General features: G+C 35.0%; 10 protein-coding genes, 1 long non-coding RNA gene and 3 pseudogenes across 17 annotated transcripts; 3 read left to right on the top strand and 11 right to left on the bottom strand.

The window, feature by feature from the left end:
* Positions 1–16,684: 16,684 nt before the first annotated feature.
* Positions 16,685–18,324, bottom strand: LOC146936772 (F-box/kelch-repeat protein At3g06240-like). The gene has a single exon (XM_085751406.1). It carries the CDS (start codon positions 18,137–18,139, stop codon positions 16,919–16,921), a length of 1,221 nt encoding a protein of 406 aa, XP_085607532.1. The 5' UTR covers positions 18,140–18,324; the 3' UTR covers positions 16,685–16,918.
* A 22,085-nt stretch (positions 18,325–40,409) lies between these two features.
* Positions 40,410–40,844, bottom strand: LOC146936771 (uncharacterized). Its single transcript, XM_085749279.1, has one exon. It carries the CDS (start codon positions 40,842–40,844, stop codon positions 40,410–40,412), a length of 435 nt encoding a protein of 144 aa, XP_085605405.1.
* A 1,510-nt stretch (positions 40,845–42,354) lies between these two features.
* Positions 42,355–43,635, bottom strand: LOC146936770 (F-box protein SKIP23-like; annotated as a pseudogene).
* Positions 42,355–53,007, bottom strand: LOC146936769 (F-box protein SKIP23-like; annotated as a pseudogene). The gene is made up of 3 exons (XR_015029978.1): positions 52,939–53,007; positions 51,899–52,845; positions 42,355–43,811 (listed from the first exon to the last, which is right to left on the bottom strand). The product of XR_015029978.1 is annotated as an F-box protein SKIP23-like (transcript).
* An 11,013-nt stretch (positions 53,008–64,020) lies between these two features.
* Positions 64,021–65,117, top strand: LOC146936768 (uncharacterized). The gene is made up of 2 exons (XM_085751400.1): positions 64,021–64,485; positions 64,601–65,117. Exons 1-2 carry the CDS (start codon positions 64,099–64,101, stop codon positions 65,018–65,020), a joined length of 807 nt encoding a protein of 268 aa, XP_085607526.1. The 5' UTR covers positions 64,021–64,098; the 3' UTR covers positions 65,021–65,117.
* Positions 65,118–80,124: 15,007 nt separating this feature from the next.
* LOC146936767 (F-box/kelch-repeat protein At3g06240-like) lies at positions 80,125–81,655 on the bottom strand. The gene has a single exon (XM_085751399.1). The coding sequence runs from the start codon at positions 81,494–81,496 to the stop codon at positions 80,273–80,275; it is 1,224 nt and encodes a 407-aa protein (XP_085607525.1). The 5' UTR covers positions 81,497–81,655; the 3' UTR covers positions 80,125–80,272.
* A 1,799-nt stretch (positions 81,656–83,454) lies between these two features.
* On the bottom strand, positions 83,455–88,371 carry LOC146936766 (F-box protein SKIP23-like). Of its 4 annotated transcripts, none has more exons than XM_085751403.1 (2): positions 87,123–88,371; positions 83,455–84,164 (listed from the first exon to the last, which is right to left on the bottom strand). In XM_085751403.1, exon 1 carries the CDS (start codon positions 88,305–88,307, stop codon positions 87,150–87,152), a length of 1,158 nt encoding a protein of 385 aa, XP_085607529.1. In that variant the 5' UTR covers positions 88,308–88,371; the 3' UTR covers positions 83,455–84,164; positions 87,123–87,149. The 4 variants fall into 4 exon arrangements, with proteins under 4 accessions (XP_085607529.1, XP_085607527.1, XP_085607528.1 ...); XM_085751401.1 differs by having other exon boundaries at positions 87,145–88,371; XM_085751402.1 differs by having other exon boundaries at positions 83,455–84,188; positions 87,145–88,356.
* Positions 88,372–88,575: 204 nt separating this feature from the next.
* LOC146936765 (uncharacterized) lies at positions 88,576–89,389 on the bottom strand. Its single transcript, XM_085757740.1, has one exon. It carries the CDS (start codon positions 89,372–89,374, stop codon positions 88,685–88,687), a length of 690 nt encoding a protein of 229 aa, XP_085613866.1. The 5' UTR covers positions 89,375–89,389; the 3' UTR covers positions 88,576–88,684.
* A 13,067-nt stretch (positions 89,390–102,456) lies between these two features.
* LOC146936764 (F-box protein SKIP23-like) lies at positions 102,457–105,899 on the top strand (annotated as a pseudogene). The gene is made up of 4 exons (XR_015030713.1): positions 102,457–102,618; positions 102,833–102,909; positions 103,211–104,324; positions 105,608–105,899. The product of XR_015030713.1 is annotated as an F-box protein SKIP23-like (transcript).
* A 2,058-nt stretch (positions 105,900–107,957) lies between these two features.
* ARP7 (actin-related protein 7) lies at positions 107,958–114,283 on the top strand. The gene is made up of 7 exons (XM_085751398.1): positions 107,958–108,241; positions 108,323–108,550; positions 110,390–110,531; positions 111,803–112,047; positions 112,580–112,763; positions 113,346–113,413; positions 113,801–114,283. The coding sequence occupies exons 1-7, from the start codon at positions 108,164–108,166 to the stop codon at positions 113,951–113,953; spliced, it is 1,098 nt and encodes a 365-aa protein (XP_085607524.1). The 5' UTR covers positions 107,958–108,163; the 3' UTR covers positions 113,954–114,283.
* Positions 114,284–115,104: 821 nt separating this feature from the next.
* LOC146936762 (polygalacturonase QRT2-like) lies at positions 115,105–119,464 on the bottom strand. Its single transcript, XM_085751397.1, has 9 exons — positions 119,130–119,464; positions 118,690–118,815; positions 118,422–118,589; positions 117,901–117,921; positions 117,592–117,799; positions 117,007–117,088; positions 116,806–116,914; positions 116,031–116,147; positions 115,105–115,557 (listed from the first exon to the last, which is right to left on the bottom strand). Exons 1-9 carry the CDS (start codon positions 119,397–119,399, stop codon positions 115,336–115,338), a joined length of 1,323 nt encoding a protein of 440 aa, XP_085607523.1. The 5' UTR covers positions 119,400–119,464; the 3' UTR covers positions 115,105–115,335.
* A 4,900-nt stretch (positions 119,465–124,364) lies between these two features.
* LOC146936761 (uncharacterized) lies at positions 124,365–127,353 on the bottom strand. The gene is made up of 3 exons (XM_085749278.1): positions 126,437–127,353; positions 125,959–126,191; positions 124,365–124,879 (listed from the first exon to the last, which is right to left on the bottom strand). Exons 1-3 carry the CDS (start codon positions 127,351–127,353, stop codon positions 124,365–124,367), a joined length of 1,665 nt encoding a protein of 554 aa, XP_085605404.1.
* Positions 127,354–135,771: 8,418 nt separating this feature from the next.
* On the bottom strand, positions 135,772–136,155 carry LOC146936760 (uncharacterized). The gene is made up of 2 exons (XR_015033207.1): positions 136,018–136,155; positions 135,772–135,932 (listed from the first exon to the last, which is right to left on the bottom strand). It is a non-coding gene; the product is annotated as an uncharacterized LOC146936760 (long non-coding RNA).
* A 5,823-nt stretch (positions 136,156–141,978) lies between these two features.
* LOC146936759 (F-box protein SKIP23-like) lies at positions 141,979–143,913 on the bottom strand. 2 transcript variants are annotated; one of them, XM_085751396.1, is made up of 2 exons: positions 142,592–143,913; positions 141,979–142,241 (listed from the first exon to the last, which is right to left on the bottom strand). In XM_085751396.1, exon 1 carries the CDS (start codon positions 143,772–143,774, stop codon positions 142,614–142,616), a length of 1,161 nt encoding a protein of 386 aa, XP_085607522.1. In that variant the 5' UTR covers positions 143,775–143,913; the 3' UTR covers positions 141,979–142,241; positions 142,592–142,613. The 2 variants fall into 2 exon arrangements, with proteins under 2 accessions (XP_085607522.1, XP_085607520.1); XM_085751394.1 differs by having other exon boundaries at positions 142,068–142,241; positions 142,614–143,911.
* Between the last annotated feature and the right edge of the window lie 266 nt (positions 143,914–144,179).

Raw genomic sequence — 144,179 nt, 5'->3', positions numbered from 1 at the left:
GGTATGTTCAAAATTAAAATTCTCCTTCTCTGTAGGGGACCATTTTAATCAGTTTACTATTGATGGTGGTGTGTCAAGGGCTTGTCAATCTGTTTTACAGGTTCTTTGGTATGCCACTACGTGGGAAATATGGAAAGAAAAGAATAACAGGTTATTCAATGGCAAAGAGTGCTAAATTATGCAGGTGGTTGATAAGGTTAAGTTGTTGACGTTCATGTGGTTGAAGGCGAAATTTTCATCTCTTCCCCTCAACTATCATGGTTGGTGGCTTAGCCCCTTCACCATGTTGGGCGTAGCCTAATAGTTATTGTCCTTCTTTTTTCTCTGTTTTTGGTTCTATTGTAAATATTTGTTTTGTGACTATGGTGTCTTTCTCTGGCATACCTTGTGCTAGGGAGGACCTTTTGTTGTGGTAATAAATTCATTTTAGCCTCTTCAAAAAAATAATTATTTGATTTGTGAACAAGCGTCTAATTTTAAAACTTGAGTAATTTGGACTTAATTCCAAAGTTATATGATTAGACAATTTTATTTTCTGCAGTCAAGATAAATGAACCAAAAGTTCATATAAATCAGTGTTTAGAGAATTTGAATCTCTAAACTTAATAAATTATGATATGTGCGAATATGATGGCACATAAACTAGAAATGATAAAATGATATTTTTATCATATTTATTGATGACTGTGAATTTTGAAAAAATAAAATTGATATGCTTGATATGTTCAATTTCTTTAATTGAAATTTATGTTGTATAGAGTACCCAAGTCTAAGAACAAAAAAAAAAATCTAATTGAATTTTTTTTGAAGAAAAGGCAACCCTACTTGTCTTATTTTTGAACTTGAGATTGTCTGGACTATATTTGGATTCTGGACCCCAAGAGAGTTGAACTCACTAGTAGAGCCTATGAATGTATATTCGTTGTGTATGTTATATTTAGTGAAGCATATAGGTTTTATTACCTAAATGTTAAAGTGATCATAGAATTAAAAGATGCCGATTTCTATGTAAATAAATACCCTTGTACATTAAAGAATAGTGGGGTACTAGTGGGGGTAAACAAAATTCCCTTGTATATTAAGAAATAGTTATGAATACATCGTACAAGATGTTATAGAACCTTGAAGAGGTAAGAAATCAAGAATCGCTAAAGAGTATGGACCTTATGGTTTATACATTGGAAGAAGATCCATTAAGCCTTAAAGAAGTTATATCCTCGTTTGATGCTGAATTATGGCGAGAAATAAACGATGAAATGGATTTTCTAGAGTCTAACAAAACATGACACTTGGTTGACTTGCCTCATAGTTGCAAAACCAATCGGTTGTATTTGGATTTTGGAAAAGGAAACTAAAACCTTATGGGACGGTTGATGAATACAAGGCTCTCCTTGTAATCAAAGGTTTTAGACAGAGAAAAATATATAGACTTCTTCGACACTCTTTCACCTGTCACTAGAATCATACCCACAAGTGTACTAGTCCCTTTAGCCGTGATTCATAACTCGGTAATAGTCCAAATGGATGTGAAAGTTGCCGTTTTAAACGATGAACTAGAAGAAGAAATCTATATGGAACTTTGTGATTCATGAATAAGGAAACAAGGTCTGTAAGTTAGATAATTCTTTGTGAGGTCTAAAATAAACTCCTAAGGAATGACATGAAAAATATGACATTCTAATTCTTTGTGACGTTTGATTGGTTTTGTGTTTTTTATTAGTTAAAAAAAAGAGTTTAAAATAAAAAGGCCAAGTGGCAAAATAAGCTTGTTTGTGTTTTTTAATATTGAAGACAATTACTCAAAATGAAATTAGATTGATTAACATTTGATTAAGAAAATAAGAATAAAAAAGGATCACTTGATTTCTGAATCAAGGTTTGTTGTGAAAATATTTTTGTGAATTGTGTTTATTTGCATTAAATTAAAAATTACAACTAACGGAGCAAGAAAAATAAAACGTAGGGACTTTATAGTGACGTTGGATCACTACAAGAAACCTTTAACCTAAACAAGAAGCATAAAAAAAAAAGACACAAACACACATAACGCGTGCGCGCTGACACACACACACACTTATATTACACTGACCTAGGATACATTCTAAAGTTTGCGTAATAAAATAAATGACGGAAAAATAAATATGCATGATAATAAACCTAAACTAAACTATAAAAAAATGCATGAATGATTTTACAATAGCCTAATATACATTCTAAGTCCATGTAATAAAACAAATGACGAAAAGTTAAGTCCATGTAATAAAACAAATGACGAAAAGTTAAATATGCATGATAATAAAGATAAACTAAAAATGCATGAATGATTTTACATCAGCCTATTATACATTCTACATCAATGCGAGTAAAATTAAACGACATAAAATAAATATATGAATGATGATAAATAATAACATAAAGAAAAATAAAACGCTAAAGAAAAATAAAATGTAAGGGAAATTTAAAATGCATGAAAAGGATTAAAAAAATGAGATGTTCGGGGTGCAGGTAATAAGCAGGGGGTGTGCATAATAAAAAGAAATGAAAATGGGCTTAGGAACAGAATGGGGCAGGTTCGGTTCAAACCCTGGGTCGGTTCCAGGAGAACCGAACCGGTTCGAGGGAGTACATAAGGGCTGTAAGACTGATTTTTATTCATTTTCCTCTTAACACTCTCTCTCCTCTCTCATTTCTCTCAAACGTTCTCTGCATCTCTCGCTTATATCTTCTTCTTATCCGATGAGGAGAGTTCACTCCGACGCGGCGGTCGGCCGTCATGGACGGCGGCGTGCCGCCGAAAACACGCAAAACAACCTTTTTTTTGGTTCTCTTCTACCCTTTATTCCTTACCGACCCCAAATCCGACTTTAAAATTTTTCAAACCTAAATAGATAAACTTAGATCTACGAAGCAAAAAAAATATATCTATACTACCTTTGAATCGGTTTGAAGAGAAGTATGGTGCCGCTGTTGTTGTCGTTCGAATTCGCGAAAGTTGGTGTCGGATATTTCGTGGCTGAACTCCTATTTGTTTCCATTTTCCAGTTGCGGATTTGTGTTGAGGAGGATGTGGTTGTATTGTTGATGTTGGGTCTGAACCCTGAGCCTGAAGGTAACGTTTGTGGTGTCGTGATGGGTTAATGTGTTGTTACTAGAACGGCTTTGAAAAGAATGTATGATTTAGGTTCAATTTTGATGGTTTGATTTGCGATATGCTAGTTTTGAAACCGGCTTGTGGATTTATGTCATTGGATGTTTGGATCGATTTGTGTATTGGGTTGATTAGGACGGTTTTGTTCTGGAGTTGTGTTGGTATGGTTGATTTGTGATGCTTTTTGTGCGTTACGGTTGTACTTGGGTTACTGGTTGATGATGATTTGTGGTTTGATGGGAATTTGGATTTTTGAATCGGTTATTTGAGATTTGTAGAATCTGATTGTGTTGTGTGCCTGGATTCATGATGTTTGAAATCGGTTTAGGTTGATGTGTAATTGGTTTCTTTAATGTGTTGTTACTGTGCATGGAAATTGATTTTTGGATGTTGAAGGTTTTTGCGTGTAAAATTGTGCGATTCTGGCTCCTCCTAATTGTGTTTTGCAGGTTTGGTTTTATAGTACCAATGTTAGGTTTTTTAAAAAAGAAACTGAAAACCTTGGCTTGGGGAGAAAGAGAAGCAGTATGTTCCTGAATTTGGGACTGATGAGGGCGTGTAACAACTTGCAGTTTTTGGATCAGGACCTTTTTTGGACTTATCAGATTATTATTGGACAAAAATATGAATAAAAATAATGATAGTAAAGAAAAAGAAGATAAAGACTAATAATAATAATAATAATAATAATAAAAGGATAAGATTAAAATATAAATATAAAAAATAAAGATTAAAAAAAGCAAAATCAAAGTTAATAAAAGATGGAATTAAAATTAAAATAAAAGTAAAAATAAAGAGAGAAGAGGGCCCGACTCGGAAACAAAAATGAGATATTTCAAAAATACCTCTGTTGAATTTTCACTGAGAAGTCAAAGACCGATCAGGGTCCAACGACACGTGTCAGTGGTATCTCGGATCAAAAATTGGGGTATGACAGCTCCCTTTGTTGGTCGTAAGCTAGGTCATAAATGGTTTCAAAGGGAATTTCCGACAAAGGACCCTGAATATTTGACGAACAATGTCGAAGTGTGCAAAGCTTACTTGACTCCCACCTTTCTTCCTGTGAGAATAACTACTGGCAAGAATGATTTCAAGCTGATTGGCTATTACCCTCACTTGGTAGCACGTCAGTTTGGATTCAGCCAAGGCGGCTATTGCCACATTTTGTGAGACCATTTATGAAAACTTCAACAAGATTGCAGAAGCTCCATACCGACAACACCTTAGCGTTTGTAATGGTCTAGTTCCAATTATGGAGCCTATTTGCTTTCGGATCTCTCATGAGTGTACTGAAAGTTTCTATTTACAATGGCATTCGTATTATTTTGCCAACCTCTTCGATGAATCGACATTTCGTACCAAGCTGACCAATGCTTTTTCTTCTTTGCACAACAGGTCTAAGAAGACCAAAGGTATGCATATCAAAGAAATATAGGCTTTCCATAAATTTTTTGAAGTTGTGTATAATCCATTAAATGTCGAAAGAACTGTAAAGGAAGCTACACTGGTTTTGAGACATAAAATGCTTGAAAAACTTCCAAATATAAAATTTCCTTTTCGTGTGGGGGATATACAAATCAAATATAAAATGGCTTTAACATTTCATTACATAAAGTTCCCCACACTTCCTATTGCAGACTTTACTTTGTCTTTCGAACTAGGTTATCCTTCTTGGTTTTGTTTTGGCTATAATGCCATCCAGAATCCTTTAAAACCAAAAGAACAACAGGTGACTTGGACTAAATTCGGTTTACACAACTATCCAAAAAATTTACACTATGGACTTCACCAAGTTCGCATTGAACGCTTGGATACTGATTGTCTAACAGGTGATACACCAAAGAATCTTTTAATGCCAATATTCCTTCCAAACATACTTATTGTTATAATGCGTGTACCTTTGATTTTGCAGCTTCACCTCGATCCAAAGCTTAAGGCAGTGTATCGACCGAAGATACCGGCTCAATCTCTAAAATCCATACTAGACAAGTAAGTTTCATGTTTACCTCGATGAAAATCTGAACGCAATTGATTTTGTGCTTTCATATTCGAAAGAGAGCTATCGAGGCCACATCTGAAGCCACCAGCAAAAAGACTGAGATACCGTCCAAATCCAAAGCCCATAAAATCCCAAAGTCTGACAAAGGAAAATCCACCGCGGGTGCCTCTTCTGATTCCGACAAGAAGGTTCCTAATCCTGAACCTAGCAAGGGTATCCCTGTCAAAGGACCGGAAAGTGAAAATTCTTGCCCTGACGGGGATAAGGTAATTATCATACCATCTTTCCTTATTTCCGAATTCGTTAGAACAACGTTCTCCCTTAACTCGCATCTTTTAATTTCATAGGATATTGCATCTACTGGTGAAGAACATGATGGGCTCAGACCAAAAACTTCCTATCTTTCTTCTTATCTAAACCCTGTTGTTGAAGAGGCAGAGATTGATAGCCCAGTGCAAACCGGTGATGAGACTGGACCAAAGAAAGATGTTTCCCCCAAAGGGCAAGAGGAAAATCATCCAGGAACAGAGCCACGCCAACAAGTCATTAAGGACTTGCCCCCTGCACCTCAAGTCATCCTTTGAAAAAGGTTTTAGATTTTGAAAAAGTTTTTGAAAATCAATTACACAAACCGGGTCCCATTGGGCGTGCCAATTTGTTTGCCTGTGATTTTGGCAAACGGGGGCTAGTTCTAATTATTACAAGCGAGATCAAACTAGAAATCTCAAGACCGTTGTGCAAAGGTTTTTATCGGAAAAGAGTTTGAAAAAAGGCCACAAAATGTACTCAACTTGCTTAGAGAGCAGGACAGGGTTGATATAAAAAGGCACTGTCTCTCTACAGGTTTGAGAATGCGATTAAAAGCATAAAAAAAAAGCAAGATAAAGGTAAGTTTACGCACGTAAACTCAAGGAAAAGGTAAAATGTAATGCATTAAAATAAAATGGGTGGTCTACAAATCAGTTTACATACATTCTGTATAACTCGTTTCCCTAGACGCCGGTAGTTTAAGTGTTGTAGAATTCTGTATATGATTTGTGACCCACTTTCTGGCTTGGAAACTACTATTTATACTAAAAACCAAGATGGCAAACCACTAACTCCATGATCAGCACTTCTTCCATCTTGGACAACCACTTGCCCCACGTTTTCCACTAAAAGGAAACCGCTTCCTTGTTTAAAATTGTGATTCCCGCCCTTTTGCTTGTCTTCGACGCGAAACTGCCTTCCTTTGTCGAAACTCCACTCACGCGCCTTAGGCTTGATGCTTCGTCGAGATTCTCTAATTAAAATAAGTAAGCTTCTTCAATTCTTGCAATGTTAAAGGTCAAACAAATGTCGACCATATTAAATGAGCATGTGAAATTCACGAGCTAACAAGAGCAGTAGTTGGGCTTGTTTTATCTTGTAGGTGGAGTGGTTGATAGTCTGTCTTGCACAATTTTGGGTAGTGTCATGAAACGTCTTAAAGAGAGCGACCTGGTCGTGACTCAACCTAGTAACAACTTCGGTAGATAATAGAATTTGTAAATCCAAATACAACAGTTTGGAAATCTAAAAACAACATTATCTCTCTATATCTTCTCATCAACAATCCCACACCCTCACTCAATCTCGGGGAATGCTATCAAAATCTTTTTAGAATATATATTGTTGTTATAATACAATGCAAAGATTTAACTGCAAATTCCCATGATTTCTCCGAGCTCTCGACGATGAAGGCGGTTACCGCTATGACTGTAACTAGTGATTTGAGGAAAACGAGGGGTAGAAAAGACAGTATTAATCATAAGATTTTAAAAAAAATTATAAAAAGAAAAACGTAGCCGGTTACCAGTTAAATGACATTTTAATGAAAACGACATGGACCAATGAAAAGGGAAGTGTTCAAAAGCGTTTTTCATAGCGTGTGTTAATAGCATTGCTCAAAACGATAAGGGAAGATAACATTGTTAAAAAAAACAAAAAAACAAAAAAGATTGTCTTATTAAAAATCAAATATAATTGTGAGTTCCAGTCGGAAAAATTGTGTGTTAAGTAGGGCTGGACATCGGTCGGTTCCAGTCGGAAGTCGGGCCCAACAACCGAAACCGACTCAACCGACGGTGAGAATATCATGAACCATTTCCGCCCATATGAGTGTTTCGGTTACATTGGTTTCGGTCAGAATTTCTATTCCCTCGGGACATTCGTCAAAAAATTTGGACAAAGCTTTATCCCTCAAATTTATAATTTGTTTAAAACCTGTCATAGACTTCTCCTGTCCTTCCTTTGCTAGTTGAAGTTCCTTCTCCAAATGGTCAATTTTAATGTTGAAATCCTACTTGTCTTTCAAAAGTTCCTCACAGCGTTTTTCAGCAGCTTTCTTCTCATCAACGAGTGTTCTGAGCATTTGAAAAATTGCGTCGTGCTCTTGCTGGACTTGCGCGTAGGAGGACAAGGTATTGGTGATGAAAGGGATGTCAATAGGAAGACTATTGACAATAATATGTATTGCACTGAAAGTACCTAGGTTGACACTTGACACCACTCAAGTACATTTTGAAGTCCTGAAGATCTTCAACCACTTGGAGAAGTTCGTTGTAGATGGCAACGTCAGAATAAATTATCTCAAAGTTGTAACTAAACAAGACCTTTAGTTTTTCCAAATTCTCTACTACCTTGGAATTACAAGAGTCTTGAGAAAAGGCAATAGAAGAAAGCTCTTCAGTCTCGACAATATCCGAATTGGTAATTTGATCTCCTTTGGGAGAAAAATGCAAATTCTCCTCTCTGTTTCTCACATGATTGGCAGCAGAATTTTCAATACAAACAATTTCTATTCTCGCTACTGTTAAAAAAAGGGCGCGCAGTTACATGAGATCCGAATCCAGAAGAAAATATTGGAATATGCATATTATGTAACAACAACATGAATGGAGCAGCAGCGCAACCAACAATTAAGGATTAAAAGAACAGCAACTTAATTGAACAAAAAAGGAATAGTAGTGAAAACTAAAACTTGCTATTGAAAAGAAAATATGCTTAAGAACTCTATAAAAATTATGGCAGCTAGGGTTTTGAAATAGAGAAATGATATTTGTACAACCATTTTGTGACAACTTTTGTACAACTTTCTTCTCTTATACTCACATGATGTTCTTATCTTATCTCTTCCTTTTTCTCTCTCCATTGATTTTTACCAATAAGAAAAAAGAAAAACAAAGTTGTCACTAAAGTTGTCATGAAATGGATGTACAAATATCACTGCTCAAACAATAAAATTAGGATGTGCAGAATTCACAAGAATATGGATATTGATGCAATTATTTAAAGTTGAGGGTGTGCAAACCACACTAGATCCGCCCCTGTGCGTGGGTGTAAGTTTACGTGTGTAGTTCTGATTATACTATAAAGTTCCATACATATAAGTTATTTCAACATCTGGAATGTTGTTCCATCATCACAAATAAAAATAAAGATTGTGTTATAAAACTAAATAAAGAGAAACAGTAATAGAGAGAAGGAGAAGAAGAGAGAATAGAGAGAAGTATTATTATTCTTGGTGTATTTGAAAATGTTACAAATGAGCTCTATTTATAGGGAAATAGAATAGCTTATGGACTAAGCCCAATAATCTAGTAGTATAGCCCATTAACACATTTGCTATTTGGACATTCATTATTAATATTTATAAGACTCCCCCTTGGATGTCCATCGAGGATATGCCTCATTAAAACCTTACTAAAATAAAAACCCAGTGGGAAAAGAATTCTAGCGAAGGAAAAAGAGTACAATATCCTTTTGAGTGTGAACTGCCTCGTTAAAAACCTTACCAAGAAAACCCAATGGGATAAAACCTTGGTGAAGGGAAAAAGAGTGTAAAACACATTTATTTCTCCCCCTCATGAAGACAAATATCTCTTAGACGGGGAATACCAATTCTTAATACAAGTTTCTCAAAAACTTTACTTGGGAGTGACTTTGTAAAAACATATGCAAGATTATCACACGAACGAATTTGTTGAATGTTGATATCATCATTCTTCTGAAGACCATGAGTGAAAAAGAATTTGGGAGAAATATGTTTTGTTCGGTCTCCTTTAATGTATCCTTCTTTCAACTGAGCAATGCATGTTGTATTAACTTCATAAATTATTGTTGCATCCATTCTTCCAGAAGATACCACAATTATTTTGTATATGTTGAATCAATGACCTTAACCAAACACATTCTCTACTTGCCTCGTGAAGTGCTAAAAGTTTTGCATGTTTATCGATGTTGATGCTATGGTCCGCTTTACAGATCTCCATGAAATGGTTGTATCTCCACTTATAAACAAGTAATTTGTTTATGATCTACTGTAACACCCCGTTCTCCCAACAACGTAATATTAATTGTAATAATCAGAGTAAATCATACAACGGAGTGTCACACTGCTTTTCAAAATTTCATAAATAGAAAATCACTATTTATTTTAACCAACATTTAAAATATCTTAAAACTGCAGCAGAATAATTCTTTTAGAAATAATAATGCAACATCAATGTAATTCTTGGCACAAAGACCGCAAGATAATAAACATTATTTTCAACAAGGATAAACTCCAACAACCAAGTCTTTTCAAAACATGATACATAAAAGAAATGAAGAAAACATTCGCGACGATCCTCATCCTAATATGTATCAGAGCCTTAGACACTTGAGCCAACCAACCTACAAGCCATCATTACCTGCAAGTTACCCATACGAAGGGCAACAGTTTTCAAGCAGAAGGGGTGAGAAACACATCCAATAATAATAATATATAATTCATCAAATTAATGAAACAACAACATATCACAGCAGGCATCATTAATAATGTATATAAACGTATACATATAGCAACAACATAATCATCTTCAACAATGCTGAACAACAACAATAACAAATTCGTTATCAATAACGACACCGACAACTCGACAATGCGACAACGACAACAACAACTCGACAATGTAACAACGACAACAACTAATGCATCATGCATGTGGTACCAATCTACGTGCGTTGAATGCTAAGCATTCCAGGGCATAAGCCCCCAACAGTTTGGATGGTTAAAGCATCCCAAGGCATAAGCCCCCAACGGTTTGAATGATGAACATTCCAGGGCATAAGCCCCCAACAGAACATGAATATGCATATGGACTCGACTTGTGTATATCAACATACAACTTCAACAACGACTACAACAACAACATATGTGCCTACAACAATTATGACACACTCCCCAACTTCGACATTAGACGATACAACAATGTCAACAACGGAAATCAACAACATAACTTATATATAAATAGATTACATTCATCTCAAAGTCCAAAACATCCTCCAAAAGCAATTAAGTTTTGATCAATAGGACATAAGCCAAATACCCATAAAACACCTCAACTAAATCCCTAACACTTAAGTTTGAAGTTGGGAAACCAACCATAAGTTTTTGGACTAACTTGGGATTAGTTATGCTAAGTTTTCTTAAAGTTTTCTGAAGACCCACTTGGACTATTTTCATCATAACTCAAAATATACAAATAATTTAATAGTCACTCCAAAGCCATTAGAAAGCTAACTCAATTATCTACAACTTTTATGTTTACACCTAAAGCTAATTCAAAACAGAAACGGGTGAAAAAGACGCAAGAACGCGAAACAGAAAATGCTGTCACTGGACAATTTCGCTAATAGCGAAAATTAAGCTAATAGCGAAAATGTTCCAGAGAGTTTCGCTGATAGCAAATTTCTGGCAAGTTTCGCTGAAAGGAAATCCCACCCTTACCTTAATTCAGCAAAACGAAACGAAAAGCTACATCAATTGATTCCTTCCTAGCTCTCTTGGTTCTTCTCCTCTTTCTCTCCAAAAACTCACCTTTTTCTCAATTGTACGTGAAAATAGTTTTTGTCTGACTTTCTTTCTTTTACTCCCAAAAACATAACTCCCTTCTTTTCTCACTTAATTACTACTTAATTCCCATTAACTAAAATAAATAATAAGTCTACCTATTTTTATTTCTCTTATTATTTCCACAAATAATTAAACAATATTCATTTAAATAATACACAACTCCATAAATCATATAATAAAATAGCATCACACCATATATCACATAAAAATCATATAAAATATTCAAACATCGTCTAAAAATACTTAAATAAAAATGAGGCGTTACATCTACCATGATGAGGATCTGACAAATAACCTCGAAGGTAACGAAGTATATGTTTGACTCTGTTCCAATGTCTTCGTTTAGGTGAAGAACTATATCTTGATAATAAATTGACAGAAATGATATATCAGGACCTGTATAATTAGCAAGATACATCAATGCTCCTATTGCACTGAGATATGGTACTTCATGACCAAGTAGTTCTTCACCCTTCTTCTTGAGGTCAGGAAGGATCTTTCTCCACATCTAGGGATCTAACAACCATTGGAGTAGACAATGGATGAGATTTGTCCATATCAACCTTTATATAACAAAATTTAGAATCTCTTCAGGAGTTCTAATAATATTTATACCATTATCATAAATTCAATTATAACAAGTTCATTTCCAAATCCTTAAAATGGACAAATGATGTCATCTTTTCAATAGTTTTGATAGTATGTCTTATGCAAATGAAATCCTTCAGGGAGTTTCATATAATCATCACTATTAAGTGAGTGATACAAATAAATTGTAGCACATCATTCATATAATTCGATCCTTTCATGTGCTACTAAACTTAATCAAGTATGAAAAAGTTCTTGAATTCACTTCAGGTGAATATATCTCTTAAAAATAATTGTCTATTAAAAATAAATAGCAGACATTTACCAATTCACTTCCGGTGAACAAATCAAACTCTCTCTCTCTCTCTCTCTCTCTCTCTCTCTCTCTCTATATATATATATATATATATATATATATATCTGTGTGTGTGTGTGTATTTTGCCAATCTAATTTCCTTTTCGCACGAAAAATCATGTATATCCATTTAACTTCACACCTTCAAGTGTGTGGACTACAAGTTCAAAAAAAAAATGTCCGCTTTATGAAGCGAGTTTGATTTCACGAGAATTGTCTCTTTGCATTTGTAAATATTTTCATTATCTATAACTTTAATAGACTTTAACCAATGATCCTCATTATTACTTGTCACATATAGCACTATATTATATGCAAAAACACGTCAATGTTGACTTCATTTCGGTTCCATCTCATTCCATTGAGACCTTTCATTCATGACATAATTTATTGATATTTCATAAATTTTAGGTACCTGATCAGTTCTTCTGGAACTGGAAAATCAATTATGTCAGAACACTCTTTTAGAGTTTCTATATCCTCGTTTGGGTTATCTTTCCTTTAAGCTCCTTTTCTTATTTGAGGCTTTTTTTTTATATTTGGAACTGATTGGTCTACCATGCTTCAAGCACAGTTGGGACTCATTTGCAATATTCGAATATCCTACATGGATATCTATTTCGTTTGGAGCATTAGCAGCTGATGTTCAATTTGTTTAATTATGCAAATGAGCTTTTATCTCAAGGATCAAGATGAGACAATAATATTTCCTTTCAAATAATTTATTTGAACTTCAGGTTCACATTTTTTAGCTGCTTATCATCTCCCCCTAATATTGGGAAAACTAATCCATCAATCGATAATCAACCTACTGGGTTGTAAACAAGTTGACTTAATATAATTTATGATAGATGGAGATTCATATCAAATATGTTTTCCCAATATTTTTTCAAGATTTATCTTAGTGCATTATATTGGAGCAATTGTGATATACACAACACATCCAAAAAATTACTAAGATGGGAAATATTAAGTTGTTAACCTAAAACCAATGATAAATTAAGTGGAGGACTTACATATAGTAATGTGTTGGCTTGATACAAATCAATACATCAATATCAAAGATTGTTGATTGCCAAAATAGAGTTTATAATGTATGGTTTCATAAATATCAAAACATACAATTAACTTTACACGTCTAAAGAATGGATCTTCAAGTCCATTTTTTTATGAGCATATGTTAGCAGTTGTTCAATATCAATTTCAATTGACAAATGATACTTATCAAATGTTTTCTGAAAAGTTCAGAAAATAAACTCGTTGTCAAATTTGGTGACAAAATAATCTCACAAACTTCTGGTTTGTAAGTCAACAATAATCATACATTATTGGTCAAATAATCTCACAAGCTTTAAGTTTGTGAGTTAACAATAACCACACATGTCATTTAGTTGATCCACATTTTTGATGTATTTATTCAGAAATATCACCTTATACACATTTACATATATTGAGAGACTAAAATTAATCCTCAAATTTTCTATTTCCTTTGGGGAAGAAAAAAAAGGTTAAGACACATAAATTATTTGATTGAAGAATCTTCTGACTCTTCAACACAAATCCATTAAAATTTAACTATTTTTGCATTAAATAGAATTCGGGATAACCCAACTGGTATTGCCAACGACAAACTTAATATAATATGTAAACTTCAGGTTTACATAATATGTGATTTCATTGCACTAATATAAGCGTATTACAAATCATAGACAACATCACTTTTCCATTACGCTTATTTTCACCAGAGTATATCTCGTAATAGAGATGTATAACATATATTTTTCAATATGATATCCATTTAGATGGATATCTTAAAACTCAATAAAATTATATTAAATGCAACCTCAATATGTTATTTTGTTACTCTATGTAACAATACATTATCTCGTCAGGAGCTTTGAGTAATATGTGTAGTTATTCGAAAACTATATCACAAATGATCAAGAAAAATCATTATTTAAGCAATCCTTCGGGGATTGTTTAATATTTTTAAGAATTACCATTTGAAAGATGATTTGTAAACTTCTGGTTTACAATAATATGCGTTTCATTTGTTTTTATCCATTTGAGGTTTGAAACATGATTCGTAAACTTCTGGTTTACAATAATATGTGTTCCATTTGTTCTTATCCACAATGTATCCAAATGAAACTATATAATAAATATGTTAAAGTCTTGATTTATCTCTCGTATTACCATAGATATAAAAAAGGCTAAACTCAAAATTTATCCAAGAAAAAAAAAACTTTATAAATCATATGTATTTTTCAGGTGAATACTTACGCAACAAAAATTGTCCATAAGATATATTTCCAAAGTTTGATGTCTTCACAATGCAAATTACATGTGAGATCAATATCAAATAAATTTATTTCTTATGAAAATATATATATCTAACATGTAATGTTTATGAGATAATAATCATAAAGGATTTAGAAGTAAATAAGAGAACGTTAATTCATAGAAGGTATTTTTAAGAATTATGTAGAGAAGAATTTGTGCTTACCTTGTAATTCAAGCCATCTAGAAGTCATATGCAATAATAAAGAAGAAAATCATAACCAAACTTTGATCATGCAATAAGGAAACAATCGTGCAAGATTCAATCCATATAATAGTAACATCCCAACTGATCTAAGTTCATATATACTAAAGGAATTGTACGACCTTGACATGTATCATATCAATAGTAATATTTACTAAATCAATTACCATAACTATGATATTAGTTATATAAAACAAATAATATGAACCGTTCACTTCTGAGAATGACGTTCAATGTGACCTTTCACCATTTTAATAAAAAAATCACTCATTATTCAATTACAAATGCGAGTAATTTTTCAAAAAATATTCTTGAAGATATTCACTCATTTTGCTACTTCAGAAGCATATTTGAGTGATATAAATTTGTATTCTATTAGGACTTAAATGTGTAGTTCTTCAAGAACTCAACGTCAAATTTACATAAACGGTGACCAAGAAAAATCATTTTTTTTAACGGCCCACATAGGTGTTTGATATTAAAGCAATAGTTCTTGAGGAACTATGCCACAAATCTTCATGAACAATATTGAGATAATTCATTCCTTAAGTAGTCCTTCAAGGATGCTTTCAATAATATGTTTATTTTAGTTCTTCAAGAACCATATCGCAGATGTTCATAACCAATGATCTTTGAAAATTATTCTTCAAGCAATCCTTCAAGGATACATCACTATTGAATTTTTCAAGAATTCATTGAGATTAAAAATTGAACTTTTAAATTTTCGGAAATTAACCAACAGATTTAAACAAAATTTGAGACTTTTGAGTTCTTCTGAAACTCATAGAGAATAAACTCTAGACTTTTGAATTCTTGTGTAATTCATATAAAATTTAGTTTTTAAGTTCTTCAAGAACTATATAACCAATCCAATCAGTTAATTGTAGGATCCTTCTAGTATGTATCATTACCGAATTCTTCAGGAATTCATAGAAAATAAAACCGAGTTTTTAAGTTCTTCAAGAACTATGCAATATATTTAAACAATAAAAACAATTCTCTAAGCAAACCTTTAGAGATTAACAACTTCTGAATTCTTCAAAAATGTATATAGAATAAATAATCACAGTAATATAAAACAATTCACATAATAATGATTTAATGCAACCGTAATAACATAATGTTTTAATATGGTAATTATTCATGCATATTAAAATAGTATTGATTACAATATTAAAATACAATAAAATTCAAATTAAAGAAAAAAAATTGTTACTACTCTTGCACATTAAGGTATTATTCATCAAAAGAATTAAAATAAACACTAAAGATCATCGATCATACTAAAACAGAGCAAATTTACGATAAAAATAATGAAAATTGTGCTACATTTGCAATCCTTCAGAGATATTAAAATACTTATTGAATTCTTTGTGAGTTCTTCCGGAACTATATAATAAATTTAATCTTGATCAAAAATATAATAAATCTAATTAATTCATTAGGAATTCGGTAAAAAAAATTTGTGTTATTAAGCAATCCTTCAGGGATGCAACACCTTTGAATTCATTGGAAAACAATTTGAGTTTTTAAGCAATCCTTCAGGGATGCAACACCTGTGAATTCATTGGGAATTCATTGAAAAATAATTTGAGTTTTTAAGCAATCCTTCAGGGATACGTTCCTTTTTGATATAATATTTTCTTCTGAAATTGTATTATAGATGTGATCAATCTCTTTTGCAATCCTCCAAGGATGCATGAAATTCTTCAAGAATTCAAGAACTTATATTGAGTTATTCAGGAACTTTACAATAGATGTTAAACAAAAAAAAAACCTTTTATTTGATTATTTTATGTAATCTCATATCTCCTATTATAAGCCATCAATTATCGTTTCAATATTTCACTTTAGCTTTTGTATATAATCAAAAGAAAGAAGAAAAAAAACAAATAGGCATAATTAATGGTTCAAATTCAAACATGTTCATATCATACGATTTAAAAATAACAAATAAGCGCAATAACGTATCTATAAGGCTTTGATTCCAAATTGATGGAATTGTAACAATAGCCTATAATCATCGATACAAAATTACAAGAAGAATTATGTACCTTCTCAGTTGATTAGAGAGTGCTGATAACGTGTTATAAAACTAAATAAAGAGAAACAATAATAGAGAGAAGGAGAAGAAGAGAGAATAGAGAGAAGTATTATTATTCTTGGTGTATTTGAAAATGTTACAAATGAGCTCTATTTATAGGGAAATAGAATAGCTTATGGACTAAGCCCAATAATCTAGTAGTATAGCCCATTAACACATTTGCTATTTGGACATCCATTATTAATATTTATAACAGATTGTAAAATCTTAATATCCATAGTTATAAATCTCCTAGGTAGAAAATAGATATTAAATCGATGATTTATCCTCCCATAAGAAGAAAATTTTCTTTATATAGTAATACATGACTAAAATTTAATATATTTTCTTTAATCCCAAGGTCTTCAATCATCTGGCTATTCCAATTAAACCAAACTATTTCACCATCTTCTTTTATAAAAAATACACCCTTGTTTCCTACTCCGATAGGACGCTCAATGCAAGCCAATGGGCCAATGGTAAAAAGCTTAGTCCATGATTCTTTCACACCAACTTCACCTAAAACATATATATCAAAAGTAGGTGTACCGAAATCCCATAAGATCAATGCAATGGAACCACTTAACGCAACCAAGTATAAGGGCCTTGAAAAAACGCTAAATATATCATCCACATCTAAAGACGGGTCTAAGGGTATGAGTGTTGTAAAGAACACCTCATTGACCAAGTCAAATGACGCCAATGCTCTTTTAGCATCAGGATGGTCAATTAAATGCCACCAATGACATCTTCCATCCAAGTACAGCCGCTCACTTTTAAGACCATCAAACACAGAAAAAGAACAACCTATATCAACCAAGTACATATTGATATCAAGTTTTTTCCAAGAATTACTTCTAAGGCTATATATTTCCCAAAAGGAATCAAGTGATATATCTCCCCACGGCACATCTTCTACCGGTATGCCAAAATCTTCACAATCTCGGGAAGTTGGTGAAAAATAATATAAATATCTAATCAACTTATAATCATCTTTATCATGGTCATAGCCAAACCCATGAAGAAAAGTATCAAACCTTTGATAAGTTGGAACAGCCTCGAGAGGGCTTGGAGGAATAACTTTGAATTCTTTAGTAGCTGGGTTCCAAAATACAATTCTTCCATTATTTGTGTTGCAGAGGCAAAGAAGTCCGGTAATACCAGAATCTAAAATACGGAAACAGGGATCCTCCTCTAGAAATGGATTTGGCCAATCTAATTTGACCATATTCTTATATCTATCACTTGAAAGTGAAAGCAAGTCTCTATCACCAATTTGTAAAAGTAGAGATACATCACCATAGTAATAATGGTGATTAGATATTAAATTTTTGCGGAAGATACTCATAAAATGATGGTTTTCAAATAAAAGTGTCCAAGATTTACGAACACATCTAAATCGTTTTAAAGATTTCAGAGGTAATTTTGATAGAATGGAAAATGCAAGTTCATCATGTATGTAGTTCCTAACCTTTTCACCTGTCGCTGTCAAATATTTTTCCATCTCTGCTTGAAATTGTAATAGGTTCACTATCACAGGGAGATGTGTTGATCCGAGCAATTAGTAAGAAAGAAAAACAGATGAACTCAAGCAAAGTGTATGATTAGAAGAACGCTCAATGAAATTGTAAGGGCAGGGAAAACTGACTCTCTTCTTATAGTTTGGATTAATATAACCTTAATTGATAATTAATAAAATAGAACCTTAATTGAGAAGTATCCGTAAAAAAATTCTGAAGAAAGCAATTAAAATATACTTTTATATAGAATAATATCAAGAGAAAACTTAATTCATAAGAAAGCAATTAAAATATACTTTTATAGAATAATATCAAGAGAAAACTTAATTCATAAGAAATATCAAATATTTTGATTTTCACTTCCACATATATCTTATCAATTTAAGTGTTTTATTAATTTTGTTTGACAAAAGTATTTTCTTAATTGTCAATTTATTTTTATGTATCATTATTCTATAAATTCTTTTAAATGTTTTCCTTTTACTTTTTAAAAACTTAAATGCTTTTCTTTAACATCCGTTGATTTTTTAATCATAATAAATACACTGATTTGTTTTTGTATAAAGATTCCTTTAGCATAAAGTTATGAATAAAGGTATTTTTCAAAAAAGAAGAGAATAAAGGTATTATGATTTCCTTGACTAAAAAAAAGAAGGTATTATGATTTCTTTAATTAAGAAATGTCTATATTAAACAGATTATAAATAACCGATTTCTCTTTGTTGGTCTATATGGCAAAGAAGGATTTGCGCTAGAGGAAAGGTGAATAACGTTTTTCAAAATTATCAAGAGTTTAGCGAAAGCGTATTTGAAAAAGTGTTTGAATTATTGGATTCGTACATGATAGCTACTTGACAAAAAAAAATCTAATTTTCTCTTGGAGAGATTCTCATAATATTATAAACTTTTATGCAAAAATAAATAAAAAATATGAATTCTACATGAGTTTACTTATATTATTATTACTATTACTGGCACTTTTGTTGGCATGGTGATATTGACTTGAGACTTGGGTGGGTTAATTTAGCTTTTTCAAAAATAAAAATTATTACTCCCTCCGTCCCTTAATACTTGGTACAGTTGACCTTATTATGCATGCCAATGCATAATTTTGAGCTTAAATATATTAAATAATATATTAGAAAAAATTATGAAAATTTGATATTTTGAAAATACTTATCGAGACAAATCTAACAACATCTTATATGATATTATTTATCTTTGTATATTAGTAGAAAAATATGGTCAAAGTAAGTTAGGTCAAAATTACACATTTTCAAATGGGTCATCTATTGCAGGACGGAGGGAGTATTAGCGTAAACACTCTTTTCGCTCTTTTTATTGCGTTAAAGTGTAGATTATCAACGATATTTTATAGAAATTTTGCATGTAAATTACTTTTATATAAAATTTCTGATATAGATTAAAATTATAAATATAAATATCTATGACTTTCAAATGTAACAAACTTAATAAACTATATTTATCTTTTTCAATAACAACAATAGAATAACAAATACAACAAAAATTCATATCTTTTTCAATAACATCAACAAAAGTCCCTATTAGTATAGATTCTATAATTTATTAGTTTTGTGGTGGACTTGAGTGGAAGAAATGGAGAAACCAAATTCATTCAGAGAGTAAGTTAAGATCCTCACCAAAAATGACATCTTTGAAGGATCAAAGAATCCCTTTCCCAGACTCACTTGTAATTTGATATTATGGAGACAATACACGATCTGCTTGTAAACGCTATGTAATTTGAATTACATGGGAATTATTTTGGTTGAATTGTAACTGCCAAAGAGATACCATCACATTTTACTATATAGTGCTTGTTTGGTATGGAGTCTGGAAGCAAAATATCACGTTTGGGGGATTTCCAAAGCAAAAATTGCCGTGATTTTTAAAAGCTAGCAATTGGAGCTTTTGAGTTAACGTGGTTCAAAACGTGGTTTTACAGAAACGTGGGTGGACCACCGCTGAGGCAAACAGGCACATAGACAAAGTGGACTTAATTGATTCAAGTAAACTCCTTGACAAAAGCAAAGATAACTGGTATACTGCTGCCGATATTCTCCTTATTTGCCGGTAAAGTCAACACAACAAGAGAAAGGATATTCCTACAAGTTTACTCTGATCTGTATAGCTAAGTATCAAAACACAGCCATTTTTTGAAGGATCAAAACACAGCCTTAGTTTTTCTCAAATCTTGAATAACTCATGCTACTTAAGCCACGCTACGAGGTATACACCAGACATACACAAGATACGATACTATGAGGTAACTAAATAGAACCTCTTCTGACAATAGCGTCCAAGGTTCCATCTATCTCTTGACCTGCAACCTGTTAGATCCATCAATGTCTTGATGCACAAAATTCTGCAGCATTCTTCAATTACTTCAGTCAACAAATTAGACAAGTTTTGGCATTTGGTTCATGTATCTCCATTCAGTTCATGAGTTCACCTCTAATGTTGAACTCTGTCAGAAATTTTGTAAGAGACACCTGCCCAGTAACATCAGTTCCAAGCTGTTAAATAGCTAAAACAGAACAACTTAATGCAGTAAGATATTTTTCCAATATTATTGCATCCTGTGCACACTTGCAGCACATTACGACCATTCTGTTTCATTTCAAAACATTGCTCTACGACCTTTTTAATTTGCTAAAACATTTTCTTAAGGCATATGCTTGGTACAAATTATAAGCCTCGTCTTTGTTATTCACATGGCCAAATGTGTCTAAGGCTTATCTATCAAGGATTACATGGCCAAATTTAACCCTTAAATCACAAATCAAAGCTTAGTTCCACCATAAAGGATATCGGAGGTGGTTTAGTTTGGATTAAACTCTGTTGTCAATAGCGGCCGCGCCGGTCGCTATAGCGGAAAAATCAGGACCACCGCATGCCAAAAGTGGAAAGCGGCCAAAGCGGACCTATAAATAGTAAAACAATAACTTGTACTAGTTGTATATAATTGCTATTAGCCATTTTTGATTTTGCTATCCCTTTTATTTCATATTATGAATACTTAATGAAATTTTGAGAAATGTTTAAGGTATTTTACCATTTCTTTTTGAATAAAACGGTATCTAGTATTAAATTTATTAGTGGCCGCACCACCGAAATAGCGCCCGCTACGCGCCCCGCACCAATTATTAGGTTGGCTGGCCCGCGCCGCATTGACAACAGAGGAAGTAAACAAGTTTTAGTGCTTCACACATGTTTCTGCTAATGCAATGTGGAGTAAACTAATTTCATGAAAATGTATCCTTGAAAGAATGCCAAGCCCAGTGCTAATGGCTTTTACATTGGCTATAGCCAGAGCTTTAAATTTAATGCATGGGATGAAAAGAGAGAGAACGGGGTGTGTGTGTGTGGGGGGGGGGGGGGGGGGGGGGGGGGGGCTTTTCAGCTACTACCATCCATTTTCCTTGTATATATCTTAATATATGAACATAACATACCGCAAATAAAATTTAAAAAGCCCTTTCAACGCAAGAAAGAAAGATTCACACTGGTTCTTCTATTGCATAACCAAAATATATAACCTATGAATCCAAAAGTGACGAATGAATATCTTGCTGAGATGAAAGAACTTGACAGAATTGCTAATGAAAAAGCAAATCCAGTACAAGAAGTTCGTTTTCCTACTGGAACTACAAGTTTGAATCCGCTGGTTGAGCAATATAATTTCCTCATGCTATGTTATTTTAAATTAATTATTTTTTTATCCTAACATACCCGTACCTTTGTTTTTTGAGAAATGTCGTATCCCGTACCCGCACCCGTGCAACACAGCCTATGATAACAGTATACAGGCAATACAAAACAGGTTCAGTGGATTAATTGCAAATAGAGTGACAACAGTTGCACTAAATCGCCTAAAAAAGACCATAAAGTTTTTTGAAGTTATCAAATAAATTTATAATTTAACACTAAAAAAGAAATCACCTAAGAAACTATATTGACATAGTTATCAAATAATACCTTTATCTTCACATAAAGGTTTATCAATAATTCAAATTATGCACACATGTTTACGTGGTTTTTCAAACCATTTACAATGTAAAGATGAGAGCACATTTACTCATTTATTGCATTTCTAACACACCAGACTTGATGTAATTAAATTGCTCAAATGTATGTAGCACACACATTGCAAGTGCAAAGAGCTCCTCATTAATTTAAGTCCCCAACATATAGTCTAAGCAATGAAACATGACAAGTAGAGACAAAACTTTTAGAAAGAGGTACCTATTCTAGGTTCTTTGAACTAAACTCTTATTTTCAATCCACCACTATTAGTATAAGTATCACACCATTGTACATAAATATCATAAGGACAGTCAATATTAAGAGCACCCGTCCGGCTTCAAAAAATTGTTTGATTTGCGCATTAAATTCAATATTTAAGTACACCAGTAGGAAGGAAACTGTCAATGGGTCTTCAATTACAAATGTTTTATGTTAGGCACTGGCCCAATTCACAGGGATCAATTTAACTTAAGAGTATTACTTTTCCCATCCTATGGCCTCCTCGCGCGCCCTATAAAAATTCTAAAAATACCCCTGGTCCGGATTACATTTTCCGAACCAGATTGTTAGTGTTTCCGGATTATAAAATCCGGACCAATTCGATATGCACATTTTGTGTCTTTCTTTGATGTCAAGGGTCTCTGTTGACCGTTATACGACCCCCGCATAAGCTGCAAAGCAATTGCAGGGGTCGTATGACCGGTCAACAATGACCATGACACCACAAACAATCCTAAAAGCTACCTAAAAAACTTAAAAAAATTGAAGAAAATGTAAGAAAGGAGGTGAAGAAGAATGAAGGAAAATTTTGAAGATCCATGCCTTTTTATAGTCTTATATAAGTCATAGGTCTTAATTACAGTCAAATAAAACGTGTTACACATTCAAAACCGTAAAAAAATGCATTCAAACTCCACTAACCGGCCTAACCTTTGGTGAAACGTCACCGGCCAAAATGTTACTGAGGGTTTCCGGAAAATACGATCCGGAATGCATGCAGTGATTCCGGATTATATAGTCCGAACTTCACCTAACCCGTTATTTGGATCGTTTTCGTTGTGAATGCCTTGGAAAAAAATAGATCAAAGATACATAACATAAATAAAAGCAACATAAGACAAATAAACAGTTAAAAAAAACCATAATAACATAAATGATGAATCTTTTGGGAAGGTGGTTCGAAGAGGAGCATTTGAACTCGATCTTGCCGGCCTGCCAACTGACATGTTACGATCGGCAGGCCGACATGATCGAGTTCATAAGAACCTCTTCTTTGGAGTTAGATCTGCAACACAATGAAGCAAGGCAAGGTGTTTTCAAGAGGATTTCTTTGAGTTAGATCATGCTACCTTGCCAAATGACATATTCATCTGGCAGACAGCAAGATCTAACTCATAGAAACCTCTTGATATTTTTGAGTTATCTATCTATCAAGGAGGCATCAGGGACTATCTATATATTTTTGACAGCATGCTGAAGATCTTCATCATGCCGTTATATAGATATCTATATATTTAAAACAGCATGAGAAAGATCCTCAGCTTGATGACAAAAATTTGCATGGTTTGCTTTGTTGTGTTTGTGTGTTTTGATGGTATTGAAGGTGAAAATCGGAAAGGATGTATTTATAGAGGTCCTTGGATGTTGTGGACCACATAAACTCTTAGTGCAATGTGGTCCATACAAAAGAATCCTATGCTGAGGAATTCCGGATTACGTATTCCGGAATACACTTGCGCCCTGTGGATTCCGGATTTAGTAATCCAAAAAGCATATATTTGGTTATTTTTATCTCATCTTTGCCGTAAATTAAAACATAATAACGCCGCACGCAATTAAATTCAACAACAGATAACTAACACGCAATTAAAACATAATGCAACAACTTAATTCAACAACACATTACTAACACGCAATTAAAACAACATATGTTTTATCTTGGTTTTCGGGTGTCAAACATTGATTACGTTTGAACCTTTTAAACCGGTGATATCTTATTTTTTTCTTGGGAAGGGAAAAAGTAAGCAAAACCCTTGAGAATCGAGGTCCGGGAGTTGTTTTCGCTACGGGAAGGTGTTAGGCACCCATAACGACTATAGTATCATATAGGAACCGTCTTTAATTTCTACGCGCGCGCTCTATTTTTAAATGCTATTTTGAAAGATGTTGTTAGGCCTAAGAGTATTCTAAGTGAAGAATTGGAGGGAGAAGAATGTGTTTGAATTTTAGTTGAATTGAAGGAATTTTGTTCCTTGCCTACGTACCCGTTTAAGGGATCAAATCCACCGTAGTTCTCTTCCAAAAATTGTTTTTGTTTTTGTTGGTTGATTTTAAGTTTGAAAATTGGATTTTGAAGAATGAGAGAGAGAGGCCTCAAGGGCATGAGATTTATGAAATTGTGAGGTTGGATTAGTCATTTTGCAAAAGAAGTCAAGTATGATTATTTTTCATTGAAATTTGATTAAGAAAATAAAAGGGAAAATTACAATGGGATTTTGATCCCAAGGTTTATTAGAAAATAGTTTGAGTGATATTTTTTGGAAAATGATTTTTCTAAGTGTAAAGCCTAGACATTCATCTAAACATATAATCCTAAACATGCATATTCTAGCTATATATCTAAAGTGGTGTGTGTGCATGTGTCGGTGCTTGTGTCGGTGTACATCATTAGAGTCCATTGTCCTTTACATCATTGGCCTAGTTTACATTCTATGGTCTTGCAAGAAATTAAAATTGCATGAAAGTAAAGTACAAAAAGTCCTAATTATTACATTCTAATTTTGGTGAAACTTAAAATGCAAGAAATAAGATGGATATGGAATGAAATGGGAATGCTTGTGAAGAATATGAGACATGAAATGAAATGGTTAGTAACACATGATAATATCAAAAGAAATAAAGCAAGAAAGGTACTATAGCACAAAGCATAGAAAACAACCCAAAATAAAGGCAAAATGAGTGCAAATATGACTAAAATTTGTTCATAGAATGCAAGAGCCATATGACCTATAATTCTCACACTCCAATACATTTTTAAAGGTTTAGAATCAAATCTTGGAATGAGAATTAAGGCAACATGGTTAACTTGACATTTTGGAAGCAAACTTAGTCATATTTACATTATTTATTTACACAAGTAACTTGTAAACTAAGTAACCAATCAAAATTCACACTCATACAGCAATATCAAACACAAATAGTAGCTAAAACTTCATAAAAATCAAGTGGTACAAGTCCCAAGCATTTATCAAGGAATTGGAATAGGAATCAAGCAAATTTTCATCAATTTTTAACACAAAACATCACAAAATAGCAAGAAAATCAACACCTTATCTTTTAACCAAATTTTAATATGTAAAAATGATCACAAAACACCACAAAATTATCAAGAACTACTCATGAATTTTTTGGAAATTTTTAAAAGGGTTTTTGGACACGAGAACACACGAAACTTCACAATTTTCAACAAAGAGCAAACAATTAATCAAGAAAATACCACACATTTTTTTTTTATCAAAATTTGATACATATAAACATCAAATGAAAGTCCAAGAATGCATAGGAAAATTTTTAGGATTTTTTATGAAAAGATTAAATGGACAGGGGTGCAAATAGCGAAAATCAACAAAAGCAGCAGATACAAGGGGGGGTGCAAACAATAAAACTGCAAAGAAACCACACAAAAGGCAAATATATGGGCCTAAGGAATGGGGGCGGGTCGGTTAGACCCATGGGTTTATGGGTCAAGAATGGATCAAGACCCTTTCTTCCTCCTTTTGTAAAACACGTAAACACACACACACACCATTAACTTCTCCTCTCTTCATTCTTCTCACGTAGACTCCCTCCTTCACAACTCCAAGCTTCGTCTTCCCCAACACATTTCCGGCGGCGGTTGGCCGGCCAGGGGTGGCGGCGCCGCCGCCTGAACTTCTTTTTTCTCTTTTCATGTTATTGCTTTTTCTACTTTTTCTCCACCTTAGTTCCTAACACATAATCCTCTTCTTATCTCCTGCTTATCCTATGTTCGTATTTGAATTCAGAGTCCAAAAGAAAAGATCACAGACACGCAAATTTACAGGATTTTCACGAACAAGGTTGAGAGGGAACAAGAGTCAAACCTCTAGATCCATACTAGCAAGAACATGATAACAATCGCAGCAATCGAAAGAGCAATTTAAAAACAGGAGTATCAATTCATGATCTGTAGAACACTTACCTCTATCTGGATCGGAGAAGATATCGGAGGCACGACGGGAGCTTCGAACCGTTTCTTCTTCGTTTCGTCGCGGTCGGAATTCGAATCGAACGCTGCTAGGTTGTTGCTACTCCCGCGTTCGAGCTCGCACAATCTGAATCCGTCGTCGTTGCTGCCGTTACGTTTTTGCTGCTGTTCCTCACGTTCAAGCTTCTTCCTCTTCTTCTTGATCACGTCTTGTTCGAATGTTGAAGCTCAGATTCTGTTTTCTTGTTCCAATTCTTTCTTGCTTCAGGTTCGGCCTTGAATCTGTTCTGAGCTTGTGTGTTTTGATGTTGTTGAACTCAGAAGGTGATTTGGTTATGAGTAGTTGAGGATGAATTGATGTGGTTTGTTGTTGAATTCGGTGGTGATGGAAGAATGGTGATGAATTTGGGTGGTTATGGAGGATTTTGAAGGTTGTTAGGGTGGTGGAAGTGGTGGTTGAAGGTGGAGAAGAGGTTGTTATGGTGGTGGAGTGGGTTAGTTATGGTGGTGAAAGTTTGTTGTGGTGGTGAATTGCCACGTGAGAAGAGAAAGAAGGGAGAGAAAAATGAAAAAGTTTTTTTGATTTTTTTGTGGAATTTTTTGTGGGAAAATGATTGAATGAATTATTTTGACCATGACTTTGACTTATATAGGTGATGTGGTAAGCCTTGGACCAATTGGAGTGGGACATGTGGCACTAGACTTGTAACAAACTCTTAAGGACCAATAGCATTTGGACACATGGCACTTGGACTCTAACAAACTTAAAAGGGATTAAAATGTAAATAACAAAAGTACAAGGACCGAAATGAAAATTAAAACTAAAATTGAATTGAAAAAGTAAATTGAAAATTAACGTAAAGCGAGACGATTAAAAACAACAAAGCAGATTAAAATGAAACAGAAATATTATGTGAAATGACCAAAATGCCCCTAGGGGCTTAAAACGACTAAAAATGACTCAGATGAAATTTTAAAATGGATTTTTAACAGGAAATTAAAGAAAGAACTTATACAAGACTCAGAGACAATTTTTTTAGAATTTAAACAGGGTTTTAACACATGAAAAGACTAAAATGCCCCTAGGGGCAAAACTGACTCAAAATGACTTCAAATGCAATTTTAAAAATGGTTTTTGACATAGAATTGAAATGAGGACTTATACAAACCAATTTGAAAGGACTTAAACAAATTTTTAAAAGATTGAAAGAAATTTTAACACAGGAAATGACTAAAATGCCCCTAGGGGCTATACTGACTAAAAAATGACTTAACTGATATTTTCTGAAATGAATTTTGACATGAGATTGAAACAAGGATTTATACAAACCAATTTAAAAGACTCAAACAATTTTCAAGGATTAAAATGAGTTAAATGCAGGAAATGACTAAAATACCCTTTTTCATGAATTTTGCAAACAATATTGAAATAAAATGCAAGGAAAAATGCAATTGATCAGAGACAGTTCAAATGACTTATAATGCAAGAAAAGAAGAATTGAATAAGTATTTTTAGGTCCAAAATTAGGGTGTAACAGCTGCCCCTATTTAAGTTTCTTTGTCCGGAGAGTCAAGAGACGAAGTCTTTGATTTGACGGGACGAAGATACTTAAATATTAACATTTGCACTGTTTTTGGACCTAAAAATACGCTCTTAGATTTTCAAAACATAAATGCCATGCAACATTTTGATTATGAATGCAAGACAAACAGCTGGAGTCTAACAGAGCATGTCATATCACTGGGGATTTAGGTAGACATTGACAGGGTAGACAAACCAGGGGACAAAAGATAGGTACAAGCTGTTCTTTGGATCGAACCTGCCACTTGACCGAGAGATACAAACAAGAGATGGGCACAAGCTGTTCTTTGGATCGAACTTGCCACTTGACCAAGAAATACAAACAAGAAATGGATACAAGCTGTTCTTTGGATCGAACTTGCCGCTTGATTGAAAACATAGCCATATAGGCAGATACAAGTTGTTCTTTGGATCGAACTTGCCACTTGATCGGAGATATAGACAAAAGGTAGATACAAGCTGTTCTTTGGATCGAACCTGCCACTTGATCAATACCACAACATGTAAGTAGGTGCAAACTGTTCTTTGGATTGAACTTGCCGTCTGACCGATAACAAAACATAAGCAAGGGTACAAACTGTTCTTTGGATCGAACTTGCCGTTTGACCGGAAACATAGACATATAAGCAGGTACAAGCTGTTCTTTGGATCGAACTTGCCACTTGACCCATAACAAGATACAAATTGGAGGCCTGATTTGACAAGATACTAATTGAGGGTAAATTGTCATTGACTTGATTTGAAAATAGACATGACCATTTTTGTTGGCCCAAAAGCAAATTGAGAGAGAATTGACATTGATTTGAATTGAATTGAAAGTTGACATTGAAAGAGAGACTGAGAATTGAGATTGATTAGAGACATAGACATTGAATTGGAGAGTCGAAATTGAATTGAATTGGAAATTGACATTTGAAATTGAGATTGGATTGAAAATTGGAGATTGAGATTGAAATTGAAATTGAGATTGCTTCGAATTTGAGATCGAATTGAATTGAAATTGAAATTGAGATTGCTTCGAATTGAAATTGAGATTTGAGAGTTGAGATTGCATCGAATTTGAGATTTGAAATGAATTGAAATTGAGATTGCTTCGAATTGAGATTGGATTGAATTGAAATTGAGATTTGAGAGTTGAGATTGCATTGAATTGAGATTGAATTGAATTTGACAATTGGAATTGGGTGATTGGAATTTGAAGTTTGAGAGTTGAGATTGCATCGAATTTGACAGTTGAAATTGAAATTGTGATTGAAATTGGAAGTTGAGTTGAATTGAAAGTTGAAATTGGAAATGCAGCATGTATGTATGGTATAACAAGATTATTGAATGTATGAGCACATAAAATGCATGATTATGCAGGTATGAATGCTTGAAATGCATGATTGGTTTGTAGTTTGACAGAGAAAGTTTCACAGAGATAGACAAAACATTGGAAGATTGGGCACGTAGTGGCTCGTGCTGCAACATATTCACAGGAGAAAACCTCTTTGGAGAGACCGTCGTTGAAAGACGTATCAAAACCATGGCTGAGGGCAATAAAACTTGTAAAGGAGGGACCCTTGGAAAGCTCTTGAATACAGGTCGCCGTTGCTAGGCGTGTCAGTGCTGGGTAAACATTAGATGTTCGCATCTGTGGTCAATGCTTTTCAATATTTCATTCTTTCATTTTTCATTTTCAAGCCCCATTTTTGCCTGAACCGCCCTTTCGGGTTTTCGATTCACCGGGGAGTAACATTCTTTTCATTGCCCCATTTTTGCCTGAATTGCCTTTATAGGTTGTCAATCAGCGGGGTGCTCATTTTTGCCTAAGCCGCCCTTTCGGGTTTTCAACTTAGCGAGCTTTTCATTTACACTTTCATTTTTCTTTTCATTTTCATTCTGTTTTTTCATTCTTGCCATTGACCACAGATCATCCTGGGGAGTAACCTGCTTGTAACATGTATTGAAATAGACATTGACATTCATTTATTCATGCATGTTTCATTGAAATGTACCCTATTGCTCAGGTTTGCTTTCAAAATAGACAGAAAAAGATTTTTTTAGTTTTCAAAAGATGTTTGTTTCAGACATTGACATTATCAAATAGAAAGAAAATGTTTTGTATATGGCATTGAAAATGGAAAGAAAAAGGAAATAGAGTTTCAAACAATAGCACATGCTCAAATTGATGTAGAAGAGTGAGAGTCAGCCAAAGGCGTAACTTCACGGATTTACAAAGCTTGGAAAATGGTAATTTTATTGGTTGGTGATACATTGAACACGATGACCGCTACATTTCATAGAAATTTTGAATTCACAAGTACAGAAGCCTCTGATGAAGAAAATCATTGACAGTTGCAGATGCCCCAAGGGGTGATGGTGATTTGCCAGATATAGTTACTTGTCTTTTGTTGTCAACCTCATTTTTGCATGAACCGCCCTTTCGGGTTTTCGGCTCATCGAGGCGCTCATTCTTGCCTGAGTTGCGTACAATCTCAGCGAACTCTTTCATATTCATTTTTTTGTCCCTAACTTTTGCCTGGATCGCCCTTTCGGGTTTTCGATCCACCGGGAAGCGCATTTTTGCCTAGGCCGCCCTTTCGGGTTTTCGACCTACCACGCTGTTCTTTTCTTTCTAGACAAAGTATTTCTTGACTATATCGGCATTAACAGGATTTGGAAGCTCAACACCATCCATGTGTGTAAGAATCAAAGCACCACCAGAGAAAGCCTTCTTGACAACATAAGGACCTTCATAGTTAGGTGTCCACTTGCCCCTTGGGTCGGGTTGTTGACTTATCCTTCTTTTCAATACAAGTTCGCCTTCCTTGAATTCTCGAGGTCGGACTTTCTTGTCAAAAGCATTCTTCATTCGCACTTGATACAACTGTCCATGAGCCATAGCATCCATACGCTTCTCTTCAACCAGATTTAATTGATCATACCGGCTTTGACACCATTCAGCCTCAGTCAACTTTGCTTCCATGATTACTCGAAGAGATGGAATCTCCACTTCCAGAGGGAGAACTGCTTCCATGCCATACACAAGAGAGAAAGGTGTTGCCCCGGTTGAACTGCGCACCGTAGTACGGTAACCATGCAAGGCAAACGGTAGCATCTCATGCCAGTCTTTGTAGGTAGTGACCATCTTCTGAACAATCTTCTTGATGTTCTTGTTAGCGGCCTCAACTGCACCATTCATCTGAGGTCTATAAGGAGAAGAGTTGTGATGTTCGATTTTGAATTCTTCACATAAAGCTTGCATCATGCTATTGTTCAGATTGGAACCATTGTCGGTGATAATTTTGTTGGGAACACCATATCGACAGATGATGTTATTCTTGATAAACTTGACAACCACTTGCTTGGTCACATTTGCATAGGAAGCAGCTTCAACCCACTTGGTGAAATAGTCAATTGCCACTAGAATGAAACGATGTCCATTGGAAGCCTTTGGTTCAATTCTTCCGATCATATCAATGCCCCACATAGAGAAAGGCCATGGGGAAGATATAACATTGAGAGCATGTGGAGGCACATGAATCTTATCAGCATAAATTTGACACTTGTGGCATCTTTTAGCATGTTTGTGGCAGTCACGCTCCATTGTTATCCAGTAATAGCCAGCTCTTAACAATTTCCTTGACATGGTGTGACCCGAAGCATGGGTCCCGAAAGTACCGTCATGTACATCATGCATCAATTTCTCTGCTTCTTGTCTGTCAACACATCTCAACAAGACCATGTTGTAGTTCCTCTTGATAGGATTTCTCCGTCCAGAAGGAATTTACTGGCCCATCGTCTCAAGGTCTTCTTATCCCTGTTGGAAGCACCAGGTGGATATTCACGACTCTGCAGGAATTGTTTGATGTTGTGATACCAAGGCTTTTTATCATTCACATCTTCATCAGCTTGATCTGGCATATTTTCAATAGTAAACACATGAGCAGGTCTATCAAGACGTTGTACTTTGATTACAGGCACATCATTCCAGTGATTGACACGAAACATGGAAGACAAAGTGGCCAGAGCGTCAGCCATCTGATTTTCATCCCGAGGGATGTGGTGCAGCTCAACCTTGGTAAAGTACGTCAACAGACGTCTTGCATAGTCACGGTATGGGATCAGCTTCTCATGATGAGTCTCCCATTCACCTTTTATCTGATTAATAACAAGTGCAGAATCTCCATAGATGTCAAGGTGCTTAATTCTCAGGTCAAGGGCTTCTTCAATGCCCAAGATGCATGCTTCATATTCAGCTATGTTGTTTGTGCATTCAAAAGTTATTCGAGCAGTGAAAGGAATGTGGTGCCCCTGCGGAGTTACAATGATGGCCCCAATTCCGTTACCATAAGCATTAACAGCACCATCAAACACCAATCCCCACTTGCTATTGGGATCTGGTCCTTCATTGATCAGTGGTTCTTCACAGTCTTTCGCTTTCAGATACATGATCTCTTCATCCGAGAAATCAAACTTAATCGGCTGGTAATCATCAAGAGGCTGACAAGCAAGATGCTCAGCAAGGATACTTCCTTTGATTGCTTTCTGAGCTTTGTACACAATATCATATTCAGACAACAACATCTGCCAACGTGCAATCTTTCCAATAACAGCAGGCTTTTCAAAGATGTACTTGATTGGATCCATTCGGGATATCAACCAAGTTGTATGATTCACCATATAATGACGCAGGCGTTTGGCAGCCCAAGCTAAAGCACAACATGTCTTTTCAAGCATCGTATACCGAGTCTCACAGTCGGTGAACTTCTTGCTCAGATAGTAGATAGCATGCTCTTTCTTACCAGTCTCGTCTTGTTGACCGAGAACACAACCCACTGAATCATCTAACACTGACAGATACATAATCAAAGGCCTTCCTTCCACTGGTGGGACAAGGATAGGTGGTTCCAACAGGTATTCTTTAATGCTATCAAAAGCTTCCTGACATTCATCATTCCATACCACAGGCTGATTCTTTCTGAGCAATTTGAAAATTGGTCCACAAGTAGTGGTCATGTGAGATATGAATCTTGAAATATAGTTCAGATGTCCAAGGAAACTCCTGACTTGTTTTTCAGTTTGAGGGGCCGGCATATCTCTGATGGCTCGGACTTTGTCAGGGTCAACTTCAATGCCTCTTTGACTGACAATGAAGCCTAGCAACTTTTCGGATCTTACACCAAATGTGCACTTGTTAGGATTCAACCGCAGCTTGTACTTTCTCAATATTTCAAACATCTTTTTCAAATACACGACATGCTGCTCCTCATCACTTGATTTCACAATCATATCATCAACATATACTTCAATCTCTTTGTGAATCATATCATGAAATAGAGTTGTCATACCTCTTTGATAGGTAGCACCAGCATTTATCAAGCCAAACGGCATCACTTTATAACAGAACGTTGCCCACGGAGTAATGAAGGACGTCTTTTCTCTATCTTCAGGAGACATTCATATTTGGTTATAGCCAGAGAAACCATCCATGAAAGAGAACACCTTGGATTGAGCAGTACTGTCAACAAGAACATCGATATGAGGCAATGGGAAGTTATCTTTCGGACTGGCTTTGTTCAGATCTCTGTAATCAACACACATTTGAACTTTCCCATCTTTCTTTGGCACTGGTACAATGTTGGCAATCCACTCAGGGTATTCAGCCGTCATGAGGAAACCCGCATCAATCTGCTTCTGCACCTCAGCCTTGATCTTAAGAGCCATGTCTGGACGAGACCTTCTCAATTTCTGTTTGACAGGAGGACATTCAGGTCTTGTCGGTATTCGATGTTCCACAATCTTGGGATCTAGACCCGGCATATCTTCATAGGACCATGCAAAGACATCTGGATAATCATGGAGAAGCTGAGTAATCTTCCTTTTCACTTCTGGCTCAAGTGCAGCACCAATCTTGATCTCTCGCTTGTTTTCTTCAGTACCCAGGTTGATGAATTCAATCTCTTCCTGATGAGGCTGAATGGCTCTTCTTTCTTGCCCAAGCAGGCGAGTGATCTCATACGGTATCTCTTCATCATCCTCCTCATCTTCAGTTTCATATACAGCGAATTCAAAATTTGGAGGAACCATAGGGTCACTGTGTTCAACGGGTTTATTATGGTTCAATCTGCATAATATGGTTGGGATGATTTTAGAAAAAAAAATGTTTTCTATGCAGATTTTTGAAATTAATAAGAAAATACAGATGTTTTGGTTTTTTCTGGCATTACCATTATTTCCAAGAAAAAGGCACTAAAAAGTAAAAAAAAACAAAGAGTCGTGAGAAAAACGACAACTTTTATTGATAATGGCAATGCCGAAACAAACACGCCCTTACAATGATATCACTTTCGCCTTGGGCAGAGCGAAAGGATTGTTATTTTGAAAACAAAGAAAAACATGAGCAACAAGACACATTACATGGAAGCATGCATGACTAAAGGAACGTCAATGGCCTCCCAATTTCTCACAGTGCCTCCTGGTACAACAAATGTAGGCACGTAACTACTTTCAGCAGCATCTTCAGCAATAGCATTAATAAACCCAGCACTGTAGAAAGTTCCTGTTGAAACAGTAGATGTTGGGGAGAATCCAAGGCCCTCTTTACGCTTGTTTTCCAGGATCTGAATCACTTTGCCCCAGCCAGCAGCTTGCCCTTCTTGAACAGCTTTCTGGGCATCTTTCAATGAAGCCATGCTAGCACCAGCCCTCCGAGGTTCTGCACCTTCGACGGTCAAGCCTTGAAATGACGTCCCTTCAGCAGACCCTGCTTCAACACAAGAGAAAGATGACACTTGGCTAACCAGATATGCTTCTTCACCATGTACAGTGACAATCTTACCGTTCCTCATGAACTTGAGTTTCTGATGCAAAGTAGAAGTTACTGCTCCAGCGTCGTGAATCCACGGTCTTCCGAGGAGACAACTGTAAGAAGCATTGATGTCCATGACCTGGAAAGTGATCTGGAATGTCTCAGGGCCAATGGTAATTGGCAAGTCTACTTCCCCAAGAACATCCTTGCAAGATCCGTCGAAAGCCTTAACCAGATAACTACTTCCCCTCAGAGAGATTCCATGATGACTTAATTGCCTTAGTGTAGACTCAGGCATTACATTCAAAGATGATCCAGTGTCCACCAACACATTGGATATCATGTCAGACTTGCAGTGCACTGAGATATGCAGAGCCAAGTTGTGGTGTTTCCCTGCTTCGGGGAGTTCATCGTCACCAAACCCCAAGTTGTTACAAGCAGTAATGTTACTCACTATTCCATCGAACTGATCCACAGAGACTTCATGATCAACATAGGCCTGCTCCAGTACCTTCATCAACACTTTCCTGTGGGCTTCTGAGCTCATGAGCAGAGACAAGATGGATATTTTTGACGGAGTTTGCAGCAGCTGGTCAACAATCTTATAATCGCTCTTCTTGATGAGCCTCAAAACCTTGTCCAGATTAGACTCTTCGATGGGCTGGCCCGAGGGGCTGGCATTCTCTTCCTCAAGGTTAGCCATGTTTCTTCTCTTGTACAATCTTGTCTGATAAACTCTATCTGGTTGGTGAATCTTGCGAGCACGAGCCACCTTTCAGACTGCGGCAGAAGAACCAGGAGACAATGAGCACGGGAAGCCATTTGTGACCGATGAATGATGCATATGATGCATGATATGCAAATGCAAAAAGACTCTTTTTTTGTCAGAAGACTTGTCAAAGTGGTTGTGAACATCACGGAGAAACACGATTTTATTTGAAAATCTTGATCAAAACTAAAAGTTTAGTTGAGATGGTATCACTTGGTGTTCACATCCGTGATGTTCAAAAGATGACATGTCTAAGTCTTCTGATAAATGCATGGGAAAAAGTTTTATGCATGTATGCATGTATGCATGATTATGTTCAAGTTCGGAGAAAACATGGTGGGTTGAAGTTCAAAGTCGAGGAGTCATGGGTGGACACGGTGTCCGGTGAAACTAGGGCTTTAGGGTAATAGTAACCGGGTTCTAAAAAGGTTCCCAAGTTGCAACCTCTCTGACGTATATCATGGTGTCACGAGACAACACTCGCTCCATGATTATCCATGGAAGGTCTAACTTGAGTGTAGTATCGCGTGACGACTAAAACTCGAGACAACACTCGGTTTAGCCTCCGCACTACATCCTAGAAAATGGCCATGGATGGGTTTGGTTATCTACGGTTCATAGCGTCATAGAACAATTAGAAGTAAAGTGCCTAAACGCGACAACACGCGCCGACAACATCACCCCCAAAATGCCTCAGCTATGTGGGATTGATCGCATAATCCAAAACACGAGGCAACCCCCGGAATGAATTGTCGATTATATCCCTCCTAAATCCTAAGTTCACTCAGCCCGGGTGCAGGACTTTTGATATTCTCACCCCACACGTTTGCAAGAATTTAAACATTTATTCACATAGGAAAGCAAGTAAAAGAAACAAGTAGAAAGAGCGCAAGCGTGGAAATAAAGACTAGGCGTAACTCTCGAATCTCCCCAGTGAAGTCGCCAGCTGTTTTATCTTGGTTTTCGGGTGTCAAACATTGATTACGTTTGAACCTTTTAAACCGGTGATATCTTATTTTTTCTTGGGAAGGGAAAAAGTAAGCAAAACCCTTGAGAATCGAGGTCCGGGAGTTGTTTTCGCTACGGGAAGGTGTTAGGCACCCATAACGACTATAGTATCCTATAGGAACCGTCTTTAGTTTCTACGCGCGCGCTCTATTTTTAAATGCTATTTTGAAAGATGTTGTTAGGCCTAAGAGTATTCTAAGTGAAGAATTGGAGGGAGAAGAATGTGTTTGAATTTTAGTTGAATTGAAGGAATTTTGTTCCTTGCCTACGTACCCGTTTAAGGGATCAAATCCACCGTAGTTCTCTTCCAAAAATTGTTTTTGTTTTTGTTGGTTGATTTTAAGTTTGAAAATTGGATTTTGAAGAATGAGAGAGAGAGGCCTCAAGGGCATGAGATTTATGAAATTGTGAGGTTGGATTAGTCATTTTGCAAAAGAAGTCAAGTATGATTATTTTTCATTGAAATTTGATTAAGAAAATAAAAGGGAAAATTACAATGGGATTTTGATCCCAAGGTTTATTAGAAAATGGTTTGAGTGATATTTTTTGGAAAATGATTTTTCTAAGTGTAAAGCCTAGACATTCATCTAAACATATAATCCTAAACATACATCTAAACATGCATATTCTAGCTATATATCTAAAGTGGTGTGTGTGCATGTGTCGGTGCTTGTGTCGGTGTACATCATTAGAGTCCATTGTCCTTTACATCATTGGCCTAGTTTACATTCTATGGTCTTGCAAGAAATTAAAATTGCATGAAAGTAAAGTACAAAAAGTCCTAATTATTACATTCTAATTTTGGTGAAACTTAAAATGCAAGAAATAAGATGGATATGGAATGAAATGGGAATGCTTGTGAAGAATATGAGACATGAAATGAAATGGTTAGTAACACATGATAATATCAAAAGAAATAAAGCAAGAAAGGTACTATAGCACAAAGCATAGAAAACAACCCAAAATAAAGGCAAAATGAGTGCAAATATGACTAAAATTTGTTCATAGAATGCAAGAGCCATATGACCTATAATTCTCACACTCCAATACATTTTTAAAGGTTTAGAATCAAATCTTGGAATGAGAATTAAGGCAACATGGTTAACTTGACATTTTGGAAGCAAACTTAGTCATATTTACATTATTTATTTACACAAGTAACTTGTAAACTAAGTAACCAATCAAAATTCACACTCATACAGCAATATCAAACACAAATAGTAGCTAAAACTTCATAAAAATCAAGTGGTACAAGTCCCAAGCATTTATCAAGGAATTGGAATAGGAATCAAGCAAATTTTCATCAATTTTTAACACAAAACATCACAAAATAGCAAGAAAATCAACACCTTATCTTTTAACCAAATTTTAATATGTAAAAATGATCACAAAACACCACAAAATTATCAAGAACTACTCATGAATTTTTTGGAAATTTTTAAAAGGGTTTTTGGACACGAGAACACACGAAACTTCACAATTTTCAACAAAGAGCAAACAATTAATCAAGAAAATACCACACATTTTTTTTTTTTATCAAAATTTGATACATATAAACATCAAATGAAAGTCCAAGAATGCATAGGAAAATTTTTAGGATTTTTTATGAAAAGATTAAATGGACAGGGGTGCAAATAGCGAAAATCAACAAAAGCAGCAGATACAAGGGGGGGGGGGGGTGCAAACAATAAAACTGCAAAGAAACCACACAAAAGGCAAATATATGGGCCTAAGGAATGGGGGCGGGTCGGTTAGACCCATGGGTTTATGGGTCAAGAATGGATCAAGACCCTTTTTTCCTCCTTTTGTAAAACACGTAAACACACACACACACACCATTAACTTCTCCTCTCTTCATTCTTCTCACGTAGACTCCCTCCTTCACAACTCCAAGCTTCGTCTTCCCCAACACATTTCCGGCGGCGGTTGGCCGGCCAGGGGTGGCGGCGCCGCCGCCTGAACTTCTTTTTTCTCTTTTCATGTTATTGCTTTTTCTACTTTTTCTCCACCTTAGTTCCTAACACATAATCCTCTTCTTATCTCCTGCTTATCCTATGTTCGTATTTGAATTCAGAGTCCAAAAGAAAAGATCACAGACACGCAAATTTACAGGATTTTCACGAACAAGGTTGAGAGGGAACAAGAGTCAAACCTCTAGATCCATACTAGCAAGAACATGATAACAATCGCAGCAATCGAAAGAGCAATTTAAAAACAGGAGTATCAATTCATGATTCATAGAACACTTACCTCTATCTGGATCGGAGAAGATATCGGAGGCACGACGGGAGCTTCGAACCGTTTCTTCTTCGTTTCGTCGCGGTCGGAATTCGAATCGAACGCTGCTAGGTTGTTGCTACTCCCGCGTTCGAGCTCGCACAATCTGAATCCGTCGCCGTTGCTGCCGTTACGTTTTTGCTGCTGTTCCTCACGTTCAAGCTTCTTCCTCTTCTTCTTGATCACGTCTTGTTCGAATGTTGAAGCTCAGATTCTGTTTTCTTGATCCAATTCTTTCTTGCTTCAGGTTCGACCTTGAATCTGTTCTGAGCTTGTGTGTTTTGATGTTGTTGAACTCAGAAGGTGATTTGGTTATGAGTAGTTGAGGATGAATTGATGTGGTTTGTTGTTGAATTCGGTGGTGATGGAAGAATGGTGATGAATTTGGGTGGTTATGGAGGATTTTGAAGGTTGTTAGGGTGGTGGAAGTGGTGGTTGAAGGTGGAGAAGAGGTTGTTATGGTGGTGGAGTGGGTTAGTTATGGTGGTGAAAGTTTGTTGTGGTGGTGAATTGCCACGTGAGAAGAGAAAGAAGGGAGAGAAAAATGAAAAAGTTTTTTTGATTTTTTTGTGGAATTTTTTGTGGGAAAATGATTGAATGAATTATTTTGACCATGACTTTGACTTATATAGGTGATGTGGTAAGCCTTGGACCAATTGGAGTGGGACATGTGGCACTAGACTTGTAACAAACTCTTAAGGACCAATAGCATTTGGACACATGGCACTTGGACTCTAACAAACTTAAAAGGGATTAAAATGTAAATAACAAAAGTACAAGGACCGAAATGAAAATTAAAACTAAAATTGAATTGAAAAAGTAAATTGAAAATTAACGTAAAGCGAGACGATTAAAAACAACAAAGCAGATTAAAATGAAACAGAAATATTATGTGAAATGACCAAAATGCCCCTAGGGGCTTAAAACGACTAAAAATGACTCAGATGAAATTTTAAAATGGATTTTTAACAGGAAATTAAGGAAAGAACTTATACAAGACTCAGAGACAATTTTTTTAGAATTTAAACAGGGTTTTAACACATGAAAAGACTAAAATGCCCCTAGGGGCAAAACTGACTCAAAATGACTTCAAATGCAATTTTAAAAATGGTTTTTGACATAGAATTGAAATGAGGACTTATACAAACCAATTTGAAAGGACTTAAACAAATTTTTAAAAGATTGAAAGAAATTTTAACACAGGAAATGACTAAAATGCCCCTAGGGGCTATACTGACTAAAAAATGACTTAACTGATATTTTCTGAAATGAATTTTGACATGAGATTGAAACAAGGATTTATACAAACCAATTTAAAAGACTCAAACAATTTTCAAGGATTAAAATGAGTTAAATGCAGGAAATGACTAAAATACCCTTTTTCATGAATTTTGCAAACAATATTGAAATAAAATGCAAGGAAAAATGCAATTGATCAGAGACAGTTCAAATGACTTATAATGCAAGAAAAGAAGAATTGAATAAGTATTTTTAGGTCCAAAATTAGGGTGTAACAACATAAAACACGCGATTAATTAAAACATAACACATTATCATGGATCATTCAAACTAACTTCTTCCTCCTCTGGTCCCTCCAGCAGAGCCCTGATCTCTTCGTAGTTCCTGGGCCGGTGCAAACTTTTCAGAATTTGTTCAGTAGATCTAACCAAAGAAGCGTCCAACTCGATCGGTCCTCTAGCGCTGTGTTGACCAAAGACAGAGAACATGGTTCTCACGTCGCCGTCGTTTGTGAGTTTCATCCGACTAAAGCGAAGAGATCCGGCTGAGTCGGACAATGGACATCGATATTCGACACCGACCACCCTCCTTGTGTCTATGCGGTTGATTTGACGGTTGATTTGATTCAGCTCATCCTTCAGCCCGGAGAGGGTGACATCGTCGCAAATCCTAAACAGATGGAGTGGTGTTCCACCGTTGTAGTAGACTGCCGCTACCTTGGTGTTTGGATCAAATCCAGGGAATTCCATGATTTTTTTTCCTGGTGTAGTTTACTTGTAATGAAATCAGGGACCCCTATTTATAGAGGCATTTGGGCGCTGTGGACCACAAAAATTGTCGGTGCAATGCAGGCCACACAGAAGAATCCAATGCTGAAGCAATCCGGATTATACAATCCGAACCAACCCTCACCATACACAACATCCAAAGTTTCACTTTGGGACACCCGATTATCGTCTTTTTCCGGAATACGTTATTCGGAATGCATGTCTAATCTGGATTATATCTTCCGAACTGCAGCAGAAGCTTTAGGCTGGTGGTCTGCACCACAAAGAAAACGTTTTTCAAACGTTTTGGACGGTGGTCAAGTGTAAAAACACGTTTTTTGACCGGCATTGATGGCCTCCCACACGTTTTTTAACCCCCCCTCCCCTATAAATATGGTTCATTTTCTCAAAAATTTTCACACCTTCTTTCTTCTCTTCTCCTCTTCTACAACGATATGTTACCATCGTTGGCCTTTCATAGAAAGAGGCCTCTTTGGAAATCCATCAAGGGTCATATGATCGGTCAATAGGGTAGGGGTGAGTCTGAATCTGAGGTGGGTTTGTCTGGGTGTCATGTTGACCATCATGGTCTCTTGTTCCCTAGAGGCCCCTGTGCCCCCTCTGTTTCCCCTCCAACAGATTTTCTTCTTCCCCGCCATCTTCTTTCCTCCCACCCTCTTTCCTCTTCATCAGTGGCTGGAGTTAGAGCTGGAGCCACTGGTATAGCTTATGTAATAGGATAGGATTAGAAATAGATTTAGGATATTATGTAATAAGCTTAAAAAGCTTGAAAGCTTGAAAATTATTGTAATGTATTGTTCATATATTAATAAAATGATTTTTTTTTTATGTTTTTGTCTTTTTATTTATGTTTTTTAGTTTATTTCCATTTTCTTTTACGAATTGTAGACCTTACAATTGCAAAAGTTCTAATAAAACACTATTCCGGATTATATAATCCGGAAACATCTGCAAATTTCTAACAATGAAATCCGGAAAACATAATACGGACAAGGGGTAAAATTGGAAAAAAATAGGGCGCGCGAGAAAAGCCATAGGGTGGGAAAAGTAATACTCTTAATTTAATTACATGTTTTAAAAAGAATAAGAGTAGGATTGTGTCAGAGATTCATGTGTTTTTATGTTGTTTTGGTTTAGAGAGTCTAGACACCAATTCCTCGAGGTTGTGTTATTTACTAGCAGTTATTGTATTCATCCCTGTTCTTGTAACCAACTCTGCAGAAAGTTATTCTAAAGTGTTGATTATAATACAAGTTTTGTTCGTTATATACTATCCCTCATTTGTTGGTGAATTCAGATTCTATCAGAAAGTTGAAACCATGATAGGATTGAGCAAGCTAGTATTTCTTAGCATTTTTACTACAACTAATAGCAACAGTAATTGAACTTAGGGAGGCTTATAGGTTCCTACATTTAACTTTATTTTTATAAGCTTCTTCATTTAACAGTATATTGAACTTAGAAGTCAGGATTATTACCACAATTTAAGCTGCAAAGTTTATTATTCACTTTTCCATAAGTACTAGTTGCAAAGTTTATACAATCTAACAACAAAATCTAAACATAACAATGCACTACCACCACTATCACATTATAAACCTTTCAATGCAGGAGAACATACTCTGGTTATGAATTCCTCCTGACGATCCACTCTGGAGGTGGCCATAATAACATGAAGTAATCAGGATAATCGGACAAAGGTGAAACCCGACCATGATCCAAGTGAAAAATACGCAAATGCGTTCCAAATTCCATGGCATTTAGATTGTTGGCATAACTGCGACAATAGATGACACAATTCCCATTGGCAACACACAAATCGAAGGCAGAAACACAGAACGAATAGTCTCCACCCAAAAACAAAACCCTATCCCTTAAATCAGTCAACCTGACCTACTTCTCCTTCTCATCAAGCCTGAATACATCAATCCTTACATGATCATCATCACCACCAAATCCATATGCATACACTAACAACAACTCACAGTCACTCCCCACCAAGAATCTATTAGCACAAAGTCGCCCTTTGAAAACACATATGTCTCCACCAAGAATCCATATGCATACACTAACAACAACTCACAGTCACTCTCGCACAAAGTCGCCCTTTGAAAACACATATGTCTCCAAATAAGGGCATTGACATGGCGGGTATATTGTTCCAAGAATCGTCCCCGTAATTGAAAATCATCCGGCTAGTCTGCCGGTTGTATGTGAGGAAAGCAATAGGCTGTCCCCCTTCAGACGTAGCAGCCACTACCTTTGCATAATGGATATGCTGATTTTGACGCAAGTAACGGTGATGGATGAAGTAGGTGTGTCCGAGATGGAAAACAGATAGTTTGTTGAAGTCAATCACATCATCTGGATAAGGGAAACATGAAGGTGAAGATTGGTAGAGATCAAGTGGATGCCAGAGTTAAGATTTACCATACATATCTGGACCAATTCTGATCAACCAAGGGCGAAGAGGAGTTTGCTGGTTTGGTGGTTTGATGAGAAAAATGTTTTGTTTGGAGAGGCAGCAATCGAAGTCGCGGGAATTGGGGAACATTGGAAGCGAATAGTTGCGAGGGTTGTTAGGGATTGAAGAAGATCTTCGCCATGTGGAACATACTGAACGAAAGCGAATGAGATAGATCTCGGTGTTGTTCAGTTTTTATGATATCAGTTGCAGAATTTCACTCGGAAGCTGTGACCAATCCGCCTCCGCCATGGATTCTTCTATTCGCCGCAAATTTGCAGGAAGCATGGTAGAGTTTGTGTGTTTTTTCTTCAATTAAAATCTGCAACATTCCCCAATCAAAATTCTGCAGCATTCTTCAATTACTTCAGTCAAAATGTTATACAAGTCCTGGCGTATATCTCGATCCAGTTCATGTGTTCACCTCTGATGATGAACTCTGTCAGAAATTTTGCAAGAGATTTCTGCCCAGTAACATCAGTTCAAAGTTTTTTTTTTTTTTCAAGATCAGTTCAAAGTTATTAAATAGATAAAACCATAACAACCTAATGCAGTAAAGATATATTTCCAATATTAATGCACCATGCACACACTTGCAGCAGACCACGGCCATTCTGTTTCACTTCAAAACATTACCTAGACCGTGACCATGGCCATTTTCTTACGCTAAAATCTGTTCTTACATCTTAGGGCATATGTTTGGTATAAATTATAAGCCTCGTCTATTTTATTCAAAACATGACCGAGAAAAAATTTCTTAAACTATTTTGATTTGCTCTAACTGCATAAGCTAGCTGAAATATAAAAACAAATTTCAATTAACATGCAAAAGCAACAGTTTTAAAAACAGTTACATACTCTACATCCTTTTAACTAGGCTCTCACCAATATGGTATATAACACCATTCTACAGATATATCACAAGGAAAATCAATAGTATGAGCATACTTCCATTTTTAATAAACAGCTTAATCTGTATTTTAAATTCAATAGCATGACTAATTGGGAAAGCTTAAGTACAGAAGTACAGAGGAAATTTTTAGTAGGCCTCCTATTTGAAATGTTCATGTTAGGAACAGGGCCCAATTTAAATTAACTGCACGTTTTTTTTTAAGAGAATAATGGAGGAATGTGTTAGAGATTCACTTGTTTTTATGTTGTTTTGGTTAAGAGGGGCTAGCCTCTGCAATTCCTAAAGGCTGTGTTTGTAACGCCCGTCTTAATTATTCGATTATTTAAAACTATATTTATATATATGATTTACGTGATTTTCATGATTGATATGTGTGAATTTTATGATTCATGAAGTTGAGTGGGTTATATGATTTATAACTGCATAATGTGGAGTATTTTGTTGTGGTGAAGTTGCTATGTTGTTATGACTTATTTTATTATTAAATAAAATAAGATATGAGAAATAAAATAAAAATATTAAAGATTGGGCTGCGTGGTGAGATGAGCAATTTGTAGTGAGAAGAGTAAAAAGGAGAGATAAATAGACAGACATAAGTTAGGAAAAGTAGTACGTACGTTTTTGGAGAAAAAGGGAGAAAAGTCAGAAAGAGAGAAGAACCAAGGAGGGCTGCGATTCTGCAATTACAAGGTAAGGGTGAGACTAATTTTCATTACTATTAAGGGTATGATTCTATAGGATGAATTTAGCATGATTAGGTTAAGTTTTGGTGAGAATTGGGAATTAGGTTTAAGACCGAATTTGATGATTGAATCATGAAAAGATGTTAGGTTGATGCTAAATTAGTGTACAGAACTTAGATATACCATAAGATGATAATTAGATGTTAAATTGAGGTTAGAATTAGGAGATTAAGTGAAAAGTTGGAATTTTTAGGTTTCTGGCCGTACTGACATTCATCGCTCGCACCTGCGAGCAAGAACACTCGCATCTGCGAGCTAGAACCCAGAACTCGCAACTGCGAGCAATGCAACTCGCAACTGCGAGTGACCTGTGAGCTCGCAACTGCGAGCAGGATAACTCGCCACTGCGAGTAAATACGTAGGAACCCAGAATGCACACTTTGCTCGCCATTGCGAGTAAAGTTACTCGCAACTGCGAGTTAGGCCGTTAGTTGCCCAAAATTGTTCTGATGCGATCCTTTCGCACGTGTAGTCATGAGTTGATCTTGGAAGTAAGAAAGAGGGTTGTTTAGGATGCTTTCAGAAGTCCCAGAAGTCTGTTTAGGTGACTGAGATTAGTAGTGATGTTGTATAAGAATTATTTAAGATGCTTTATGATGATAAGTGGTTATGATTCATTCCCTTTAATGTTGTTATGTTATTTAAACACTGTTTTACGATGTAAATGTTACTGGTTGCTGCTGTTGACTGTTAGTGTCTTGAAGTTGCATGAGTCGGTCTATGTTGTTGGAATTTTAAGAAGTTGTCCATGATTATGAGTCGTATGAGTTGTTCACGTCGTCGTCTAAGTCGTTGGAAGTTTGAGTTCATTGCATGCTCATTAAAGTTGGGGGCTTTAGGCCCGGCAGCCTTTGTGCTCATTAATGTTGGGGGCTTTAGGCCCGGCAGCCTTTGTGCTCATTAAAGTTGGGGGCTTTAGGCCCGGCAGCCTTTGTGCTCACACGTTGAAGAGCCTATTATGCTCATTTGTTGTTGATTGGTACCACATGCATTTGCATATCAAGAAGTTTCATGATGTTTAAGTTGTCAAGTTGTTGTTGAGTTGATAGAGTTGCATGGTCAAAGATGAGTTGTGTTGTCAAGTTGTTGTTGAGTTGATAGAGTTGCATGGTCAAAGATGAGTTGTGTCGTCAGGTTGAGTGTGAAGTTGATTATGATTTGTGATGAAAATTAGTAATGGTATTTGATGATTGTATATGTTATGAAATGAAAAATATGCTAATTGTTAATTGTTGATATGTTATTAATGTTTAAGTTGTTAAATGCATTTTATTGGATTATATGCTTAATGTATTGATTATGAAATCTCACCCCTTCTGCGTATATGTTGCCTCGACCGTGGGTAATGTGCAGGTAATAAAGATTAGAGGCGTTCGTGAGTGAACTCCTCCCTTGGTGTCTAGGTGCTCTGATACGTAACGGGATGGGAGCTTGCTTTTACTTTTATTCCTTACGTGTCTCTTTTATGAACTAATTTATGAGATTTTCCAATAAGGCCTGCGTGCCAAGACTTTTAAATGTTGAACTATTTTCCGCTGCAACAGTTTAAGAATTTTCATGATGTTGAATTTAAAGGATAATTATTATTTATCTGTTTTGAGATGTTAAAGTAGTGTGTGACATTCCGTTATGAATTAAATACTCTGATTTTTAAATGAAATTTTTATGTTGGGAAAACGGGGTGTTACAATTGGTATCAGAGCAGGTCGGTCCGTCCGGCCAAGTAGTAGAGTCGCGTTGTGTCGTATTACAGTTTTGTACTGTATTTGAGTTGTCCTGTTTGTTGTTTGTTGTGTAATCCCTAGTATGAACTGGTTGGAGTACAACCATGTTCACATTAATTGTTTTAGTAAGTTGGTGTATTTTTTTCTTCTGCCGAAGAAGAAAGTGGAGCAGAGTTTTCGTCTACTAAGCAGATGAAGCAATTAGCACGTGATGAAATTTTGATGTTTTCGTTGATGGCATCACTATCTATTGAGAATCAAGCAGTGAGTGATAAGTTGCAAATTGTGTGAGGATTGCCCGAAGTTTTCCTGAAGAGATTGTTGTTTGATCTTACCGGCACATCAGGGAGTGTCTGCCGCCGGAGAGAGAGGTTGAATTTTCTATTGATCTTGTTCCGGGAATGAAGCCTGTGTCTATGACACGTTATCGTATGTCAGCTTCTGAGTTGGCTGAGTTGAAGAAACAGTTGGAAGATTTACTTGATAAGAAGTTTATAAGACCAAGTGTTTCACCTTGGGGAGCGCCGATATTGTTGGTTAAAAAGAAAGATGGTAGCATGAGGTTATGTATTGACTATCGACAGTCGAACCTGATGTCTTATGATGATTATAAGATGATAAATGATTATTGTCGTTGATGTTTATGATGCTCTGTTGATGATGTTTGTTTAGGTTTAATGATGATTTGATGATGATTTGATGATGATTTGACGATGATTTGATGATGATGATGTTTGTTTATGATTGATGATAATAATAGTATGATGATAAATGATGATTAATGCTAATGTTATGATGTCTTAAGAAGGAAGACTTTACATATGTCTGCTATGATGGTGAAAGAGTTTGAATTGCTTGAACAATTCAGAGATTTGAGTTTAGTTTGTGAAATGTCATCTCGGAGTGTTAAGCTAGGAATGCTGAAAATTGATAATGATTTCTTGAAAAGTATTAAAGATGCGCAGAAAGTTGATGTTAAGTTTGTGGACTTGTTGGTTGCTGATAACCAAATTGAAGATAGTGACTTCAAGGTAGATGATCAAGGTGTGTTGAGGTTTCGAGGTAGGATTTGTATTCCAGACAATGATGAGATAAAGAAGATGATTCTTGAAGAGAGTCATAGGAGTAGCTTAAGTATTCATCCGGGAGCTACAAAGATGTATCATGACTTGAAGAAGCTATTTTGGCGGTCTGGATTGAAACGTGATGTAGCACAATTTGTGTACTCTTGTCTGATTTGTCAGAAGTCGAAGGTAGAGCATCAGAAACCTGCAGGATTGATGACACTGTTAGATGTACCAGAATGGAAATGGGATAGTATATCCATGGATTTTGTGATGAGTTTGCCAAATACTCCTAAAGGGAATGACGCAATTTGGGTGATTGTTGACAGATTGACGAAGTCGGCACACTTCCTTCCGATTAATATTAGTTTTCCGGTGGCTCAGTTGGCAGATATTTATATTCGAGACATTGTGAAGCTGCATGGTGTTCCTTCGAGCATTGTGTCGGATAGAGACCCACGATTTACTTCTAGATTTTGGAAGAGTTTGCAAGAGGCTTTAGGTTCTAAGTTGAGATTGAGTTCGGCTTATCATCCTCAGACAGATGGTCAGTCGGAAAGGACGATCCAGTCACTTGAGGATTTGTTGAGAGTATGTGTGCTTGAGCAAGGTGGAACTTGGGATAGTCATCTTCCGTTGATAGAGTTCACTTATAATAACAGCTATCATTCAAGTATTGGGATGGCACCTTTCGAGGCTTTGTATGGTCGGAGGTGTAGGACTCCGTTGTGTTGGTTTGAGACAGGTGAAAGTGTAGTTTTAGGACCAGAAATTGTTCAACAGACTACTGAGAAGGTGAAAATGATTCAAGAGAAGATGAAAGCGTCGCAGAGTCGACAGAAGAGTTACCATGACAAGCGTAAGAAAGACCTTGAGTTTCAAGAGGGAGACCATGTGTTCTTGAGAGTTACTCCAACGACCGGTGTTGGTCGTGCATTGAAGTCAAAGAAGTTGAGTCCAAAGTTTATTGGTCCTTATCAGATATCCGATAGAATTGGCACGGTGGCTTATAGAGTTGGCTTACCACCGCATTTATCGAATTTGCACGATGTGTTTCATGTGTCGCAGCTGAGGAAATATGTTCCAGACCCATCCCATGTGATTCAGAGTGATGATGTGCAAGTTAGAGACAACCTTATGGTAGAGACCTTACCCTTGAGGATTGATGATCGCAAGATGAAGACGTTGAGAGGCAAGGAGATACCTCTAGTGAGAGTTGTTTGGAGTGGAACGACTGGTGAAAGCCTGACATGGGAGCTAGAGAGTAAGATGATGGAGTCTTATCCAGAGTTGTTTGCTTGAGATAAATTTTCGAGGACGAAAATTCTATAAGTTGGGGAGAGTTGTAACGCCCGTCTTAATTATTCGATTATTTAAAACTATATTTATATATATGATTTACGTGATTTTCATGATTGATATGTGTGAATTTTATGATTCATGAAGTTGAATGGGTTATATGATTTATAACTGCATAATGTGGAGTATTTTGTTGTGGTGAAGTTGCTATGTTGTTATGACTTATTTTATTATTAAATAAAATAAGATATGAGAAATAAAATAAAAATATTAAAGATTGGGCTGCGTGGTGAGATGAGCAATTTGTAGTGAGAAGAGTAAAAAGGAGAGATAAATAGACAGACATAAGTTAGGAAAAGTAGTACGTACGTTTTTGGAGAAAAAGGGAGAAAAGTCAGAAAGAGAGAAGAACCAAGGAGGGCTGCGATTCTGCAATTACAAGGTAAGGGTGAGACTAATTTTCATTACTATTAAGGGTATGATTCTATAGGATGAATTTAGCATGATTAGGTTAAGTTTTGGTGAGAATTGGGAATTAGGTTTAAGACCGAATTTGATGATTGAATCATGAAAAGATGTTAGGTTGATGCTAAATTAGTGTACAGAACTTAGATATACCATAAGATGATAATTAGATGTTAAATTGAGGTTAGAATTAGGAGATTAAGTGAAAAGTTGGAATTTTTAGGTTTCTGGCCGTACTGACATTCATCGCTCGCACCTGCGAGCAAGAACACTCGCATCTGCGAGCTAGAACCCAGAACTCGCAACTGCGAGCAATGCAACTCGCAACTGCGAGTGACCTGTGAGCTCGCAACTGCGAGCAGGATAACTCGCCACTGCGAGTAAATACGTAGGAACCCAGAATGCACACTTTGCTCGCCATTGCGAGTAAAGTTACTCGCAACTGCGAGTTAGGCCGTTAGTTGCCCAAAATTGTTCTGATGCGATCCTTTCGCACGTGTAGTCATGAGTTGATCTTGGAAGTAAGAAAGAGGGTTGTTTAGGATGCTTTCAGAAGTCCCAGAAGTCTGTTTAGGTGACTGAGATTAGTAGTGATGTTGTATAAGAATTATTTAAGATGCTTTATGATGATAAGTGGTTATGATTCATTCCCTTTAATGTTGTTATGTTATTTAAACACTGTTTTACGATGTAAATGTTACTGGTTGCTGCTGTTGACTGTTAGTGTCTTGAAGTTGCATGAGTCGGTCTATGTTGTTGGAATTTTAAGAAGTTGTCCATGATTATGAGTCGTATGAGTTGTTCACGTCGTCGTCTAAGTCGTTGGAAGTTTGAGTTCATTGCATGCTCATTAAAGTTGGGGGCTTTAGGCCCGGCAGCCTTTGTGCTCATTAAAGTTGGGGGCTTTAGGCCCGGCAGCCTTTGTGCTCATTAAAGTTGGGGGCTTTAGGCCCGGCAGCCTTTGTGCTCACACGTTGAAGAGCCTATTATGCTCATTTGTTGTTGATTGGTACCACATGCATTTGCATATCAAGAAGTTTCATGATGTTTAAGTTGTCAAGTTGTTGTTGAGTTGATAGAGTTGCATGGTCAAAGATGAGTTGTGTTGTCAAGTTGTTGTTGAGTTGATAGAGTTGCATGGTCAAAGATGAGTTGTGTCGTCAAGTTGAGTGTGAAGTTGATTATGATTTGTGATGAAAATTAGTAATGGTATTTGATGATTGTATATGTTATGAAATGAAAAATATGCTAATTGTTAATTGTTGATATGTTATTAATGTTTAAGTTGTTAAATGCATTTTATTGGATTATATGCTTAATGTATTGATTATGAAATCTCACCCCTTCTGCGTATATGTTGCCTCGACTGTGGGTAATGTGCAGGTAATAAAGATTAGAGGCGTTCGTGAGTGAACTCCTCCCTTGGTGTCTAGGTGCTCTGATACGTAACGGGATGGGGGCTTGCTTTTACTTTTATTCCTTACGTGTCTCTTTTATGAACTAATTTATGAGATTTTCCAATAAGGCCTGCGTGCCAAGACTTTTAAATGTTGAACTATTTTCCGCTGCAACAGTTTAAGAATTTTCATGATGTTGAATTTAAAGGATAATTATTATTTATCTGTTTTGAGATGTTAAAGTAGTGTGTGACATTCCGTTATGAATTAAATACTCTGATTTTTAAATGAAATTTTTATGTTGGGAAAACGGGGTGTTACAGTGTTAATTACTAGCAGTTATTGTATTTCTCGCTGTTCTTGTAAGTAACTCTGCAGAATGTTATTTTCAAAAGGTTGTTTGTTGAGTACAATATAAGTTATGTTCGTTATACACTATCCCTCATTTACCTTCAAGTTCCAAATCAATCAGGAAAATTTCAAACCATGATAGCAGTAAGCAAATTACTATTTCTTAGCATTTTCAATTCAACCAATGGCAACAGTAATGGAACTTACGGGGTCATATAATATATCACATGACATAATGCTAAGTTCAATTAACTATTTAATATACAACTAGAATTATGCCTATAAGTTCCTTCATTTAACTTTATTTTATAAGCTTCTTCATTTAACAGTAATTTGAACTTAGAAGTCAGAATTATTATCATAATTATAGCTGTATATGAAAAAGTTAAATTAAGGAGCTTAAAAAGAAAATAGAATTCCAAATACCAATTTCAACATATCCAAATGTATTAATTAGAAAGAACTCAGTCAAAATGTAAGATCATTTGAAATATTCCTATTTCTATAAGTTACTAATAACAATTATCCAATCCAACAAAGCATAAAAACTCAGCATCACTATCGCAATATAAACCTTTCACGCAGGAGAGTGTACTCTGTTATGTCTGCAATTCGACGATCCACTCCGAAGGTGGGCAAAATAACTTGAAGGATAATCAGACAGAGGGGAAACTTGACCTTGATCCAAGTGAAAAATACGGCTTCCAGACTCCATGGAATCAATCCCGTGGAAGGCATAATCCCTACTATAGATGACACAATTCCCATTTGCAACACACAACTCTGAAGCAGATGCAGAGAACGAACAGTCTTCCCCCAAAAACAAAACCATGTCCCCTAAATTGGTCAACTTGACCCACTTCTTCTCTTTCTCATCAAGCCTGAATACATCAATACTTACATCATCATCACTGGCATCAATTCCATAGATATCCACCAGCAACAACTCATGTTCACTCTTCACCAAGAATTTAACGTAGCCACCAAACACCGCGTTGGCCAACAAGTGAACACTGGAATCCGGTCCAATCATCACAGTGTGACCATTGTTGTCTGCACACAGGGCCGCCCTTTGAAAATGCACATGTCTCCCAACAAAGATGTTGACATGGTGGGAATCCTCGTCCAACCATTGGCCCCACAACCGAGCACCATCGGCACCCCAAACGGCACCCCAGCAGAGTCGTTGTCTGTGAGGAAAGCAAGAGATTGCCTCCCCTGACACGTCGCAACAACAACAACCTTTTCCAACTGGATATACCGATTATTTTGAAGTGAGTCGGTGTCGTGGATGTATAACTCTTGTCCAAGATCGAACACGGGGAGTTGGTTGAAGTCAAGCACATGATGAGGGAAACTGAAAGGTGGTTGGTGAATTGAGAGGGGGTGCCAAAGTTGGGTTTTACCGTTTAAATTTGGACCGATTCTAATCAAACAGGAGTTACGAGTTTGTTGTTGGTGATGGTGAGGGGTTATAGGTGGTTTGATGAGAAAGATTTTGTGTTTATAGAGGATATTTTGGGATGGACGATCGATTTCTTGCTGATAGATTAGCCGTTATTAAGCCTCAGTTAATTTCTCAGAGCACTAGGGATTTATTAGATATTGATCCATCAAGGACTATATTTGTACAACCTCAGAAGCTATTAACGTTTCACACAAGAAAGACTTTGGGGCCGGTAACATAGCTTTTAAGATTGTCATCTCCAAGGCCTTTGACACTTTAGATTGGTCTTTTTTGTTAAGAGTTTTAAAGGCTTTTGGGTTCAATTCCAAGTTTTGTGATTTGATTGAAGGGATCTTGAAGTCTGCAAAACTCTCAGTCTTTGTTAATGGTAAGCAACAAGGTTTATTTTTTTACAATACGGGTGTGACGTAGGGTGATCCCCTCTCCCCTCTTCTGTTTTGTCTTGCTTATTCAAGAAGGAAAGGTCAAGTTGATCAAAAGCTCCAGGAATCACTATATCCCTTCTCATACTTTATATGTTGATGATGTCATGATTTTTGTAAAGGTAACATGTCTTGCATTCAGGCTTTGAGACAACAGTTTATTGATTATCCTAATTTCTCTGGCCAGTTCATCAACCATGCAAAATCTATTTTGTATTCTGGTTTCATTCCTCTTGCCAGACTCAATTCTATTGCAAATCTATTGGGCTTTAATTTTGGATTTCTTCCTTTTACTTAACTGGGAGTCCTAAATTTTAGAGGTAAACCAAAAGTTACTCACTTGCAACCTATTGCTGACAAAATTAAACTTAAGCATGTTTCTTGGAAAGCTTTTTTGCTTTCTATGGATGGTAGAGTCCAAATTGTAAAATCAATTATCCAGGGAATGCTTATTCATAGTATTTCTATTTACTCCTGGCCTACATCTCTTCTTAAAGATCTGTAAAAGAATATCAAGAACTTCATTTGGTCTGGAAAAAGGAAAATGGTAACGGTTGCCAGACATAAAGTGTGCAAGCCTGTGAAAGAGGGAAGTCTTGGGATTAGATCTTTGGTTAATCTTAATACAGCTGCTAATCTCAATCTTGGTTGGAATTTATTGAATTCTCATGAAACCTGGGCCATTTTCTTAAAAGGTAAAGCTTTCAATAATAATGGCCCCACAAATCTCATATTACTCTTCCATCTGGAGTAGTTGCAAATAAGAGGTTTATACTATTCCAGATAACACAGCTTGGAATATGGGAAATGGTAAGCAGATTAACTTTTGGTTAGACTTTTGGTGTGGCCTCCCCCAATTGCTTCGTCTCTTAGCATCCCTGGTTACATATCTTCAAGCATAACTGCTAAAGTGAGCAACTTTATTCAGGATAATCATTGGTTATTTCCTAGCATCAATTTACTTATTCAACAAGTTACTATTCCTTTTAGAGCATCTGATGATAAATTGCTTTGGAAACCTTCTAGTTCTGGTGTGATTTCCTTCAAAGAGGCTAATTTGTTCATGACTGCTGGTGGTCAACATCTGAGTTGGGTCGAAAAGATCTGGTCTCATGACATCCCTCCCTCTAAATCTATGTTGGCATGGAGGCTTATGCATGATAGGCTCTCTACAGATGAAAAACTTCAAGAAAGAGGAAGTAATTTAGCTTTTATGTGCAACATCTGATCTAAACTTGGTGAAACTTCTTACCATCTTTTCTTCCAATGCTCCCTTGCTTCCAAATTGTGGTCTTGGATTGCTAGTATCCTTAACACCTCAATTCCTTTCACTTCCATGAATGACATATGGAATCTTGGCACATCTTTCACGCCTCAGTGCAAGCTAGTTATTAAAGCCTGTGTCACTAACATTCTTCGCTCTATTTGGACGTCTAGAAATTTGGCTAGATTTCAAAACAAAAGCATCCAGTGGAGATCATTTGTAAATAATATCATCTCCCATGTCTCTTTATCAGATAACAAGACAAAGTTGTGTTCTGCAGTCAAAATGACATTCCAAACTGTAATTCAGCTTTCTTTGCTTTGCTCAAGACATTCCAAACTGTAATTCAGCTTTCTTTGCTAAACTTTTTGCTATTATCTTAGCTATTGAAATTGCTAATGCCAATCATTGGAGGAATTTATGGATTGAGACTGACTCTCAATTGGTTTTGCTAGCCTGTAAGGATTTTTCTATGGTTCCTTGGAGCATTAGAAATAGATAGAGTAACTGCATGGACCTAACTTTGAACATGATTTTTTTTTGTAAGTCATATCTTTTGGGAAAGTAACACTTGTGCAGATGGTTTAGCTAATTATGGTCTAACTCTATCTTTACATGTTTGGTTCCCTTCTATCCCTGTCTTTATACAGGCTGAATATATTAGAAACATATTAGGTTTTCCTAACTATAGGTTTAGATCTTTTTGAAAAGGTGTTGACCTAGTTCCACTTTTCTTTTTTTGTTTGTTTCACTTTTGTTTATGATATTTTCGGGTAGTGTTCTTTGCACTACCAGTTTAAAAAAAAAAAAATAGTATGTGAATTAGGACTTCAACACATATAACACAAAAAATCCACCTTTTTCAATTGGAGGTTGTTATGATCGAATGGTACTTCATTTGAAAAAGAGGGTTAAGTGATCTATAGTAGAAATGAGAGAATAACACAACTTTTTTTTTAAATTGCACATGATCTAAAAAGAGTCAGTATAAGTTAAATAAATCTACAACATTGGTTTTTGGTTTATTTTAAAAATAGTCAATATTTACATCATGGATAAATAATTGTAATGTTTACAAATTTTACTAAATAAAAAAGTTTCATTTTTCTCGCAATTTTTTTTTTATATATATATTTAAGGAGTGTCGAATAGTAAGGTTCGGTTTTTAGTGATAATAAACTTAAATCAAATTTTTTTTAATGAATAAAAGAACTTTTTAACATTTTCCTAGGAACCTTTCATAAACGATAGAATGTTATAGTTGAGTTAGAGAAATGATATATGTTATGGAAGAAATAAATGTATGACTTATAAAAATGAGTTTTTTTATAAAGAAGAGTGAAAGAGTTTCTTTTTAAAGAGGACAAATAAAAAATATTAAAACTTAGATTACTAAATATACACGATTATAAAATAGATAGTGATATATATCTTGTCTTCTTGCAAACTTTTCTTCAATGTATATGTGTAATATTTTCTATTTAGTGGTATAAGGTGTGCTAATAGTAATAAGAAATACCTTATACATAGATAAGCATCATATGTGTAGTGAAAAGAGGAAAGATTCCTTCATCATGGGAAAACAAAGAAAATAAAATAACTTCAGAACAAATGAATAAAAAAAATCTTTACCACAAATAAACAACCAAAATAAAACTTCAATACATATGTTTATGGTAGTAGAAATAGGACCATGGTGGAAACACTTTTAAGATCTAGTATAATTGTCAAAATGGGTGGAAATGAGTTCAAAATGAATGTGGAGTAGGTGGTGGTTATAAAGGGTGAAAGTGAATGTGAAAAATCATGAACAAATTTTTTTTTAATTTTTAGATTATGAATAAAAAAACAATGAGTTGTGAAGGAGTTACACAAATTAATTGGAAGTTACATAATAAAGAACTACATGAATATGAATATGAATGAAAAGAGAATAACACAACTTTTTTTAAATTGCACATGATCTAAAAAAGAGTTAGTTTAAGTTAAATAAATCTTCAACATTGGTTTTTGGTTTATTTTAAAAATAGTCAATATTTACATCATGGATAAATAATTGTAATGTTTACAAATTTTACTAAATAAAAAGTATCATTTTTCTCGTAAAAAAAACTCTTTTTTTTATAAATATATAGGCAGTGTTGAATAATAAGATTCGATTTTTATTAATAATAAATTTAAAACAAAGTTTTTTTTAATGAATCAAAGAACTTTTTAACATTTTCTTAGGAACCTTTCATAAAAGATAGAATATGCTATAGTTGAGTTAGAAAAATGATATATGTTATGGAAGAAATAAATATATGACTTGACTAAAATATGAATTAGTGAGAAAGAGGGTTGAGGAGTGAATTAGCATGACAAAATTTTCTAATAAAGTGTGAAAGAGTTTTTATTTTATTTTTAAAGAGGACACATAAAAAATTTTAAAACTTAGATTAATATATATATATATATATATATATATATATATATATATATACATGATTATAGATAGTGATATATATGTTGTCTTCTTGCAAACTTTTCTTCAATATGTATATGTAATATTTTCTATTTAGTAGTATAAGATGTGGTAGTAGTAATAAGAAATACCTTTTACAGAAATAAGCATCATATATGTAGTGAAAAGAGGAAAGATTCCTTCATCATGGAAAAACAAAGAAAATAAAACAACTTTAGAAGAAATGGATCAAATTCTTTTTAGCAAAAATAAACAACCAAAATAAAACTTCAATACATATGTTTATGGTAGTAGAAATAGCACCATGGTGGAAACACTCTTAGATTTAGTATAATTGTCAAAATGGGTAGAAATGAGTTCAAAATGAAGGTGGAATAGGTGGTGGTTATAAATGGTGAATGCGAATGTGAAAAATCATGAACTAATTTTTTTCAATTGGTAGGTCATGAATAAAAAAACAATGAGTAGTGGATGGAGGTGCACAAATTAATTGGAAGTTACATAGTAAAGAACTACATGAATATGAATGAATTTTATATAAATAAATATATAGTAAATAGATATAAGAAAAGAAAAAAATGAAAAAGAGAGCCACTTGGCATAATATGAGATATTAGTTACAATTAGAGAGCTTTGACGAGGTGACACATCGTCAAAATGCACCTTAGAATACATGTAGTAGTAGTAGTAGTAGTAGTAGTAGTAGTAGTAGTAGTAGTAGTAGTAGTAGTAGTAGTAGTAGTAGTAATAATAATAATAATAATAATAATAATAATAATAATAATAATAGAGATAGAGATAAGATACAATTTTAATTATGCTAGAAAGTAAATGAACACATAATTCATGGTTTTCTGCCTAACCCTAAAATAATTACAGTTTTTAAATTTTGAAGTCTCTAATTACAAATTAAATTAATAGGTGAAGTGGTTGCTTATAATTACCGTTTTTGTTTTCATTTCTATAATTTCTGAAAACAATTGGGAATGGCAAAAGATGGGTTGCCAGGGTTAACTGTGGTTTAGGAAGAAGAATATTCCCAAAACTTGTTATAATGAATAACATGACATAATATATGAAAGGTACGTAATTGGAAGAATATTCCCAAATGCAATACTCATTGATCATATAATTAAAATATTATATTTTTTAATAACATAGTAAACAGACTAGGTAACAATTAAAGCAAGCTTTGATCACCTAACAATGTAACTTGCTTGCAATTCATCCTATATATGAGTGGATAATTAATTTGTGAGGATAAGCTGTGAGCTGAAATATCACATATTTGGATTGTTTGAAAAATTTAAACAACATCAATAAGTAGAAAAAAAAATGGTTGAGTATTCATCTAGGGGAGCTTTAATTACCAATGTTGTTTTGGCTTCAAATTTGTGGTTGTGAGAAACAGAGAAATCGTGACACGATTTCATCAACGTGTCACGATTTTGGCTATGCCGAAAGCATGTTTTGCTGGTGTATAATCGTGGCACGATTTTGGGAAAACGTGACACGATTTTCGGCTTGCTGGGCACGTTTTCAGGATAAGGTTGGTCGTACCTTGGGTCGTACGTATCAAACGTGTCACGATTTGGACAAACGTGACACGATTTGGACAGCTGAAGACTGCTATATAAGTGTTTCTTTGCAGATTTTGAAGGAGAGCTTGAAGAGAGAGAAACTTGGATTACAAAGGAGGTAACTTTAGGGTTGAGTGTCTTTGTAGTGAGGATCTCTTGGGTTGGGAAACATTGTAAACACCTTGGGTAGTGAGATTTCACCATTGGAAGGATCAAAAGCTTCCTTTTGTGTTTTCTCTTAGGATTCATTAGGAGAGTGTGGGTGACATGAAAATGGGTAGAAATTAGGTCTTGTTCTTTTGTGAGCTTTTAAGCTAATTTCTTGTAACCCATTTGTATCACTTTCATCTTAGTGGATTGGAGGGCTGCTCTCTCCCCCAGAGTAGGTCATATTGGACCGAACTGGGTTACCATCTTGGTGTGTTTGTTCCTTTCTTTCATTGCTTATCTTTATTGCTTTGATTATGCTTGTGGTGTTGCTCTACACTTAGATTTAGATCTGTTTTTGTTGTTGTTGCTTGGAGACACTTTATCTATTGATTACCACTTCCTTTGCTCCACACATCTTTGTTATTCATTGGTGTGATTTTGTCCGAATTCACAACAATTGGCGTCCACCGTGGGGCATAGGCGTGAATTGGTAAAGTTGGTATCATGGGTTCAAAGTGGGACATCGAGAAGTTCACCGGAAGTAATGATTTCGGGTTGTGGAAGGTTAAGATGCAAGCGGTTTTGACACAACAAAAGTGTGTAGAAGCATTGAAGGGTGAAGCGGCGATGCCGGCACATTTGACACAAGCGGAGAAGCGTGAGATGATAGACAAGGCAAAGAGTGCCATTGTTTTATGTCTCGGAGATAAGGTTTTAAGGGATGTCGCGAGGGAGGCTACCGCGGCGTCGATGTGGGCTAAGTTGGAGTCATTGTACATGACGAAATCGTTGGCTCATAGGCAACTCTTGAAACAACAACTCTATTCATTTAGGATGGTGGAGTCTAAAACAATCTCGGAGCAATTGGCGGAATTTAACAAAATTCTTGATGATTTGGCCAACATTGAAGTTAATATGGAAGATGAGGATAAGGCTTTGTTGTTACTTTGTTCATTACCAAAGTCTTTTGAGCATTTCAAGGATACCATCCTTTATGGTAAGGAGGGCACCACTACTTTGGAGGAGGTCCAATCGGCTTTGAGAACCAAGGAATTGACCAAGTTCAAGGACTTGAAGGTTGATGATGGTGGTGAAGGCTTGAATGTTACAAGAGGGAGAAGTGAGCAAAGAGGAAAAGGCAAGGGGAAGTCGAGGTCCAAGTCTAAGTCCAAGGGCTTTGACAAATCAAAGTATAAATGCTTTCTTTGTCATAAGCAAGGTCACTACAAGAAGGATTGCCCGGATAAAGGGGGCAATGGTAGTTCTTCCGTTCAAGTTGCGGTGGCGTCCGATGAAGATGGTTATGAGAGTGCGGGTGCACTAGTGGTCACAAGTTGGGAACCGGAGAAGAGTTGGGTTTTGGACTCGGGATGCTCTTATCACATGTGTCCTAGGAAGGAATATTTTGAGACTTTGGCTCTAAAAGAAGGAGGAGTTGTTCGACTCGGAAATAACAAAGCGTGCAAAGTCCAAGGCATGGGCACCGTTCGTCTAAAGATGTTTGATGGCCGTGAATTCCTTTTAAAGGATGTGAGGTTTGTTCCCGAACTTAAGCGAAATTTAATTTCCCTTAGCATGTTTGATAGTCTAGGTTATAGCACTAGAATTGAGCATGGGGTTTGTAAAATTTCGCATGGTGCATTGATTACGGTTAAAGGGTCTAAAATGAATGGCTTATACATTTTAGATGGTTCCATAGTAATTGGTAATGCATCGGTAGCTAGTGTAGTACCTCATAATAATTCCGAATTGTGGCATTTGAGATTGGGGCATGTTAGTGAAAGAGGTTTAGTTGAACTAGCTAAACAAGGTTTGCTAGGAAAAGATAAATTGGACAAGCTAGAATTTTGTGAGCATTGCATACTAGGCAAGCAACATAGAGTGAAGTTTGGTAGTGGTATGCATCATTCTAGTAGACCTTTTGAGTATGTGCATTCGGACCTTTGGGGTCCTTCCAAGACTCTTACTCATGGAGGGGGTTCCTATTTTCTTTCCATCATTGATGATTATTCTAGGAGAGTGTGGGTCTTTGTTTTGAAAAACAAAAGTGACACCTTTGAGAAGTTTAAGGAATGGCACACTCTCATAGAAAATCAAATGGGAACTAAACTAAAAGGTTTGAGAACTGACAATGGCCTGGAGTTTGTTTCAGAGCAATTTAATGAGTTTTGCAGGTTAAAAGGAATCAAGAGGCATAGAACCGTACCGAGAACACCGCAACAAAATGGTCTTGCTGAACGGATGAATAGGACCCTTTTGGAGCGGGTGAGGTGCATGCTTCTAGGAGCTGGGTTACCTAAGAGTTTCTGGGGTGAAGCAGTGACAACTGCTGCTTATTTGATCAATAGATGTCCATCAACGGGAATAGACTTCAAGACACCTATGGAGGTATGGAGTGGGAAACCGGCAGATTACTCCTCTTTGAAGGTTTTCGGAGCTTTGGCATATGCGCATATCAAGCAAGACAAGCTTGAGCCTAGAGCTTTGAAATGTGTCTTCATTGGTTATCCGGAAGGTGTGAAGGGTTACAAGTTGTGGAAATTGGACTCTAGTGGAGGATCAAAAGTCTTGATTAGTAGGGATGTTACCTTTGATGAGACCCGTATGGGGATGAAGTGTAAAGACCTAGAGACTTTAGAACCGGAAACAATGGTGGAGGAAACTCAGTTTGAGGTGGAGCTTCCAAATGAAGAGAAAGATGATGTGGAAGATGAAGCTTCAACATCGGATACAAGTGGAACTCAACCGGTAGTGGATCCCGATTATCTTTTGGCTAGAGATAGAGAAAGGAGGACCATTACGGCACCTAGAAGATATGGTTATGCGGACTTGGTGTGTTTTGCTCTAAATGCGGCTGAAGATGTGCAAGACTCGGAGCCTAGAAACTTCAAGGAGGCATTTGAGAGCAAAGAAAGCAAGTATTGGTTGAAGGCGGTGAATGAAGAGATGGATTCATTGGAAAAGAACCAAACTTGGAAACTTGTGAAGCTACCTAAACACCAAAGGGTAGTTGGATGCAAGTGGATCTTCAAGAAAAAGGAAGGTATTCCGGGAGTTGAAGGTCCTAGGTACAAAGCAAGACTTGTGGCCAAGGGTTTTACTCAAGTGGAGGGGATCGACTACAATGAGATCTTCTCACCGGTGGTGAAACATTGTTCCATAAGGATACTTATGGCTATTGTGAATCAATTCAATCTTGAGTTGGAACAAATGGATGTAAAGACCGCTTTCTTACATGGTGACCTTGAAGAGACAATCTACATGGAGCAACCGGAAGGTTTTGTGGAGGACAAGTCTAAGGTATGTCTTTTGAAGAAATCTTTGTATGGGTTGAAGCAAAGCCCAAGGCAATGGTATCGTCGGTTTGATGAATTTCTTTTGAAGACCGGCTTTGTGAGAAGCGGGTATGATTCTTGTGTGTACATGTTGAAGAGGGGTGAGAAAGTCATTCTCTATCTCCTTCTATATGTGGATGATATCTTGATGGCAAGCTCTAGCAAGGATGAGATTGTGAAGCTCAAAGAAAAGTTAAATGGTGAATTTGAGATGAAAGATCTTGGTCCGGCAAAGAGAGTTCTTGGAATTGATATCTTGAGGAATCGTGACAAAGGTGAACTTTTCTTATCTCAACTTAGTTATTTGAAGAAGGTGGTGGAGCGTTTTAGAATGACAAACTCTAAAACCGTGAGCACTCCCTTGGGTCACCACACAAAGTTGTCCATAAAACAATGTCCTCAATCCGAGGATGAGAAGCAAGCGATGGAAAATACTCCCTATGCAAGTGGGGTTGGAAGCATCATGTATGGAATGGTTTGTAGTAGGCCGGACTTAGCTTATGCGGTTAGCATTGTGAGTCGGTTTATGGCAAATCCGGGTATTGTGCATTGGCAAGCTTTGAAGTGGGTGTTGAGGTATTTAAACGGGTCTTTGAAGTGCGGTTTGAAATACACAAGAGCAGCTCAAGATGAAGATGCTTTGGAGGGGTATGTTGATGCGGACTATGCGGGCAATGTGGACACAAGAAAATCTCTATCGGGTTTTGTGTTTACTCTTTATGGCACGGCTATTAGTTGGAAGGCAAATCAACAATCCGTGGTGGCATTATCTACCACTCAAGCGGAGTATATTGCCCTTGTTGAAGGGGTGAAAGAGGCCATATGGTTGAAAGGGATGATTGGTGAGTTAGGAATTACTCAAGAATGTGTGAAGATACATTGTGATAGCCAAAGCGCCATTCACTTGGCGAATCATCAAGTGTATCATGAGAGGACAAAGCACATTGACATTCGCTTGCACTTTGTTAGAGACATGATTGAATCAAAAGAGATTGTGGTGGAAAAAGTGGCATCGGAAGAGAATCCGGCGGATGTGTTTACCAAGTCATTGCCTAGATCAAGGTTCAAGCATTGCTTGGACTTGATCAAGTTTGTTGAAGAGTAATTCCCTTTTGGAGAGAGCAGCATGGTGGTTGATGGTTAAACTGACATCATCACCAAATTAGAAGTCAAGGTGGAGAATGTTGTTTTGGCTTCAAATTTGTGGTTGTGAGAAACAGAGAAATCGTGACACGATTTCATCAACGTGTCACGATTTTGGCTATGCCGAAAGCATGTTTTGCTGGTGTATAATCGTGGCACGATTTTGGGAAAACGTGACACGATTTTCGGCTTGCTGGGCACGTTTTCAGGATAAGGTTGGTCGTACCTTGGGTCGTACGTATCAAACGTGTCACGATTTGGACAAACGTGACACGATTTGGACAGCTGAAGACTGCTATATAAGTGTTTCTTTGCAGATTTTGAAGGAGAGCTTGAAGAGAGAGAAACTTGGATTACAAAGGAGGTAACTTTAGGGTTGAGTGTCTTTGTAGTGAGGATCTCTTGGGTTGGGAAACATTGTAAACACCTTGGGTAGTGAGATTTCACCATTGGAAGGATCAAAAGCTTCCTTTTGTGTTTTCTCTTAGGATTCATTAGGAGAGTGTGGGTGACATGAAAATGGGTAGAAATTAGGTCTTGTTCTTTTGTGAGCTTTTAAGCTAATTTCTTGTAACCCATTTGTATCACTTTCATCTTAGTGGATTGGAGGGCTGCTCTCTCCCCCAGAGTAGGTCATATTGGACCGAACTGGGTTACCATCTTGGTGTGTTTGTTCCTTTCTTTCATTGCTTATCTTTATTGCTTTGATTATGCTTGTGGTGTTGCTCTACACTTAGATTTAGATCTGTTTTTGTTGTTGTTGCTTGGAGACACTTTATCTATTGATTACCACTTCCTTTGCTCCACACATCTTTGTTATTCATTGGTGTGATTTTGTCCGAATTCACAACAACCAAGATATTACATCAGCTAAATGCAATGGGTTCACACTTATACCTTCTGTTATTATAAATAGGAAGCATTTACTTAGAATTTCACTTAGGAAACATTTGATTTTCTGATATCATAATGTCACTCAATATGATTCCAATTATCATCATATTTGTGGGTCTATTACTGGCTTCTTCTTCATGCTCTTATTCAACACCAAATAATTCTCCAACTCCAACATCTCCTTCTCTATCTCATGATTCTCCATCACCTTATCATTCCCCACTTCTTAAAAAGGGGAAGAAAAAACCTCCACCAACTCCTCCTCCACCACCACCACAGCCAATTGTTACTCCATTTGAGTACCTCAAGATAACTCAAACTTGGCCAGCGTCATTCTGCATGGTTAAAAAATGCATCAAACCACCATCCATATCATGGTTTACTATTCACGGCGTGTGGCCGTCTAATTACAGTGATCCTCAGCCGCGTTTGTGCACCAATGAAAAGATAGATTGGTCCACTGTAAGTTCATTTTACTGAAATGTTTTTTGTTGTTGATGTTTGCTATTTGTTATGATTATCATTGTTAGATATATATTCTTGAAAAATGATTTTTAGTTGCTGTTTCTTTTATCAGTTTTCTGGTTTGGTAAACATAAAAGATCTCCGCAAGTATTGGCCAAAATTAGACACTGCTATTACAAACGATGAGCAATTATTCTGGTCACAACAATGGAATGATCATGGTACTTGTTCGTCGATGCATCCACTGGACTTCTTTAATTTCGCTTTCGAAATTTACCATAAAAAAGAACTGAAAACTATCCTTCAGAACAAGGGTATTATACCTGGTGGTACAAAGCCTGAAAAGAGCAAGAACATATTTGATACCATAGAGACTGGTATTGGCGGTTTTAAACCACAAATTGAATGTCTAAGGGTGCAAAATAAGGATTATTTATATCAAATTAAACTTTGCTTAGATAAAAAAGGGGACAAGTACGAAGATTGTCCTGGCCCTTGGATTAAATGTCCAACGGATGTGTACTTTCCATGATGATGATAATGTCTTCCCCCTTAGAATAATTGTCCAACGGACGTGTACTTCTCATGATGATATAACAATTTGCAATAAATAAATTAAGTTATGATAATATTATTATTATTATTATGTGCATGTTATAATTTTATTTTTTAGGGGATGTTATGATGTAAATTGTTTAATAACTAGCACAATAATAAATATGAGTTTAGATAATAACTCACTGCATAAATTAAAATTATTATTTACATCTCTATATCTTCATAATTTTCTTTTCAATAATAAATCTGAATGTTGCTCAAAAAAATATAAATTAATGAATTGGTTCATAATGTTGTTTTTTAATTTCTCCATAATTTCTTTCCTTTTTTGACCTAGTTCAATAAGTTCTTATGACTAATTAATTAGGTGTTATTTAAAAGATGTGTTTTCAGTTTTATATCAACATCAAATTGTGTACTCAAAAGGTTAACTTTGAAGTTACTTCCATTATATTTTGCTTTCAAAAGATAACAATAATATTTGTTTGGTGATTCATAATTTTATCAATTGAATTTCCAAAATACCGCAAGAACTAAATAAAATCATTGGCAGGTAAATCTATTAAATCATCATAGTCCATATATAAGCAAACCGAAAATAATTGAATGCATTCCAAAATGGCCATGTGATGGAATGTGCTTGAAAATGAGTTATACTATAAATAAATGAATCCAATTCGTAGGTGCGTGTGTAGGTGAATTAAGTCAACCTAAATGAACTTATGAACAAATGGTACGTGGAGATTCAATTTGAGTGATAAAATTGGATTCAACGTAGACCAGTTAAAAGCATTCCAGTGTCACATAAATTTATGCATTTAATCTTAACTTCATTTTGAATTCACACCGATTCCAACATATCCCTAATTTTTCCTAAAAGAAAGTAAGGAATAAGGGCCTAAATCATCTTACTAAGTTGTGGTAATTAATAGATTAATGTCTTTGAGTTTGAATTTGAAAGTGAGAGTGAGACAAAGGAAGATGAAGAGATAGAAGGATAATAGTTGAAAAATTGAAAAGAGATTAAGAGTATTTTTGTCAATTTAGGGTGTAACCATAAGTATTTAGGGTATAAATAAAAATGCGTATAAAACTATAAGATAACATTGTTAAAAAAAAAAAAAAAAAAAAAAGATAGTGTGTTATTAAAAATCGAATATAATTGTGAGTTTAGAAAAAGAAGGTTCGACGAGAATCTTAAGAGCAATTTCGGAAAAGCTCCGTGTTAAGCCCAATAATAAGCCTATATATATGAGTTAATTAAAATATGATTATTACTTTTTCCTTCCTATGGCTTTCTCACGTGCTCTATTTTTTTTCTTTCCAAAGTACCCTTGTTCGGATTATATAATCCGAACAACGATTAGGATTATATAATCTGAAAAGGATCAAAACTATTGGAAGATAAAATACCTTAGAGATGTTTGTGTATGTCTCAGTTAAAACTATGTTTCAGATTATATAATCTGAAACCCCTTAGAATAATTCAACTTATATAATCCGAAAAGAAAAATTCACTTTTCTTGATTCAATGAATTCTTAATTAAAAGAAAAGAAATGTTTTTTCTTTAACTTTTCAATTAAAAATCCGAATTTTCTAAATCGGATATCTATTCGCTCTTTCAACGCGTAAACAAGGATTAAAAGAACAGCAACTTAACTGAACAAAAAAGGAATAATAGTGAAAACTAAAACTTGTTATTGAAAAGAAAATATGCTTAAGAACTCTATAAAAATTACGGCGGGTTTTGAAATGTAAAATTTAAAGGTGGCTAAAAGGTCCTTTACAATGAGTGTCTCGTGTTTTTATACTCTAAATCTTGAGCAGAAAAATTGTCAAAGGTTGTTGGACTTGTGACGTCTGTCATGATTTTTTCTTTTCCTCCATTTTCTTCACTTTTGTTTTTTAACATCCTAAGTACCTGAAACACAAAAAAATACCAACAGCTACCACGTATAACACAACAATTGACTCTAAAACAAATGGATATCAATATATTTAGACAATGTATTTTTCGTGTTATCAGTTGTTAACCAAATGGTTGTTCAAATAATACATCTCTTATCCTATCATATCACTTTATCCATACTTAATAGGCTAATACTCCCTCCGGTCCTTATTATAAGAAAAAGTTGACTTTTTAGGTTCATTGTGTAAGTGATGTATCTAGTCTATATTTATAACAAGATACGTTAATTATTCTATGAACCAAAAAAGTCAATTGTTTCTTATAATAAGGACCGGAGGGAGTAGGTAACAACACTAAAATGTTTGATAATAAACACCTAAATGGCCAAAATTGTATAATTATTATGTGGGAAATGTTAACCGGGCACTAGTTAAGGCTTTTAAAAGGTAACTTATCATGAGAATATGTGTAATCAATACATCGGAAATCAAAATATTTGACTTTTTTTTTATAAAATAATTCTTCTTTTGGAATCATTAAAGAGTTCCCCGAGGCACTCGTTAACAAGACCCTTATTATATTTGACGTGGTTTGATCCCCTGCATATCCGTTTATTTTAAGGAAAATTTATGTTTTTTCTAAAAGCATGTTTGATAACAATAAACTATAATTTATAAGGCTAAATTATATGTTTGTGTTTTTTTTTTAAAGTATAGATTTTGGTGTTTTAACACATAGTTTTATGAAGAAAAAAATTACAGTAGAAAATTTAATGGTAATTGATTACTGATGTTTTTGGTAAACAAGAATACTAGTTTTGATTATTACAAACAGGATCAAACCAGAAATTTTAGGACATGTTATGCAATCTTTTTCTAGAAAATGCCTGAACGTTCATCATATGCATAGGTTGCTTTATGAACAAGATGAAATTGTGTTTCAAAACAAGTGTCTTTCGACAGAAAAAAGTAAGGAAAATGCAAGTAAAAAGACTTAAAAGTTTAAAATGTAGAAACTTAAATAAAAGATAAATTGCATTGCATTAATGTAAAGGTGGTTTGACAAATCAGATTATATACATTATGTATGATTCTTTTCTCTAAACATTGATACTTTGAGTGCTATAATTCTAGTAGTGATTTGCGACCTCTTTTTCATATGAAAAACAACTATTTATACATAGTGAAAACTACTAGAAAAAGCTAACTGCCACGAACTGCACTTCTTCCATCGAAACCTGCTTGTCTCCCACGTCTTCAAATAAGGAAACTGCTGCTTTTTGAATTTGAATTCTTTCACCTTCGACAACAATTGCTTGGCTTTGTCTAGGCTTTAACTAAACTCTTTTTGCTTTGCCTTTTGTCGAACTCCAAAGCCTATTGAACTCTTTTCAACATTAAGTTCTAGATCTTGTCAAAATCCCCATGCTGAAGATAAAGACTTTAATTTCTCAAAGAACAAAAGTCAACTCATTGACTGCATTAATTGAGCCTGTCAAAATTATAGGCTAACAACAAAAAATGTCATTTATCTAAATACTCTATACTGACGTTATGCTAATTATTACTTTCAAGAATGGTCTTTTTAAGTTTCCTTTCATTTCACAACTTCAAAATTTAGTAGGCCACGTGGCAGTACATCAATAGATCAGAGCTCAAAAGTTAACATTACTTTTCCCAATTTCACGTCTTTTGGGGAGTTTGTGGGTTTTTATTTCTTTGAGAAAACTTCTTAACTTCCCACTAACTCAAAAAAAATGTCACTTCCCTTACACCACATAGCGGTTATTTGAGAAAGGAAAACAAAGGGTTTTGTTTCATCAACTAACTCCATTGCTTATAAAACCTAGTTTTTTGTTCATTCCTTAAACCAACTTCCATTTCTTAAAAAGAAAATATGCACTTTTCTGTTCCTGCTAAAGGAAGATTTTTTTTTTTTTTTGCAACAATGGAACGACTTCCAGAAGAAGTTTTGCTCATTATCGTCAAGAAAGTGGCGGCCTCTGGGACTCACAATCTCTTTAGGTTCAAATTTACTTCTTTTTACCATCAGAAGCTCGCCAGAAAGAAAGTATTGTTTATGGCTCTACCAAGAGACTACTTGTGGTGCATCTCTGATTACTGGCCTTGCGTAGGAAAACGCAAGTTCATGCAGCATATCTCTCGCATTGGACATGGAGCCTACCGCGTGGTGGTGGCATCCCAACTGCTTCAAGAGAGACGCCCCTATCTGGAATAAATAAAACTCATCCTCGAAAAAGCAGTAGCTCATGGGACTGATGGGGCCAAGTACTTTGCCAAAGATGGTTTTTCAATGGATGAGGTCCTCCTTGTCTTCAGGGACCTTTTCAATCGAAAACAACTAGCTGATTGCAAAAGGGCTATCATGAATGTCGTAGGCCCTCAGTCCTTCTAGAGGTATTACTGGTCAAGGCCTTCACTCCCAGTTTTGAGGTACAGGTTCACTTGCACATCAAACGCACCTTGCAAAGGTAATGGAAGGAAATTTGATATCTTTTGGCAGCTTCCAGAGTCAGGCGTTGAATATTCAATGACGGGCATCTGTCTTTTCTGCCGTCTCGATGTCGAGATCACTTGGTTCCTCGTCCATTTCCGTTTCTTAGAGGATGCACGCTTTTAGGTTTTGTAACACCCATACCAGACGTATCTAGGAAGTCTAGCACGTGCGTTGAATTTAGTACTGGATACATTAAAATATACAACATAAAAACTTCTAATGAATTTATATACAACAAAACGTGTTCGTACAATATCAATATATCATAATTTGACTGATTTAAAAATAATTACATCCTTGAAATCCATATTCTTCATGCTTCGGGTACGAACGAGCTCTTGCTGAAAATCCATCCGGCTATTACCTTGACGTCCATCTTGATATCTGAAACAAATAAGGATTGGGATGAGACATAATGTCTCAGTGAGTTCCCCTAAATCCTAGGCTATAGGTAACCTCAGGGGAAACCTACGGTCACCACGTGCCTACTTTACAACCTGACGGTTGATTATACTTGTGTGGAGACTTGCTTCCCTAGACGGTGGTGCATGCTAGACCCGTCATAGGTTCATCTTACTTGTTATAGGCTTCACTTCCTATACGTGTCATGGCGGTCGAGGGGGAATCTAGAACCGCATGCCAAGAATACGCTCTATGTATCGAGGCCTAAACATATCATGATCATGGCACGATTCTAAACCGGACGATTAGGGGAAACCTAAGATCGTCATCGGTATCATGTTCTTTACTTGCTCTATTCCATGCCTTATACTTGTTTTATAGCACCTAGTGCTCTTGTTCTTAAACATAAACGTGCATGGATTCATTCTTGCATATTCATGAACATAATCATAACATGAGCTACACTATCGTGCATAAGTTCATTCATTGTTATGTTAGCGTTGAACAAACAATCATTATCTTGGTTCATTTTATGGAGAGCCCCGAGTGGAGTAACCCCGAGAACAATCCCATCATGACCGATGTACGTACATCGGACTCCCTCGGTGTCGTGCGGGTCCCTTGCGGCTTAAACCGTTCCCCTTGAGTCGAGAACCTCCCGTATCCCCCTGAAGTGGATAACAAGAGACACGAGCACCGACATGCGGTTATAAACTTAGTCTTGCGTGCTAGCTGACATGCGGGTCCCTTACGACTTGAATCGTTCTCACAATGAGAACCCCTTGTATCCCCCTGATGTGGATAGCAAGAGACATGCCACCTACATTACATAATCATGGTCTTGTTGTTTATTTAGGATAAACTTAATCATGCATACCTGTTTACCTCGGATCCTTGATCGATCTGATTAACGGTAAATACATACTTGTTCATGCTTGTAAGTTCTTAAACATGGTGGAGAGATTGACTAACCAAACCACAACCTAACTTGCTTGATAAATCACTATTGATCATGAGCGAAGATAACATGCTTCGCGTCTTATCATTCTAGGGTTCTTGCTAACATGCTAGTTCTCGACTGCTATGTCGAGGCTCTAGTTCTTTCCCTTGCTTAATGAGTAACTTACTACCCGATTTATGACATGATTCTCTGGTATGCCATGCCTTACTAACATGCATAATACTTGCCTCTTTAACATAAGAATATTGCTTTCATTGATCATCATTTAGGACCTTGGTTTGAGGGGTTTACTTTTATAAAAGACTGCTCGAGAAAGTCTGGAACGAAAAACACCGAAACTGCCTGAAACGTGCAAGCAGCACCAGATGGCACTACTTTCTCGCCTAGGCGAGTACACTTACTCGCCATGGCGAGTGGTTGCTTGCCATGGCGAGCTGGGAGGCGAGCAGACCTCCAGAACTGCCATTTTTTTCGCCCAGGCAGCCAGTTGCTCGCCTGGGCGAGTTATGACAGTCCAGCCACCTCAAAACTGATATTTTTGACTTGAAAACCTCAAACCAAGCATCTCCAAGTGTTATATGACCCTTAGGATCATTAGAAACCTGTAAAACATGAACTCAGCAAGTTTTCACAGGTCAAGCAAGCATGGCATACAAATGGGGCAACTAAACATATACTTGAAAACCCTAGAATTATCATATTATTCTTAATGTTCTAACATGGCATAATCATGATCCCAAAGGGTGGGAAAACTATCTATGGAACTCACCTAAACAAGTTCTTGTAATAGCTCCAAGCTTCAAACCCAAGCAAGCCAAAACCCTAGCTTATATCCACTTGCCTCTTTGGCTCAAACCTTATCAATCTTGTTGTTTTCTTGCAAACCCTAGCATCATGATCTATGCTAGCTCAACTCTAATCCATTCCAAAGCTTCTTTCACCAAAACCCTAATTTCCAATCACTTCTTCAAGAAGAGAAATAGAAGAAATCAAACATAATCCATACTTCCTTAAGCTTAAGTGATCATAAAGGAACAAGTTTGGAAGCTTACCATGAGAGGATGAAGTTTCATGAAAGATTGGTGAAGAGGAAAAGAGAGAGTGGCGTGAGAGATGAGAGGGAAGGAGAGATTCAACAAAATTCAAGCTTACATACTTCTCTATGATCTTGAAGAAACATAGGTTAAAGCCTTACCATTTGAGGAAGAAGATTTGCAAAGGATTGATGGAGGGAAAGAGAGGAAGAGGGCGATGGGTTAGAGAGAAGGGAGAGAAAAATCTTTCTCTCAACCCTAGAGAGAGAAAGTAAATGGAAAATGGATAATTTTGGGACCAAATCCAAATAAATATCTCTTAATCGTGAAATTACCAAATTGCCCTTGCCACATGCGTATTTAAAATGACTCTGATACTTTTCCCGTAAAAAGCTGACATGCCGTAAAATATTTCCATTAACTTACTTTTTCATGAATTTAATTCCTCTGGCACGATCAACGGGTAATATACCGATGCTGACAGGCGGGATATTACATCCTACCCCCCTTAAAAAATTTCGTCCTCGAAATTTAAAGATCGACTACCAATTCTCAAGAAGTTCATCGTTGCTTGTTTTTCGTCTTGTTTCTTGATTCACATACATATGCATATAGCTTTCTTGATCTTAATATCACTCAGAATTTAGAGTTAACTTGTTACATCATGATTTAAAACATTCCTTGCTACACATAAACTTATTGTCTTAGACTCGTATCTTACCCGCTTAACATAAAACATTCATAGATGTATCTTATCATAAACATGAACACTCATGATTTGCCTTTTAACTGGAGTCTTACCGGAAACCAGGTTTGCCATGCAGTGCTTACTTGTAACTTTGAAACATCTTTTCATGCATACATAATCTTATCGGGTAAACATATACTTCATGCATCAATTTACTTGTTGTACTTTGAGACACATGCCTCTTACATGCATTACTCATATAAATGATTCCATGAATCTCTTATCTCCTTTCAGAGCCTTAGGAAATCTTCTGATTTTGTTGCAATCTCATTGCATCTTATCACACCCGTACTAAGGGGTAACTCATATTGCTTGACATGAAGATGTGAAATTAACAATACCGTTTATCTGACAATTAATCACCAACATCGTGGTTCACATGCTCTTGAAACTTTCTAGAAAATCTACTTGCACATACATCAAACATTCTTAACACATCTCTGTGTATCCTGTAGGATATGGGCTTCATACTAACATTGTCGTTTCCATAACATGTGCATACTTTTAAGTGCCGCCTCTATTTAAATGATAACGATACGTGTTCTAGCATCTTTCTTGAAGAAATTCTCTTAAGCTCTGGTATTCAGGTTCTTGGAACGAATGAATACATGACTAAAAAGATTTTATCATTTCCAAAACTGAATTTGTAATGGTACCACAGAACCACCGGACGAGTTTCTATATTTTGGAAAAAGATTTTACAACTCGCCCAAAACTTGTCCACGACAAGTTGGTCCTGAAGTTTGTACGTCTTAAGTGAATTTACTTAAAATGTATCTTATCAGTTTCGAAAATGTATAATTTCATGAGTTAAATAAAAACATCGTTCCCAAGTTCCATAACACCAATCTTAGCTTTAAAAGTTGCAAAATCGTGACTTGACATGTCTTAACAAGTATCGTTTTCACCCAACAAGTATTGCATACAAGAATATAAATCTCTTTATATATCACTCAAAAGTTGCTTCTCTCTCATGACAACATGCTTAACTTCGAAGATGGGCTCTTCCCTTTTTAACCGATATACATACTCGCAATACCGCTTACATATCCGTAGGAAATCCTTGGTCCTCTTGACATTAACTTGTTCCTCTTCTTCGGAACACTAAACTTGATTCTCCACATCATCCCATTCGGTTATCGCTTGAGCGTTAATACCTTTTCCGGAAACCGGTCATCATTCTTGATGCTTTAATTCTCTTGAGTCACGAAAGGTAACCTTCTGAATCTTACATGTTTTCCATTAGCATCATTCATGCATCCTAACCGATTCATATATGGCAACACTCGTCTTTTTCATCTTACCTAGGTAAAGATACATACTTTAAACTTTTACCTTAGTCAATGCTGACTATATAAACATCCATACTTACTTATCACATCGAGAACTCCTTGCATGTCTTATGATGCATTCTTGTTAAACTTGTATTACCAACCGAATATTCTTTCATACTAAAATTCCATGTTTCATGATTAACTATTAGCTCCCATGGCGCTACTCTGATTCCCACCGGTTGGCTTAACCTAATACTCTAACCCATTAGAGCGATTGAGACTTCACATTCCTGCTTACCACTTGGATACTAACTTCTTGGACTGTTCTCAAGATCTTCCATGTTGCAACCAACATCACAGCCTCATACTTGTCTTGTAAATTTCAAACTCATGATACCTTATCTTATGCTCATAATACTTGACTTGGGGGTAAACCTTACGTTCCTGCTAGTTGGATTTACCTGCTGGAATAAACATAACATACTTGAACTTGTTTTCGAGTAAACTCAAATTCCGTTAACAAACCCATCTAGCACTTGAACATAACTTTATTGAACATCTAATCCTTGTACCTTCGCATTCTCGTATACTATATTTTGCTTAATCATACCAATGCTTGCTCGTTGATTTTTTTTCTTTTAAAAGAAAACTTCGTAAGCTAGCAGACGGGTCATTGACGTTGATAATTTTCTACTTTATAATTATATTGAGTTTAGGCCCCGGTCGTTGCTTTGGAAATCATAGAACGAGTTGATAACACATACGTGCCACCAAACCTATACTCTAATAAGTCTAGCCCGCTCTACGAGTGTCATGGCAAACCGGTTCCTAAAAAATCTCTTATGAATTTCCAAAATGTCAACTTCAATCACCCATAAGCGTAATTATTTTCTAAAATTCTTTTAAACTTTATAACTCAACATCATATCGAGCCTTAGCAAGTCTATTAAGCAAAACATAGTTTCGAGTGATACGTCATAATTTCACAAAAACCGAGAACCTTGTGATTTCTCATAACTTTGCACCGCTTTAACTTCTTGCTTCATACTTCATGCATAAACATATGTGACTTTCCTTCTAAACGCCGAAACTTCTATCCTCTTGATCTTGGCTTGTTCTTGACTCTTGACACATTAACCTCCAAAGCTACCTTAAACCGTATCGATTTCGTTGATGGTTGCCCGCGCCTTCTTCCTTGGAAATCTTAGGTTATGATATGCATTCGTTACTTGATGTAATAAAAGTTTTTCGTCACATAAAAGATTATTGTGAAGACATCTCCCCAATAGTCATTGTAAACCATTGGAACAAACGGGTAAATTTCATAAAAATGAAAATTTTCGTTCTAAGTTCGTTATGGGTGAGTTTCTCCAACTATATATATTTTTTTCTCAAGTAACCGATGCACATCATTCATTCCTAGCATCGTGAAACATTCTATCACATATGCATGGCAACATCAACCCTTTTTTTTCGATACAATTCTTGGCACGTCGGAAATCAATGCCTTAATCCTAACAACATAGAACTTTCTCTTAAATCCTTAACTTCATTCACGTATAATACTATTCCTGAGAGCCTGCTGACTCCGTCAACATACGTCGACTTCTAACTATCTTGTAACCTTGTACTGACATTCCATAATATCATTAACCCGTTCCAACAACAAATTTTACCGAAACCTTCGGTCATGATTAGATATATATATCCAACTTCTTCACTAACATCATACCTGGCATTGTCGGAACGTCCCTTCTTAACATACCTTACATTCCTAGAGGATTCACACCTCTACTTGATTAGTTCACCGGCCACCTTTTGGCACGATCAAACTTCTTCATCACATACTTCGTTCCTCCTGGGTCCTATTCAGCTCGCAGGCATCTATTCTAATTGTTGAATGCTAAATTGAGTTGATCAGACTCATCTAACATCAACAAATAGAACATTTACCCGGAACCCAATGGTCCCACTACCTTAGTTGTAATTTAATGACCCAAGGCACGGTCTGAATCGACCTGCTCTGATACCAAATGTAACACCCATACCAGACGTATCTAGAAAGTCTAGCACGTGCGTTGAATTTAGTACTGGATACATTAAAATATACAACATAAAAACTTCGAATGAATTTATATACAACAAAACGCGTTTGTACAATATCAATATATCATAATTTAACTGATTTAAAAATAATTACATCCTTGAAATCCATATTCTTCATGCTTCGGGTACGAACGAGCTCTTGCTGAAAATCCATCCGGCTATTACCTTGACGTCCATCTTGATATCTGAAACAAATAAGGATTGGGATGAGACATAATGTCTCAGTGAGTTCCCCTAAATCCTAGGCTATAGGTAACCTTAGGGGAAACCTACGGTCACCATGTGCCTACTTTACCACCTGATGGTTGATTATACTTGTGTGGAGACTTGCTTCCCTAGACGGTGGTGCATGCTAGACCCGTCATAGGTTCATCTTACTTGTTATAGGCTTCACTTCCTATGCGTGTCATGGCGGTCGAGGGGGAATCTAGAACCGCATGCCAAGAATACGCTCTACGTATCGAGGCCTAAACATATCATGATCATGGCACGATTCTAAACCGGACGATTAGGGGAAACCTAAGATCGTCATCGGTATCATGTTCTTTACTTGCTCTATTCCATGCCTTGTACTTGTTTTATAGCACCTAGTGCTCTTGTTCTTAAACATAAACGTGCATGGATTCATTCTTGCATATTCATGAACATAATCATAACATAAGCTACACTATCGTGCATAAGTTCATTCATTGTTATGTTAGCATTGAACAAACAATCATTATCTTGGTTCATTTTACGGAGAGCCCCGGGTGGAGTAACCCCGAGAACAATCCCATCATGACCGATGTACGTACATCGGACTCCCTCGGTGCCGTGCGGGTCCCTTGCGGCTTGAACCGTTCCCCTTGAGTCGAGTACCTCATGTATCCCCTTGAAGTGGATAACAAGAGACACGAGCACCGATATGCGGTTATAAACTTAGTCTTGCGTGCTAGGTGACATGCGGGTCCCTTACGGCTTGAATCGTTCTCACAATGAGAACCCCTTGTATCCCCCTGATGTGGATAGCAAGAGACATGCCACCTACATTACATAATCATGGTCTTGTCGTTTATTTAGGATAAACCTAATAATGCATACATGTTTACCTCGGATCATTGATCGATCCGATTAACGATAAATACATACTTGTTCACGCTTGTAAGTTCTTAAACATGGTGGAGAGATTGACTAACCAAACCACAACCTAACTTGCTAGATAAATCACTCTTGATCATGTGCAAAGATAACAAGCTTCACGTCTTATCATTCTAGGGTTCTTGCTAACATGCTAGTTCTCGACTACTATGTCGAGGCTCTAGTTCTTTCCCTTGCTTAACGAGTAACTTACTACCCGATTCATGACATGATTCTCTCGTATGCCTTACTAACATGCTTTCATTGATCATCATTTGGGACCTTGGTTTGAGGGGTTTACTTTTATAAAAGACTGCTCGAGAAAATCCGGAACGAAAAACACCGAAACTGCCTGAAACGAGCAAGCAGCACCAGATGGCACTACTTGCTTGCCTAGGCGAGTACATTTACTCGCCGTGGCGAGTGGTTGCTTACCATGGCGAGCTGGGAGGCGAGCAGACCTCCAGAACTGCCATTTTTCTCGCCTAGGCAGCCAGTTGCTCGCCTGGGCGAGTTATGACAGTCCAGCCACCTCAAAACTGATATTTTTAACTTAAAAACCTCAAACCAAGCATCTCCAAGTGTTATATGACCCTTAGGATCATTAGAAACCTGTAAAACATGAACTCAGCAAGTTTTCACAAGTCAAGCAAGCATGGCATACAAATGGGGCAACTAAACATATACTTGAAAACCCTAGAATTATCATATTATTCTTAATGTTCTAACATGGCATAATCATGATCCCAAAGGGTGGGAAAACTATCTATGGAACTCACCTAAACAAGTTCTTGTAATAGCTCCAAGCTTCAAACCCAAGCAAGCCAAAACCCTAGCTTATATCCACTTGCCTCTTTGGCTCAAACCTTATCAATCTTGTTGTTTTCTTGCAAACCCTAGCATCATGATCTATGCTAGCTCAACTCTAATCCATTCCAAAGCTTCTTTCACCAAAACCCTAATTTCCAATCACTTCTTCAAGAAGAGAAATAGAAGAAATCAAACATAATCCATACTTCCTTAAGCTTAAGTGATCATAAAGGAACAAGTTTGGAAGCTTACCATGAGAGGATGAAGTTTCATGAAAGATTGGTGAAGAGGAAAAGAGAGAGTGGCGTGAGAGATGAGTGGGAAGGAGAGATTCAACAAAATTCAAGCTTACATACTTCTCTATGATCTTGAAGAAACATAGGTTAAAGCCTTACCATTTGAGGAAGAAGATTTGCAAAGGATTGATGGAGGGAAAGAGAGGAAGAGGGCGATGGGTTAGAGAGAAGGGAGAGAAATATCTTTCTCTCAACCCTAGAGAGAGAAAGTAAATGGAAAATGGATAATTTTGGGACCAAATCCAAATAAATATCTCTTAATCGTGAAATTACCAAATTGCCCTTGCCACATGCGTATTTAAAATGACTCTGATACTTTTCCCGTAAAAAGCTGACATGTCATAAAATATTTCCATTAACTTACTTTTCCATGAATTTAATTCCTCTGGCACGATCAACGGGTAATATACCGATGCTGACAGGCGAGATATTACAGGTTTTTCTTTGTATTTAGGGCCAAAAAAGAGGTTTTTGTAATCGGCATGTCGAATAGAATTTTAATGGTTTTACCCATATTTCGATGTTGATGTATCTTGGCCCATTACTTGGCCTGTTAATTTAATCAAAATGCCATTTTGGATTCTAAATGCAAAATAGTCTCATGCTTTTTACTTTCTCAACATTATTGACCTACTGTACGAATTTTACAAAAGACCTTTTGCTTCGACAAAGACCCCCTTGGCATTTCTTTTGCTTAATCATAATGCCAAGTTCTCTATTTCTCGTCAAAATTACTCTTGTATTAATTTAACTTCCTGAAATATAGGCTTATACTTCTTCAAATACTTGCCATTTATTCTAAATATTCTATTGTTGCAAGCTAATTCTTCTATCTCATATACATCATTTGAAAATACTTGTAAAACCTTAAATGGTCCTTCCAAATTTGGTGACCGCCTAAGACTCTATCTTTTTTGTCCATAGGCAAAAGTATTTTCCAAACAAAATCTGCAATGTTAAAAGATTTCGATTTTACCTTCTTGTTATAGGCTTTTGCAACACGCTCCTTTTGCCTCAAAAGCACTTACAATGCCATTATAGTCTTTCTTCATCATTTTGAATTCACACCGATTCCAACACATCCCTAAATTTTCCTAAAATAAAGTAAGGAATAAGGGCCACAATCATCTTACTAAGTTGTGGCAATTGATAGATTAATGTCTTTGACTTTGAGTGTGAATTTGAAAATGAGAGTGAGACAAAGGAAGATGAAGAGATAAAAGGATAATGGTTGAAAAATTGAAAAGAGATTAAGAGTATTTTTGTTAATTTAGGGTGTAACCATAAGTATTTAGGGTATAACTAAAAATGCGTATAAAACCATAAGATAACATTGTTAAAAAAAAAAAAAAAAAAGATAGTGTGTTATTAAAAATCAAATATAATTGTGAGTTTAGAACAAGAAGGTTCGACGAGAATTGAAAGAGCATTATGGGAAAAGCTCCGTGTTAAGACCAATGATAAGAGCAATATTTTTGCTCTAATTTGTGTATGTTTCTTGGGTTTTATTTCAAGATGTTCTTTGATGAGACATCGGTGAATTGACTTGTACAAATTTTTGGGTGGTTCTCTTTTGCACGTCATGTGCAAGATGAATCACTTAAGTTGATTTAATATATTTTATTTTGACTTGTTAAAATAAAAACAACTAATACTAGTGATGTGATGTTGCATCTGTGTGCCAGAAAAGTTAGTGAAATGTTGCATTGCCTTGGGTTGTGGGGAAGTCCTTTGGGACTATTGTGCAAATTTAAAAGAGATCCCTGGGTCTAAGGTGCAAAACAATAAAATTAGGATGTGCAGAATTCACAAGAATATGGATATTGATGCAATTATTTAAAGTTGAGGGCGTGCAGACCACACTGGATCTGCCCCTGCGCATGTGTGTAAGTTTGCTTGTGTAGTTCCGATTATAATGTTCCATACATATAAGTTATTTCAACATCTGGAATGTTGTTCCATCATCACAAATAAAAATAAAGATTGTAAAATCTTAATATCCATAGTTATTTATACATCTCCTAGGTAGAAAATAGATATTATATCGATGATTTAACCTCCCATAAGAAGAAAATTTTCTTTATAAAGTAGTACATGACTAAAATTTAATATATTTTCTTTAATCCCAAGGTCTTCAATCATCTCGCTATTCCAATTAAACCAAACTATTTCACCATCTTCTTTTATAAAAAATACACCCTTGTTTCCTACTCCGATAGGACGCTGAATGCAAGCCAATGGGCCAATGGTAAAAAGCTTAGTCCATGATTCTTTCACACCAACTTCACCTAAAACATATATATCAAAAGTAGGTGTACTGAAATCCCATAAGATCAATGCAATTGAACCACTTAACGCAACCAAGTATAAGGGCCTTGAAAAAACGCTAAATATATCATCCAGATCTAAAGGCGGGTCTAAGGGTATGAGTGTTGTAAAGAACACCTCATTGACCAAGTCAAATGACGCCAATGCTCTTTTAGCATCAGGATGGTCAATTAAATGCCACCAATGACATCTTCCATCCAAGTACAACCGCTCACTTTTAACACAATCAAGCACAGAAAAAGAACAACGTATATCACCCAAGTACATATTGATATCAAGTTTTTTCCAAGAATTACTTCTAAGACTATATATCTCCCAAAAGGAGTCAAGTGATATATCTCCCCACGGCACGTCTTCTACTGGTATGCCAAAATCTTCACAATCTCGGGAAGTTGGTGAAAAATAATATAAATATCTAATCAACTTATAATCATCTCTATCATGGTCATAGCCGAACCCATGAAGAATAGTACCAAACCTTTGATAAGTTGGAACAGCCTCGAGAGGGCTTGGGGGAATAACTTTGAATTCTTTAGTAGCTGGGTTCCAAAATACAGTTCTTCCATTATTTGTGTTGCTGAGGCAAAGAATTCCGGTAATACTACCAGAATCTAAAACACAAAAACAAGGATCCTCCTCATGAAATGGATTTGGCCAATCTAATTTGACCATATTCCTATATCTATCACTTGAAAGTGAAAGCAAATCTCTATCACCAATTTGTAAAAGTAGAGATACATCACCATAGTAATAAAGATGATTAGATATTAAATTTTTGCGGAAGATACTCATAAAATAATGGTTTTCAAATAAAAGTGTCCATGATTTACGAACACATCTAAATCGTTTTAAAGATTTCAGAGGTAATTTTGATAGAATGGAAAATGCAAGTTCATCATGTATGTAGTTCCTAACCTTTTCACCTGTCGCTGTCAAATATTTTTCCATCTCTGCTTGAAATTGTAATAGGTTCACAATCACAGGGAGATGTGTTGATCCGAGCAATTAGTAAGAAAGAAAAACAGATGAACTCGAGCAAAGTGTAAGATTAGAAGAACGCTCAATGAAATTGTAAGGGCAGGGAAAACTGACTCTCTTCTTATAGTTTGGATTAATATAACCTTAATTGATAATTAATAAAATAGAACCTTAATTGAGAAGTATCCGTAAAAAAATTCTGAAGAAAGAAATTAAAATATACTTTTATATAGAATAATATCAAGAGAAAACTTAATTCATAAGAAAGCAATTAAAATATACTTTTATAGAATAATATCAAGAGAAAACTTAATTAAGAAAAAATATCAAATATTTTGATTTTCACTTCCACATATATCTTATCAATTTAAGTCTTTTATTAATTTTGTTTGACAAAAGTATTTTCTTAATTGTCAATTTATTTTTATGTATCAATATATTATAAATTCTTTTAAATGTTTTCCTTTTAGTTTTTAAAAACTTAAATGCTTTTCTTTAACATCCGTTGATTTTTTAATCATAATAAATACACTGATTTGTTTTTGTATAAAGATTCCTTTAACATAAAGTTATGAATAAAGGTATTTTTCAAAAAAGAAGAGAATAAAGGTATTATGATTTCCTTGACTAAAAAAAAGAAGGTATTATGATTTCTTTAATTAAGAAATGTCTATATTATAAATAACCGATTTCTCTTTGTTGGTCTATATGGCAAAGAAGGATTTGCGCTAGAGGAAAGGTGAATAACGTTTTTCAAAATTATCAAGAGTTTAGCGAAAGCGTATTTGAATTATTGGATTCGTACACGATAGCTACTTGACCAAAAAAAATCTAATTTTCTCTTGGAGAGATTCTCGTAATATTATAAACTTTTATGCAAAATAAATTCAAAAATATGAATTCTACATGAGTTTACTTATATTATTATTACTATTACCGCCACTTGTGTTGGCATGGTGATATTGACTTGAAACTTGGGTGGGTTAAATTTAGCTTTTTCAAAAATAAAAATTATTACTATTAGCGTAAACACTCTTTTCGCTCTTTTTATTGTGTTAAAGCGTGTAGATTATCAACGATATTTTATAGAAATTTTGCATGTAAATTACTTTTATATAAAATTCCTCATATAGATTAAAATTATAAATATAAATATCTATGACTTTCAAATGTAACAAACTTAATAAACTATATTTATCTTTTTCAATAACAACAATAGAATAACAAATACAACAAAAATTCTTATCTTTTTTAATAACACCAACAAAAGTCCCTCTTGGTATAGATTCGATAATTTATTAGTTTTGTGGTGGACTGAGTGGAAGAAATGGAGAAACCAAATTCATTCACAAAGAGCAAGGTTAAGATCCTCACCAAAAAAGACATCCTTGAAGGATCAAAGAATCCCTTTCCCAGACTCACTTGTAATTTGATATTATGGAGACAATACACGATCTGCTTGTAAATGCTATGTAATTTGAATTGCATAGGAATTATTTTGGTTGAATTGTAACTGCCAAAGACCATCACATTTTACTATAGTTTATTTGATTTGAGATTGGAATTATTATTCATGTGTACTGCTTTTGGTGAGAGCCATTTAAGTTCTTTATGGTTGACAATTAACTACCGCATGATTTTAGACTTAGTATATTTTGTTTAGTTTTTTTTTTTTTTTACAACAATTAACAAAAGCAAAGATGTTATTTTAAAGCTTCCTTGACCAATTGGGTAGATCAAGAAAACAGCTGTAACAGGAGCAGAATATGCAGCATGAGACACTGAAGCGTAAGGTGTGCCAAGAGAAAAATAAAACAACTGATAAAAAAGCATCAAAGTTTTCACCAGTTACACTCAATGAGACAACACAAAGCACATCAGTATAAAACTAAACCAAAATTTGGAACCCCTCATATTTTTCCAATATCTTTTTAGGAAAAGGCAAAATTTTATTAAAAAACTAACCCAAGCACAACGTTTACAAGGATTATATCAGGTTACAAAGTTACAAACACGCTGCAATGGCACAAGACTTGCAAACAAAGAACTCTCCATAGTGCCTAAAACTGAATTGAGACGCCAATCTAACCACAACAGTTTTCCCCTATAGACAAAGTGGACTTAATTGATTCAAGTAAACTCCTTGACAAAAGCAAAGATAACTGGTATACTGCTGCCGATATTATCCTTATTTGCCGGTCAACACAACAAGAGAAAGGATATTCATGCCAAAAAATCAATGCAATCGCTTCCTACAAGTTTACCCTGATCTGTATAGCGAAGCATCAAAACACAGCCATTTTTTGAAGGATCAAAACACAGCCTTAGTTTCTCTCAAATCTTGAATAACTCATGCTACTTAAGCCACGCTACGAGGTATACACCAGACATACACAAGATACGATACTATGAGGTAACTAACAGAACCTCTTCTGACAATAGCGTCCAAGGCTCCATCTATCTCTTGACTTGCAACCTGTTAGATCCATCAATGTCTTGATGCACAAAATTCTGCAACATTCTTCAATTACTTCAGTCAACAGATTAGACAAGTTTTGGCATTTGGTTCATGTATCTCCATTCAGTTCATGAGTTCACCTCTAATGTTGAACTCAGTCAGAAATTTTGCAAGAGACACCTGCCCAGTAACATCAGTTCCAAGCTGTTAAATAGCAAAAAACAGAACAACTTAATGCAGTAAGATATTTTTCCAATATTATTGCATCCTGTGCACACTTGCAGCAGAATACGACCATTCTGTTTAATTTCAAAACATTGCTCTACGACCTTTTTCATACGCTAAAACATGTTCTTAAGGCATATGCTTGGTACAAATTATAAGCCTCGTCTTTGTTATTCACATGGCCAAATGTGTGTAAGGCTTATCTATCAAGGATTACATGGCCAAATTTAACCCTTAAATCACAAATCAAAGCTTAGTTCCACCATAATGGATATCCAAGGTGGTTTAGTTTGGATTAGAACCACATTTTAAGAAGAAAATATAAAATAAGCCATAAATATATTGGTATGCGTAGAAATAGCATGTGGAGTAAACTCTGTTGTCAATAGCGGCCGCGCCGGCCGCTATAGCGGAAAAATCAGGACCACCGCACCAGGCCGCGTCGACGCATGCCAAAAGTGGAAAGCGGCCAAAGCGGACCTATAAATAGTAAAACAATAACTTGTACTAGTTGTATATAATTGGTATTAGCCATTTACGATTTTGCTATTCCTTTTATTTCATATTATGAATACTTCATGAAATTTTGAGTAATGTTTAAGGTATTTTAGTATTTCTTTTTGAATAAAATGGTATCTAGTATTAAATTTATTAGTGGCCGCACCACCGAAATAGCGCCTGCTATGCGCCCCGCTCCTGCACCGCACCAATTATTAGGTTGGCTGGCCCGCGCCGCATTGACAACAGAGGGAGTAAACAAATTTTAGTGCTTCACACATGTTTAGAGCTTTAAATTTAATGCATGGGATGAAAAGGGAGAGGAGGGTGTGTGTGTGTGTGTGTGGGGGGGGGGGGGGGGTTTCAGCTACGACTATAGTAATGTTCTTTTGTGCACATTGAAAATGCAATATTCCACCATCCATTTTCCTTGTGTATATCTTAATATATCAACATAACATACCACAAATCAAATTTAAAAACCCCTTTCAACGCAAGAAACAAAGATTCACACTGGTTCTTCTATTGCAGAACCAAAATATATAACCTATGATAACAGTATACAGGCGATACAAAATAGGTTCAGTGGATTAATTGCAAATAGAGTGACAACAGTTGCACTAAATCGCCTAAAAAAGACCATAAAGTTTTTTTAAGTTATCAAATAAATTTATAATTTAACACCAAAAAAGAGATCACCTAAGAAACTATATTGACATAGTTATCAAATAATTCCTTTATCTTAACATAAAGGTTTATCAATAATTCAAATTATGCACACATGTTTACGTGATTTTTCAAACCATTTACAATGTAAAGATGGGAGCACATTTACTAATTTATTGCATTTCTAACATACCAGACTTGATGTAATTAAATTGCTCAAATGTATGTAGCACACACATTGCAAGTGCAAAGAGCTCCCCATTAATTTAAGTCCCCAACATATAGTCTAAGCAATGAAACATGACAAGTAGAGACAAAACTTTTAGAAAGAGGGGGGGGGGGGGGGGGTTTCAGCTACGACTATAGTAATGTTCTTTTGTGCACATTGAAAATGCAATATTCCACCATCCATTTTCCTTGTGTATATCTTAATATATCAACATAACATACCACAAATCAAATTTAAAAACCCCTTTCAACGCAAGAAACAAAGATTCACACTGGTTCTTCTATTGCAGAACCAAAATATATAACCTATGATAACAGTATACAGGCGATACAAAATAGGTTCAGTGGATTAATTGCAAATAGAGTGACAACAGTTGCACTAAATCGCCTAAAAAAGACCATAAAGTTTTTTTAAGTTATCAAATAAATTTATAATTTAACACCAAAAAAGAGATCACCTAAGAAACTATATTGACATAGTTATCAAATAATTCCTTTATCTTAACATAAAGGTTTATCAATAATTCAAATTATGCACACATGTTTACGTGATTTTTCAAACCATTTACAATGTAAAGATGGGAGCACATTTACTAATTTATTGCATTTCTAACATACCAGACTTGATGTAATTAAATTGCTCAAATGTATGTAGCACACACATTGCAAGTGCAAAGAGCTCCCCATTAATTTAAGTCCCCAACATATAGTCTAAGCAATGAAACATGACAAGTAGAGACAAAACTTTTAGAAAGAGGTACCTATTCTAGGTTCTTTGAAGTAAACTCTTATTTTCAATCCACCACTATTAGTATAAGTATCACACCATTGTACATAAATATCATAAGGACAATCAATATTAAGAGCACCCGTCCGGCTTCAAAAATTGTTTGATCTGCACTTTAAATTCAATATTTAAGTACAGCAGTAGGAAGGAAACTGTTAGTGGGTCTTCAATTACATATGTTTTATGTTAGGCACAGGCCCAATTAACAGGGATCATTTTAATTTAATTACATTGCTTTAAAAGGAATAAGAGTGGGATTATGTTAGAGATTCACATGTTTTAATGTTGTTTTTGTTTAGAGAGTCTAGGCTCTCCAATTCCTAGAGGTTGTGTTAGTTACTAGCAGTTATTGTATTCATCCCTGTTCTTGTAACCAACTCTGCAGAAAGTTATTCTAAAGTGTTGATTATAATACAAGTTTTGTTCGTTATATACTATCCCTCATTTGCTGGTGAATTCAGATTCTATCAGAAATTTGAAACCATGATAGGAGTAAGCAAGCTGTATTTCTTAGCATTTTTACTACAACTAATGGCAACAGTAATTGAACTTAGGGCAGCTTATAAGTTCCTTCATTTAACAGTATATTGAACTTAAAGGTCAGGATTATTACCACAATTCTAGCTGCAAAGTTTACTATTCATATTTCCATAAGTACTAGTTGCAAAGTTTATACAATCTAACAACAAAATCTAAACATAACAATGCACTACCACCACTATCACATTATAAACCTTTCAATGCAGGAGAACATACTCTGGTTATGAATGCCTCCTGACGATCCACTCCGGAGGTGGCCAGAATAACTTGAAGTAATCAGGATAATCGGACAACGGGGAAACCCGACCTTGATCCAAGTGATAAATACGCATTTGCTTTCCAAACTCTGTGGCATTTAGATGGTAGGCGTACCTCCGACTATAGACCACACAATTCCCATTCACAACACACAAATCTGAAGCGGAAACACAGAACGATCGGTCTCCACCCAAAAACAAAACCCTATCCCCTAAATCAGTCAACCTGACCCACTTCTTCTCCTTCTCATCAAGCCTAAACACATCAATCCTTACATCATCATCACCATTACTTAAATATCTATCCACTAGAAACAACTCACATTCACTCTCCACCAAGAATTTCTTAGCGCCACCAAACACCGGATTGGCCAGCAGTTGGACGGTGGAATCCGGTCCAATGATCACAGTGCGACCAACTACGTCTGTTGCACAAAGCCTCCCTTTGAAAACACACATGCCTCCACACAAGGGCATTGACATGGCGGGTATATTGTTCCAAGAATCGTCCCCGCAATTGAAAATCATCCGGTTAGTCTGCCGGCTGTATGTGAGGAAAGCAATAGGTTGTCCCCCTTCAGACGTAGCAGCCACTACCTTTGCATAATGGAGGATATGCCGATTTTGACAACGGTGATAAATGAAGTAGACGTGTCCGAGATGGAAGACGGGGAGTTTATTGAAGTCAATGACATCATCTGGATAAGGGAAACATGAAGGTGAAGATTGGGTGAGATCAAGTGGGTGCCAGAGTTGAGTTTTACCGTATATATCTGGACCAATTCTGATCAACCAAGGGCGAAGAGGAGTTTGCTGGTTTGGTGGTTTGATGAGAAAGATGCTTTGTTTGGAGAGGCAGCGATCCAAGTCGGGGGAGTTGGGGAGCATTGGAAGCGAATAGTTGCGAGGGTGGTTAGGGATTGAAGTAGATCGCCGCCAGGTGGAACATACTGAACGAAAGCGAATGAGATAGATCTCAGTGTTGTTCAGTTTTTGGGATATCAGTTGCAGAATTTCACTCGGAAGCTGTGACCAATCCGACTCCGCCGTGGGTTCTTCTCTTCGCCGTAAATTTGAACCCGGCGAAAAGTTATTCGTTCGTCGCAGATTTGCAGGAAGCATGGTAGAGTTTGTGGAATTTTTTTTTTTCCGACCCTGTTTCCCAAAAAAATTCCAAAGTTGACCCCCTATGAGAAAAAAATACAGAAATGACCCACTTTCTATTTTTGGTGGTTTTTTTTTTTTGTCGTTTTCTGCGGTCCCGCCATTTGAAACGGCGGGAATGAGCCGTCTTCCTGACGAGTGACAGGCTGCAGCAGGTTTTGTCTTTTTTTTTATTTATTTTTTTGGTACCGCCATTTCAAATGGCGGGAATGAATATTAATTTTTTTTCGTTTTTTTATTTTTTTTGGCCATTATTTGTTTATTTAAAACACAAATAATAATAATAAATAAAAACATATTAATTTATTTGAACACATAATACATAACATTATTAACTATCGGTTATTTATACTCGGACAATTCCTCCTAATATGACTGGTATGCCGACACAACCCACACTGTCTCGGTGTCGGAGTCTTCTCTACCACCTCCTCGTCCATTTCAGTCCTTATGCGGGTACTATTGGGTCGACCTTTCTTTAGTCTTCGCATGTTTGGATTATGGCAAAGCACGGGACCGTCGTATGGGGGCCAATAACTCTTATCATGGACTACTTTGAAAGCTGTGTTGTAGATGGAGTAAACACTCTCGTTTTTGAACACAGTTGGAATAAGGGTTGTGTAGTCATAGTGAAATGAAGAACACGCGGCTATGACATGGGAACAAGGCAAATGTAAAGCTTGAAATTTCCCACAATCACACCACCCCGCTTGTAGGTCCACCTTGAAAGTTCCCATTCGCCTTCCCTCCATGTAGTTGACGGCCTCACGGACTGAGAAGGTAAACCTTTCTCGGTCAAACTGTTCGACATTATGGGTATTGGACTTAACAATGTCATCCTTAATCACATTCTGGCAATATTCACTGAACAAATCTCCGGAACCTACCCTTGCAAACGCTTTTTGAGCCCTATCAGCAAAGAGACATGCCAGCCTATAGTAGGTTGATTGAACTATAGGCGCAACAGGTAGGTTGCGTGTTCCTTTAAACACAGAGTTCCACGACTCAATGATGTTGCTTGTCATGTGGCCCCATCGTCGACCCTCGTCATATGCTTGAGTCCATTTTTCTTTCGGAATACTGTCCACCCAATCTAATGCACGCTGATTTGCCTTCTGGATTACACCACGATAGTAATCGAACAAGGGTACATTTAGGGCATGTCCTACACGTTAAGAAAAAACAATTAGTTAGATAGTGAACTTAATTAATAATAACACGATATAAAAAAAACTGTAAGATAATATGCTTACCCATATTATTTACAACATCCTTAAGATCTCCATCCTTGATTGTCCTCATGAAATTTTGCTTAATGTGTCGAATGCAGTACACATGAGCTGAACCAGTTTCTTGCCAACCATTCCTTGGGTCATGAATGCGCTTTTAATTGATTCATGTCTGTCGGAGACCATGCAGACAGATATTCCTTTTGTGACGTGCCTTCTTAGATTTTTCAAAAAAAAACTCCAGCCCTCCTTTGTCTCACCTTCGACAAGCGCAAAGGCGATTGGAATCGTTTTGTTGTTTCCATCTTGAGCTACCGCGAGCAACAATGTCCCTTTGTACTTGCCATACAACCACGTCCCGTCGACATGGACAACTGGTTTGCAATACTTAAACCCATTGATGCATGGATAGAAGGCCCAAAATAGACGATGAAATTGTGTCTCTCCATTCTCGCCAATTTGTGTTTTTAAATCAAAGACGGTCCCTGGCATTGTCTCCTTCATCACATTCAACCATTGTGGAAGATCATTATAAGATTCCTCCCATTTCCCGTAAATAGATTCGATAGCCGCGTTCTTTGCTAACCATGCCTTTCGATATGTGGTTGTGTAGTTAAACTTTTCTTTAATGTGCGCAATGATCAAGTTTGGCGTTACCGAGGCATCTGCATGCACAAGTGTTTTGATGCTTTGGCTTATAAGTTTGTAATTAAGCTTACGATGATCCTGTGACATTAAAGTCGATGTGCAATTGTGTGGACCCATCATGGTCCCAATCTTCCATTTGCCACTCCTTTTTCTAAAGGACGTTCTCAACTTAAATTGACAAGTCTCGAGGGTACATTGAAAGACATATCTTCTTGGATCTGAGTGTATAACATCGTAATCCAGCGATTGTCGGATGTGGAAAGACTTGATTGCATGCAAACAATCTTCTTTGCTGTGAAATGTCATTCCTTGCTCAATAGCCCCATCGACAGGAACATTCGTATTCCAGTGATTGTCTGTAGGTAGAGCATCATATGCATCAACGTCAACGTTACGCATATGCAGCGGGGGACAATAAGCGGCTCTGATTGGCACTGCCTGTTGCGGTGGTTGTGGTTGTGTGCCAGACATAATGTTCCTCCAAATATCTTCTTCTTCATTTCTGTTTTGGTGTTCGTCTTCTTCATCTGCATCATGCTGAAGTGCCTCGTCTTCGTCACTTTCACTACTAGCTTCTTCTTCTTCTTGTTCTTGAATGTTGTCTGGGATGTCTTTAAACTGACGAGTGAAAAGATCTTCTAGGCGAGTTTGTGTTTGTGGTTGTGTGTTGCGGTGGTGGTTGTGAAGATGAGGATTCAAACTCATATTGTGTTTGTGAGAACGGTTGGGTGTACGGTAATTGTTGTGATGAATATGGGGATTCAAATTCATATTGTGTTTGTGAGAACGGTTGGGTGTACGGTAATTGTTGTGATGAAGATGGGGGTTCAAATTCATACTGTGTTTGTGAGAACAGTTGGGTGTACGGTAATTGTTGTGATGAAGATGGGGGTTCATATTCATATCGTGGTGTTTGATTGTGTTGAGGTGTTTGACGCGGTTGCGGTGTTTGACGATGTTGTGGAATCTCCCGGTTTTCAATCATAACCGATAACTCAATGGAACCGACCGCATTAAAATATTTGTGAGTGGCAAACATATCTGCAATGTCATCATTGTCGTATATTTCGGTGTCATTATACTGGAATTGACCTTGAGCAAAGGTCTGTGGTGCTCGATATATAATTTTGGATATCACCTGAGATTCACTAAGGTGTAGCTTCTGCTCTATTCTTTTTTGCAAATGATCAATGATGCTTTTGATGCTAACGTAAAAACATTTTCTTTGCTCACTTTCAAAAAATGAACCAAATTGATTTCTTGAAACTTTTCCATTGTAATGGACAATGAAAAATATATTCTCTGGTGTGGGTGCCATTGTTGTTTTGTGTGTTGAAAATATTTGCAAGTTCCTGAGTGTGTTAAGAAGAGACTAATATAGACGAATGCATGGGTTCCAAATAAGGCAACATTGCCACGTGTCTACCCTTGAGTGGCTACTTCATTCCCGCCATTTGGAATGGCGGTACTGAACAAAGAGACAAGCACGCGCTACAGTGCATTTGTCAGCTTTGCAGGGGCGTGACAGATGGAAGCAGAAGCAGGCAAGCGCTACAGTAGAAGGCAGGCGCGTGAACAGAGCTTTGTCTACTGAACAGGGACGCGTGTATAAACGTGATTGGCCAACTGAGTACTCCCGCCGTTTGGAATGGCGGTAATGGAAGGCAGTCTGAATCCTGCTGTGAAAAATTCAAGATTCTTGAAACTGTACATGCATGCTTGAAAAGACCACACTGAATTATTGAAACTAGCTCTTGTGGAAGTATTCATAAGACTTAAATTTTCCTTCTATAAAATCAGTGTTGTAGTTGAACACTACACACCAGTTGCTCTCAATCAATCCTGTCTTTCCTTGTGAAAAATAACAAAACCGCAAAGCTTTTCTTTCCTTCTAATTTAAAGATGGGAAACATCCTTTATTTAGGCAACAAACATAGATCCTGTCATATTTCAGAAACTATTAATGTAAGTTAATATTATTTTATTTCCATTGTATTTATTTAGTAAAACACCAAGTAAGTGTCGATTAATTTTTCATTGTATTTATTTATTTGTAGAATATTACTATTATGTACGTATAATTAGTAAAACACCAAGTAAATGTTGATTAATTTTTCATTGTATTTATTTATTTGTAGAATATTACTATTATGTATGTATAATTAGTAAAATACCAAGTAAATGTTGACTAATTTTTCATTATATTTATTTATTTGTAGAATATTACTATTATGTACGTATAATTAGTAAAACACCAAGTAAATGTTGATTAATTTTTCATTGTATTTATTTATTTGTAGAACGAAGAACAACATTACCTTCGAGTTCGCTGTCATCGTAAGATTTCCCCGGCGCCCCCAACCATTGAAGATAGCTTAAGGTCAGCCGGATTGTGGGACTTTACTAAGTTAAACAAATACAACGTTGATAATCGTTTAATTGTCACGTTGTGTGAAAGATGGAGGCCGGAGACACACACGTTTCTTTTTCCATCAGGCGAGTGTACAATAACGTTGGAAGACGTTCATATGCTCCTTGGTTTAAAGATTAACGGTGAACTGGTTACCGGTAAAACGGAAGTTGGGTGGGAGATTGTTGAACCTATTTTAGAAAGTAAGCCAATGAATACTCGACATGACGGGAAGAGTATAAAATTATCATGGCTTCAAGATTATGTCAATGGTGTTGGTATGGCAGGTCCCCCCACGACTCTAAATATGTTTAGAGCCTATGTCTTACACTTGATAGGCTCTCGAATAATGCCTAATTGTAGTGGTAACCTTGTACATTTGTCATTTTTGCAATTGTTGGATAAATCACCTGAGGAGGTTGGACAATACAGTTGGGGTTCAGCTTGTTTGGCCACGCTATATAGATCCTTGTGTGACGGCGCAATATATGGCACTAGCGACATGCCTGGGTGCACAATTCTCTTACAAGCATGGGCGTGGTCAAGAATGTCATGCTTAGCTCCCGTGCCCAGGCAAACACCACAAGCTGATACACAACTTCCGTTGGCAAATATGTAAGTAAAATAAATGTTATTTTTTATTAATTTTAAAATACATTTATCCAGCCTATGTTAACTATAACATTTTAAAAATTAATTAGATGGCTAGCACATGGTAATAAATTCGTGGAAAATCCTCGGCATAATCTCGTATTTACACGTTCAAAAATCGACACCATGACATATGATCAGGTATTACATTTTTTTCGTGATTGCTTTTTAGTCAACAATTGAAGACTGATATTCATTATTTTTAAACAGTTCTCCTGGAGGTCTTATCTCAAATTCCATTACACCAGCGAAGAAGAAAGCCAGATATGGTCTGCCAACACATATCTCATCAATTTTCAGATAGTCGAGAGGCATCAAATGGACAGAGTTCGGCTTCAATTTGGCTTACCACAACATCCACCTGCCTTACCAGATAATTTGAAAGCTTTCCACAAAATTAATTTGACAAAAGATAAAATTAAAGGCTCGTGGAGAGATAAGCATCATCAGCAAGTCCAAAACTGGAACGAACAACATCAATTAGCACTTCAGGGCGTTCGGTATAACCATGAGGTTTATCCAAATCGTCAATATTTTGCATGGTATTGGGAATTTTTCGGAAATCATCTGTGGCTTTCTAGAGAAGTATTATTGACAAACCCAAGGCAAGCATGTGCAAGAATTTTACCACAATTGTCGCGCATCCTGCAGCGCCAGAAACCTATACGGTGCCAGATGAAATTATGTGGTCAAATACACCTCCACCATACAACCAATTTATGACACCTCCACCCACTAACGTTGACCAAAGCTTTAACCCATCCACCAACTACAACTACAACCAAACTTACCAATCACCGCCACAACCCACAAACCAAATCTTATATAACACCCCAATCCAATATCCAACCTATTCTCAACAAAGTCATCATGGAGAAAGCTCCCGAACATCAAACTATTCATTTGATGACTTCAATCCAACTCAGTACACCACACAAACCAGTTACCCAGACCAATCACAGTACTTCTCGTTCAACCTACCAACCCCCCCACACATTGTAAACTATCCCCAAACAAACTACGCACCTCATTGAACAAATTCACAAACTAATACTATAGAAAGTCTGGCAGCAGGGTTTAATGACGATGACTTCGTTAACGAAATCTGGACCAACTCAGCTCCACAAGTGCAAAATGAAGTCACTATGGAAACTAATGATGATGCTGAAATTCCTGATGAGGATGTCTAACAGGAAGAAGATGAGGAAGAGGAAGAGGAAGAGCAAAATCAACGACCCGTACGAACTAAAAAAGATAAATTATGTGCTACGGGAGGTCATAATTTACATTGGCGTAGATGGTTGCCGAGGAGAAAGTAGTTTTTGTTTTTATTTCGTATGAATAAAATAATTAGTGTTTTAAAATTAATAAATTAATATTTATTATCATTAATTTTCATTTATTATTATTTGTGTTTTAAATAAACAAATAATGGCCAAAAAAATAAAAAAACGAAAAAAAAAATTAATATTCATTCCCGCCATTTGAAATGGCGGTACCAAAAAAAAATAAAAAATAAAAAGACAAAACCTGCAGCAGCCTGTCACTCGTCAGGAAGACGGCTCATTCCCGCCGTTTCAAATGGCGGGACTGCAGAAAACGACAAAAAAAACCACTAAAAATAGAAAGTGGGTCATTTCTGTATTTTTTTCTCATAGGGGGTCAACTTTGGAATTTTTTTGGGAAACAGGGTCGGAAAAAAAAAATTCAGAGTTTGTGTGTGTGTGTTTTTTTTTTTCTTTTTTCTACAGTTAGTAATAGAATTTGTTGTGTTTTCCAGAAACAGTGAAAAGTGATAGATTTGATTTAAACTCTTAAATTTTTGAATAATTTTTTTATTTAGAGAGATAAAGACACATAAAAAGTAAAAATAATTAATGATGGTGGAATCCACTTAATGATAGAATCCACTACCTATTTTTTGTATAGAGAAATTCTTACATAATTAAAAAAATAAATTAAAATCCGGTTTTTTTTCCTTATTATTTCTGACGTTTTCTCTCTATCCTCTCCCCACTTTCTTTAACTGATCAGCACCACCACACCCTAACTGATTTTAATTTATTTTTTTAATTATTTTAATGAGGTGTTGTGTTTTAATTGGTTGGGTGTAAGAATGATGTGTTAGGTGAGAGTTCACGTAAGAATTTCTCTTTTGTATATATATCTCTCCAAATTGCATCTTCCATTTATTTTTATGAATGGAGAGGATATTGACTCGAATAAATTGGGGTTAGAATCCTCTCCATTTGATAAAATAAATGGAAATACACAATTTGAAGAGAGATAGACACATAAAATAAATAGTGGGTCCTACCACTAAGTGGGTCCCACCATCATTAATTATTCTTACTTTTTCCAATTTTTTTGAGTCTATATCACTCCAAAAGGAGAAATGGAGAGGATACAAAATGGAGAAGATCTTGATTCAAAAAATAGATAGCAGGTCCTATCATCATTACTTACTTTATATTTTTTTTCCAATTTTTTTTATGTCTATATCTTTTCAAATAAAAGAAATTGAGAGGAACATAAACGAAGAAAATCTTCACTCACACACTTTATATAGCTGTTTCTAACAACATATGGTATCACTTATGTGATGTGTATGTGACATTAACTAACTACTGCCTTACAAATCATAATTGATTTTTTTCTCTTTTTTCACAACACACGGGGGTACTTGACCAACCATAATGTTACAATTGACTTTCTTCTTTCTTTTTCACAAGATTTTTTTTTTGGGTTAATAGGCTTTTACCCCCTGTAATATAGGCGACTTTTGGTTTTGCCCCCTGTAAAATTTTTTTTAAGATTCCGTCCTCGTAAAATAGAGATTCTTCGGTTTTGCCTCCTGAGCCAGTTGAGTCAGTAGAATCTCCTATGTGGCACGCAACGTCAGCAGATTCTGCTGACGTGGCACGCTGACTGTATAATTTTTTTTTATTGAGGTACACGTGGCATTTTCTAAAAAAATAAAAAATTCTGGAAAATTGAAAAACTAATAAAAAAATTAAAAAAATTCTGGAAAAATGAAATATCAATAAAAAATATTAAAAAATTCTAGAAAATTGAAAAATTAATAAAAATGAAAAAAATTGAAAAAATTTGGAAAAATTAATAAAAATAAAAAATGATTAAAAAAATAAAATAATCTAATAAAATGAAAAATAATGAAAAAATTCTGGAAAATAAAAAATATTCTGGAAAAAATTTAAAAAAAATTCGAAATTTTCAAAAAAAATTATAAAGATTCATCATTTTTAAAAAAATGAAAATTTTGAAATTTTCATTCGTATTTTTCGAAATTTTGATTAGTATATATGTCGAGCTTAGGTTTTTCAGTGTATTTTTTCCCTTATTCCCGGAAAAAATACTAATGAAAATTTCGAAATTTCGAAAAATACATAAAAAACCTAAGCTCGGTTTATAAATACACATATTTTTTCCCTTATTCTCGGTTTATAAATACACAAAAATTCCCGGAAAATTTTTGAGAAATACTAATGAAAATTTCAAAAATTCGAAAATTTTTCATTAAAATTTCATTTTTCCAGAATTTCATTTTTATTTTCGAAAATTTAAAATTTCTTTAAAATTTATTTTCCAGAATTTTATTAAAATTTAAAATTTTGAAAATTTCATTTTTCCAGAATTTTTTCATTATTTTTCATTTTATTAAATTATTTTATTTTTATTAATTTTTCCAGATTTTTTTAAATTTTTTCAGATTTTTTTTATTTTTATTAATTTTTCCAGATTTTTTTAATTTTTTCCTTTTTTTCAATTTTTTTCATTTTTATTAATTTTTCAATTTTCCAGAATTTTTTAATATTTTTTTCAATTTTTATTAATTTTTCATTTTTCCAGATTTTTTTATTAATTTTCGATTTTCAAGAATTTTTTTATTAATTTTTCCAAAATTTTTAAATTTTTTATTAATTTTTCAATTTTCCAAAAAATTTTAATATTTTTTTTTAAAAAAAAAAACAAAAATGCCACGTGTACCCCAATAAAAAAATTTAAAAAATTATACAGTCAGCGCGGGACGTCAGCAGAATCTGCTGACGTCGCGTGCCACGTAGGAGAATCTTCATTTTACGAGGACGGAATCTAAAAAAAAAATTTACAGAGGGCAAAACCAAAAGTCATCTATATTACAGGGGGTAAAAGCCTATTAACCCATTTTTTTTGGGTACTTTGTAATATTGTGGTTGGTTAATGTCAAATGAACACCCCAACATCATCAAAGTGTTACCCCTCATATACATTTCTTTCTTTCTATCTCACGTACTTTGTCTTCTTTTTTTTCTTTTTCTTTTCCATCATTTATTGATCCAAACTTCTATAGATGGTAATAAATTATTCGAAAATGTTAACAAGTGCCTTTAGGGTATTGTTTAAACATCCAAAAGTATCAATTCTTGTATTGAAAATTGTGCAGTTATAACTCTAACATGTGTTTAACTTGTATTTTCAAGACAAAATTTGTTTTTGTGGGTCCCTTAAACAATATTCTTATGACACTTGTTAGCAAGACCCCTTATTATTAAGGGCAAAAGTGGGTTTTAATTAAAATAATAAGGGTAAAAATGAAACTAATCAAGCTACGGGGAAATGTCCTTTTGAAGTGGCATAGAGAACTCAACCACACAGTTCGTTAGAATTGACTTCATCATCAGAAACGCTAGTATTAACTTGGTCAAAATTGGCCTGGGGCCAAAGCTGCAAAAGGGTCAGTACTTTAGGGAGCTGGATTGTATTTTATTTTGTTAGGGGGGCCAAAATTGCAACTTTCTGATACTTAGGGGTCAAAACTGCTATTAAACCAAATAATATTGATAAACATATATATTGAGTAAATGGTTACATTGGTCCCTGACTCTGCACCTCGTTGTCACAAAGGTCTTTGACTCAGGATTAATTACAAAGTAGTCCCAGAATATGCACTTCCGTTATCACTTTAGTTCCTCACGTTAAGTAATTTTGTTAACAGATGATGTGACACCTCATACTTTTTGTAAGCATAAAACCTTTGCCACATCATCAGTTAACAAAATTATTTAACATTAGATACTAAAGTGATAATAGAAGTGCACCTTCTTTGTATTTAATCATGAGACAGAGACCTTTGTGACAGCGGGGTGCAAAGTAAGGGACGAAAGTGACCATTTACTCTCTCTATATATATATATATATATATATATATATATATATATATATATATATATATATATATATATATATATATATATATATAGGGAGCTGTTAACTTGCACCCACCTAAAAACACTAAGGTGCAAATTAACAAGCTGCACCTACTAGTTATTTACCAAAACACCCATGTTTTTCTATTATAAACAAATATTATTTATGTTATTTACAAAAATGTCCTTTTAATTAAAATAAAGTTTAATAGAGACAAAATGTGTAACACCCCGTTTTCCCAACATAAAAATTTCATTTAAATCAGAGTATTTAATTCATAAAAGGGATGTCACATACTGCTTGAAAGTCATAAGATAGATAATAATAATTATCCTTCAAAATTTAACATCATAAAATCTGAAACTACGCAGCGGAAATAGTTCAACATAATAAAAGTCTTGGCACGCAGGCCTTATTAGGAAATCTCATAAACTTCGGTTCAACATTTATTCATAAAAAGACACGTAAGGAATAGATAAGAAAGCAAGCCCCATCCCGTTACGTATCAGAGCACCTAGACACAGTGAGGAGTCCACTCACGAACGCCTCTAGTCTTTGTTACCCGCAAGTTACCCATACGAAGGGCAACATTTTCAAGCAGAAGGGGTGAGATTTCACAGTCAATAAATTAAGCATATAATTCATTAAAATGCATTTAGCAACATAAAACATTATTAACATATCAAACATTTATCACTTAGCATATTATCATTTCATAATCAAATACCCTCATCAAATATCATCATCATTAAATATCACGTTCAACTTAACACTTGACTCGACAACACGACTCAACTTGACAATGCAACATCTTATCAACTCAACAACTTAAACCATCGTGAAACTTCTTGATATGAAAATGCATGTGGTACCAATCAAAAACATAAATGAGCGTAATTAGGCTCTTCAACGTGTGAGCATAAAGCTGCCGGGCTTAAAGCCCCCAACGTAGTTTGAGCACAAGGCTGCCGGGCCTAAAGCCCCCAACTTTAATGAGCACAAGGCTGCCGGACCTAAAGCCCCCAACTTTAATGAGTATGCAATGGACTCAATCTTCCTACAACTTAGACAACAACGTGAACAACTCCATAATCATGGACAACTTCTTAAATCCTTGCAACTTAGACCGACTCATGCAACTTCAAGACATTAACAATCAACAGCAGCAACCAAACAACATTTACAGCATTTAACAGTGTTTAAATAACGTATCAACTTATCATCATAAAGCATCATAAATAATACTTATACATCATCACTACTAATCTCAGTCACCTAAACAGACTTCTGGAACTTCTGAAAGTATCCTAAACAACCCTCTTTCTTACTTCTAAGATCAACTCATGACTACACGTGCGAAAGGATCACATCGGACAATTTTGGGCAACTAACAGCCTAACTCGCAGCGGCGAGTAACTTTGCTCGCAACAGCGAGCAAAGCGTGCATTCTGGACTCCTAAGGCCTTACTCGCAATGGCGAGCTTACAGGTTACTCGCAGTTGCTAGTTGCGTTGCTCGCAGTGGCGAGCGGGGGTTCCCAGCTCCCAATTGCGAGTGTTCCTGCTCGCAGTTGCGAGCGATGAATGTCAGTACGGCCAGAAACCTAAAAATTACAACTTTTCACCTATCTTCATGATTCCTTCATCCAAATAGCATCTAATTATCACCCTAGGCAATGTCTAAGGTCTGTACACTAATTTTGCATCAATCTAACATCTTTTCAGGGTTCAATCATCAAAATCGGTCTTAAACCTAATTTCCAATCCTCACGAAAACTCAACATAATCATGCTAAAATCATTTTTCAGAATCATACCCTTAATAGTATTGAAAGTTAGTCCCACCCTTACCTGGTAATTGCAGAAATCGCAGCCCTCTCTCTCTTGTTCTCCTCTTCTGACTTTTCTCCCTTTTTCTCCAAAAACGTACGTACTGTGTTACTAACTTATGTCTGTCTTTTTATCTTTTCATATTACTTTTCTCACTACTAATTTACTCATCTCACAACACAACTCCACTTTTAATATTTTTATTTTATTTCTCATATATTATTTTATTTAATAATAAAATAAGTCACACCAACATAGCAGCTTCACAAAAATCATATACCTCACATAATTTATTTATAAATCATATAAACCACTCAACTTCATGAATCATAAAATTCACACATATCAATCATGTAAACCACTTAAATCATAAATCATATAAGAATATAAATATATTCTAAACTTCATTGAATTAATTAAATAATTAAAACGGGCGTTACAAAATGGTGTTTTAGTAAAGTACAAGTAGGTGCAGCTTGTTAACTTGCACCTTAGTGTTTTTAGGTGGGTGCAAGTTAACAAGCTGCACCTAATAGTTATTTACCAAAACACCCATGTTTTTCTATTATAAACAAATATTATTTATGCTATTTACAAAAATGTCCTTTTAATTAAAATAAAGTTTAATAGAGACAAAAGGGTGTTTTAGTAAAGTATAAGTAGGTGCAGCTTGTTAACTCGTACCTTAGTGTTTTTAGGTGGGTGCAAGTTAACAGCCCCCATATATATATATATATATATATATATATATATATATATATATATATATATATATATATATATATATTGAGAGGCTGAAAAAAACAAGAAACAAGAAGGGGGCAGTAGTTGTATATTTCGGACCACACCCACCCTTCATTTTCATTTGCCAAAAAGAACACAACACAAAAATTTACACAAACCTTAACCTAATTTAGTTTTTTTAGTGAGATAAACTCCAAATTCTCTCTAAACTTTCTATCTCCTTCATTCAGCGAGGGGGTGGCTTTAGGTCTTTTTTTTTTTACCTAAAATGACCCTTCTACATCCTTTTTCCTTTTTTCTTTAAATAAGCTTTAAATAAGTATTTTTCACATATATTAAGTTTTTCCTTTCATGTTTTTTGTGATTTCGACGTCTAAGTGCGGCTATGTGTTGTTCATCGTTTTGTGCGGTGTTTGATTTCGCGTTTGTCGCAGTATTCGTTTAGTTCCTATTTTTTTTGAAAAGGCAAATATTATTCTCGACGAGCTTATGCAAGACGCACAAACACCCGCGGAAGGGACAAAGATGCCAAAAAAAGTGCCGCATATAGACGAAACACTTATACCCCTAAGAATAAAGTCGACCAAAAACAAAAACGGCGTCGAAACATGTGGCTGAGATATACTTGACACAACCAAGCATACCCCTGCCTCAATACCGACCCACCAGAAGGCCAGCTGCTGAAGACAAATAGCACAGCAGTAACAGCGCTCTAGCACAGCATGGAGGGATTCAAGACAGCCCAAAAGCCACGCACCAAAGTGGCAGTGGCCCACCAAACCAAACAGCTCACCCCAAGGTACCACCACTACCTCCTCCCTTCCCTACTAAGACATAAAATAGGATTCCAACTCCACTCATAAAAAAGACAAACCGGGAATTGCGTCCTACTCAATAGCCACCTCCAAGATAACACTTTAATCTCCTCCACAATCTCCTCCACCACATGAATTTTCCGATTAAAGATATTATCATTCCGGACTTTCCACAAGACCCAAACCGTTGCAAGCCAAACCATCAAACGACCCATTTTAATCTTCTTATTTCTTTCCCCTCCCCCGAACATTCCCAATGGACAAAAAGATTCGGAGGTATAGGAAAAAAATAGTCAAGCCACGACATTAAATGCAGTTTAGTTCCTATTGAAAGATTGACATCAGTCAATTACAAATCTACGTATTTCAGTGACTTATATTTTATTATCATATTATTTGTAGGCATTTTGTAGTTGTATGCTATTAATTTGGGTGTTTAAGTTTGTTGGCAGATTCACCCTTTACTTTTTTAGCATGTTCGTGTACTCTATCAATTTCGTTTTGTTTTTGTTAAAAAAAAAAAAAAAACAAAAAGAACACAACACAAAACTCTCGCTCCCGTAAACCCTTTCTTACCTTTTCCAAAATTCCCTTCACACCATCACTCAGCCCTCCATTCAACCTCACCTCTTCATTTTTCTCATTTTATTTCCTCAAATTCTCATCATATATTCAACATTCATGATGAATTGAAAATACCCAGTCATGAAGGGTTTAATCTTTGGTGTTTCTTGAGGTAAAAAATTTTGATTCATAGAATGTATTAGTGATATCTAGCTTTGATGAGCAGTAGAAACTAGTATATGTATTGTAGTCTAATTTAGATCTTCATAGGTTCCATTTAAACCCTAAGTGTAGAAAATTGGGGGTTTCATCAAATTCTTTTATCTGTAGTTAATTAAGCTTTAATTAAGTTTTCTCAAGAGTTATAATGATTGTATAATGTTCAGATTCGGTGGAAATCGCTACGGTGGCCGTTCCAGAAGGCATTGCTAGGAACAGACTTGAATCTTCATAGTTGTGACTTGTAAGTAGCTAAATTTCATTGTGGCATGTTTTTATAAGTTACAAATTTGTTTTATGGGAGAAACAAATAAATTTTTTATAAGAGAATCTCATTTTCCTTCAAAAATAAGATTTCACTATTTTGTTCATTTTCAATAACAAGAACGTGATTCTGACAAGAATTGGTAGTTACTGAAAAATTGAGATGATAATGTGAATAAATTGTCATATGGTAACAATGTGAATAAATTGTCATATGATAATGTGAATAAATTGTCATATGGTAACACTGTTCCGGGCGCGACGCCAAATTCCTGTTTCAGTGAATTCGCATCCATGGAAGCAGATTGGTCTCAGCTTCCAAGAGAACTTCTGCAACTAATATCACAAAAACTCAACAACAGTGAACTCTATCTTCTTCGCTTTCGTTCCGTCTGTTCCACTTGGCGCTCATCCGTCCCAAACTACTGTCGCAACAACCATTCATTCTTGAAACAGATTCCACAATTCCCTAACGAAATCAAACCACCCACAACATCAAACCGACCCACTCCTACCAGCAATTACGTTCGCTGCCTCTCCAAACAAAACATTTTTCTCATCAAACCACCAAAGCAACAAACTCCTCTTCACCCTTGGTTGATTAGAATTGGTCCTGATTTAGATGGCATAACCTTTACGTTTTGCACATGATCTCATCGATTTCAACCAACTCCCTGTCCTCCATCTGGGACACATGTTCTACATTCACGGCCCCGACTCAGATCAGACTACGCGTCTCCATTATGGAAAGGTCGTTGTTGCAACAAGTGATGTGGGACAGCCTCTTGCTCTTCTCACATACGACAGCTCTCTGGTACCAAAGATCTTCCGATGTGGGGACAATTCTTGGACGAGTATCCCCACCATGTCAAAGTCATTGTGGGGAGACATCTGCCTTTTCAAAGGCAGGCCATGTGTGGCAGACAAAGATGGCCGCACTTTGATGATTGGACCAGATTTCACCGTCCACTTGCTGGCCAATCCGGTGTTTGGTGGCAATGTTAAACATTTGGTGGAGAGTGAATGTGAATTGTTGCTTGTGGATTGCCATGGAATTGATACTTCTAATGCTGATAAGGATATAAGGTTTGATGTATTCAGGCTTGATGAGAACGAGAAGAAGTGGGTCAAGTTGGCAAATATTGGAGACATCGTTCTTTTTGTGGGGGGAGACTGTTCATTCTCTGCTAAAGCTTCAGATTTGCAGGTTCGAAATGGGAATTCTGTGGTCTACAATATATCTAATGACTTCAGCAGTCTTGATAAAATACAATCTGGAATGCGTATTTTTCGCTTGGATCAAGGTCGGGTCTCCAAGTTGTCTGGTTATCCCAATTACATCAGGTTATTTTGGCCACCTCCAGAGTGGATCGTCAGGCTGCATTCACATCCAGAGTATGTTCTCTTGCATTTAAATGTTTTTAATGTGATAGTGGTGGTAATGCATTATTGTGCTTAGTTTCTATAGTTAGATTGTTTAAACTTTGCAACTACTACTTATGGAAATATGAATATTGAAATAATATTACATTTTGACTCAATTTTTTTCTAACTTCTTCTTGGATAAGTGAAAATTGGTACCTGGACTTCAATTTTCTTCTGTAAGCTCCTTAATTTAACTTTTTCATATATAGCTAGATTGTGGTAATAATCCTGACTTCTAAGTTCAAATTATTGTTAAATGAATATGCTTATAAGTTATAAAAATGAAGTCCTTTCAAAAAAAAAAAAGTTATAAAAATGAAGTGTAATGAAGGAACTTATAAGCATAATTCTAGCTGTATATGAAAATGTTAGACGAACTTAGTATAATAATCATGTATTCATGTGATATACGTTGTATGACACTAACACACTGAGAATAACTTTCTGCACAGTTGCTTACAAGGGATAAATAGAATAACTGCTAGCAACTTACCAGGGCTGGCCTAAGGGTAAGGTGACCCAAGCCCTCTCTTTAGGCACCCAAATGTTGGACTTAGAATAAAGGCCTCACAATAGACAAATTTGTCTATATATACACAGACGAATAAAGGCCACACAACAAATGAATTATACAACTTTATCATGAAGCAAAGATGGTAGACGCGAGGCTTTATGATGCTTACAACATGGGTTCAACACTTATGCTATTGAATTTAAATTTCAGATCAAACGATTTTTTGAATTTGGATGAGTGCTCTTAATATTGATTGTCCTTGTGATATTCATTTACAATGGTGTTATACTTATGCTAATAGTGGGGGATTTAAAATAGGCTTGGTTAAAAGAATGTAGACTAGGTAACTCTTTTTAAATCTTTTGTTTCTATTTGTCATGTTTTATTGCTTAGACTAGGCGTTAGCATGTTGCCATTACAATAACTTTGCATCCAAAATTTTGAGTTTTATAATCTTTGTGCTGTAGTCCATATTCCTAGCCTTCTATGTATCAAGCAAACATATTTTATTACCAAAAAACATGAGGAAGACTGTACAGTTGCACTGTGGGAGAGAGACCAGTTCAAACTATATGTTGGTTACTTTGTGGAGACTTAAAATTTATGTGGAGCTGTTTGCACTAGTTAAAAAACATGAGGAAGACTGTACAGTTGCACTGTGAGAAATTTAATTATTTTATCAGTTATATTTGTGAGTTGCTACCTGTTCATATTTAACCTTTCCATTCTTCTTGTGTAGGTATTGAAGAATTCTAATCCATCATTGGTTTATCTTGGTCTCTCATGACATTCTTGTAATCATGAAGTAGTATATGGTGTTAAGGATTGGAAAGAACTATGAAGTACTACTAGGTATTGAAGAATTCTATAATCCATCATTGGTTTGCTTTGGTCACTGATGACAATCTTGTAATCATGAGGTAGTTAGTATATAGTTAGTATATGGTGTTAATTGGAAAGAACTATGCATTACAATTTTAATCCATTTAGAAACAATGATTCTATGTTTGAGGAGCTTGTTTCCTTTTTCAGTGTCCTAATTGTCAAGTAAAATTTCCAAGTTCAGAGGTTGATTGCTTTCAAGCTCAATGTTCTAATTTCAATTATGCTGTTCATATAAATCATTTATATGAATTTTTTTTTCAAAATCAAAATCGTATATTGTTAATTTGTTATACCTGATTGACGTGGTTCATATTTAGTGATGAACATGGCCAAAGATTTTTCATATCGATATATATATATTTTTTTAAATCTCTTTAACTTATTTTTAAAGTTCAATTTGACCTTTAATTTTAAAATCGACAATTTGGACCTTTAACTTATTTTCAAAGTTTAGTTTGCTCCCTTAACTTTAAAATCGAACAATTTAGCCAAGTTAATGCAACTTGGACCATTAACATATACAAATATACTACCATATCCATCAATTGAGACCAAGTTGCATTAACTTACACAGGTTGAAAGATCAAATTTCATTAACTTGCACAACTTTTCAAATTTCATTACTTTACGCAACTTAATGGACCAAACTGACTGGTTTTTAAGTTAAGGAACCAATCAAAACTTTTAACATAAGTTAAAAAGGACTAAATTGATTAGTTTTAAAGTTAAGGGATCAAAGTGTTATTTTAGGCATTTTTTTCATTGTGTATACCACAGAACAAGGCATACTTGATACCACTAACTCAATTCAAATTTGAGTAACAATGAAGCAATCCGTGAGCGGACTAAATGAATAATTAAACCTCTGTGTGTGTGTGTCTATATATATATATATATATATATATATATATATATATATATATATATATATATATATATATATATATATATATATATATATATATATATATATATATATAAATTTGTCCCCGTGAGTTTAACTCAGTTGGTAACGACAATGTATAATGCATTGAAGGTCCGAGGTTCGAACCCCGAACATTATTAAGTAAGAATATTTTTTATTTTTTGAGGAAATTTTTTATAGTATATCCTAAACCTATTATATACTATAAAAAAAGTATAATTGATGAATCCAATAGGAGTTGAGTCTTGCGAAAGAGAGTAATCTCTCACAACGCGACGAATCAATGTTCGAATTGCAATATGTATATATGTTTAACACAACTCAATTATGATTATTTCTAGAATAACATAAATAAAATATGGAAAAAATAAATAAATCAATGAATAAAAATCAATAAGAAAAAAGAAAATGAAACTTATGAAAATAAAGTTGACTTATACGTAGAGTTGTGAGTTTAAGCTCCCATCGTTAGGGGACCTCTTCAATGATAATCATATCTTTGTTAACGATTAGTGAGCTTTGTAGCCTTAGTCAAACTCATTCAGACCCCATTTGTTCAGCTTTTGAGGACCTATCTTTTTTTTTCTTTTCTTAAGAGAATGACTTTTGTCATTTTTAAGTGTTTGTCTATTAGAAAAATCATTTTATTAAAAAAATCTATTTTGACTCTAAAATGAAAAGCTATTAGGATTAGTTTTTTTCAAAATCTATTTTTTTTTCAAATAGAAGGAGGTACCACATGAATTAGTTAAATTTTTCTTTTTAAAAAATCATTTTTTTTTGGTAGTAGAAAAAACACAAATAACTTCAAATTTTTTCTTTTTTTTTTTGAGGGAATTTTTTTCTTTTTTTTTTAAAATCTCTAAATTTATCCAACACAAAATCTATTTTTCTAACACAAAAAGGGAAAGAAGGGGGAATTTGAGAGGAGAGATAAACTTAGTTCATCTCTTCAATTTTCCAAAGACTTCTTCACCCCTATGCTTGTTCCATGCAAGTTGCAACCTCTTGAATTTACTTTTGATAATAATTTTAAATCGTCCCACCATTATCATCATTTAAGCTTCATTTTCTGCCGACGAGTATGAACAGTTGGGCGGAAGGAGTGGACGCTCGTCATAAACGGTGTGTAATTGTTATTACTTATTTATTTTAATTATTTTTTTCTAAGTCTTTAGATGAATCCAACGGCTTAAAATAAGGAAGGAGACAACTTAAACTTTCTCATATAGTAGTATGAAATAAAAACAAATATTGGAGCAAATTGACATCCATTTCCACATTTATTCAAAAAAAAAAGCCAACCACGAAAACAGTTTCACTTCAAATTCAGTCCCCGCTAAATAAGTTTAACTTCAATCTTCTTCTTCATTTCGTTGAGTTGCACTAACCAGCTCCTTACTACACCACCACTATTACACACTCCACCCCCTTTCACAAACCCCAAATCTAGGGTTAGGGTTTTGGTTCCTCCGCTTCACAACCATGGAAGCCGCAGTAATCGACGCCGGTTCCAGTCTCCTCAAAGCCGGATTTGCAATTCCGGATCAAACTCCCGCCATGGTAACAATACCCCCTTTCAATTCTCAATTTTCATTTCTCAACAACGTGATTGTTTTTGATGTTTTTGTTTTGTGGGTTCAGATAATTCCTAGTCAGATGAAACGAATGGTTGATGAAACGAATGATAATGGTAATGGTAATGGTCAGCTGGTGGTGGATGATGTCGCGGTTGAACCGGTGGTAAGAGGTTATGTTAGGGATTGGGATGCAATGGAGGATTTGTTGAATTATGTTTTGTACAGTGGACTTGGATGGGAAATTGGTAATGAGGGACAAATATTGTTTACGGATCCACTTTGTACCCCAAAGGTATTTGATTTTGGTAGTTATGTTTGTTTTTGATTAATTTATAATTTAGTGTTTTTGAAAGGGTTGTTTTTTATTATCTTATGTTCAGCTTGATTGAATGAATTTGTTTACTGCATTGTGATTTTGCAACCTGTTTTGTTCGATGAAGCACAGACACAGACACGATGCTGGCACATAGACACCGATAATAATTTGAGAAAACTAAAGTGATTGAAAGTACCACATATGTCAGACGTCAGTGTAGTGTTAGTGTTGTTACTGACACTGTACATGCCTTCAAATTGGAGGGTTGGTGCTCTACACATTGTTGTTAAATAGTAGCTATAGTGGCGATATACTATTATAGTGGTGATACACATTGTTATTGAATTGACATTGAAATCAGGAGTGTAGTTTTTTTAGAGTTGCCAATAAAAATATCATTTCAAACTGAGAATCAGGATAATAAACATAATACACTAATTAGATGATATTAAAATTAAAATAAAAAAATAGAAGTGGATGAAGTTTGCAATCCTAGAGCAAATAAAAGGTGAATTCATAAGTTGCTTTTATCGATTCCACTAGAAATTGATGGTGCTGCTGAGCTGAGTTCAGAGCTATAGCCACTGATTCTTGTTTCACGCAACGGGTATCGTCGCGGTCATATCCGTTATTGCGGTTGTTGTCTCCACTGCTCGTTGCGGTTTCCAGTTGCTGTCTATGTTTCTCACTCTGTCGCCATTGTTGCAGAGTTCGTGAAAGTACAGCTTTTTTCTTTCAATCTTTCCTTCTCTCTACAATTGGTGAGCGACATTTTTGTTTCTTCAATCTCACCTATAATTATTTTTCTGTTACAGTAGAGAAAGTGATACGATCACTTTTTTGCTTGAGATGCAATATGTACTATGTTAGTTTGAGACTCAATATGGTTTTTTTAAATGGATACGGTTTACTACTTTTTCCAATGAAATGGATCGGGTTAGTTTTGGTCAAAGAGAAAATGGTTTTTTTAAAATGGTTCACTGGATTTGTGGATGTAGTTCTCAGTTTTTTTTGCACACCCCTGATACGCTATAGTGGCGCTATAGCACTACTGTGTAGCAGAATTTTAACAGTCATCTATTTTCCGATATCTGCGATGGATAACACTGGGGATACACATGTTTTGTTTCTGCTTTGATGAAATCATTTAGGGTTTTAATGTCATATACTACAAATTTAAGGTTGTGAAAATGTAAGTCACTTGTTACTGTTTAGATACACTCAAACGTTAAACGCATGCGTCTAATCATGTTTTGTTATCTTGCAAACATAATAATATTACTTTTTAATATCTGTCTATAAATGATGAAATATGGCTCAATATCCAAGTAAAATCTGTTATATAGTCAGTGTATAGTTATTATGTTTTTTTAACAATCATTTCTGACTAAAGCTAACCAACTTTATTCAAATGAGTACTTATTTACACCTTTTACCCAATCAGGGTTTTAATGCATCATGTATTGTGTGTGTGTGTGTGTGTGTATGTGTGTGTGTGTGTGTGTGTGTGTGTGTGTGTGTGTGTGTGTGTGTTGGCTTGTGTATTATACCATTCGGCTCCTTGGTTACCATACTTTATTATGATGATCCTAGATAATTTTGATATCATTTTTGTGTATGTTTTCTTCTTAGGAATGTTTATGTCTACTGTTTATGGTTTATCCTACTAGGCACTGGGTTGTTTGTGCATTCTTTCCTTGAAAATTAAATCGGGGGTGGCAATAGTTTTCTTTTAAAATGTATTATTTGTTTATACTTTACGTATATGTTTTACTGATTTTTTTTAACAGATGTATTTATATTATTGCTTTCCAGGCTAACAAAGAACAGTTAGTGCAACTTATGTTTGAAACGTTCAACATATCAGGGTTTTATGCCTCAGAACAGGCAGTTTTATCACTCTATGCCGTGGGAAGGATCTCTGGATGCACAGTTGACATTGGTCATGGAAAAATAGGTATCTATATCTATATTTGAAGCAATAGGGATTTCAAGATTTGTTAGAATTTATGAATAAGTATTTAAGCGGTGTTTGATGTAGTTGAATTAAATGGATTTCTTAAAGAAGTCCTCTCAGCCCCATGGATCTATATTCGTAGATTACATATAATTTAAAATTCCTCAATTTTAGATATCGGTATATCTGTCTTCAGCAAGTGCATATTCTGTTTCACATTTTAATGCAATGACACAACTATCAAACAATTCAAAAAGTATCAACACATCCCTTAAAGCTGGTGCGTAAATGTATGCATGGAGCTTGTTAAGTTGTTACATATGTAATTAACTTGGACCTCAGAAACACCGGAAGATGGTTAACAATTGATATTTTTGAAATGGAAAAAGTTAGTGTTATTGTTGTGGATGGGGATAGAACCCTCAACCTCCTTATCATTCTACATCGTAATGCTCCCACCCCGACCACCAAGCCAATATTATATCCCCGAAATTCACAAGGTAGTAAATAATAATTTCCTCGTATATGACATTTTCTAGGATTAAACGGCATTAATTCGCTATATGGTTGGTTAGCTCTTGCATTCAAGTTGGAAATAGTTTAAAGGTTGTTTCATTGTCACAAATGAATATCAGAGAGGTTATTTTGCAAACTTCAGTTTTTGAAGTAGTTGTTTAAACCATTCAAGTTTAGAAAGTGCCTTTGCTATGATTTAAAATTTCCACATGGTGGTAACTTGGAACACAAACAGATCTGATATGCTTGTTTAATATCGTCATTCATGATAGACAATCGAACGAAGTTTAATACATATTTTTTGTTTCATGGATAGATGACTAAGTATTTGTTAGATGCAGAATATACAAGAGATAAATGGGAATACAAGGGTATATGAATTCTGCACACTTTATCGTTAGCCTGTGGTTATAACATCCAACAGGGCAGTTACACTACAACTGCTATATAATACAAAAACTGTCACACAAATCCAGAAACTGTCTAAAATAACCACTCCTCTAGGAATCAGAGAGCCTAGTCTCTCCCAAACCACACCAAATGACAACCGAATGTCTATTATGAGACATACTTATTCTATTTATACACAATACATACTAATAATTACAATTGGGCCTAATTTAATTTGGGCCTGCGTCTGACATATACATGTCTAGTAGGCGGCCTACTAACAATATTTTACTTTCAGTTTAACTTTTTTCTTGATATTACCTGTTGTTCTGTGTAACTTTATCTTATTTGGATTTTGTAACCAGATATTGCTCCAGTAATTGAGGGTGCTGTTAACCACATTGCCTCAAGAAGATTTGAGTTTGGAGGTACTGATCTAACTAATTTCCTGGCTCAAGAACTTGGCAAATCCAATCCACTAGTGAATATCAACATGTCTGATGTTGAGAAAATAAAACAGCAATACTCATGTTGTGCTGAAGATGACTTAGCTTATCAAAAGACAGAAAACTCTTGTCCTGTGGAGACACATACCCTTCCTGATGGACAGGTCTGCCTTTTGATTCATCTTTTATTGGTTATCATTTATTATGGTAATTGCTTATTTACCTGTTCCCGACTTTATGTTTGATATGTTCTTTAATAAATTTTGTGCACCTCGAATCTGATAATCGTGAAAATTAACACTGGTTACTGAAGAGGGAGGCAAATAAAAATGAAAGACAGGATGAGTTGAATCAACATTTATTCTTATTTTACGTCTAGATGTGTTGGAGAGATTATCATTTAGGAAATTAAATTGAAGATTCCTTATGGTTTAAATCTATTTCTTCTTTATATGGAAGTAATTTAATATGGATGCATCATGCATAGTTATATTTTAGTTCATAAAGATTTGACGGGCTCTAGTAGATTTGTCCCCATATCCATTCCAGAGGAAGAATGTGGTTAATCTGACCTGAAACATGTGATTTTCTTTGTTTGATTAATTTCCGTAGGTTATTGGTTTCATGTATGTTGAACATTATGATCATAGAGATGATCTGGATGGTGATAGACCTTTGACTAACTTTCTTGGGCAGGTGATAACAATTGGAAGAGAAAGATATACAGTTGGTGAAGCTTTATTCCAGCCAAGTCTATTGGGGTTAGAGACTCATGGGATTGTAGAGCAGCTTGTCCGTACTATTTCAACCGTGACATCTGATAATCATCGGCAACTTCTGGAAAATACTGTAGTTTGTGGCGGCACTTCTTCCATGACTGGTAAAATATTATTTTTCCTTTCTTGTATTTAAATAATAAATAACAAATATTTTATCGCTGCATTTAAATTTTTACAAAATGGAATCACAATTTTCTGCTGTATATGTGGTCATGTGCTTTTTTAAATTGCAATGTGATATGGCTGAATATTGAGCCATGATAAGGTTACATTTGGTTTTAGCCTATCAAAATGTAACATTTCAGTTGTTTTGTTCACTATTTAAATACAAAGTTAATCTGTATTTGAAGGTGGAATGATGTGGTGATCTGTATGGTGATGTTTGGACTTTGAAGCAAATTGATTATGTCTTCTTGTATTTGTAAAACCGAGATGTCCTGCTTGCCAAGTGATCCTATTCATCAGATAGACATAATTTACTATTTTGCTGTCAGTGATTTATTTACATTTAGTTTCATATGGAATTTAAGTTTTTTATCGCTAGCAAGTAAATTTCTACTGTCTAATTCATCAGCTGATTCTGTATGTTCATGATAAGATGAAGGTCATCTCAAAGCAATCTGACCTCTTTATGAGTATGCTATTGTTTTATTTCTGCATTCTAACATTGCTTCTTGCTGCAGGTTTTGAAGAGAGATTTCAGAAGGAATCTTTGCTATGTTCATCTGCCGTTCGACCTACCTTGGTTAAGGTAATTTGTTCGAGTTTCAGTTACCTTCTATCTTGTGACTGTCAGAACTTCTCAGTTAAAATAAGTTAATGGTTTTTTCACTTAGGAAAAAAGTTCTCACAATTTTTGTAGGAGTTTATGGAGAAATCAAATGAGTTTTTCTAAAAAAATTGAGATGCAGAAGTTAATTGCACCTTATGCAAGAAGCCATTGTTCAATTTTGTAATAATTCTTTTTTCATATATGCTTATGAAGAAGTTTATATGAAGTTACTTTTAGTATTGTGAAGTAAATCATGTAACGTCTCTATGGCATTATAGGCTTTGTCCTGTATTTCTCTGTGCATGATTGTTATGGTTTTTTGTCTTATAATTTATGCTACTGCTAATAATCTCTGGATTTTTGCAGCCTCCAGAATATATGCCAGAAAATTTAACCATGTATTCTGCATGGGTGGGAGGTGCCATACTTGCCAAAGTAGTTTTTCCTCAAAATCAGCATGTAACTAAGGCAGACTATGACGAAAACGGGCCTTCCATTGTTCACCGGAAATGCTTCTGAAGGAATGTTTTTGTACAATATCTTCAAACTGCTTGTTCTATTACACTTATGTTAGAACATGTGGTAGGCCTTTATTTGCTAGATGTGTACTTGTATGAATTTTAAAAACTATACAGTGTGGATCTCCGTTAATTAAACTAGATTATATTTCTGTGTACCAGTCAGTGTTTAGGCACCAAATCTAGACGATTTCAGTAAAATCTTGGTTTGAAAAAAATCATTAAAATGTGTAATATGCAGCAATATCACAGCTTGCTTATCTTGTAATGAGTAGATCCTGCAAGAGATGATGTTTCCTCAGTGATATGTACTTTTGCACATTTCTTACAACTAACGTCCACTTTTTTGATTGTAATTTATTGTTTTTTTTGAAAGGATTGTAATTTATTGTTCTTTGTTAAAATCATTGTTTAATCAGTTGGTATAAAGTTACTAATAGATTTTGAATGCCACAAACATGAAGTGATAAAAGATATATCCCATGGTGTAAATATGCTACTTTGCTGGAATGCGGATTCCTCATATGTTTGAATATAAGTGTGATATGAAATAGAAAGTGATTGCTCTACGGGTCCTTCGGTTTGCTCGAAAGCCTCCCAGGTTTATTGGATTGTAGTTTTTGATTACATAAAATCTATCAGAAGTTGTAAGGAAATCCGACGAGTGTTTTTTTTTTTTGGATCAGAGCGAAACTCTCGATTGACTAATTTCACAGGTTGAGCAATCCAAGAGGCCAATAGAGCAATTCTCGAAATGAAATGGTTTTCATTTCTTTGTTATTACAACGAACTAAAATGAAATACATCAGTTTCTATTGTTTGCATGATAACAACATTGGATGTACTCAGTTTGAAAATTAGAGAAACGGAACCTTAATTTAGACTTTGCTCAAATGAAGTATTTTTTGAGAGGTGCTTTTCTCTGTCGTGAAGTATTTATTTATTTATTTTTTTCCATCTACACTATCAAATCCAAATGGGGTGTGGTTTTTAATAAAAAAGCCACACACCCCATTTATTAAAAGTAGCTCTTATATATATTATCCTTCCTTAAAATTAATGGGGAAAAATGGGTTCCGGTTCTTTCATTTATCAAAGAAAATAAAAAACACTGGGAGAATTCGTCCTATCAAAAGAAGAAGAAAGAGTATGTCAGCAATAAGATTTTTCCAATTTCATTTAAGTTTTTTCTTTTCTTATTAATTTCTAAACGTGCATATTAAACTGAAAAATACACATGTTTGTCAAAAATCACCTTAAACTTGAATCATTATTTTTTCAATTTTTTTTGACAAACAAGTGTAAGCATTTGTGCCTAATCCTGATCAATAACTGATCTAGTATATACACAAATCCTAATTAATTTAATCCTTCCTTCTTTGTTCATGGGTAACACTTAGGAAAGAACATTCCACTATTTGAATAATTAACATTGTCACATTTGGCAGTGGTGTTATCATTGCCTTGTGCTGTTAATTTCACATCTTGCAAGTGAATTCCTTTGCATGGGACAGCTTTGCTACATTCAAGTTTGATTGCAACTTCTGAAGCACTTGTTCCTTTTATGTTTTGGTACATCACATTGCTCAATTCCACAGCTGAATTCTGCAATTTGGCCATGATTTTGATTATATTAGTAACAAATTTTAAACAGTATTATAACTACATTTTTAAAAAAATTAAATTAGTAACAAATATTTAAAGAGATAAAAAGAGTGGACTAAACCCAACCAAATTTTATAAAAGCATAAATTGTAGTTTGAACTTTGAACCATAAAACTAAACAAATTAAAACAGGCAAGGGGGGTATTAAAATGAATGAAAACATGGGCTTGGTTAAAACACATTGGAAAACGATAAAGATTTTTTTTATAGATAATTGCTCTTTATACCCCCACATCTTGTGTTGCTCTGAAACCCCACATCATGTGTTGCTCTATACATATTTTTGATAATTTGTTTTTAGACCTAAAACTCAAGTTTAGGTTGTTTCCTCTGATTTTGTTCGTTAATTTTATTTTTTTCTTCTTCAAATAATATAAAAAATAAAAGTAGTTAAGACATTTAAAAACAATTACCTGCTCTTGACATTTCTTTTTTTGGTCACAATATTTTTGAGTTATGATTATGGGATTAGTCACATTTCGCATGACTATGTTCATAAATTTGATGTTTCTTGCATAGCCAGAACCTCCCTGCATTTAGATATATAGTATGAAAAATAAGACATTAGACCAAAAACGTTTATCTTTCAAAATCAATAGTAAAGCTAACAAGTTAAGCTCTACACTACTAATATAACAATGAATAAATTTTTATCAATTTTTTTAAATACATTCTTATAGTCTAGTCAAAGTTAATGTTCATCAAGTATATGGACATCTAAAATTACAAAAAAAAAAATGAAAAAAAACTCTTTGTTGGTTCAAATTAGTTAAGAAGAAGGACTAAAGAAAGTTGAACAACACAATATAAAATGTTATTGACATGTTTGAAGTAATAAGGTTAGAAACTGGTAGACTTTGTAAACTTGCCAAACTTGGTTAGTTAAAGTTTTGCTTGTCAAACTTTATGTTTAGTTAGAAATGAAAATCAACCATTATAAAAAAAATCCATTATGAGTCCATGTAACATTGGTCAACTTCCAATATAATAGTGCTAATGCACCTAATTTGGTCCTAAATTAACATGAAGTTTAACCAAAATTATAAAATAAACCATATTTACTTGAAGTCCTTGAGATGATTTGGTAAAATAAAAAATTAAATTAAGTGGGTAGCTTTAATTCCACTCTTTTTACTTTATAATTTATAAATGAGCCTTAATTTATTTAATAAATAGCCATAAATTTACCTGCCAAGTCTTGATTCTGACTCCATTAGTGGTTCCTATTAGTGTGGCTCTGTTCACTTCCACATTAGACACTTCAGCTTCTGTGTTACCTCCTCCTAAGCTTCCAATGCTACAAAACAATAATTACCACATCAAATTTTTTAATCAATCAATTAAAAATTCAATGAGAGAAAAAAAACTTCAACTAAGAGAGTCATGAACCTGATTCCATGTCCTGGTCCACAAGTAATATCTGTTGCTCGAACATTTTTGGACCCACTTACAATTGAAATACAATCATCACCTTAACAGAAATAGTGAGGAATAAATTAGAAAATTGAAAAATTCAAGTAACTATTTATTATTATTTATTGGGTTATAAAGTTATAATAGATGTTTTGTTTATTACTTCCTAAAATGACTTCTTGTCTTAAAGTTAGTTTCTATAAAAATAAAAATAATAATTCATTTTTAATGATTAGAGTACATACATACATACATATGTGTGTCATTTAAAGAAAATACAAATGCTACATATTTTTTAAGAAAAATTATACATTTGAATAATTTGTTTAGAAATTGTGCATAATTCTTTAAAAAAATAAATAAATTGTGCATAATCTAATCTTTGATTTACTTAATTATTATGCACAAACAATGCAAAATTACTCTACTATAACGTCTAATAATTTTTCATCATATAATTAGTTATGATTTAAAAAAAATGATATTATAATATGAAAACACATATATTATGAAAAATGATATTATAATGTGACATTTTTTTTCATTTATATATCTTTTTACCTGTCCCAATGGTGCTGTTGGTTATGAAAACATTCTCTGAATGGGTAATATGAATTCCATCAGTGTTGGGACTGTGTCCTGGTGCTGTGACTATTAGATTTGATGCCCAAACATTGTTGCATCCTTCAATCCTTATATGCATTTGTTGTGCATTTCTGAATCTTATCTTATCCACTTTCAAATTATTGCATTCATCGAAAGTCACAGCCTATATATGCAACAAATTTTCCATGAAAAATTAAATTGAATAAAGATGAGTATTTCAGAAAAGCATGTAATAAAGTTCACAAAAATGAAAATTTAACTTACTGTTGGTGCCCCCTTGCATGGCTGTGAAATAAAAGGAGAGTAAAGAAATTATGGTCAGTGTTTAAAATTTGAATCAAATTAAAATGATAAGGAAAAAAAGTCTATATAATGATTCCATAAAATTCAAATCACTAATTGAAAATAAACTAATAATAAATGGTTATTAAAATTTCTTAAAAACAATTCTTTATGTTTCTTTGTAAGTTATTTTCTTTATTTGTAAAAAAAAATTATTTACAAATTAAAAGGCCAGCCTAATTATAGAAATATTGAGGAAAGGTGAATAATTAGTTATTTTCTTTACTTGGCAAAGAAGTTATTTTCTTTATGTTTGTATAAACAAAATAAATTTTTGAAAAGAAAAAAATTAAAGTGTATAATAGTATACGATTTTTAGTTAATACTAAAAAGTAAACAAGAAACAAAAAATGACAAAATATATTTTTCCTTAATTTAACAAATCCAAAATCAATGCATGGATTAAATGAATGAATTAAAAGGAATTTGAGTTAATATCATACAAGGCTTTCATTCACTTTGCAAGAATTCTCCCACCATATTTTTCCATTTCCATTAATGGTACCACCACCATCAACTATGAGATCTGTGACATTCTCAAACTTGATCCAAAGCTTTCTATCTGCTCCATATGCTGAAATATTAGGCCATGCTTTGATGGTTCCATAGATCTAACATAATGAAACAGTAATTAAACACAAAAACGTTACAATGAGTTTTATATATTTAAGTGGACATTGAGGGTTATAACCATAAATCATTTTAATTTACCTTTAATGCAGTATTGGGTTGGCATGGCCCTGAAAATGTTATAGGCTTTAGATGATAGACACTATGTTTAGGTACCACAAGAACCTTCCCTTTAGAACATGCCTCATTCCATGACATTTCAAATGCCTAAAGTACAAAAATGAGAAATTTGAGAACACCATTTAAATGGAAACAAATATCAAATACACGATTTTACAATCGGACCAACAAATACACGATTTTACAATCGGACCAATCATAATGTGATTAGTGATCGGAACAAGGCAGTTAACCTTGATCACATAAATATTTTAAATGAATTTGAATGTCACTCTACAAAACGGACTTGTAAGATGAGACAAAAACACATATAAGCATTGCATAGCTCATGAATCATGACAACGTGAGATTCAAATACAACTTAAGTAAAAATATACCACACATTGTTTTCGCTAAATTACCTCATTATCAACTTGTCCATCATTAGATTTGGCTCCATAGTCGTCAACGTTAACCGTGTTTTGAGATTGCGGCGAAGGCGCGATAGATGGATGATGAGCCCTTGCCATGAAACTAAATTGTTCATGTATTGGCTTCACCAACCTCTCATTGTAAGGTTGATGATTTGTTAAATAATGCCTTTCTTCTAAGTAAGAGCCAAAACACAAACCAAATGAGGCTAAAATGGTGAAAAGTGAAAGAATTATGCTTTGTGAATACATCTTTCTCATTCCTATGTTTCTTTGTAGGAAAAGAATAGGCTCAATTGAAAGAATGAGAAAGTTGTAACTATGATGATTGAGATAGAAGAGGTATCATATATTTATAGGAAAGTTTTGAGCTTGGTTTCAAGAGAGAGAAAATGAGAATTGAATAGGAAAGAGAGAGAATTGATTGAAGAATAAAAGCAAAGTTTTCCTTAGAATTGAGATGCTAGAGACTTGGACGAAAAACTAATGATGGGGTGTTACCAGAATTTGGAAAAAAAAATAAAAATTGGGTTAGTTAATTTCTGGTGCTAACTATGTATGTGCTTGTTTACCAACAAGCCAAGCATTTTATGAATTTGAACATTGCTATTTGTTCATGTGTCTAACAATTGACTAAAGGACAGGTTTTTGTACCTTAACATGCGTATGCAGTATTTGTACTATTACTTCATTAAATCAATTTTGTATAACTGTTATCTAACAAAAATCAAGGGTTTTTTTTTTTGGTTACAACACAACTCAAGGATATTTTTATTAGCCATAAAAACAACTACTATTTCTCATCAGTTTTATAATTTTATGTGGAATAACTATTACGACATTATTGTCTCTGTGAGTATACCTTAGTTGACAACAAGGATGAATCATGAACTAAGTTTTTAGCGTGACTAAAATAATATTGTCAAAATTTTTTACCCATTTAACTTTTGCAATTGTGTTAGTTTTATTATTTCAAGTACATTTGTAACTTTAGCAATTATTAATTTAAACGAAATAAGTCATTAATTTCCTCTAACATCTCATTCTTATAGCCATCAATCATGTGATATTTTAGGATGGGACATTGTAATATAGAAGGGATGGAGATCAAACCTCAAATTTTCCACTTATTCACATTAAAAATGAAATTATGGTCTTAAACTAGTACTTGACAAAAAAGCTACCACATTATTATTACATATACTTTCAATAAGTCGTTGACTTCAAGTGATTAATGAATTTAAATTGTTCAAAATAATTTCAATTTGGTCATAGTTTACATAATTTTCAACCAGACTTCACACTAGTAATCCTCTTTATTGAGAAATCAGATGATTATGACTGAAAAATTATTTAATTTTTTTGTCAAAAAAACAAAGACTGAAAAATTATCACATATACTTTTTTGTGTGCGTAGAAAACTAAATAAAATTCATTACCGTACATTACATATACATATTTTTTTTTGGTCACCATTACATATACATATACTGTAGAGTATACAATTTAAGATTTGGCTCCTAATATTTGTATAATGTTTTTTTTTTACAACTATATTTGTATAAAGGTTACCCCATTTGCTTAACGGAGGTTTTGTTTTTCCAGTTAGAAAAAGGAAATAAATTTATTAAATTGGCTCCTTTAAAGGCTCGAATTTGGTAACATAGAATAATTCATTTAAAAACAATTAAATTGGACAAAACTGAATTACATAAAAGTTGGTTTCTATTTAAGGTAACGACATATTCAAAGGGATTAATTTATTTATTTCCCCAACATACATAGAGTCAAATTTTGAATATATAATCAAAGTCAATGACTTTAGTCATTTTTTTTTTTAGGGGAAATCAGGTTAATGACTTTGAAATGCATTCCTTAAAATGTGAATCAAAAACCTTATTCCATCTCAATCATAAATGTTTTAAGGAATGTATTCCTTAAAATGTTGAATCACAATTCCTTAAAATGCATTCCTTGAATCACAATTCTAAAAAACCTTAAAATGTTGAATCAAAAACCTTAAAATGTTGAATCATAAATGTATTCCTTAAGAAATAATTCTAAAAAACCTTAAAATGTTGAATCATATCACATTTATTACGAGACCGTTGAATTAAATAATTCAAATTCACGATTCTTCTCATAAAAATAAAACAAATGTATATGTTTCTGTGAGCTTAACTTAATTGATAAGGATATTCTATTATATATGAGTTTAAACCCAACATCCCATATATTCACCTAGGAGAATTTCATTCAATGATTTTTCTTATGGGAGATTTAAACAGTCTAAGTTGTGAGGATATTTTGAATAACATAAGTAAAGTTTCTTAATTTTTTTTTTTTTTCCTTTTTGAAGATATAAAAAAGAAATATGATTAATAAATTTTAATTATAAGGCATGCCTAAAAAAAATACAAAATGAAAACGCCACTAACCCGTCAATGGAGCAACACTCAAAGAACAAAAACACACCTCACCTCAAAGCCACAACCAGGGACGAATTTACACTGATAATTTTTTTAATGATAATTTTTTTTAATGATAATTTTTTTTGAGTAAATTATTTAATGATAATGTGAGGCCATGCTTAATATATTACCATCACATATTATTTAATTACAATTTATCGTTATCTTTGCTCTCAACATCCTTAACGGGACAATGGATCACGTAGTGTGAATCATTCTTATATCTGCCTTATTCCCAAGAAAAAAAACCTTATATGGTAGGTGATTTTCGGCCTATTTTCTTATGCAATGTTATTTACAAAATTATATCAAAAATCATTGTAAATAGGTTGAAATTAATATTATCTATAATTATCAGAGGGCCTTTGTTCAAGGTAGATTAATTACCGACAATGCTTTGATAGCGTTTGAATCTTTTAATTGGATGAGAAAAGAAAGGAAAGAGAGGGTGTGTGGGATTGAAACTGAACATGGCTAAAGCATATGGTCACACTAAATGAGTCTTTCTTGTTGTTTATTTTAGATAAGACTTTCTTGCTGTTGTTATGAACTCTATAGATGCATCTCTTATGTACCTTTTGCAGTGCTCCTCAAGGAGATACATTAGGTTGTGAATAAAATCTTTGATCTATACCGATCAACTAATAGACAACACTCATTAATTTGTACAAGTCAAAAATTTCCTTTAGCCGAAATGTTCTTGAAGAGAAGAAAACTTTTTTCAAGGTTTTATTCAAATTAAGGAAGTGGAATGTCACTCAAAATACCTCGATCGGTTTACCGGCATTTGTATGGAGGTCGAAACAACTAATTTCCAATTTTGAGCTAGACAGAGTATGGAAGAAGCTTAAAGGTTGGAAATGAAATCACACGTCCTTTGCAGCGAGATATATTAATTAAAGTTGTGGTGCTATCCATTCCCTTTTATGCGATGAGCTGTTTTAAGCTTCCATATAGCTTACATGATCTTATGGAGAGTATGATAAGTAAACTTTGGTGGGGCAACAAAAAATGGGAGGAGAAAGTGCATTGGGTGGCCTGTAATACCCAATGTAAGCAAAAGAAAGAAGATTACTGCTCTCCACCAAGCATAAAACACTCGCGCCCTGCAGCCTTGTCCAAAATACCCTTGCGCTACTTAAGTAACGTTGCGCTACTTAACTCACGCCGCGCAAGTTAAGTCACGCAAGTTTTATTTTTGCATAGTCACGCAGCTATAGCTTCTTCCCCTGTTTTTCTCTGTATTTCATAAACCATCTCTCAATATTCATTTTTTGTTGAATCAAATTCACATACACTGCATGCTGCATATTGTTATTACAACTATTTTGATAATCACTTGATTTTCTCTTCTTCGTCTTATCCTTGCTTGCATTGATCTTCAATCTCTAGATTCTTGTTTAGGACTATCACTATCAAGTGCCCTTTTTTGCATTCCTCTCTGTTCTCACCTTCAATATCTCCAACAATTCATCCACGACTTTCTCTTTCTTCATCCGATTCTTAATCAAAATGATAAAATGAAGAAGAAGAAGGACAAGAAAAAGAAGAGGTGAAACAATTGATGGTGAATGAGTTGGTTCAGATGGACAATATTGATGAATTGTATTGACTTGGATAAAATGAAGTGAAGTGGAGTGGAATGAATAGTATTTTGTTGTTAGCTAATAATAACAAATTTAATTAAAGGCAATAAAACATAAGTGAAGTGGGCTGTTGTTCCTGCTTCATATTTCAAGTTTTCTCAAGTTTGCAACTGGCGTGAGTTAACTCACGTAGGGTGCGTGAGTTAACTCACGCAAGTGTAAAAAACCGGTTTTTACATGTGCGTGACTTAAGTTACGCTGCGTTAGTTAAGTAACGCATAATTTTACACTTGCGTTAGTTAACTAGCGCAGGGGTATTTTCGGAATAGCTGCAGGGCGCGAGCGAAAAGTGCAGGGCAGAGAGCAAAATTCAAGAAAGAAGCCGGAATGGGTTTTAGATTTCTAAAGGGCTTTAATCTAGCTTTGTTAGTTAAACAAAGGTGATGGATATTACAAAACGAAGTCTGCTCTTTACCCAAATGATTTTGCTCATGCCCAAAGCAAAAGACCTTAATGCCCCTATGCATGTTAAGTCACGCTAGTGCAAATGTTAACTCACGTTACGTAGGTTAACATACGTTAGTGTTATTTGTAGAAAAACATTGCGCATGTTAACATGCGTTTGTGTTATTTGTAAAAAAAAATTGTGCATGTTAACATGCGTTAGTGTAATGCAGTGCGTGAGTTAACTCACGTTGCCATTTGCGCTAGCGTTAACTCACGTTCATGGCAGAAACAGAAATTGCATTAAATGCATGCAGTAACAGAATAGACTTTTGATAAGTCTAGAAAGACCCGTAATCACGCCACATTCATAACTTAACCAAATTATGCCAGTTTAAGAAGTTTATCGGATAATACGCCATAATTGATCAAAATTACTTAGAAACATCATTTTTCTCACAATCACGTAATCACATATAAACGATCCAAACGATCCATATTTCATAAATTCGCCGGTAATGACCCGTAATAATTTAAACACACTTAATGACACGTAAACGATCTAAAATAATTCATTTCATATATTTATATAATATTAGTTACATATTGGCCATAAATATCAAAATTACACAACAGGCCACCAAAAAATATGTCGGGGTGTAATACCACCAAAAAATTGGACGAACACCCACCGACCCAAAAGTTTCATAACCTATCTAACTAGACTAGTGATAGTGCATAATCTTCATCTTCATCCATGACTTCGTTCTCTTGCTTTGACTTTTCCGAGTGTCCAAAGTAATAGGATTGTGCTCATTTGTTGGTTTCTTTGGCGGCTTCGGCTCCTTAGACATGAGGTCATCGAAGGCGACGTTTCTATCCAAAAACTGAAAAAGCCATTGCTCCGCTTCACCAATCTTGTGAGTCATCCACTCCTTAGGAGGAGGTGGTAGCGGGCAATTTTCTTTCAACTTCACATGAAGAAAGTGGTCGGGAATTAAGCAAAGGCACATTATGTTGGAATGTGGATTAAGTGGTGGAGCACTCCAGATTGAAAAATATGTCTCACATGAACCACCCAATTCGGGCAAAGTCAATAGAACAACCGCTCTATTGTAGCAACTAGCAATAATGTGACCCATATATGGAGTGGTCAACCACTTCTCTGGAGGCGCAATACCACTTCTACTTGTTGGAGGGTGTAAACCATCCAAGATAAGTTTGTAACGGCTCTCGGTAGCTGATGTAAGTTGTTTTGCATCAAACAAGATAAGTATTTTTGTATCGTCTCCACAGGGAATAGTGCGTTATCAATGACAGTTTAACATCGATTATCATTCAAAGTATTAAGAGTACTTGTTTGTTTGAATTGAAATGTATCTAGCTAAACTAATTGCAAAAAGTAAAAGTTGAGATAAATAAGGATTGAAACTTGTTAGGAGTAGAGTTCCTTAACCAAGCGTCACACGTAAACTAATGATCCATACGAATTCTAGCTTTATAAACAACATTATCACAATCAATTCTAAACTATCCTTCGTGTCCAAAGCGATATAATTAATTCTAAGGTATCGTTTAAACATTCGTGTCCAAATCCCTTAAACGATAACAAAGTCGATTGGATCATTTAACCGACCGTGTCCAGCCTGATTAAATATCCAAAAGCATTAAGTTCTTGATTAAAGGTGACTATCAAAGATCTACAAACTTGTCAAGAGTGATATAACCTATGATAGATTGTCATTCTAGCTCTACAATATCCTTCGTGTCCAAAGTGATATCATTACTCTAAGGTATCCCTTAAACATTCATGATCAAATCATTCAAAAGATAACATAATCGATCGTGTCATAAAACGATATAGTTATTTTTAACATATCTTTCAAACAGTTGTGACCAAATCATTTCAAGGATAACAAAGTCGATCGGATCACTTAATCGACCGTGTCCAGCCTGACTAAATGTCCGAAAGCATTAACAACAAGAATAACAACTATATTGAATATAAATTGCTAAAACCATATATTGCAAGATCAAAAGATTACATGTTAGCAAGTATCAAGTACCTCTCATCCCAACAAAGGGTATTTAGCTACACATCATCATGGAAGCCTTGCAAGGATGGATTGAAAAGGAAGGATTCATTCTCCTAGTGATGTCTCACAAAGGAAGAAGAATCCAACTTCCAAAATCACTCTCACTCTATATGCACTAGCCCTATTTCTCTCTCTAAGAATGCTATAAAAATATCTAATGGAATAGTCAATATCTCATGAAAGAGAAGTAAAAGTGTTATTTAAAGGGGCTGAACTTTTGCACCTACGCTAATAGCGAAATCCACGCTATTAGCGAAGTAGGTCGGCCTATTTGGTGGCCAATGAGATTCTGCCACGTTGGTCCTTGGGCCCTGCTTCGCCCAAATTACGCTAATAGCGTGGTTCTCTGGATCATTTACGCTAATAGCGTAGATCACGCTAATAGCGTATTTCTTCATGACTTCTTCTTGGCTTCGCTCCAGATACGCTAATAGCGTATCTCTCTGGACCTTGACACTTCATTGAACACGCTAATAGCGTAGAATACGCTATCAGCGCCATTTCTTCAAGCTTGCTGGACAGCTTCTGCCATTTTGCACTTTTTCATGATTTTTGGTCTTTGATCAGTGTCTTGAGGCTAATTCCTGCACAAAAAGATAGAGTAATGATAAGTAAAGCGTAATAAGGTATTTAACACTTATTTCTCGGCTTTTCCTTCAATTACTTGCAAAGCAAGCAACACAAAGTGCTTAAAATATAACATGAAATTAACACTTTTATGACACTTATCAGTAGCATATATCGGCAAGTAGTCACTCTTGTGAGTTTTCAACTCATTAATAAGTGCATGACGAACCAAAACATGATCATCCTCATGAAATCCCATGTGCCTAGATACGACCCGGAAACCACAATTACCATCCCCTCTAACATTCACAATGTCTTCAACGTAAGGTCTCATGAGATTTGGAATTTGTGACATGTATGTTATTTGCAAATAAGGTTGTTTTTTTGAAGTAGGAGTTGAAGTTTGTGAGCGGGAGCAAGTGCCAAGACGAGAACCTTTAGTCTTATGAGACTTACTCTTGCCATGTGTGCATTGACTATCGGGATTTTGAGCATCAATAGTCTCCCACATAGAGGGGATTTGACCAATGGACCTCGTTTTCGGTGTAGACTTCACCCTTTTAGGTGCCCCCTTGGTGGCCACTTTTCTCGGAGTTGGCTTCAACATTGTTTCCTCCGGAAATCCTAGTTCACGCAACTTGTATTTGATGAAGAGTTTCATTTGGTAAGGGCCCCTCTTGATACGTTCTTGAATGGCGTCCCATTGCTCCGTAACGGAAAAATTGGCATCAACCTCTTCTCTAATTACACTTAACCTTCGCCAATGAGGGTGTATTTCATCCATAAGAATAGACAATTTTTTCTTTCTCTTCTCGGCAAGAATACAAACACAAGGCAACCCGAACGTTGCCATTTGCACACAATCACAATCTTCTTTAGCAAAGCCGAATCTCCAAGACCTTTCAAATTCTTCATCGATGAAACCCAAAGCGGCCTTAAAGACATACCCCTCCAACTCGGAGAATAACTTGTTTTTTTTGTATTTCTGCACCATGACGGTTTTGCTCCTCCTAAAACTCCCATGTATCTCACCGAATTGGTTTTTCAACATTTTGTCTATTTCATCCCAACATGATGCCAAATCTCCCACACTACTCCTCAAGTATTTTTTCAATTGTGCATGAGCCGATTCAACAATGTTGGTGCTCCTACACCCTAGATGCAAGTATGTATTCGTCCACGCCCTCACAAAATGCTTCTTAAGGGGCAAAAAGGTTTCCTCAACATATTTACCAAACAATGGAAACGGTCCGCATACCTCATCTTTGAATGTCAACCATGCAATTGCAAATGAATCATCCGTAACTCACTATTTTCTTAACAAGCACACATTGCTTGTCATCATCCGCTTCCTTTGTTTCTTTGGCAACAACTTTTCCTTTTCCTTTTGAAGGCTTGACATTGACTTTACAATCCGTGATGCACCTAGATCTTACATTCTTCTCAATATGAAAATAGCAAAGTACATGGTCTGTTTTAGGGAGAACTTCGACAACAGCTTTGATCAAAGCAAGGTCCCTATCGATTACAATCACCTTAGGCATGTTGTGTTTTGAGGTTAAAAGACCAACCAACATCTCAAGTGTCCATATGAAGTTATTCTCTCTTTCAAAGGAAAGAAAGGCAAACGCAACCGAATAGATCATTTTGGTAGAGGTGACACCAACAATCTCAAATAATGGCATTCGGTATGTATTGGTTTTGTAGGTAGAGTCCATGACCAAAACGGTGGGAAAAGTGTTGAGCATATCAATTGAATCCAGATGAGCAACGAATAAATCTTCAAGAGTGGTTTCCTCGCTATTTGCTCTTGTGAAATAGACATACCGATGCTTCTCCAACTTTGTAATCAAGTATTGCAACTCGGTCTTGTCCTCTCTTTGCCCCTTGCGCCATCTAGTTCGTGCTTTATATACTTGCTTGATGACTGTCAAAATTTCTTTGTTTTTTTTTCCTTCAAATCCATGAGAATATTCCTAGGCTTTGCCAAGCTCTTTGTCATGTCGATAACTCTTTGCTTCTCATCCCCTTTTAGTCGACCCACAAGAAGGTGGCCGGATAACTTTGGCGCCAAGTCATGGTTGTGAACTCCACAAAGCATTCCAATCCACCATTCTTGTGTTTTTTTCAAAGAAGCATTTCAACCTAAACGGACAATTGCACTTCCTTGATCCCGTGCCTTCAAGTTTTCGGTTTCTTCCTCGTCTTAGGTGGCTTGTATTCACCACTCCTCTCACATTGCATCGTCATGTATGGCGCTATTGTACTAGATTTATCTATAGAAATAGTAAATCCCGCCCTAGCCGCTTGTCGACGAACCCAACCAAGCAATTCTTCTCGATCTTTCCATCTCTCGTTTGTTGTAAAAAATGAACCGGTGTTTACTTGAATAACATGAATACCGGTAGGTATCGGTTTAGGCTTCTCTTCAAAGTTACCGGTAGGTACCAGTGTTGCTTGATTGTGAAGTATGTGAGCTTCAACTTGAAAACGAATTTTCACTTTAAACTTCACTTCATTGGTTGGTTTGCCGACGCCGGAAGTTTCACCGGAGGATTTGTTTTTGCCCGGTTTGGATAATTTGCTACCTTGCTAACAAGGTCATATATTATAGGCTTAAATATGTTATTCGTCCCTGCAAATAGGGGTCGCTTAAAATTTCGTCCCTGCAATCGCTAATCCTTTTTTTTTGCCCCTGCAAAGTTTAATCAGTTAAAAATTCGTCCCTTGACCCAGTTAATGACTGCCACGTCATCAAAATTACCATAATGGCATGGGAATTGACGAAAATACCCCTGGGCTAATTTTTTTTTCCTTCAATTTTTTTTTTCTTCAAAATTTTGAAAATTCTTTTTTAAATTAAAAAAATTTGAAAAAATAATTAAAAGTAAAAAAAAAATCGGAAAAAAACTGTTAAAATTAAAACTGAAAAATTTTCGGGAAAAAATTGAATTTTTTTTTGAAGGAAAAAAAAACAAAAAAAAAATAAGCCAGGGGTATTTTCGTCAATTCCCATGCCATTTTGTTAATTTGATGACGTGGCAGTCATTAACTTGGTCAAGGGACGAATTTTTAACTGATTAAACTTTGCAGGGGCAAAAAAAAAAAGGATTAGCGATTGCAGGGATGAAATTTTAAGCGACCCCTATTTGCAGGGACGAATAACATATTTAAGCCTATATTATATTATGGTCCCCTAACCGGCAAATTGTGAATTATATGTTGAATAATACTACTTTTATCCTATTTGAAGCTCAATAAATTAATTAAATCCCTTTCCCTTGTAGTAGGCCGCATGATTGTTACATATGGGGAGGGAGAGGAGGGGGATAAAGTTGCTTAACTCTTAGCTAAATCAGCCTATAAATTCCGTGAAAAAACCAATCTATTATCCCTCAAGAAACAAACACTTAGAGTAAACTTTAGAAACTAAGTATTGTTCCTCAACACTTACAGTTCATGTGGCAGATTCTTCATCAAAGGCTATCAATAATCGAAGATTCGCTTAAAAAGGTGATAATTGTTCTTCGCAATGTTGTTTTTACGATCAATATAACGAATCCATTAACCATTTAGTTATGGAGTTTCATTGGGTGACAACTATTTGGTTTGCTTCACTAATGGGTGTGTCGTTCTTTAGTAATGTTGAAAATCCTTGGAGCTTTAGAGAATGGATTAATAGAGTTATTTTACAAGAAGACAAAAAAATTGTTCAAATGGTTTTAGTCACGTGCTATGAAACTTGGACATTAAGAAATGAAACGTGTTTCAAAGAAATCAATTTGCACATATTTTGGTTGAATAAAGCCCTCATTGTATTTTTTTTTTTTTTGTCTAGAAAAAAAAATACAATGAGGGCTTCATCATACAATGATGATGAAGCCCTCATTGTATTTCTACAATTGTGGTTTTTGATTTATTCCCACCGTCGTTTTAATAAAATCAGTCATTTAAAAAAATATTATACAAAATAACGCATTATATAACTCTTTTATCTTATTTTCTTCCAAAAATAACTATAGTAATCTGTTCCATAAATACAACTTAGATGGTAAAAGACCATATGCACTGTTAACAATATAGCGAATAAGAGAGAATAACACAAGAAAAAAAAAGCAACTATATTTAAAAAAGAATAGTGTATATTTATGACTTTTTTTTTGACAGAAAGTGTATATTTATGACTTATACAAAAAATAAAGAGTATTATTTTTTCCACCCTATGGTCTTCTCCCTCGCCCTGTAAATTTTTCAAAAATGCCCTTGTGCATTCGGGATTTTAAAATCCGGATTAATGTTTACTATTTCGGATTTTATAATTCGGATAATTCTTATGTAAAATCAGTCATCAGACTCTCTCACATTTCAGCAGTTTTGCTTTTAAAAACAACAAAAAAAACTTAGTAAAAAATGCTAAAAACATGTCAAATAAAATCATAAAAATATAAAAATAGCACCAAAAAATTCTAAAAATTAAATAAAACTAATGCAAATTTTTTCGAATTTTTCTGAGAATATGAAAAATTAAAAAAAAAATGAAAAATGGGTCTAAACGATGGAATTTTGGATTTTGAGAGGCGGAGTCCCGTAAGAAGTCCCTTCTAAGGGAGTCATGGTCCTTGAATTTTTTATGATTTTTTGGGGAAGTTTCGGAGCAATCCGATCAAGTAGCCCGAAAACCCGATTTTTGATTAAGAACAGGTAACAACGACCCAAAAACAGAAGGATGAGAGTTAGGAAGATTAATATTGTCCCTAAAATAACTATCCATGTAACAAACATGTTTAGAATTTGTGTTGATACAGTTCATATTATTTAATCCGAACTGTTTTACCTTGAAAAAAGGGTGTTTAAAGGGTTTCCGGATTATGTAATCCGAAAAAAATCATGTAGCGCGCCCTATTTTTTGAAGTTTCTGGATTACAAAATCTGAAAAAATCCGTAATTCATTTTTTTTCACCCTTCAGCAAAGGAAAACACCATTCCGGATTATGAAATTCGGAAACTTCAAGGGCATTTTTGGAAAAAATAGGGCGCGCGAGGAAACCCATAGGGTGGGAAAAGTAATTCCCAAAAATAAAAACCCCTAAGGTCTGAAATAAGTCCATTTCTCTAAGTCCATCTTCCATTTCTCTAAGCCCATTCAATTCCAAATGAGAAATGATATTTTGACAACCACTTTTTGACAACTTTTGGACAACTTTCTCTCTCATACTCACATGATGTTGTTATCCTCTCTCTTCCTTTTTCTCTCTCCATTGTTTTTGACCAATAAGAAGTGAGAAAAACAAGGTTGTCAACAAAGTTGTCATCAAATGGATGTCAAAATATCATTACTCATTCCAAACCCATCTTTCAGACGCACAAAATAATCCTTCAAGACACTAGTTTCTGGCCACTCTCTTTCTCAGTTTAGGCACTTCAAGCTATGACTCCTTGAAGCTCAATTTTCCATGTATGATGAAGCCTATTGAAGCTCAATTTTGACACTCTCTTTCTCTGTTTAGACACTTCAACCTCTCGTATCACCTGATTATGCAACCATTATATTTAGACACCCGTTATTTTCATACACACATTCAACACCTTATTTTCTCTCTATCTCTCGTCCTATTATATCACAAATATATTACATCTATCACATCCCACTCTCTATTTCTTTCTTTTTCAAGATGTTAAATGGATATAGGATGTACTCAAACAAATTTTCCCTTGATTATGGTACTCAAGGAACTACTCCAATATTTCACGAAATATGAACCTTAGCAAATCTATTACTCCTACCGCTACCTGGTTACCAGACTATGACATTCACACCACTTAACTGATGACACAACCATTATGACCTCATCACTTTTTAATATGTATAACCAAACACTTTTTTCTATATTTTCCCGGGAATAAAATTTTAACCTTCACATTCCTGGGAAAGTTGATACCTGGGAATAAATTTTGTAACCTTCAAACAAACGCCCCCTACAGATACTATAAACTAGTATACGTAGAAGCCATGATAGGCAAGAGTACAAGACCACATACATGCATCAAAATATTGATAGACTCATTTCTGTTAAGTTTCCACATAAAAGTGTAACTTTAGTGTTCATAATCGTTTTCCCATTTATAGTGAGTGTTTTATTTTTTGTGACAAATATGGCACCGGTTGCTATCCACTCACAGTAATGTTATTCCTCCTGTGTTTGAATTTTAAAGTATAGTTTTTTACATGAAAATTAGTATAAAAATAACATAATGAAATTTTCTCCCGTGGGATTTGGAGTTTAATGAAAATCGTCATTATTCAATTTCCTTTTAAGTGACTTTGACCCATACGGTAGAGATAACTTCGTGGCTGACCCTAAAATAACAATCCAAAAAAATAAAGTTATCCGTATTTTTTTTTTTTAGAGGAGTTATTAACAAAAGCACATGTTTAATTAATTATTTTTTATTTTAAGGAAATGACAATAATAATTTTTAAACTCACTCACAAATGAAGAATTTAGTTCAAACACAGACCATGTTATTCAGCTTAACAAATTTGACATTTATGGATTGAAACATTTGTGGACGAATTTAATAAATGGTATAATCTGTCGGTAAAATTGGTGTTTACACTCCCAAATTATCTTCTATACGTACACCAACTTTTATAATAGTAACAATTTAACTTCTTAAAAAAAAATAATATAATAGTAACAATTAAATTTATCAATTTTTATATAGCGATTCTTATAGAGAACGTAACAAGTCCTACAACGTGTCACAATGAAGTTGGTATAGCAGTACAATACTTGATCTTATCTTATGCGTCGTGCCACGTTGCTCCTGCATCATGCCACGTTTCCATCGTGTCACGTGGCCTCTGCATCGTGGCACGATTTTTCTAGTGACAGCCTCCCAGAAACACACCCAAAATCGTGCCACGATTCCATGCTCACGTGCCACAATTTTTCGAGACTTCAACATCAATTTTGAGACACATTTCAACAATTGTAAATATAAAGTTTCTATTATAAATTTTATTATCAATATTTGTTGTGATCAATGGTTTGTCCACATTAGTGTTGCATGGCGTGTCTCTCTAAATCTAAATTTTAATATTGTATTTGAAAGGATATAACTGGTGTAAGGGATAACAATGAACGTGATAAAATTATGTATGGAAGAAGTTGGAAGTAATTTTGGTTGAAGCATGTGTTACTAAAAAAGGCAGTAGAGAATGTTATGATTGTGAGGTTAGCTATATGAGAATGGGATTTGCGCGTTTTAATTAAGGAAGAAAAATGAAGCAACACATTGTCCATCATGACCTAAAATACTTGGGTAATGTGCTTTTGAAATAAGAAATGATGCATACATAGGGATGGGGCTTTGACTTGCTTCTCAGTTTCAATTGTCTCTAATACGTCAGTTTTTTTCCTTCTCTTCTAATGTCAAACTTATATATACAAAAAGCCATGCATTACTTGTTATTTTAGACTTTTCCATGTTGTTGGCTTTTGAATGGATTATAAATCTATAGGAAAGCACGTGCTCATCAAAGGTTGGTACAATTTTACATAAAAGTGCATGCACTTTCTAATAGCAAGATGCCACTCCGTATTTCATTTCAAGCCAAACATTACTGTTCAGGTTGCATTCAAATCTTATTAGACCTTTCAAAAGTCAATTCATTTTACCAAACTAATCTTACACGTGAAAAATTGTGAACCATGGACATGGTTCTTAAAAAATGATAGAAAGTTTAAAACAAAATAAGAAGCACATTGTGCTATCTATAATACATTGCTTCCAACCCACGTGGTTTGGCCAAGTGGTGTAGGTTTGGAACTTTAGAGTGTGCTCTTTTCGAGATTTCAAGTTTGAATTCTCTCGATGTTAGATTTTGTGGGCTAGTCATCTGTTAGTGGATGGTGGGTTGCCAAATTTTAAAAAAATAAATACACATCAACATGAAAAATCTCTTAACTAATTTGGTCCCTTAACTAATTTTTGGGTTTCACTTTAGTCCCCTAATTAATAAAAGTCCCATTTTGGTCCCTTAATTCCATCCCCGTTTGTCAAATTAATCATTTATGTTAGTTTTTTAATGTTTATTATTCATGATACAATTTTAGTCATTTGATTGCAGGTCGATTGTATGAATACGTGAACCCCCAACACCTAATTTTTTATTTTTTTTTAGTTTTCTTCATCTTCTTCCTTTTCCTCTTCATCATAAATATTCATCAATCAAACCCAGAAAAATTTATTAATTTTTTTTAAAATGAGCTCTCCTCATGACCTCTCTCGCCTTCTCTAATCTACCATGGCCTCTCTCATATTCAGTTTTAATTTTTCGGGATCTAGCTAATTATTTGAGCAATTACTCCTCAAACAACCTTGGTTTTTTTCTTCATGAACTCCTTGCATAAGAAAAGTGAACAGTGAAAGAAATTACTAAGAGTCAATTTGGATATTTCTTAAAAAAAAAAAAAAGAGTCAATTTGGATATGTTTCCCTAAAGCACTTTTAATGCCTGATTGAAGAGGGGTGGGTATTTTCCTCCCATAAGGAATTAAATTTGAACAATATAGGATACTAGGATACTACTTGAAAACTCTGTATTTTCATATCATTAGTATTTCGAGATATCCCAGCTCCAAGAAGATATCATTGGAATTCATGTATTTACGCGATGCTATATGCAGGGCCGGTCCTAAGATTTTTGGTGCCCTGGGCGAAACAATAAATTGTGCCCTTTTAATTATTTCAATATTTTTCTTTGCGTTTTTTGTTGCAAAATATTCATTTATAATGAAAGTTATCTAAAATTATATTTTTCAATAGAATGAATCAAAGCGAATTAAAAAGAAATATATCTATATAGTATTAACTATTAAGTAAAAATAATAATTTTGGTGCCTCTAAAAAAATGATGCCCTGGACCGCCGCCCCTCTAACCCGCCCTCAAGGCCACCCCTGGCTATATGCAGTGGCGGAGCCACACACAGGGTTGTGTGGGCTCCTGCCTGCACAAAATTTTAGATTTTCATTTTTTAGTACTTTTATATCCATAGCCAAACCACACTCCAACTCACCTGCTGCTATGACAAAGCACGTCACACACTAGCTCCCTCTCTTATAAAAATGACTAGCTCCCTCTCTTACAAAAATGACTCCAAGTTATCTTGATTTTTGTACTTTATATACACTCATTTACATATTCAGCGGTATATACAAGGCAATATGTACATTAAATATTATTATTTTAATGCATGTCACCAAAAGCCATTTTGATGCACCATTTTTATGCTTCTTAAATAGCATTTTTGCGGCGTTAATAAAATTTAACTCTAATATATTATTCTCTCCTGTCACATTTATAAGCAAAAAACACTATTTTAGATACACTGAATAATTAATGTATGCACTCACATTTATAGGTCTTCAATGTATTTAAAGAGCTGTATTTTGCTTATAAATGTGACCAGAGGAAGTATAATGTTAGTGTTACAAAAATAGAAGATATAATATTGTCTTGTATGTGCTTAGATTCGTATAACTTAACTTTATCCTTCATAATTGTCTCATATTCAACTATTGGCACCCAATTTCGAGCTTGAAAATTATTTCTTAGATGTAGCTCTGAAGATGGATTTTCAGAATTAGAGGGGATTGGTGATCTTAGTATAAAGATGGTGGAGAAAGAAAATATATATATATTGCATACCCGTAGGTATATTTGTTTTTAGAGTTATCTTTATACTACTTGTGACAACTGCAACAGCCAAAAGAGTTTTCTATGCTAGTTCTGAAATCACACAAGAGATCAATGGTTAAATGATTGTTTAGTTACTTATATATATATATATATATATATATAGAAATGTTTTTATTGAGATTGAAAATGAGAAAAACATTAAATATTTCTAAAATCGACAAATTAAAAGAGCAATTGTGGTGTATATTTATGCTTTAAAAAATAAAATGTAATATATATTTAATACTACAAATTATATATATATATATATATATATATATATATATATATATATATATATATATAATGTGCCCCCACTATTCCAAATTCCTGGCTCCGCCACTGGCTATATGGGTCAAAGTTATGGCTGTCATGAGTTTTGTCCTTCAGTTATGAACCATTAATTGGGCGAAAAGGCTAAACCCCCCTGTTTTGAACTCAATTCTATGTTTGGGAAAAGGAAAAAAAAAAAAGAACGATAATAGAGGAAGGAAGCTGCTTGAATTTGGAAGATTCTGGAATAAATAATTTGGGAAGGTGCTCGAATAAAAAAATACAAAATGAATTTGGGAAGATGCTTGAATAATTTTGATGTGAATCAATTCCATGTTTTTTTCTTCTGGGTTTCTGATGAAGGTATTGTGAAGAAGATGATGGAGAAGAACAAGGGGAAAGAAGATGAAGAAGTATAAAATAAAATTAGATGTTGTTGATTTATTGTTAAATCTCATAGACCTTCAAAATTTAACGGTTCTCTATTTCAAAAAAGATCAAACGGTTTAAATTGAAAAAAATTATAAAGTCTATGATGGACATCTATAATGTTGGTCCAACTTATACATTTACGGTTAAAACATAACAAAAAGGACCAATTTGGCAAACAGAGATGAAATTAAAGGACCAAAACGAAACTTTTATTGATTAAGAGACCAAAGTGAAACTCGGAAATTAATTAAGGGACAAAATATGTAATTTAGCCATGATTTTATTACAAAATTTGAATTGCGTGTATATAACAATATAGGGGGCGTTTGGTAGAAAGGAACAAAAATACATTCCTGGGAATAGAGCTTGGGAAAAAATAATTCCTATGTTTGGTAGAAAGGAACAAAATAATATGCCTAGGAATAATTAATACCCAGGAATATGCTTAACTCACATACTAATCATTTTTATTCCCATGAAAAAAGGATGGGAAAATTATATTCCTAGGAAAGGAGAAACCCACGTAGTGAACAAAACTCATGTTTACCTCCATTTTACCATGTGATCCCCACGTTCTAACAAGTTAATGTAGCAGTTTTCATTTTTTGAGTAATGGTCTATACATGTAACGGTTCACTTACTTGAAAAAATTCCAAGGAATGAAGATAGGAAATCAAACACTTTTTCGACAAATTCCTAGGAATAAAATTCTCATTATGATTTTCCTGGGAATGATATTCCAGGGAATAATTTTTGAATCCAAGAAACAAACACCCCCATAATATTTTGATTTTGAAATACATTTTATATCAATAGATGTTTATATGATCATCATTGTTGTAATTGAAAGAAAGAAAAAACATTGAATTTGAAAGCAATCAAGTTGAATTTGGATATTTTACTTGGCAATTAGGACATTGAAAAAGGAAATAGGCTTCTCTAACTTAGAATCACCGATTCTAAATGGATAGTTTTAATTATAATGCATAATTCTTTTATATCCTTAACAGCATATACTACTACATGATTCCAAGATTTTCATGAGACTAAAACAAACTAAAATGGATTAAGAACAAGTGGTTGTTCACAAAGATAATTGGTGCCAATCATAGAAGTGCATCAACTTGGAGGCTGGTGGATGAGGCATTGAAAAGAAAACTATCAGTTTGTAAAGGTAAACATTTGTCTTTTGGAGGTCGTGTAACGCTAATTAACTCGGTATTGGCGAGTCTCCGGTTGTATTTTTTCTCATTTTTTAAAGCAGCAAAGAGAGTTATAAAAGAATCGGTTGCAATACAAAGAAGGTTTTTATGGAGCGGTGGTGTTGAAAATGGAGATTCCTTGCTGATGTAAATAGTATTTGGCATGATTTATTGTCATGTAGGTATGGCAATTTGTGTGATGCAGCTACTGATACAAACCTTGGAAGAGCGGGAAATCAATAATCTCTATTGTGGAGGGGTTTGACGGCGTTGAGCTACTCGGAAGACAATCAATTATATGGTTTGCAGACGGTGTCAAGCTTCCCCTATTTCCACATCGCACAAGGGCGTAAACCAACCACTATTTTTGTCTACAAAAAATTACACAAACCATAATGTTGCATTCCTTTTAAAACTTCTCATCCAAGACACAATACATCCAATATCTTTTGAAACCATGAAATGCATCATTATCTTTATCTTTTGAAATATGAAATGATGCATACATAGGGATGGGGCTTTGGCTTGCTTCTCAGTTTCAATTGTCTCTAATACGTCATTTTTTTTTTTCTCTTCTAATGTCAAACTTATATACAAAAAGCCTTTACTTGTTATTTTGACTTTTCAATGTTGTTGGCTTTTGAATGAGTCCATAGAAAAGCACGTGCTCATCAAAGGTAAGTACAATTTTACAATTTTAATAGATAGATGCCACTCCGATTATTATTTCAAGCCAAACATTACTGTTCAGGTTGCATGCAAATCTTATTAGACCTTTTAAAAAAACATTGAATTTGAAAGCAATCAAAGTTGAATTTGGATATTTTACTTGGGAATTAGGACATTGCAAAAGGAAATAGGCTCCTCAAACTTAGAATCACTGATTCTAAATGGATATTTTAATTGTAATGCATAATTCTTTTATATACTTAACAGCATATACTACTACAGGATTCCAAGATTTTCATGAGACTAAAACAAACTAAAAATGGATTGAAAAGAAATGGAAAGGTTAAATAAGAACAAGTGGTCGTTCACAAAGGTAATTGGAAGTGCATCAATTTGGAAGCTGGTGGATGAGGCATTGAAAAGAAAACTGTCAGTTTGGAAAGGTAAACATTTGTCTTTTGGAGGTCGTGTAACGCTAATTAACTCGGTATTGGCGAGTCTTCCTTTGTATTTTTTTCTCATTTCTCAAAGCAGCAAAGAGAGTTATAAAAGAATCTGTTGCAATACAAAGAAGTTTTTTATGGAGCAGTGGTGTCGAATAAGGAAAGTTTGTTGGATAGGATGGGACACACTCTGTTTAAGTAAGAGTTTGGGTGGATTAGGCATAAAGAATTTGGAAGCCTTCAAGTTAGCACTCAAGGCAAAGTGAAAATGGAGATTCCTTAATGATGTGAATAGTATTTTGCATGTAGGTATGGCAATTTGTGTGATGCAGTGACTGATACAAACCTTGGAAGAGTGGGAAATCAATCATCTCTATGGTGGAGGAGTTTGACGGCGTTGAGCTACTCGGAAGACAATCAATTAGATTGGTTTGCGGACGACGTCAAGCTTCTATTGAGGACGGGTTTGAAAGAAAATTTTGGAGTGGTAAATGGCAGGGATCTGACTGTCTTATGCAGGTTTTTATGCGTTTGTATGCGCTGGCAGCAGACCGGAATTGTTCTGTAGCTGATGCAGGTTTTCGGTCAGAAGGTATTTGGCGTTGGAATCTCTCTTGCAGGTTTTTCTGCGTTTGTATGCGCTGGCAGCAGACCGGAATTGTTCTGTAGCTGATGCAGATTTTCGGTCAGAAGGTATTTGGCGTTGGAATCTCTCTTGGCGACGCCCACTGCTGCGTTGGGAGGAATCTGCTACAGAAGAATTGTTTCAGCTACTACACGGAATTTCTCCTAAATCCTAATCGCAAGACCAAGGATTCATGGATTTTGATGGTGGATCCGGTAAGAAGGTACACTGTAAAATCAGGTTACTAACTGCTGCAGAGCGATGCACAAATTGCAGCAGTAACTGCCGCAGCCAATGACGATTTCAAACACTCGATTACCTGAGCAGTATTGTGCTTTTGAAAGTAAGAGCTTTTGCGTCGGAAGTTTTCCATGACAGATTACTGACGAGGATGGTACAGCGAGAAGAAGCGTGGTGGAATCAAGAAGGGAAAGAGGCTGCGTCTATTGCTTCAGAGACATGAAACATCGCAACACCTCTTTTTTGGTTGTTTTTTTTAATACAGCATATGCATTAGTATTTTTAACTGGTGTGGTGTGCAAGGGCCTGTGCAGCATAATAGTATCATGTATTTTCTCCAATTTGGCACGTTGATAGTGTGGATGGCTGCGGTTTGGTGTATATGGACGATTAGGAATAAGATAATCTTGGACAGTGACATGGCAGATTATTTAGGTTCTTGGAGTTGGCTTGCTTTCCACAATGCAGGGAAGATGAGTTACAGTTTCGCAAACTAGTGTAATAATACTCTTTCTTGTATTGATACCATCTTGCTTAATAAAAAGATTTTAACTAATAACTTCTCTATGTTTTAACTTTAGCAAATAAGTATAATCACTGCAAGTAGGTGCTTAGTGATAACAATTTCAATACATAATCTCAACTTCTATCAGTACAATTTTATTTCCACTTTTCTCTATTCAATGCTAAAAACCAATATTTTGCATATTCTATTATGTATATATGAATATTGATATTGTACCTATCTGTGTATGCAGACCTAGAAATCAATGTATAAAACCACAAAATATACTGTTCAAATTTGAAATTGTAAAACTGTAAAATCAATGAGTTGAAGCGAGCATTTATAAGATAAATATAGAAACAAACATTTAATTAAAATCAATGGTTTGAAATATTTAAGTAAAAATCAGGAAAGAAAGTTGAAACCACGACAGGTGTAAGTAAATTAGTGTGTGCATTTTCAGTGCAACTTAATTAAGAAATCATTCATTACATTTTTCATTCAAGGAGGAAGAGGAGAAGGAGAAGCGCAATGTAAAAGGAGGGAAAGAGGAAACAAGCTATAAGTGTGTTGGCTATGATGATGAAAAAAGTATTTCTTATGGTGCTTTAACGGATGGTTATTTCTTAGTTAATCAAGTGCACAAGACCGTAATTAATGTTCGATGATACAATATCATTATTAATTAATGGATTGTGCAAGAAAAAAACGGTGGATGAAGCCATGAATCTCTTCGGAGAGATGCGTGGGAAAAAGATTATTCCCTTCCAATGAGTAAGTGGCTAAGTTTTAGACTTCTACCAAACGACCTAACCTATGTTTACTTCGTTGTCGCACAATGATGAATGTTCCTTTTCAATACTACAACAGCAAAAGCTCCTATCGTAACATAAGATATCTAAATTAGACATAAAGAGAGTGATTACATGTTGTTAGGTCTCAATTTTCTTTTGTAGCTTTTCTAATAGAACCAACATCTTTGTCCTACCTAAATGGAGTGCTAAAAGAACAATGCTGCCTTTACCTAAAAGAATAATTACATTGAGAATACCAACATTTTGAAAATCGTAAACAACAATGTATCGATCATTTCAGCCAACTTACTAGAGATAGAACATTGTTAAAGTAGCTTCTAACTAGAAACGCGGAGTAGAAAATTTGTCAAGAAAACGCAGAGTAGCTTCTAACATAAAACATTCAGTTTCCTGCATAAAAACATGTAGAAGTAGAGCCTGAGAATAGTATTAGAAAAGGGGAATGGTGTAAAACTACTGATTGTAACTTTGCTTCTGATTGCATACAGAGAAGCATATTATGCTTTTTAACTCATGGAGTGACAGTAACAACACATGTAGAAGCATATTATGCTTTTTAAACATGTGACCTTTCAGTCACATGACACCAACTTTACCATTGCACCAAGGCTCACTCGTTTCTTTACTCATACTTAATATTCAAATAAATAAATACATGAGATCAAGAGATAATTGTAATCAGATAGGTACGTAGCAATCAAGATTTGATTGCTAAAACAACGAGGAATGGATAACAAGAAACACTTACTAGTATTAACAGATAAAAAATTATCAACCATGTACAGTAAGAAAAGTCAAGAAAATAAAGAGTGAGAATAATCAAATAGAAAGAATATATAATTCTTTTCAATATGTCAAACAAAAATCGAGAAATAAATATTAGTTCCACATTTTCTGGACATAAAACAAAAAACAAAGCAGACTGCTCCATTCATCATAGATAAATAACACCTTGAACAATCACAACTTGCCGAATTTCCACTTCATTTTCTAGCAAAAGAAACAGTGAAGATAATAAAATACATCAACATTGTTATATCTAGTTTAGAATCTTATTGATAATGATTTCTTTCCATGATGATGTACTTCATACATTCATATATGCATGTAATCATATAAGTTACCTCTCAAAACAATATATATCATTTCATCATATATATCAAGATTTTTTAATAAGCTAGCTACATTTTAAAAAATAACCAACGAGTTTATGAAAAATTAGAATTGTTTACTTATACTTAATGTAAATAGCAACATTTCAAATTTTTTGTCAAAAAGTTTATCCAATCTAATAAAATAAATTTAGCACAATAATGCAATATGACAATCACATTAGAAACCTTTCGATGGAAGATAACATACTCAACTCTTGAGGATCCATTCCGGAGGTGGCGAAAACAAGTTGAAATATTCATGATATTGAGACACAGACGAAACCCGACCTTGATCCAAATGATAAACACCATTCCCACCTTGCATCCAATAATTGGTGATGGCATCATCAATAAAGATGATGCAATTCCCTTTGGAAACACACAAATCTGAAGCTGATGCAGAAAACGAACATCCTTTGCCAAAAAACAAAACCCTATCCCCTAAATTCATCAAATTCACCCATTTCTTCTCCTTCTCATGAAATCTGAAAACTTTCATATTAAAATGTAAACTCTCATAAATGTCCAATAACAACAACTCACCGTCACTCTCCACCAACAGTTTTCTATCCCCACTATGAACCACATGTTCAGCAACTAACTGAACTGTTGAATCAGGTCCAATCATAACCGTCCTACCAAATTTATCAACAGCGTAAAACTGCCCTTTTAACACACATATGTCTCCATAGGTCGTTGAAATGTCATAGATCCACTTCCAAGGCTCATTGCCGCAACGGAACAGCATCAGCTGGGGGGTACAATTTTTTAATATGCCAAGAACGAGAGAATGTTTTCCAATGGAAATTACCTTTTGAGGGAGCAGCACTGAGTTGGATGTGAATTTGTCAGTAATGAAATCAGTTCCTAAATGTAGGACGGAGAGTTTGTTGAAATCAATGAGGCGAGGCAAATGAAAAGAGGTTGAAGATGAGAGATGGGATATGTGGGTGAGTGGACAAAAGAGTTTGGTCTTGCCACTTGAGTTTTGTGTTATTCTAACTAACCAAGGACGAATTAGGGTTTTTTGTTGTTGTTGTTGTTGTTGTGGTGGTGGTGGTTGTGGTTTGATGAGGAATATACTGCGTTTGGAGAGGCAACAGAATGACGTGATGGTGGAATCAGATAATGATTTGAGGACTGGAAAATTGATGGTTAAATTGAGATGGTGATCCGAAACGAAGGAAGAGCGACGCCAATTGGAACAAACTGATCGAAAGCGTATGAGATCGATTTCGATGTCAATTCGTTGCGAAATCATGTTCAAAAGCTCCTTCGGGAGATCAGACCAGTCTACCTCCGCCATGGGTGATGTTGCTGCAGCTGCTGATGTCAAATAGCAAAAGAGCCCTGGAAAAAACATTATCATGCATATGATTTTATATTATTTATTATTTTTTCTGAGGGGATTACCATGCATAGGATTATAACATCACGAATGTGTGTTTGGTCAGTCAACCCATAACTCCCCCATGTACTCCATGAAAAACAGAGCTATATACGCTGGAAGAATAATTCTTAGATGACACAAAAAAGTGGACATGCTATTATGTGTGTGACTAAATAGAGGGTCAAAATTCTTATGTCCATGCAAGAGTTGTTCCATCACAAATGTGTGCGTGGGGTGCTCATTTATTTTAAAACATTTTTCACTTAGTTTTTTTTTTTTAACAGTGTAGAAAATCTAAATGGTCAATTTTTTTATTGATACACTTTTTTGCAGTATAAAAGTTTATAGAATTTATTTTTTAACCCTCCAACTTCTAACATGCCC

This window comes from Medicago sativa, chromosome 3 (genome assembly GCF_051527215.1).
Source record: "Medicago sativa cultivar Bolivia chromosome 3, Bolivia_mono, whole genome shotgun sequence".
In the NCBI taxonomy this organism is placed as follows: domain Eukaryota; kingdom Viridiplantae; phylum Streptophyta; class Magnoliopsida; order Fabales; family Fabaceae; genus Medicago; species Medicago sativa.
The sequence above is the reverse complement of the archived record's forward strand: the minus strand, read 5'-3'. Positions and strand labels throughout refer to the sequence as shown.

Coding starts and splice junctions, on each gene's coding strand:
- LOC146936772 (XM_085751406.1), bottom strand. CDS start 18,139: ATGGAAAAATATTTGACAGCGACAGGTGAAAAGGTTAGGAACTACATA.
- LOC146936771 (XM_085749279.1), bottom strand. CDS start 40,844: ATGGAATTCCCTGGATTTGATCCAAACACCAAGGTAGCGGCAGTCTAC.
- LOC146936768 (XM_085751400.1), top strand. CDS start 64,099: ATGTCACTCAATATGATTCCAATTATCATCATATTTGTGGGTCTATTA. Junction 64,486..64,600: donor AAAAGATAGATTGGTCCACT/GTAAGTTCATTT, acceptor TTCTTTTATCAG/TTTTCTGGTTTGGTAAACAT.
- LOC146936767 (XM_085751399.1), bottom strand. CDS start 81,496: ATGGAAAAATATTTGACAGCGACAGGTGAAAAGGTTAGGAACTACATA.
- LOC146936766 (XM_085751403.1), bottom strand. CDS start 88,307: ATGCTTCCTGCAAATCTGCGACGAACGAATAACTTTTCGCCGGGTTCA.
- LOC146936765 (XM_085757740.1), bottom strand. CDS start 89,374: ATGACAAGCAACATCATTGAGTCGTGGAACTCTGTGTTTAAAGGAACA.
- ARP7 (XM_085751398.1), top strand. CDS start 108,164: ATGGAAGCCGCAGTAATCGACGCCGGTTCCAGTCTCCTCAAAGCCGGA. Junction 108,242..108,322: donor CGGATCAAACTCCCGCCATG/GTAACAATACCC, acceptor TTGTGGGTTCAG/ATAATTCCTAGTCAGATGAA. Junction 108,551..110,389: donor ATCCACTTTGTACCCCAAAG/GTATTTGATTTT, acceptor ATTGCTTTCCAG/GCTAACAAAGAACAGTTAGT.
- LOC146936762 (XM_085751397.1), bottom strand. CDS start 119,399: ATGAGAAAGATGTATTCACAAAGCATAATTCTTTCACTTTTCACCATT. Junction 117,922..118,421: donor GCAAAGTGAATGAAAGCCTT/GTATGATATTAA, acceptor TTTATTTCACAG/CCATGCAAGGGGGCACCAAC. Junction 116,148..116,805: donor TCAGAATCAAGACTTGGCAG/GTAAATTTATGG, acceptor ATCTAAATGCAG/GGAGGTTCTGGCTATGCAAG.
- LOC146936761 (XM_085749278.1), bottom strand. CDS start 127,353: ATGTTGAAAAACCAATTCGGTGAGATACATGGGAGTTTTAGGAGGAGC. Junction 126,192..126,436: donor CATAAAAGTGTTAATTTCAT/GTTATATTTTAA, acceptor TGTTCAATGAAG/TGTCAAGGTCCAGAGAGATA. Junction 124,880..125,958: donor GGATTTCGCTATTAGCGTAG/GTGCAAAAGTTC, acceptor AACTTACATCAG/CTACCGAGAGCCGTTACAAA.
- LOC146936759 (XM_085751396.1), bottom strand. CDS start 143,774: ATGATAATGTTTTTTCCAGGGCTCTTTTGCTATTTGACATCAGCAGCT.